The sequence below is a fragment of the Cryptomeria japonica genome, chromosome 4, assembly GCF_030272615.1.
Source record: "Cryptomeria japonica chromosome 4, Sugi_1.0, whole genome shotgun sequence".
In the NCBI taxonomy this organism is placed as follows: domain Eukaryota; kingdom Viridiplantae; phylum Streptophyta; class Pinopsida; order Cupressales; family Cupressaceae; genus Cryptomeria; species Cryptomeria japonica.
Genome location: NC_081408.1, coordinates 421,239,958 through 421,384,136, shown reverse-complemented (window position 1 = coordinate 421,384,136; position 144,179 = coordinate 421,239,958). Strand labels below are relative to the sequence as shown.

The following is a 144,179-nucleotide window of genomic DNA, read 5'->3' as shown; positions in this document are numbered from 1 at the left end:
GTCATTAAAGCATAATTACAATAATTAACTCTCCTAGCTTGAAGTTTATCCATTCTAGCTAAGTATTCATCACTATCTTGAATTAAAGATTTAAACCATTTAGGTCTTCTTTTAGAAGTAATGGATTCATCACTAGAAGAGGAGTCATGAGGAGTAGAGTTATTATTATCATCATCACTATCACTAGAAGGAATAGAAAGAGATGCATTAGGAGTAGGGTTAAGAGAAGGAGGTTGGTCCTCCACAAGCACAACTTTGGTTTGACCAAGTTCATCATCCTTCACTTTAGAACAATCATGAATGCCCTTTTCTGCAATACAAACATCTCTTGCAACTTTTACCTTGTTAGTAATAGGATTGTAAACTCTATAACCTTTAGTATTTTCATCATAACCAACAAAAATAAAAGGAGAAGATTTAGCATCTAATTTTTTTCTTTTCTCCTTAGGTTTGTGAACATAAGTTATGGAACCAAAAATTCTTAAATTCTGCAAATTAGGCTTTCTACCAGACCAAGCTTCTTCAGGAGTTTTATCCTTTAAGGCTTTGGTAGGTGTTCTATTAATTAAATATGTTGCACAAGCCATAGCTTCAGCCCAAAACTTGTAATCCATATTTTTAGCATGCAATAAACATCTAGCCATTTCAACAATTGTCCTATGCTTCCGTTCTGCCACACCATTTTGTTGTGGTGTATAAGGAACGGTAAGCTCATGTTTAATTCCAAAAGATTTCAAATAAGCATTAAATGTATTATTGACATATTCTCTTCCATTGTCAGTACGAAGAATCTTAATTTTAGAACCAGATTGCCTTTCTACAAACATATGAAATTCAATAAAAACATCAAGCACTTGATCCTTACTATGAAGGAAATATATCCATGTTCTTCTGGAAAAATCATCAACAAAGGTAAGTGCATACCTTGAACCTTGGATGGAGGGATTCTCCATGGGACCCAAGAGATCACTATGAACAAGGTGCAATTTAGTGTATGCCCTCCAAGATTGACCATGAGGAAAGGGTTCCCTATGCATCTTACCACTCATGCAACCATTGCAAACAATTTGAGAAGGAACAATACTAGGCAATCCATCAACCATATTTGCTTTTTGCATTAATGAAATATAATCAAAATTGAGATGGCCAAGTCTTTCATGCCATATAGTAAAATCAACAGTAGTAAGCAAAGAATACTTTGGACGAGCAAATTCATAGAACTTGAATAGGTTATCACTATCCATTTTAGCAGTAGCAATAACTTGATTAGTGTTTGGATCAATGATATAACATATGCCCCTATAAAAGTTAATCTTATAATCTTGACAAAGTTTAGGAACTGAAATCAAATTTGATTTTAATTCAGGAACATAAAGAACATCATGTAATTTCCCATTAGGAACATTCACATCACCAATAGCTTCAACTTTACAACTATGATTATTAGCTAATTGAACAGGAATATTAGAAGTATCGGGATGCAAAGATTCAAAACATTCTTTATGAGAAGTAACATGTTGAGATGCACCAGAATCAATAATCCACTCAAGTGGTTGAGAAACATTATAAGTACATGTAAATGCATGACGAGATGAATTACCATTATTATTACCCTTCTTATAATGAGGTTTATGTTGATTATTTTGATTATTTTGATTCATGGGCTTTTTACCATTTTGTTTCTTAAAACAATTATTAGTAATATGTCCATCTTTCCCACAATATGTGCAATGGGGTCTTGTTTGAGAATTATTCTTTTGATTATTGTACGTATTATTATGATTATTATTATGAGAATTATTATGATAGGATTTAGAATGAGATTGATAATTAGAAGATTTGTGATTGTTATGATGATTATTATTATGATTATGATTATGTTTATTATTATTGGATCTAAAGTTATTATTATGATTTTGATTTTTAGACATAAAAGCATGTTCACTACTTTTAAGAGTACCAAATTGAATTAATTTAGCTTCCTCTTGACGCAATAAATTACGAAAAATATCATACGTTAATTGAGTAGCTAAGCTAGGAATAGCAAGTTGAGCATGAATATTCGTAATAAATTGTTGAAATTGACGAGGAAGACATTTTTTAAGAATAAGATGAATTAAACGTAAATCAGCAAGAGTAACTCCTAAACCAGTTAATTGACTATTAATAGAATCAAACTTTAATAAGAATTCATCCATAGTTTTAAAATCCGTATACCTTAGATCTTCAAGTTGATCTTGAAGTTGAATTTTTCGGGATTCATTTAAGCTATCATAAGTAGTTTTTAAAATTTCCCAAGCTTCATGCGCTTTTGTACAATTTCCAATTAAAACATACAAATCAGGAACCATTGAAATACCAATTAAACCAAGTGCTTCCTCATTTTGAGCCTTCCATCTATCTAGGTCGGCTTAAGGAGCAGATGTAGCGGGTTCAAATGTTTTATCAGTCGCAACATCCAAAAGGTGTTTGAAACGAAAAATAAACGAGATATGTGTTTTCCAAGAATGATAATTGGAACTATTTAATTTAATTTCTGGAATTAATGTAGACATGATAGCAAAATAATAGTTTGTAAAAAAAAATTACCCCTTTGATTTAAAAAAAATAAAAATTAACCTCCTTGATTTAAAAATAAACCAGATTTGAGTAAGAATTATAACAAAAGTTATGAAAAAAAATGTTATATTCAAATCTTAAATAACAAATTTTTAAACAAAAAAAATATTTACCAAAGAAAAAATTATATTTTAATAACAAATTGAAATTGATTTTTTTTTTTTTAATTTTATTTAAATAAATTGTAAGTCTTAATAACAAAATAAATCAATTTTATATTAAAAGCTTTATTAAAAACACTTTATTCAAAAAACTTTAATTTATTTTAAATTTTAAAAAAAACTTTATAACTAAATGTTTTTTAACGTTATTAACTATTAAACTTTTTGTTAAAAAGTTAATAAACTATCAAAAAATTTGTATATATTAAAATGGCGTTGTATCAGAACAACTTAAACGGCCCAATGCTATGGGAGTTGGGAAGGCTGACAGAGTTGCAGAGACGTTAAAACAAAAAACAAAAAAAACAAAGTTGCAGGGAATACAGCAACGTTACAAACATGCAGCGCATAGGGAATATGACGTTACAGAAAGATAGTTTGCTGAGGAGCTCGGTAAAATAGGTGGAGAAGACTGCAGCAACGCTGGTGGAGTTGGACATCATGCAAACTGCCCTCTGAACCTTGGCAAGATCGCCTCCAGGAACCACAGTATGGGCAATGGTTCGAAAGCCTGAAAAAAAAAATTGGTAGAGCGGAGGACTGAAGTGGGAAACAAAATCCCTAAGAAATCCTTAGGTTGGAAACAAAGTCCCCGGGCCAATTTGCAGAGATTGCAAGCTCGAAAGAGCAGATCTTCGCTTTGAAGTGATCTGATATTGCTGAGGGTGAGTTCGATATTTATGAATAACCTTTTAAGAAGTCAAAAAAAGAAACCGAAGATCTGATATTGCTGAGGGATTTTGTCACACGGTGTACGGGGGTCACTGTCTTTGAGAGATTTAGGATGATAGAGGGCAGGTCCAAGAGGTTCGAGACTCTTTCACCCCGTTAAGTTTCAGTTCACAGAATAATGTGAAATTAAAATGTTATTTGTAGAGATTCAAATCTTCTATTTAACTAGTATATTTATATTTTTAAGGTGGTAATGTTGGGAGAAAGGAGGCCTTGGTGGGGAGGGGAGATTAGGAATGCATTCGGAATGCCTGCATTAAGTTCAGAAGTAGGGCTCACACTCAAAGGCTGAGCTCAAATGAAGCCAATCTTAGAGTCTAAGGGTGTAAAGGCATATGTTGTCTGTCCCTTAATGATAAACTTATGCAGGTCCTATCCTTACGCAAACCTCAAAGGCTTAAATAATTCTTGTTGATGAGTTTCAAAAAATGAATACAGTGTTTAAAAAAAAATACTGTAATTTCTTTAGCAGACCTCTTTGTACTATTCAGAATAAATGAATACAGTGAACTAAAACACAACACCCATCAAAATTATTTAAATATGCGATTTACTGGAAGATTACACGCATGTGTTGGTGAACTTGTTTTTCTGAATAAAATGTATTCACTTATTCACACAGACTGATTTCTCTGTGCATGATCAAAATATCTCACAGAAACAAACTTCCGGAGAGGAATAAAATGTAAGATTTATTATTTAAAGTAAACCAGGTTGAAATAAGCACAAACATAAAAGAGCAATAGATATTAAAAAAATTAGTATTCTGTGAATGAGGTTAGAAAATGAGAAAATTTGATAGCAAAATCCTGCAAGGAAGCTTAAATTTCCTTTTTTTTTTTAATCAAAAAAGCTTGCAAGTAAACAAAATGTGAGAATTTGCAATATGAATAAGAGAAACAACTTTATGATGAAACTGTTTTGGCGGCAAGCCTTCCAAAACAAATGAATATGAAATCTAAAGTATGCAGAAAAAGAAGTTAGCACCGGAGTTTTGGCGACAAGCCTTCCAAAACTTTAAAAATAATTAAATTTAAACTAGAGAGAAGGAACTTTGGCGGCAAGCCTTCCAAAGCCCCTTTTTTTAATAAAAACTAACTAGAATAGGAGATTAAACCTGCAGGCAAACTTGTTAACAAGTTTGAAAAAAAAGTTAAAAATCTGAAACCAAAACCCTGCACAATAGAAAATATTAGTAAAAGAACTTCTTCTCCTCTCAAGAATGCCTCCAACAAGGTGAACTCCACAGAATGGTAACCTTCATCAATGTTAACTTAAAACAAGGATTAGAAACCTGCTCTGATACCATGAAAGGAAATAAAAGAGCAAGGAAAGGAAAATTAATCCAAGAAAGTTTATGATGAAGTAATTGTTACCATGAGAAAAGCAAAGACCTTGGAGCATCACCCAAATGTGAAGAAGGAGGCACAAGAACTTTTGAAAGGGGAAAAGCAAAGAAAAACCCCTTGTGATATTATGAATGAGGCAATGCCTAAAAATGAGAGAGAGAGAGAGAGAGAGAGAGAGAGAGAGAGAGAGAGAGCAAGAAGCTCTTTACAATATTGTCATTAAGAAGAAATGAGAGAGGAGGCATCTCTTAAATAGAGATGAGGAGAGGAGTTACAAAGTAACTCCCAAATCTATGAATGCCACCATTCATAAAATGTGTGTGCCATGTGTCCACATCCTCTTATGGAGGAAATCTAATATTCCTTAATAAAGGAAAATAAAAGAAATGACTTGTCCTCACACATGTACTAGAGGACAAATTACATGTAGGAATTCCAAAGGAATATCCTAAACTAAATAAAAAATAAACCTAAGCTAAGTAAAGATTAAATATTCTAACAATATTTATTTGAATATTTATCCAAATGCAAATTACACCATTTAATTGAAATAAATGATTTTATTTTAATTGAAAATACCAAAATTTCTCCCACTTGCATTTTCCTACAAAATCCACTTGCATGCCTAAACCCCTTCTAGAATTTTCTAATCACTTCTAAATAACCTAACCCCTTCTCTAAACTTTGTCACATTCCTAAGCAAAAGGGAAGTCACTTCTCAAACCCTCAAAGTCTTTGATAACCATTAAAGGCTTTCAACCTTCAACCACTAAATGGCTCAAAGTCTTTGATAACCATTGAAGGCTTTCAACCTTCAACCACTTAATCCCCAAAGTCTCCAATAACCATTAATGGTTACCTCAAACCCTCCCACATAGTTAAAACATTTGTTTTGACTCAACCTCTACCCAACCCAAAGGTCTCATCAGGCCATTAATGCTTTGACCATGATTATCTCTTAAAAATTTGCACAAAGGTTTATCCTTGGATTAACTCTTAATCCAGTGGGTAATCTTAATTTGGACTTGACCCTTAGCCTCTAGATAACCATGAGGTCTTCTCAGGCCTTTAATGCCTCCAACCTCTTCTCTCAACCCAATCCTATGTTGACACTTGTCACCATTTTATTGGTGCCAATTGTGCACATGGATCCCCAACTTTCAAACTTGGCCCTTGATTAAACCATTCAATCTTAACCCTTCATTTCCCTATTTCTTCTATAAATAGAACCCTTCTCCTCAAGCAAAAGAAGAAGCATTAGAGTATTGTTGTTATATAGGTATTAGCATAGAGCTTTTTCATAGCATCACTATCTACACTTGCATAGCATTTGCTTATCATATTCAACCATCTTGAATCTCCATATGGCATCCATGAATAGTGCTAAAAGCTGAGAGCTACACTCATTTGGGACTTGGAGAGGAGAGGAACAAGGGAGGAGCAACTATGAGCATCTTGATTAGCATTTGGAGGAGTATAGTTTATCTATTCTATGTTTGTATGCTTTCTATTTCATGCTTAATATCTCTCTCGATATGCCTGTTTAGGATAATCTTTTGTTGCTAACACTAACGTTTGTTTCTTGTGCTCTTGTGTGTGTTGCCATCAAACAGATTTTCTAATCCTTTTTGCAGAGCATCATTTGGTGAACCCGACGTGAATCCAAACACCAAAAAGATCAACTTTTTTTTTAACCAATAACATGTTTGAATGTTGAAAATGTCACACAGGTTGCGTTTTTGACACTGTTTTGGTGCGTTTGACATTATTTTGGTGCTATTCACCCTATTTCAGTGCTTTTGCCTTCTCTTGTCTTTCCCTTTCTTTTAGTGCGTTTGTGTTAAATAGCGCTTTTGTTCAAACGCAGACTAGGGCTATTGTAACAGAACGTTGTACAAATCACCTTGTAACCCAAAAAAAAAAATTAGGCTTGTAGAAGCCCACCAAATAGGCAGATTTTACTAACTATTTTTCTCTTTTGTGTAGATTTAAATTAGATTAAAAAGTAGATTTATATTTCTTACTAACTTGTTTTTGAAGTTGGTTTTAAAAAAATGAATTCACTTTTTATTTTGGTTTAAAATTAACTTCACATTTCAAATTTGGGCTTTTAAAAAAAGAATCACACATTTGTTTGGGGCTCTTAAAAAGAATTTCATTGTTCCAAGGTAAAAAGAACCACAAACTTATACAAAACAACTTTATTTCTTGCAAGTTAGGAAACAAACTTCATTTTGGTGCTTAAAATCAACAAAACAAAATTTATTTTCTTGCATCAACTTAAAAGAAATTTACAATCAACACTTTGTTTTGGGGGCAATCTAAAAAGAATAAGCCATTTTTCCTTCAAGCTCAAAAACAATTTTACTTCAAGCAAGACGTGTTTTCAATTCAGTTGACTAGGATTTCAAAGTTCCTAGTTTACAAAATATTTTGCCTTTGAAGTTAAAAAAAAAAACACCATGAGTGTTGGAGCAACATCTCCAAATAGTTAGATCACATTGCAATGACAGATTAAAAAGAACAAGTGTTTTTCGTGCTTGGCACACTTGTGCAAAGAGTTGGTCGAGTGGTCCTACTTCTAACACACACTATCCTCTCCCTTGGCTTTCGTGGTCCTAGGTGCAAGAGAAAAGTGTTAGTAACACTCAAAATTTTATCTTTTTAAGAGAGGCCTGCCAAGGGATCGATACTCTTGGGAACGACCTCGAGCGGTAAATCCTTCGAGCCGCTATAGAAATCAGGTGAGAGCGAAAGCTGTAGCCTTGGGTATAGTTGTTCCTACAGTGTAACTGGCCGAAAGGACAAATGGGCCCCACCACCAATTACAAGGCTCTTAAGTGAGTCACTGCAGAATGAACTTATGTCCAAAAACATCGAACATGACTAAACACCTTTTAGTAGTAGCCCACCCGTTCTATTGATTGAGGATATTTACGATATAATTTAGTGCAAGAGCATAGATGGTTTTGCTCCCAAGATACTCACCATACATATTTCCTTGAGTAGAAACATAGCTTTTTGAAAAGTCACTTGTGGCTTGATAAAAGTGGTGACTCCCCCATCAACGGATCATCTATTTGTTATGCTCGTGCAAGACTTAGTATATCACATCCTTACCTGCCACGGCGGGATTCATAAGATATGTAGTACCAAAGTCGAAGAAATATCAAGATGTGGGCTAAATTCATCACAACTGGCCATTTGACCTTAGGGATAAAAAGTGTTTGAAATGTGTTCGTTTTAAAGACCAAGTGCAAATTGAGCCGACTTCAGGCTTTGGAAATACACCTTAAAATACATCTAAAGGAAGGGTCATATACAAGTCCAAAGATTGGGTTGATCTAGACCCATACTCATTTGTGCCTTTTAGGCAACATTCTTGTGTTTGTGTGCTTGCTTTGTTTTCTTGTCAAAGAAAAATCAGAAAATCACTTCCCAAAAACAAAGTATTCATCCAACCAAACATCTGTCAAAACAACCAAAAACATCAAAAACAAGGTACAAACAACAAAAATTCAAATTTTATGACCATTCTTCACATCTTGCGAAAGAAGAAGCGTCATCAGAATATCAACTTGAAAAGAAGACCATTGAGCTCAAAGGCTTTGATAAAAAGGAGGAAATTCTTCTATATAAATAGACAAATCTTTGTCTCACATAGAGTCTTTCTGCGTCACATGCGTCTCTACCTTCAAGGAAAAACAAACGAATTTGATTCCGAATCATTGAACCGTAGAGCTTTTATGCAATATAGAGCTCTAAGTTATCACAAAAACCAAGGAGGAAAGATTAATCCCAACTTCTTCCCAAACGTCTGTATCACATACAACACAGCTCGAGAAATACCACCAACACCCGAAAGAGAAGAGGTAGAGTTTGTCCTATTTGTAACACAAAGTTTTTATTGAAGTTGAAAACATTTCATCCATTATCTCACTCATACATCATCACTTCATCATCAATCCATTCCAACTGTCAAAACATTAAGAGGTTCTTGCTCCAAGTTCTTTTTTTAGATATTGCTTGAAATCAAACACATCACATCACTTTTTAGATTGTTTCTACATCTAGGATAAACTCATCCTAAGAAACACATCTACGCAGGTTAAAACTAGTTCATGAGTGAATCCTCTCATTACTAGGTAGTTAAATCTGTAACACATCTCAGATTTCTCTACACCTTATCACATCAAATCTTATCAAACAAGCAAGCAATTCAAAGATGGAATTTCGGTAACATCTACCTTAAAAGTTTTAGAGATCCACGTGCAACACAATTCACCAAATCATCAATCTCTCATTTCATCAAACACTCATCATCATTTTCACGCAATTTCAACAAAGACTCATAAACAAAATGGCTCAAACCCGATCATAGTCGAGACAACGAAAAATAGAAAGGGAAGAAGAAGAAGAAGAAAATCTTAATGAATTTCAAGAAGCACTTGGAGGAAATGCAGATGACGAAAACCCAAGTACTCCCACTCCTGCAACAATAGAAAGGGCTCAGCATAGCCCTCTCTTTAACAGATTGTTTGACGAAATACTTAGGAGCAATGCGGATGCTCACTTCTTAAGACTCACTCAAGAAGGAGCAAAACTCCCCTCTGACTTTGATCTTGCCCAATTAAGACAAGCATCAGAAAGACAAAGTCGCCATGAAGAGGAAAGAGGTAGAGATCCCATCAGATATAACATTCCTCGAGGTAACCCACCACCTACTCCAAATGAAATGGAGATGTTGCGGCAACAAGTCAAGAATCTCACCCAACAGCTTCATAGTGGTGTCAAGACTAACCAATTCTCACTCAATGACATATGTCCCTATCCTTTTGATAGGAATCTTTACATGCCACCATTTCCACGAGGATTCGAAACACCCAAATTTGAAAAATATAGAGGAAAGGGGGATCCCCGCGATCATGTCCGAGAATTTCATTCCGCTTGTGTCGAAGTAGCATATGAAGACACATACCTAATGTGCCTTTTTCCCCAAAGCTTGGGAGGAACAACCACATCATGGTTTTCCTGACTACCAGGTGGCATTAGAACATTTGAGGAACTCATCCAGAAGTTTCTAGCTCATTACTCTCATAACATTGAACGCGACATTACCATGGCTGATCTGTGCAACACTAAACAAAAACCAGGTGAACTATTCTCAGTATTCCTGCAACGATGGCGCCAAATGTCTAGCAGACGTTCTCTTCAGTTACTTGAACGAGAACTAGTGGAAATATTCATTTCCAACTTAAATGAAGAAATGGAATTTCACCTGGATGTCAAAGACATAGACTCTTTTAATGATATGATCACCAAGGGTTTGAAATGTGAAAGGGCACTTATCAAGAAAGGACTCATCAAAATCTTTAATGAACCAAAAGATGGTCCTCACCCACGCTTCAATAGCGATAAACCAAACTTCTGGAATAAAAACAAGAATATCGTCAACGATGGGGTTGTGGATGCCCGAACTATCCAAAATGCACAACCTGTGGTTCGGTTTGCAGGACAAAATCCTCCACCTCAGAATAACACAAATGTTCCTTCTAATCAAGGTCGCATCACATCTCATGATGAACCTAGACCTCGTCAGCAAAAATAGAAACACACATACACTCCCTTAGGGGAACCCATTGAAACAGTGTTGCGACAACTCATTTCTCAAAATTTGGTCACTCTACCTAAGCTATCAAACTATGAGCCTCAGGTCAAACCAGATTTGTGGAGAGATATTGAACACTATGAATTCCATCAAGGAAGAGGACACAAGACAAGTAATTGTCACCGATTGAAAGATCTCATTCAAGATCTTATTGATCGAGGAGAAATTGAAATTGAAGGACATAACCCAAAAACAACCAATAATGATCATCTGATGTTCAAAAATCCACTTCCATCACAAGATCAAAGGGATCCTTCCACTTCCAGACGAGGCACTGATACCACTGATTATACGTAGGCTGCGTATAATTACACTGTAAATCATCTGTATGATGCCAATGAACAAATTGCAACCATAACCTTCAAAAATCCCAACTCAAATTGCAATGTTGTTACACGTCGTGGCAAAGTTACCATCAAGGCAGCTCCACAAGGCACCACCTCCATCCCAAAGCAGTACAATCTTGTGGAACAATTAGACAAAACCCCTGCGCTTATATCCATTTTAGAGCTTTTGCGTCTATTGCCATCTCATAAAACTATCTTGGATCAAGCACTCCAAGAAGCGTCAGTCCCCGCAAATCTAAATACGGACCAATTTCAAGCCATGGTTGGAAGTCTAAAGTCATCACCTTGTCTCACTTTTTCTGAAAGTGACAACTCTTCCTTCCAACAACCACATTATGCCTCACTCCACATCGAAGGATTTATTAACCAACATAGGATCAAGCGAGTCTTGATCAATAATGGAGCAGGCCTAAATATTTGCACACTGCAGTTGGTCACAGCATTGGGATATGCGGTCGAATCAGTGGATCCTCATCAGAAGATCACAATCAAAGCTTATGACGATGCGGAGCGTTCATCCAAAGGAGCTGTGGTACTACCAATCCGAGTGAGCCTCGTGGTAAAGCACATCATTTGTCAGGTTCTAGACCTTCCTCTGCCATACAATCTATTGTTAGGAAGACCTTGGATACATGCCATGCAAGCCGTTCCATCTACCTACCATCAATGTATCAAGTTCCCACATAACGGTGTAGAGATCACAATTCTGGGTGACGCAAATCCCTTTGCATATTGCCATAATATCAACCATCAACCAGAGATTACCGTTCCTAATAATAGAGAAGTCATTTCCTCCACATCATATATAAGTTCCGCCTCTCTTGCCCATTCAAACACCATTATACCCAAGCAAGAAAAGCTTAAGATGAAAATAGCAGAGGAAGGTCCCGGGGAATACAACTTGAGTCAACTCTTTTGTGTGGGACAAATGCCCACTTCTCCTAGAACTCATGGTAAACCACAGCAGGTACTCCAGCAACCACTAAACATACCAGCATGTGCTTTGACACCTTTCGTTCTTGGAAAGAGTCAAGAGGAAGAAACACAAGATGAGGACCTAGCGGAATGGATCTATAAAGATCCCATCACCACTGATAAACCACGAGTTACACTTCCTATAGAACAGTATGGCAAAGGTCTCCTCATTATGCAAAGAATGGGGTATGATGGTCAAAGTGCTTTGGGATATTGCAAACAAGGACGACATGAACCCCTGCTGCCGGAATTCAAGCCCAAAGGTAATACAGGCCTCGGCTTTGAAAAAGAGATCTTTCCTAAACTCAAGTTCAAAGGAAAACCCAGAAAACTATTTTGTCCACCTACTGCAAAGCGGGCACCTTTCATAATCAAAGCACCCTCAAGCACCATCCCAACAGCCCCACTGAGGCTCAAAACCCCAACACAACTATCACCAATGCCACTCATCCCATCAAACAAACTCGTCATCTCATCAGTCGCACCATTAGCAGCAGTAACTGTATCAGCACCCGCAGCAGCATCTATAACACCAGCAGTCCCAGCAGAAGCAACGGAATCAATATTACCAATACTCCCTATAACAGATTCCTTGATCCCCCTCAATCGCCCTGCAGCACTGATCATTACAAAGGTACATCAACCAATCACACCTGCGGTATTTAACTCAAAGGACATCCCAGTATGGTATAGTAATCGGATGCTAGAAAGTGATTCAGAGACTGACTCACATGAGTGGGAATTTGATTCTATATAGCTTAACACTTCAGATGAGGAAGACACATCACCACCTCCACCACGCAAAGATATCCCTGTTTACGGAGAAGCACAGATAAAGACCACTTGGGTTCTTGAACTGGAAACATCTTCCACAGACCCTACGTCTCATCCTACGCCTGATTCTAACAGGGAAAGTACCATCAACGACCTTCACCATAACGTCTTAACCCTCACTGATACATCTAATGCACTTAACCTAATCGATGAAGCAATGCCCATTATCCACCCTGAACTCATCGAATGGAACCAACCAAATCCCCCATGTCTTGACCTCTTCCAAAACGATGAGGCCATCATTGACTTTTTGGAATTAAGGGATAACCTACCAAGCGAGGATCACAAAGTTGGATTCGCCATAGAACTTAATAGCGCAACATACTTTGGGGCGGATGCCAAACCTTTCAGCTGCAAAAATATAACAATAAAACATGGATCTTCTAGTGAAAACCACACTGTGGCACTATTTGATCCGACAAAAGTAAAAAGAAAGAGCGTATCCAATGGTGAAAACCTCTCTGAGGTGCCTGAGGATGAAGGGTTTGACATTCTCCCTGATAGTACACAACAGGAACGATCAACGATTCTCATCAAGGAAACCAAAGAATACAATGTGGGGACTCCTGAAAATCCTCATCTCATACATCTGGCATCTCTTCTCACTCCAGAGGAACAGCCTAAATTTATAGAGTTCTTCCAGAAGCGTCAGATCAACTTTGCATGGTCATATGCAGACATGCCTGGGCTTGATCCTGATTTAGTCATGCATCACCTCATCGTCACAGAAGGAGCCAAACCTGTCAAGTAGAAGCTTCGTAAGATGCATCCCCAGATTGCAGTGCTAGTCAAAACAGAACTCAAGAAACTCCTAGATGTTGGTTTCATTAGACCAATTGATTATGCAGAATGGATCTCTAATATTGTGCCAGTTGGCAAACCAAAAGGGGGCATCCGCATTTGTACTGACTTCAGAGATCTAAATAAGGCCTGTCCTAAGGATGACTTCCCCCTACCAAATATCGACATCATAGTGGATCTAACAGCGGGACATGCCATGCTTTCACTCATGGATGACTTTTCAGGATACAATCAGATAAAGATCGCACCAGAAGATCAACATAAGACAGCCTTCACATTTCCATGGGGCACATACTGCTGGAATGTAATGCCTTTTGGTCTAAAGAATGCAAGAGCGACCTATCAACGAGCAATGACTACTATCTTTCATGACATGATGCATACTATGATGGAAGATTATGTGGATGACTTACTAGCAAAATCACTCACCAGAGAAGGGCATCTCCACATCTTAGATAAAATCTTTGATAGACTGGAACAATACCATGTTCGACTCAACCCAAAGAAATGTGTCTTTGGAGTAACCTCCGGGAAACTTCTAGGATACATTGTCTCAAGCAAAGGTATTGAGGTCGATCCAGCAAAGGTTAAGGCAATCATGGATATTGCCACCACCAAAGAATATCAGCCAGCTAAGGACATTACAAGGCCGACTTCAATCCATCCGAAGATTCATTGCACAATTGGCTGATAAGTGTCACCCATTCACACATCTGCTACACAAGAACATTCGCTTTCAGTGGGATGCCCGATGCCAGCAAGCATTTCAGATGCTTAAAAACTATCTCATGAATCCACCATTGTTGATGCCACCAGATCCAAGTAGACCATTGTTACTCTATATCTCAGCAACCAGTACAGCATTGGGTGTACTACTGGCACAACATAATGCAAAAGGAAAAGAGTGTGTTGTTTACTACATCTCTCGCACACTGGTGGGCTATGAACTCAATTACATGCCTATTGAGCGAGCTTGCCTAGCAGTAATCTTAGCAGCCACTAAACTGAGGCACTATCTATTAACACACAAAGTACAATTCATTGTAAAGATTGATCCACTCAAGTATTTACTCAGCAAAGCAACATTGACAGGTCGCTTGGCCAAATGGGTGATGATTCTAAGTGAATTTGACATTGAGTATGTGGACCGAAAGGCTATCAAAGGTCAAGTTATTGCAGATCAGTTGGCCGATACACCCCTCACAGGCGATCATCCTCTTATTTCCAATTTTCCAGATGAAGAGATATTCATGATCACAACAGCACATCCATGGAAACTATACTTTGATGGCTCGTACACTAAGCATGGCTCGGGGGCAGGCATTCTGTTTATCACACCTCAAGGTGATAGCATCCCAAAGTCTTACAGGCTCACATTTCCATGCACAAACAATATAGCCGAGTATGAGGCCTTGATCACAGGACTCAGGTTAGCCATCCAATGGAAATTACAAGAACTGCAAGTATATGGCGATTCCCAACTAGTCATTCTACAAGCAACAGATGAATATCAGACCAAAGATGATAAACTCATGCCATATAAGCAAATGGTGGACACTCTAAAGACATTATTTACTACTATCACTTTTGAGCAGATACCAAGAGATCAGAATCGAGCTGCTGACGCTATGGCTACCATTGCATCTCTCTTAGATCTTCCACAGAATTCAACACGCTACGAGTTTTTGGTCGAACAGCTTTGGATCCCCACTTATGATATCCCTGAATCCGAGATGATATGTCGCCTTGTCGGTTCTGAATCCCCATGGTACGGTGAGTTCTACACCTATCTCCGCGATCACACCCTTCCTCCCAACCAATCGAATAACCAACGAAAAAACTTCATTCGCCAAACTGCTCGATATACCATTATTGCCGAAACCCTATACCGACGCGGTCTTGATGGTACTCTCCTTCGATGTCTAGAACAAGGTGAGATAACAAAGGCTTTGGAAGAGGTACATGAAGGAATTTGCGGGACTCATTCAAGTGGTATGTCACTAGCCAAGAAACTCATGTGAGCTGGATATTATTGGCCATCTATGGAAAAGGATTCCTACTACTTTGTCAGAAAATGCAAGAAATGTCAAGTTCATGGCGACCTGATACATGCACCAGCCCAGGAACTGCAACCAATCACAACACCATGGCCTTTCTGTCAATGGGGCCTTGACCTTGTGGGTAAAATCCATCCATCTTCATCCAATGGCCATAAATTCATTATTACCGCCACCGGATATTTCACAAAGTGGATCGAAGCTGTTCCACTTACCCAAGTCACCGGCAAGCAAATCGCCTCATTCATCCTCAACTACATCATCTGCCGGTATGGTGTGCCCATGTCCATCATCACAGATAACGGTCTCCCTTTCAAAAATCAGGATGTCTGTGAACTTTGTGAGAAATTTCATATCCAACACCGCTTTTCCACCCCCTATTACCCACAAGGCAATGGTCAGGCCGAAGCATCCAATAAAAACATATTAAGAATCCTCAAAAAGACAGTCAATGATGCCGGCCGTGATTGGAATGTTCAACTAAATCCAGTGCTATGGGCATATCGAACTAGCATTCGAACCCTTACAAGTGCAACTGCTTATTCATTGGTCTATGGTGCAGAAGCTATCTTGCCTATTGAGGTGGAGATACCATCACTACGGGTTTCCTTGCATAATCTAATAGATGATGAAGCCTACAGAGTATCCCGTCTTCAGGACTTAAAGTTACTAGATGAGAAGCGACAAGTTGCATACAACCATCTCAAAGCCTATCAGCAGCGCATGAGCAGAAGCTACAATCACCGAGTTAGACCTCGTACATTTGAGGTAGGTGATCTTGTTCTACGAGAGAATCCTCGCAACCAACCAAACCGAGAACATCAGGGCAAGTTTGAATCAAACTGGCTGGGCCCATATGTTGTCACTGCTGTGTTCGGGTCCGGGGCATATCAGTTGGCTACATCAGAAGGAGAACCGCTTGCAGATCCAATCAACAACATGCACCTCAAACAGTTTTATACCTAAGCTGTACAGAGCATCAGGCTCCCCTACATACCAGAAAATACCAAAAACATTTAGAAAAATGTCCTGAAGAAAATACAAAAACATTCAAAAAAAGTAAAGAAAAATCATGCATCCAAACGGTGAACAACCACTCCGGTGGCACCTTGGGTAAGTACGATGGTGAAAACCTGGCAAACAGGTGCCACTCGTAAAGGCTATGGCTCCATTGTCTTTCAGACTTGTTGCGATCACATCTACTTCATACATACATCCATCCATCCATCAACCATGGCTTTTTATTCCTCTGCAATTATGATAGTACTCCATACATCTTGCATCCCACTTTTTCATAGTCATGTCTAAAACTGGGGGCAATGCCTTTAACCTATTGATGGAAGTGGATTCTACATTGTCTTATGATTCATTAAGTTCTTCATTCAAACAATCATCAAAAATCCAAAAACATTCAAAAATATCTTGCAAAAATACCAAAAACATTCAAAACAATTCAAAATCCAAAAACATCGATAAAACCATTGAAAAATCACACAAAAACATGGCAACACCTTGTACATACCCATCCATGCAGATACCAAAATAAACATTGACAAACTACTCACACAATGACCATTTACCAATCAACCACACAATCAACATCAACAATCAAACTGTCTTCAACAAGGATGCATCCTTCCTTACCAAAACAAAGACAAAAGTGACATTTTCTTTGACAAGAAAATTATGTTAAGCTATCAAATACTTGGTTGATTTGTGAGTACAATCGTTTGTTTATCTGTATCAGGATCTTGCAGCATTGTTTTGTATCGTTTGCGCATTATTTCCGATGAAGTTCTAGGGCATGTACTAATGGTGTCTACGTGGGAAGTTCACCAACCTACGTGATCTTATGCCAAATGCAGTCATAGATCATTACGGCTTGCTGACTACAGCGTATACCTCGACCATATGGGCATGCACCATTACCAAGGATCCTTATTCTTTATTCTTTATGTATATACTGTTTGTTTGCAGGTACAATGCTCTTCCTTTGGTTCTTCCTACCTCATCCAAACTGGATAAAGGTTTTTATCTCTTAGTATGGTATGCACTTGTCTCAGGATATGATCAGCCTAAGATCAAGGAGGATGATCCAAGTCATGCATGAACAAAGATAATCCTTGTCTGTTCCGCAAGCAATGCTCAGGTCAGCTTGATCCATTATATCAAGTTGCTTGTATTAACTTGCTATATCAAAATCCATGTAAGAAATACTCTGGTCATCTTGAATCTTTATGTCAAGTTGCATGTATTTTCTTACAACATTTTAAAGCTCAATGATGAAAAATAAAGCACCATGGATCATCATTCCATCTCATTTGTATATATTGCATTCCATCCATCCATACATTCATAAATAGCTGCATATCATTCATACATAGTAATGACAATGGATACTCTATTTTCCTCTTCTTCCATAGGAATGTAATAGGTCCTCCATTTCTTCTATCTAACATCCCCACCCTCCCCACCCTCCCCATCTCGATAATCACCATCACATACCCTACATCGTGTCCCAATCAACCTAATCAAGCCACATTCATCACCATCCATCACTAAATAGGAGGGATTGTGTTTCCTATCCTAAGTCATCCAATAAGTCAAGAAAGTTACTCTATCTGCACAGATACATCGACTCCCACACACTAGACTATCAACAGATACTTTGATCAAGTATCTTCAAGTCTCAACAGGTAATTGATCATGGTAATCCTAGACTACATCAGACATTTATCATAATGACCTAGTCTCAACGGGGCTGCTATGATTCACCACAATCATCCATCCCACGCACACACTATCAATTGATCAACCAATCAAACACAATCCAATGGACAATTACATCAATTGTCTAAGTCTCAACGAGTATTTTGCTTCATATACCTTGACTTCATCGGGCAATTACATCAATTGTCTAAGTCACATCAGGTCACTTTGATTCACTTACTCAGACTTTATCATGTCCAAGCGACCAACTGACATCAACTGTCACGCTTTGACTTGACCGGGGCAATTAAACCAATTGCACTAGATTGTCCAACCAATTTTGATCAATTGTATCGCATCAATCCAAACCCCACACTACATCTACTATGTATCTCTTGCATGACCTCTGGGTACTCACTGGCTTGTTGTTTCTTCATATTCACTCCATTTTCTCCCATTCTTTCATCATTAGTTCTAATTTCTTCTATTCTACCTCCCCTCCACTTTTCATTCTTTTTTGAGAGATCGCTCGATTTTTCAAAAAAAAATTCGGCCCATCTCTCGAGGGGGCATACCACCCATTAAATTTACATTTTATGGGGCATTTCTTCACACCTATTTTTCTTTTTTTGAAACGATGCGATAAACTGCACCGTCTCAAAGAGGGGCAAATGTAATCACATAAATCTGTCCACTTAATTAAATGAATACTTAGTATTTATTTGATTATTTAACCATCAATTAATAATTAATTAAATTAATATTTAATTAATTCATCTTAACCCTCTTCTCCTATTAATTAAATAAATTATTCAATTTATTTGATTTAATTCACTTAACCAAATTCAGACCATTAATCAAATAAATAAATCATATTTATTTAATTAAATCTTCTCTCACATTTAAATAAATTAATATTTATTTAAATTCCCCCAAAATCCCACCTCTCACATTTAAATAAATTAACATTTATTTAAATCACCTTTATCCTCCACCCACTTGTATTTTCCTACAAATGCAAGTTGCACAATTATTTTAAATAAATAATTTATTTAAATCACCTTTATCCTCCACCCACTTGTATTTTCCTACAAATGCAAGTTGCACAATTATTTTAAATAAATAATTTATTTAAATCACTTTTATCCTCCACCCACTTGTATTTTCCTACAAATGCAAGTTGCACAATTATTTTAAATAAATAATTTATTTAAATCACCTTTATCCTCCACCCACTTGTATTTTCCTACAAAAGCAAGTAGCACAATTATTTTAAATAAATAATTTATTTAAAATCCTATTTATCCTCACCCACTTGAAACCTTTAATGGTTTCCCTTAAAGTATTCAAACTTGATGGCTTTAAAGTCTTCAAACTTGATGGCTTCCTTCTATAGTTTTCTTAAGACTTTAATGGTTTTCCTTAAAGTCTTCAAGCCTTTAATGGTTTCCCTCAAAGTCTTCAAGCATTTTAATGCTTTATCTTCATTTTTCTCATTTAAATAAATTAATATTTATTTGAATATTTATCCAAATGCAAATTACACCATTTAATTGAAATAAATGATTTTATTTTAATTGAAAATACCAAAATTTCTCCCACTTGCATTTTCTTATAAAATCCACTTGCATGCCTAAACCCCTTCTAGAATTTTCTAATCACTTCTAAATAACCTAACCCCTTCTCTAAACTTTGTCACATTCCTAAGCAAAAGGGAAGTCACTTCTCAAACCCTCAAAGTCTTTGATAACCATTAAAGGCTTTCAACCTTCAACCACTAAATGGCTCAAAGTCTTTGATAACCATTGAAGGCTTTCAACCTTCAACCACTTAATCCCCAAAGTCTCCAATAACCATTAATGGTTACCTCAAACCCTCCCACATGGTTAAAACATTTGTTTTGACTCAACCTCTACCCAACCCAAAGGTCTCATCAGACCATTAATGCTTTGACCATGATTATCTCTTAAAAATTTGCACAAAGGTTTATCCTTGGATTAACTCTTAATCCAGTGGGTAATCTTAATTTGGACTTGACCCTTAGCCTCTAGATAACCATGAGGTCTTCTCAGGCCTTTAATGCCTCCAACCTCTTCTCTCAACCCAATCCTATGTTGACACTTGTCACCATTTTATTGGTGCCAATTGTGCACATGGATCCCCAACTTTCAAACTTGGCCATTGATTAAACCATTCAATCTTAACCCTTCATTTCCCCATTTCTTCTATAAATAGAACCCTTCTCCTCAAGCAAAAGAAGAAGCATTAGAGTATTGTTGTTATACTGGTATTAGCATAGAGCTTTTTCATAGCATCACTATCTACACTTGCATAGCATTTGCTTATCATATTCAACCATCTTGAATCTCCATATGGCATCCATGAATAGTGCTAAAAGCTGAAAGCTACACTCATTTGGGACTTGGAGAGGAGAGGAACAAGGGAGGAGCAACTATGAGCATCTTGATTAGCATTTGGAGTATAGTTTATCTATTCTATGTTTGTATGCTTTCTATTTCATGCTTAATATCTCTCTTGATATGCCTGTTTAGGATAATCTTTTGTTGCTAACACTAACGTTTGTTTCTTGTGCTCTTGTGTGTGTTGCCATTAAACAGATTTTCTAATCCTTTTTGTAGAGCATCACATATATATGTGTGTGTGTGTGTGTGTGTGTGTGTGTGTGTGTGTGTGTATTTATAAAATATCTAAGTATATATCCGTAGAACGAGATTGTGCTCATGAAGGGCATAGGATGACTACTGGAAACTGAGACTACCAATAAATGTATCAAAGCAAAAAAACCCTTATAATCGCAGCCTCAAAGCATAATTAACTCTTCCCCCATATTTAACCTTGAAGCATGAGAAAGACCCAGGAAAGCAGATTTCTACAGAAAAATAGAGATTGAAAGATCCATATTATGCCTTTATATAATCATAATCACATATCTATATATTTCTTATGGATATATAGCTTCATGTCTTCGTGAATCAACAAACAGCAAGAGGCAAAAACCATCTCAAGTCCAATGGAAAAGTTTTGAAAGATCATCTATGCGGCATTCCTATTCAAAAAGGATTAAAAGGTTGTTAAGCGCATTGCCTCTAAGTATTTTGTAACTGCTTAAAACAAAACAAGATTATTTTTGATAACGTAACCTCATCCTCGAAAAATGCCATTCCAAGGGCCTTCATCCTTTCTTGCTCAGCTTGTGGGGAGGGCGAGGCCCGGAGCCCTCTGGTGCATCTGCTGAGAGGGCAACAGGGGAACGAGGGAGAGGCACATGATCAAGGATGATCATGATATTTTCCGCCTCCAAATAGTTCTGCAACCACTTCTCACGTGGGGGTTTCTTAACTTGGAGAATCCAAGAGAGAAATAGGAAATTCCTACTTTTGACAGAGTGCAGAGCTTCGAAAGCCACCGGGTCTTCAATTACCAGAATAGGGGAGCGAGGAACTGGGATATTCTTTCTGATAAGGACATCATAGTCCTGTGGTTTGGGAGCTATGAGTTCTTCATCTATACTAACCATAACCCGTTCCAATTCACTGAGAATGTCTTTAATGAAGACCTTCTTACATAATTTCACCATCGTGTCCCTATCCTTCTCAAAATGCATTGCAAGGGCTAGAAACATTGCTGCAATATCCGAGTTTGCTCTGGTTCGGTCCTCGTTCATAATGAAATCCCTCCCTAGAAATTTCATTACCGCTCCAGAGATCAAAGGGTTCTGTTGGACAAGAATACCTCTCAGCCTCTCGTCCTTAATCTCACCGACGAGGGAAAGGCACATGATCAAGGATGATCATGATATTTTCCGCCTCCAAATAGTTCTGCAACCACTTCTCACGTGGGGGTTTCTTAACTTGGAGAATCCAAGAGAGAAATAGGAAATTCCTACTTTTGACAGAGTGCAGAGCTTCGAAAGCCACCGGGTCTTCAATTACCAGAATAGGGGAGCGAGGAACTGGGATATTCTTTCTGATAAGGACATCATAGTCCTGTGGTTTGGGAGCTGTGAGTTCTTCATCTATACTAACCATAACCCGTTCCAATTCACTGAGAATGTCTTTAATGAAGACCTTCTTACATAATTTCACCATCGTGTCCCTATCCTTCTCAAAATGCATTGCAAGGGCTAGAAACATTGCTGCAATATCCGAGTTTGCTCTGGTTCGGTCCTCGTTCATAATGAAATCCCTCCCTAGAAATTTCATTACCGCTCCAGAGATCAAAGGGTTCTGTTGGACAAGAATACCTCTCAGCCTCTCGTCCTTAATCTCACCGACGAAGGCCATCTGATGTTTCAGCCCCAAAAGCTTAAGCATTGTATCCATTGTAGCTTAGCAGAAAGAAACTTAGCATTCTAAAATAGGACTCGCACTCTTAAAGCTGCATGATGAGCAACTACTAAAGAGTAAATACAAAACATGGAGTGCAAATTTCAAGGCGCAAGATCATTATTACTAACCCCTACAGCCATCAAGCGAAGGGTACCTCAACTGTCCCATCACTACAGGGACATAAACTCGACTTCGCAAAGAGTCGTCAAAAGGCCTTGATCGAGAAAGGAAGCTGATGTGTGATGTCCGACAATAATATTTCATACGGCAACTGAAGCTCTACAACTATAGGGGTTCGGACGATGGAAAATATAGAGGAAGATAACTAGAAAGGCTTAAGTCTTAGAGGAAGGCCATCTTTACATTAATAATATTAGCTTTATATCCATGCCACATATACTTAGATAAAATATGAAATCATGTTTATAAACCTATACTTATTAATGTATGGTTTAGTCTTCTGCTAGTCCTCAAGCTTAGCTAGACATGGCAGCGGGACAATATAAGGCTACATTTAGGTATAGCCAAGTAAGAAAGGGAAAATGATGCCAAATAAATCACAAAGTATCTGTATGATTTAAAACCTATCTGATTGAAGGTAAGAGGAGATATTCCTAGAAGGTAAAATAAATAATTGAATATTTAAACAATGGCTCTGAGAATATATGGATAAGCGGCTTAGAGGATTTGAGCAGTTAGAGATGACTCTCAATCTAAGGATAGGCCTGCTAGGATCCAAACCTACCTATATATAAAAATATGCTTGAAAATATGTGTATATATATATAAGTCTATATCTTAATAAATATGTATATATATATGAAACTATATATGAATATATATATATATATGTGTGTGTGTGTGTGTGTGTGTGTGAAGAAATATATATGTAAATGTATGTATATACATACATTCATGCATACATACATCCATACATATAATTATACTATATATATGCGTACACCCATATATATATATATTAGAGAAAGTTTGAGGTCGCCCTGAATCTCCTTATAGATCTAAATATGGATATGTAAACTATCTAGATATGCTTATATATATATATATATATATATATATATATATATATATAAGATTAATGATTATCTGAACTGCAGGGTTTAGGGGAAGGTTTGAGTATGGAGCTAAACCGAGGTAGCTAAGATCCAGACAAGCAAGATGTGAGGGGACCATGAAGACGGACCTTGTCTTAGGTTGGCATAGACAGGAGCTTGATGCCATCAGCCCCCAAGTTGGCTAGCTCATCCGCCCTTTTATTACCTTCCCTATAGATATGATTAACTGTAAACCTATCAAGACCTTTGCATAGGTCTATAGCCTTTGATAGCAAGGTATTAAGTTTCCAATTAGGCATGCTCCCTTTCCTTAGAGCATTGACAATTATAGCCGAATATCCCTCAATATATAAGCATTTAACTTCAAGTTTCCTGCATAAGAGCAAGCCTTCCACCAAGGCCATCAATTCTGTCTAGTTGTTTGTGTTGATGTCAGCCAGAGAAGCAAGGGATGCTATTTCCTTGCCTTCCCAGTTATGAACAACACATCCTATCCCAGCTTGCCCTAGGTTGCCCCGAGCAGCCCCATCAAAGTTTAGCTTCATCCACCCTTCACCAGGGGGTTGCCATCTGCATGTTGCCCTTGATCGAAGGCTGGCCGAAGGGCCTACTCCTACAAAGGGAGGAAAGGACAAGCCCTTCCATCTTTTTTTCATCCTTTCATCTCAATAAGATATAAAAGCATTTTTTAGTGAACCCGAGTAAGTCTATTGTTCACAAGCTGAGTGACAGTTGACTCTATCTTATTGATGATTCTTAGGGCATCTAGTTTTTCATTCTTAAAGAGGCGCCTATTTCTTTCTTTCCAAAGTTCCCACATTATGGATGATGGGAGAGCTCTCCATAAACCTTCAAATAGACATCCATGCCTAAGGAGAGGCCAGGCCATGAGCATCCCTAAGATGGTGTTGGGAAAGGTTGCAGACCATTCAAGTTTATTGGTGAACCAAATCCAACATTGATGAGCAAAGGGACAGTTAAGGAGTATATGATTGGTGTCCTCCTCCTCTGCTTCACATAGAGGACATCTACTAGGACCCTCATATCCCATACACCTAAATTTTTCCGCAGTGAGGAGTTTGCTTTGGATCGCCAACTAGGAGAAAATACCTGCCTTAGGCAGACAATTTCTATCCCAACAAAGATTCAATGGAAGCTCTACCTTAGGTCTTAAAACTGCTTTGGATATGTGAGAGTACCCATCCTTGGAATTGTATTCTCCTCTTAAGGAGCCCTCCCATACGAGCTTGTCCTCATCATGACTTAAGACAAAGTTCCTAGAATTAAGAATTGACAAAAGTTTATGCTTGTCCCTCTCTGAGATGACTTCATCATCCCTTTCGATCCATTGCTAACCAGCCCCTTCCTTTGAAGGGGAGAGATAACTATTTAGCAGGGGACCTCTATGTGATTCAAGAAGGGCCCGGGTAACCCCAAAATCATGGATGTTTTCAATGGCTTTATACCCTCCCCAAGAATCTGACCAGAAGAGAGCATTGTCCCCAGACCCGAGGTTCCAGGTTAGCCTGTCAGAGATAATCTTCCTACAATCGAGCATAAAATTCCAAAGGCAGGAACCTCTGGGAGGGTTGGGCTCCCTGAAGATTTGGGTTGGATCATCTCCATTAAGGTATTTGAGGTTAAGTAATCTTGCCCATTTGAGGTGAGGAGATCTGAATAATCTCCAAACCAGCTTGGCCCCCAAAGCTCTAACTTGATCCCGTAGGTTTTTGATGCCAATACCACCATCCTCTTTGGGTGTACATATCTCATCCCAAGAAATGAGTGAGATTTTGTGGTTGCTATTAGTACCTTTCCAAAAGAAAGTTCTGAGATGCTTGTTGATCTCAGCAAGTTTGGAAGAAGACAATCGTTGGAGGGAAAGCTGGAAAATGGGCATAGCTGATAAGACCGATCTAACCAAAGTAGCCCTACCAGCCGAAGAGAGCCATTTCCCTTTCCAAGTACTAATTCTAGACTTGATCTTGTCCACTAAGTTGTCCCATAAATTAGAGGGTCTCCTGCCTCTATCAAGGGGAATGCCTAGATATTTGCAGGGAAGGGATCCTTGACTAATTTCCAGGACATTGCAGATTTCCTCTCTTAAAAGGGGGTCTATGTTGAACAAAAAAACTATAGATTTAGCTAGATTAACCTCTTGACCTGAGGCCAACATGTAGGAATTAAGGATGTCTTTAAAGGCATGAGCCTCCCCCGAGCCACCTTGCCCAAAAAGCATTATGTCGTCAATGAATTGCTGGTGGGTGAAGGGGGGAGGCCACTGGTGATGGGAATACCTTGGATCTTCCCCTTCTCTTTGGCCACAGAAATAGATCTGCCTAGGGCTTCAGCCATAATAATGAAAAGGAAGGGGGACATAGGATCACCTTGCTTGAGCCCCCTTGAACTACTAAAGAAACCTTCCGGGGAGCCATTAACCAGAACCGAGAATCTAGGGGTGGATATACATTCGAAGATAAGGTTGATCCAGGTTTTGGAAAAGCCAAAGGCCTCCAAGCATTTGCAAAGGAAGCGCCAATCAACTTTGTCATAAGCTTTACTTATGTCCAATTTGATTAGCATGCTCGGAGATTTGTTGAGATGAACCAAATGAATGGCCTCCTGGGCAATAATAACCCCATCATAGATTGATCTGTCCGTTACGAAGCCAGTTTGTTCCTTGCTAATAATTAAGGGGAGGAGATTCTGGAGTCTAGTTGCTAAGGTTTTAGTTAAGAGTTTATACAGAGTGTTGCAGAGAACAATTGGTCTGAAGTCATTAAAGCTCTCCGGGTCTTCTTTTTTTGGAATGAGGGCAAGGAAGGTATTGTTGACTTCTTTGAGAATCTTACCCGAATTCCTTACCCCCTCTAAGGCATCCGTGATTTCTATTCCCATAAAACCCCAGCATTTTTGAAAAAAGCTAGTGGGGAAGCCATCCGGCCCTGGAGCCTTATCTGGATTCATCTTGAAGAGGACAGATTTAACCTCCTCCACTGAGAATTTCTTTAATAGGGTTTGGTTGTGGTCATCGGTAATGAGTTTCGGGAGATTCTTAAAAATTGTTTTATTCATGAATAAAATAAGAATTTCGTAATAAAATAAGATTACTTTTTATTTTATAAAAAATAATATAATATCTAGAATAAAAATATTTTATTTACTATAATATTAAAATTATTTTTGTAGTAACTCATTAATGGGTCCCTGAGGGTTAATCCCACTTTAGAAAAAGAGGAGGTTACATGGGAGCCGCCGAGCAAGGAATGGATCAAAATAAATTTTGATGGGACATCTAGGGGAAACCCGAGAACCTCATGAGTAGGGGTAGTTGCGACAAATGACAAAGGGGTCATCCTTTTCAAAGGTGCACGTCGACTGCAGGATGGAACAAACAATGAAGCAAAGGTACAAGCGACACTTATGGCAACTAAGTTGGCCTTAAACATGAAAATCCAGAGGCTGCATTTAGAAGGAGGTCATCAACGCAATTGCTATGGGCAATACTCCATCATGGAAATTATCTCGTTGGGTGGCGATTATCCGAGAAAAACTCAACCTCTTTGAGGAATTTCGGGTCTCCCATGTCAAGCGAGGCGCCAATGTAGTGGCAGACCTACTTTCCAACATTGGATGTGACATGTCAAACCAAATGGCCAAGTGATGGAAGGAAGACAACAGAGTGTGGAAGTGGACTTAAATGCAGTCCTAGAAGCATGAAGCAATCAATATGCATGCAAGGAAGCCCGAAGCGACAGTACATACTATTGTAGAATGATGTAATTAATGAGGCAGTTGTTGTGAGTAGAGTACCTGTTAGAGATGATGACGGAGTGCAGCAAATCTATTGTGAAATCTCTTTCCTTTTATGACATTGATCATGCATTTATGACCCGTCCCAAACAACGGTGGAGGAACTTAATTCCTTTGGTTTGTGAGCAAAGTATTGAGACTGTATTTAATTTGATTGATAAGTGGTTTCATGTCATTTGCAGTGTAGAGTTTGGTGTTAATACTTTGTGCAGGTCCAATGGAGGCAAACTTCACTTTGTGAACCGAGAAGAAATTGGTCCCATTTCTGGGGACTGTGTCAGATAAAAGAATGCAGGGGCTCTTTAGGTATAAAGAGGAGAAATTGTGGAGTGCAGCGCACCTGATGCTAGGAGAGGAGGTGTCGCACATCCATTTTCGCTATCGGACCGATATGGAGGTGTATTCTTTGATAATGGCATGGGCATGCGAGTTCGAGCCAGAGGTAGAAAAAATAAAGCTTACTCTGACAAAATTGATAGACGGGGAATACTTAATCAACCTCGACTCCATCTTGGAGTGGGTTGTCCCTCAGACAGGCATCCGCATTAGGGAGGGAGACGTTGAGGAGGAGATATTGTTGTTTGTTCGAGGGCCATAAAACTGCATTAAGGAGCAATGTCGTGAGTGAGCTCGCATTGGTTGAGAAGCCATGAAGCTCTGTGTTAAGCTAATCAGAAGTTGGGAGAGATCTGCGAGAGCGATTTGAGGAAGGGCGAGTGGTCCAACTGCTAGCAAGTCTAGAAGGTGACCTTGATTTTGGAAGTTTGGATTGCATCCTGAAAATGAAGAGCGAAACAGCAAAGGGAAAAGCACTGGCAGATATCGCGGATGAGGAGAAGGTGAACCAAAGCGATAGCGATTGAGCGGCCAGGGGGCCATGGTGTTTGTTTTGTTTTTATTCCCACTGCTATTTTTGAAAATACTTTTTAAGGATGACTGTAATATTTTAGTGCAGAGATGCACATAACTGGTTTTATTTCCTTGTTTTTAGCTTTGAATGGTCTCCATAGTAGGTCAGGACTGTGAAATTTTGGGTCGATGTTTATATATTAGCGTGGCCTTGGATGATTGTATATCTTTTTCTGAACCAATATACTACAAAATTACCGATCAAAAAAAATAAATTGTAGTTAGGTTAGGGTCATCCTAAAATCTTATATACTTATATTATTACATTTATTACTTCCATTACACTATTAAAACGACAAGTACTCGCCACTATGCAACATTGGTTTTATTAATAGAGCTTTGGAGAGCCATGTAAATTAAATAAATAAATAAAATTTAAAAGGATCTTTTTTTTTATGAGTCACAATTAAAGTGGTATTTTTTAGCTTTTCCTTAGAGCTAAGAATCAGTCGAGTAGACTCGAACCCAAGACCTCCCATGTAGAAGGCTCACAACTTACCACTACGTTGTGAGGTCATCCCTAGAAAAAAAAGAATTTATATAAATAAAAAATATTTATTTAAATTAAAATAGAAAAGGTAAGTGAATTTAATTAAATAAATATATTTTTTAAAATCAATAGAAGAAAAGGGGATAATAAATAAAAATGTTTATTTAATTAGGCGAGGACAATTTGAGGTGTCTACAAGTACCACACTTAACAATAATCATGGGTTTGTTAGGAGTTTGAAAGACATTAGAATGGTTTACTAAACGCTCATGCACTTTAGAATGGGTTAGTTGATCAATCTTTGCCAAAAGGATGGTTTACAAGCTTGGAGGAAGGTTTAGTAGAGATGAAGTCATCAAGTGCTTCATCCAACATGGCAAAGTCACTACTACTAAATGGTTGATACTTAGAATCGGTGACATAGATCATGTTGACCAATATTTGGAAAAGGGGTGGTTTAGGAGTCACAATAGATGGCTTGGTAGAGATAACGTCATCAAGAGCTTCATTTAACATATCAAGCTCATCACTACTATATGACTCATCAAAGGGAAGGTCATCATTATCAAATGAGTCATCAAAAGCATTTGAAGTCTTACAAAAAGAAATCCGACATAGTGACTATTGTAATGAAAAGAAACAACTATTGAAATAAAATGAAACAACCTAATGTAACAAAGCATGTAATGTAAACACACAATGCATAAAAATAAGATGTTTTTGTTCATTTTTATTATTTGAAAGGAAAATGAACATACAAATAAGAAAATGTGATGCAAACATGTCAAGTTCACCAAAATGTTTTGGTTGAAAATGGAGCAAGGTAAGATTAGAGCCAACATGTACTTTAACACAAACCTTGGAATTTCACTAACAAAAAGCCTAAAAAAGGGCCGAAGTTTGCTTCAACAGGGACTGGTAAGGGCATTGAGTCCCCTTTGTTTGGTGGTGTTAAATCTGTGAAGAAGGTTAAGGGGAAAGGGAAACAAACTGCTCTTGTGATTTCCAAGAGTTCTCAAGAACATGATGTTCCAGTTTCCCCTCCAGACTCAACAAATTCTCTCTCTCTCCTCATGATAATGAGGGGAATTCCCAAGAATCGGTGGATTTGAGCTTTCAGGATTTCCAGCCTAAGCAAGAGATTCTGTTTGGGGTTTTGGAAATTGCCAAGAACAATTATGGGCATCTTTTCAGGCTCTTTAGATGGGCTTTTCATGAGATCAAAGGCCTCAACCTCAAACAACGTGCTCTCTTGTCTAAAATGGAGGATTTACAGGCTAAGGAGAAAATAGATATTGTAATGCAGGTTGTGACGGATTCCTTGTCTCCTGGTGGTGTGAAGGTGATGCCTGAAGGGACCTCTGTTGGGGCTCCATGGACTGAGAATGAGAAGAAGGCGATGGTTGATTGTTTGTCTAAGAATGTGGAAACCATCCAAAAGATGAAGGAAATGTATGAAAATAAATTTGGGGAAGTTGAACTTAGGATCAACAAATGTGAGACCACCCTTTGTAATATCATAGAGCATAGCCATAAACTTTTGAAAACTTCAACTAACAACATGGTGACTATGGTGGCGAAGTTGGAAAAATTTCATAAGGAAAGGGATTTTATTGATTTGGAAAAAGAAAAAGACATGGGCACTGAATATTTTGGTCCAAGCAAGCATACACAGGTTAGCACAAAGAGGAAGGCAACTAATTTGCCCCAGGACATCATGAAACTGAAGGATATTATCTAGAATATGCATCAACTTGAAGTTGAAGTTGCTGACACCCTGAAGAACCTAGGCTAGTTTTTTGATGGTGCTATTGCTTCTCGGCTTGCGTGTTGCTGGATTTTTGTTGTTGTTTGGACTGGGGTTCTTTCTTTATATATTTGTTCTCATCCTTGTTGTTTTTTCAGTTTGGTCTATTTTGTTGAGCCTCTCTAATATATCTTTTGTAATCTTTTTTTAAAGGGTTTCGGGTCCCTTCAAAACCTGTTTTTGCCATAATAAAAAGCTCTTGTGAAAGAGAGTCAAATAATATATTTAGGGTTTATATTCCTTTGCCACTTTGTAAGGTGTATGGATTTGCAATGATAAAAAATTAGGATCTAAGTATGATGCAAATGGAAGCTTAAAAGACTGTAACAAACTAATGTACAAACAAAAACTTCACAATAGGTACAAAAGTGAGTAGAAAATACAGAGGCGCACTTGTGACTCGAATATGAGGTTGATTGCAAAGAGATGGGTCACCTAGAGTGCCTTGGTCTTCTGACTTCTTTGCATCAATTTAGATGTAGCTTCCCGAGACATTGTATTTTGCTTCTGTCAAATTTGATGCAGATTTCTAAGCAAATGGACGCCAATTGGTATGAACAGGGTCACTTGGAGTGTTTTGGTCCAAGGGTTTCTTATCCAAATTTATCGTGGTTATCTTCCTCGTGTCTTAAGCATCTCCAGATATTTTCATCTTCGTTGAAATAACTATAGCTGCACCTGCAAAATAGAAAGATGGTAGGGTTGTGGCTATATAGGGTTTGCCCTAGTCAATTCTCTGTTTTGGTGATTTCTACCTCCACAAATAGTTGATATTGAAATTGGAATAAAGTGTGTGCTCTTGAACCTTAAGTGTATCTAAGATTGTTGTGAGCAAAAGTGCATAAATGTAGACTATAGTCCTACTCAAATGTGTTAGAGCAAAAACCCTAAAATGTTATGATTACATGCAACATGAATTAATGCATAAGTCACATAACTTGAATGGAAAAATGTCAAATTTGAAGCCTAATGGCAAAAATAGGAGAATAACATGAAATCATACCAAATCCCTTAAAAAAGAGGTACAAGTCAATCATTAGTCGATAATTCCCTATGATATTCGAACATCTCTTGAAGCTTTAATGGTTGATGAATGTTGATGAAGATTTGACAATGGTTGGTTTAAGATTTGAAATTCCTCCTAAAAGCAACACCTTCACTTCACAAGGATATTTCTAATTTGTACATTCAATTGATAATACTAGATATCACAAATGAGGAAAATGATTGCTTTATATGTTTTGTATACTAGACACAAGCCTATGTTCATAGTAGCCTAGTGGGATTTGAACCTTGGTGGCACTATTAACAATACCACACTTTAACCAATACACTACAAGATGAACCCTAATTCAACCAATAATTTATTATTGATTATTATTTAAAAAAGAATAAAATTTGTTATTTAAACTATTTAATTAATAATTATTTAATACTTTAGCTGCAACTGGTACGAATCCAGGAAGGTTGTCTATTCACCCTCCTTGGTTTTCAGACCTAGCATGCTGGTACTCATGTGCTTCCCTTGGTGTCCTGCGTCATATTTGTGTGTGATTGACATCTTCCTCGTGTCGCCTCCTTCGTGTCTGATTGATTTGTTTGTGGTTGCCTTGTGTTTCTTTCTCTTCGCTTCCTTGTTTCTATGGTCCTTTTTCCCTCTGCATGTTTTTTTTAAATAGATTGCTCTTGGGCTTAGGTAGACAGTCATGCCCCTTCCCTGAGGTCACTCGTGCGAAGGTGGATGGGTAGTGTAAATGATGGTGAGCCCAGTTGAAAGAATGATGAGGAGTATATCATTAATAATAGTGGGGGTTTGGAGAATGAGGTTGTTATTTCGCAGAAGGGAAAGCATGAAAAGCTCTCATACAAAGCAGTGGTCTCGGAGCAATCGGCCACGGTTTGCCCTCCTTCTGCTAACTTCGATGGAACATTTTGCAGGCAGGAGCACATGGATATAGAGAACGGTCCGGGAGGGTCTTCAATCGATGGAGATAGACTCAGAATTGGTGGAGGTAGTGCGACCGATGACCCCAGAGGGGGAGGAAATGGTAAGTCTTGTCCTCTCGAGTTGAAGACTCTTTCCTTGTTGCCAAATGAAGATATGATTAAAGCCATTATATTTGAGTAGTCGTGCTTAAGAAACATTGGAATTTTCTTTGTATGCATGGATAGAGAGTCTTTGCCTTCACAAAAAAAAATTGATGACTGGATTGCAAATGTTTGGGGTAAGAAGTTAGGTATTCATGTTAATTTTAGCAGAATGACTCGGAAGGGTTTATTTGTGATTTTTTTGAAATCTCATAATATGCAGGATAGGGTTTTGAAGAATTTTTTTTGGAATGTTGGGCACTCATTGTTTAGGTCATTTCTTTGGTCCCCTAAAGGGAATATCGAATAGGTTATTGCCCGTTCCTTCCCTAATTGGGTTGAAATTAAGAACCTTGAGCCCAAATTTTGGCCATTCATTCCTCAGATTCTGAAACCGTTGGGTTTAGTTCTGCAAAATGAGGAATCGAGAACCACTCTCCCTCACTTGAATGTTAGGGCTCTTGTAGCGCTTGATCCCGAGGTTATCTTTCCCGACATTATCTCTCTTGATTTTGAAGTTGAGAGCTTTGCTTGTGAATTGTCCATGTTGGGCAATTTGGGGGTCTACTTCTTCTGCAAAATTAATGGGCATATGAGGAAAGATTGCCCTTCTCTGAAAAATTCTCACAATTCTAATTTTAACATTGCTTCTAAAGGCAATTTGAGAAGTGATATTAGTAAAATGCATAATTTTATTAATAAAACTAAAGAAGGTAATAATTTACCAGTGGATATCCCATCCGACAGTGGCATTGAGAAGGTCAATTTGGGCCTTGATTGCCCGACTGATGATAGTAATGGCAAAAAAATTGTTAGTCTCTCCAATCCTCTGTTTGAGGATGAGTACGAGGTTGTCCAAGCCTCTGTCATGAATGCTCCCTCCAACATCCTTGTCGAGTGTCACTCAGTACATGCTAATCTTCCTAATTGTGATCAAGTGAAGGTTGTTAATCTCTCCCCCCACCCGCAGACTGAATGCTCAACAACTTCCCCTTGCAAGTATTAAACATATTGTATCCTTTGGTGCTGATGGAATAGCTATCAGTAATGTTGAGCAGTTTATATAGGTTACTAGTAAAAAGGTTAGAAAGAAAAGGAAAACATTTGATAGACAATCTCTCTCTAATGACAATAGTAAAAAAGGCAATGAAGTGCCAGAATGCTTTAATAGGTTGTACAAGAATAAAAACCCTCCACCAAATAAATCTATGATGATGCACATACATAGTTGGAATGTTTGGGCTTGGAGATGTCTGGTAGAAAATATGTGGTTAGGAAATGGTGTAACAATGTCAAGGAAAAAGACATTATTTGCCTCCAAGAAATCAAAGTGGTAGGGTTCCATGCCTATACTGTGTTGAAATTTTTGTGGGCTCAGGCCATAGGGTTCCACTCCAATAATGATAAGGGTAAAGGTGGTACTGCCATTTTGGTTGGTCCTAAGTGGGTAGATAAGATCATTGATAATGGTGTCTCCCCTTGCCAAAGGGCTCTATGGGTCACTTTTAAAGAGAAAGATCGTGTCTTTGGTATTTGCAATATATATGCTTCTAATGATTACAGAGATAGAGCTAGTTTTTGGGATTAATTGACAACCAGTCTCCCGAATGCCCATTGGAGTTTTGTGGGTGATTTTAACATGATAGAACATGGTGGGGATAAAAGTGGTAGGAATAAGCATTGTTGGAAGGGTAATAAACATTTCTTATGGGCTAAGCTCAAGAGGAGATTTAATTTGGTAGATCCCCTATAGAAGAAAAAGGGCTCCTTTTTTGGTATTTGGTTCACATTGTGCAATAATCAAAGTGGTAAGCAGAGAATGTACTGTAGATTGGATAGATGCTATGCAGATGCTTCACTTTTTTCTTTCCCCTCTCAGAGGGGGCAGACCCCTATTTGTGTTTCTTCTGTTAGTATCTCTGATCATTCTCCTATCTCTATCATTGTTAATCTGGACCTTGATCCCTCCTCTGTGATCCGACCTAAAAGGAAGAATAGTTTTAAACTTAATGTTTCTTTTCTTAATGATGAGGACATTGGTGATGCTATTGAGATGCTCTCCCAATTGACCAAGTTTTGTATTCCTGATCTCAGACCTAGGGAGCAATGGGGGACTCTTACTGTTACTTGGAGGAAAATGTTCCAGATCATTGGTAAGAAATATGCTATGGACAGGTCTAGGGAGGAATCTTATCTTTAGGTTAGGCTCAATGATATTGAGAAGGAGCTTCAGAGTAAGGGGCATGACTTGACCCTATAGGGAGAGTTATCTTTGGTCAAAAATCTCTTAAGTAAATTGCAACACTTCAAGATCCAAGGGCAGAAGGTAAGAGTTAAAAAGAACTAGCTTAAAGGTGGTGACAAGGGAACCAACTACTTATTCAATCTTATTAGAGCCAATAATAGAAGGGAACTTATTGAAGATATTCAAGTCAACAAATCTATCACCAATAATCCGGTGTCCATTAAGGAGGCCTTCTTCAGTTTCTATAGTGGCCTCTTTTCTTTTGAACATGGTGTTATGAATCAGGAGGCTCTTGAGTAATGCCTGTTGTTAATCCCTAAGAAAAATTCCTGTGAGGAGGCTAAGGCTCTGGGCCATAAGATCTCATTGGAGGAGATTAAGGGTGCTATCAGTTCACTGGCCAATGGTAAGTCACCAAGGTTAGATGGGTTACCTGCTGAATTCTATAAGATGCACTAGGAATGGATAAGCTTGGAACTATTTGCCTTGTATGAAGATGTATATAATCAGGGATCTCTTGGAGAAAACATCAATAAACGTGTCATCAAATTATTGCCTAAAGGTGGGGATAAGACTCTAGTTAAAAATTGGAGACCTATTACCCTACTGAATATCTCCTACAAAATTATTGCAAACGTATTAGCAAGGAGGATTGTTGAGTTATTGAACAAATTCATCTCTGCCACTCAGACTGGATTCATTAAAGGTAGATATATTCTGGAAAACTTGGTTACTAGTTGGGAGGCAATGCATTGGGCTAAAGCTGATAACCAAAATGTTGCAATGGTTCTTTTAGACTTTGAGAAAGCATATGACATAATTGAGTGGCCCTTCATTAGAGGAATGTTGCAAGCTTTTGAGTTTCCTTCCTATTTTGTAGATGGATTGATATTCTTTTTAAGGACTCCTCCACAATTGTTGAGATTAATGGTGAATTCTCTAAACCTATTCCTCTAAGGAGGTCTATTAGGCAAGGTTGCCCCATTGCCCCGACCTTGTTTGTCATTGCTACTGATGCTCTTTTCTACATTTTGAGGGCTCCCGCACTTGGTCCTTCTATCAGAGGGCTTACTTTACCTAATGTTGATGACTTGATCAATGCCCAGTTTGCTAATGATACTACTTTATTTTTTGTTTTGAATGAGGAAAACTTTGATGATACTATGAATAGACTACAGTTTTTATGCCTGGCCTCTGGAGAAAAGGTAGCTCCTCACAAATCTACAGTGCTTGGTTGGTCTGATGTTCCTCCAAGTTGGGTCTCCTGCAAAGGTTGGCAGTGGGCTGGTCCGAATTCTATTGTAAGGTATCTTGGTATTCCCTTTGCTATTAACCCTTCTACTCAAGATATGTGGCATTGGTTATATTCTAAAATTGAGAGGAGGCATTTAAAATGGCGGACCCACCTTCTCTCCTTGGCTGGAAGAGTTCAAATTGTGCAAAAGGTTCTTTCCTCTCATCATATCAATTGTGCCTCTGCATGGGTGTTTGTTAACTATCAAACCAACAACCTTGAGAAGATCATGAGGGAATTTCTATGGTCTGATGGGATGGGTCATAATAAGAGACATTGTGTGAATTGGAATTAGTGCTGCAGACCAAGGATTATGGGTGGATTAGGTATCAAAGATATCAGGGCCCATGGCATTCCCTCAGCCTCCAAATGGATTGTCAAAGCTCTGTATGGTAATGAACCATGGAAGGTGCTGATCATAAATAATATTGAAAGGTCTATTATAAAAAAAGGCAAAACGTGGAAGAATATCCCTTTATGTGATATTGTATTGGGGGATTATAACATGAAGGTGTTTGGTTCTAATGTATTTGCTTCATTATGGAAGGCATGGTCGTAGGTAAGGAGTTTAATCCCTTCTAAGGATGCTATAGGAAACTCTCCTTCATATGTTGTTATGGACATATCTATCTAGTGGGAGGTGAACTTAAATAACAAACCTCTTGCTCTGACTCAAAGCTACTCTGCTAAGATCTGGAATGAAAAAGGTATTTCTCTAATTAGCAATGTACTATTTGACAACCGACTTGGGTCTTGCACTGAGATCAACTCTAAATATGGGATTCCTCCCTCACAAAAGAAAATATACTCTCTTATTGGTAAGGCTACCGATTGTTTCTTCCTTGGTAAGATTCTGGATACTGACTCCTTTTTGAAGCAACTAAAATGGCTGGATGACTCTTCTTTTTTGGACATTTCTACTAAGCATATTTACATGATGTTGAAGGATGACTGCTCAATCTTCACTCGAGTTAATCAGTGTTGGGGTCTTGATTGGCCTAAGTCCAAGTGGCAATTTGTTTTTGATTTTTTTTGGCATTCCCCCATTGATCCTAAGAAATCTTGTTTTAGATGGTTTCTTCTTCTGAAAAAGTTAGTTGCTGGTTCTTTTTTATCTGCTGAGGGTCCTAAACTTATTAGGTGTGGAGTGTGTAATGTCCAGAAGTTCTTTGAACATTTATTTTTTGAATGTGATTTTGATTTTGGTGTGTGGTCCATCTTCTTAGCTCTCCCATTGTCTGGAACCATCGACCTGGTCCTTCTTGGAGTGAAATCCTTGTTGGGTTTGTAGAATCTTTTGATCTTAGGTTGAATCGGTTCTGGTTTGTCTTGTCTTGTGAAGTCCCGTGGTTTATCTGGAAAGAAAGAAATGGAGAGGTTTTTCAAAACAAGAGAAGGAGGCTTACTGGGTTTAATAGTAAACTCACACATTTTTACATTATGTCTCAGATTTCTGTTGTTTTGGAGATCTCTAAAGATAGGTTCATGATTCTGGTCCGGGAAGGTGTTCTTCAGATTTGCAAGGAAGATATCTAGTCTGTTCAATACTTCAAGAAACATATGGGTATGCTACACTTGAAGGAGATTGAAGTATTGGCACAGTACATGCAGAGACTCAAGATTGAAGATCCAGATGATCCTTCTCTTAGGACTGGGGAGAAAGTTTTAGGAGCTCATTAAACAATGTGGTTCTTTTTGCTATATGTATACTAACATAGGAGGCAATTTTGTTGTACAAATCCTCTTATATATTGTTCATGATGTAAAACCAAGTGATCTGACATAGGGCTATGACCTTTTTGATATACATGTAAAAATGATACTTTAGATAGTAAAATACATGTAAAATGTAGGACACCAGTCTGATTACATCTTTGGAATGGTTATGATGTATATGTTTTGAACTATTTTAATATAAAAAATTATTTAATACTTTATTGTTATTTGTAATTAATAATTTCATTCAATTACTTTATATTATTGTATAACAATATTAAAAAAAATAAATTCTTACTAGTCAATTAAAAAAAAGCTTATTTATGAATAACTTATGATTTAGATTCATTTTGAAAAAAATAATTCTTACTATTTAATTAAAAAAATCTTATTTATGAATAACTTATGATTAACAGATTTATTTTTAAAATTTAAAATTGAAAAAATTTAAATTTATTTTACATTACTTTTTATACATTTTATACTATTTTTCTCTTCGATTTTATCTCACCCGACAAATCTGGGATTAAAACGTGGCAGAAATGGAAACAAAAAAAGGAAATGTTTAAAATTGAAAAAATCTAAGATTATTTTACATTACCTTGTATCGATTATACATTTTATACTATATTTCTCCTTGGTTTTATTTCACTTGATATATGTGGGATTAAAACATGGTAGCTAAAATCATTTGAAACACTGGATGCAAACAAAAATGGAAACGAAAAAAGGAAATGCGGAAAGAAAGCGTAAAAGTTTAGGTTAAGTAAATCGTGGGTCCGAACACATAAGCAATCCGTTAAACCCGACCGACCTTTGTAAGAAGCTGCATTTTAATATTGAATATAATCCATCACCATTTAATTTGTTCAAATAGCCAATTGATCATAGATCCTCTCTCTTGAATCAAGATTCACCCGATTAAGACATCAAAGCTGCCAATTAACAAGTAATTAGCTATCAACCATAACACCAAAATCAATGGTCCAATCAATAGTTTGTCATACTTGTAAGCAAATCAATGGAATTACAAGGTGGGAAAGCGATCATTACGCTGTTGAATGTTTTTTTTGATAATAAAGCAGCCAAAACAAGGGGGCTGACTCGAAATACACATTAAGCCTCAGAGAGCATAACCAGCACACACATAGTTGCCAAACAACAATCAGCCAATCCCTATCTTAATCATCAAAAACATAAACCACCTGCAACTATAGAATAACCCAAGATTGATAACAATCCTGTCCATATAGCAGCTTAAACAACAGGTAACCAAAAAGAAACTAACCTTAAACCATCCATCCTTAGAAGTAAGCATATTGTTCATACTATAATAACTAAAGAAAGTAAAGAGAGTCTTAGCAAGCCTCATAGGGTTGATAATGAAATTAAACATAACAAGGATCCAGCCGATCCTGAAATGAAAACTAGAAAAAAAAGGAAAGCAACACCCATTAATCATCTTTTCCAGCTCCCATGTGCTGGGAGAGTAGCAGCCCGATCTAATCTTCAACAAGGAATTCAAATAGTTCCTTCATGGTGTCACCTCCCAACCCACCCTGGTTCACTTTTTCCTGGTGCAGTAGGCACATCGTAGTGGTCGAGGAGTGCATGACTTTGAGGGCAAAATTCGCAATTTTGCTAACATGGGAATCCAGATAGTCCAGCTTCTTTTTCACACCGTTCAGGTCCTCAGAGATAGCTTTACAACCCGCACAATGTGCCATCTCCTCCTTCTCACCTCCTTCAACAACAGTCTGACCGCCCTCAGACTTCCTCCCATCCTCCTCAAAGATCTGATTATGAGGGGGGGGAGTGGCAGATGAAGGAGAGGTGTTTTTATTATCTTCCTTCACGGTCTCAGAGTCAGGGGCGTTGGTATCCAGCTTAGAAGACTCTGAACCCTCCGTGGCCTCCATGTCATCCTCAGCCCTATCACTTTCCTCCTTCTTAGAATCTTCCTCACTATCTTTGACATAGTTCTTCCTCACAGCAATTTGTTTCATACGGGGTTTACCAACAAATATGTTGGACCTCCAAAGGGTCACACCGTATTTTGCGTTAGACTCGACTAACAAGACCTTGGGTTCTTTCCTGGGTTTTTTGGAGGTAGCTTTGGTAGTAGAAGGATTGCATTTATTTTTCTCTCCAATTTTAAGGGAAATGAGAGGGGTGTGGCCAGGGGATTGACATGGCGTCTTAGGATTTTTTGAGGTCTTTTTATTTCTTTTTTTTAGTACCAATAGAGGGGCCCGAGTAGGATGGGGTGGGCTGGACAAAGATGGGTTTAGGCAGACACAGGGCCTGATGGAAATTGTAGAGCCGAAACATCAAACCTTGGTGAAGGATGGTGAAATTGTTGTCCTGACTCATGCATTGATGAACCTCTTTAACAATGGATAAAGCATGAAGTAAAAAGAACGGAAGGAAATAGTATCATGGTTGCAAAAATGATTAAGCAACAGGAAGTGGTAGTAATAGAAAACCCCATATCTTCCCTCAAGGGTAAAATATTTCATGATAATTTTACACACCTGGTCCCACGGATAAGGTATGCATTCTCTGTTGAAGCCCCCACGCAGCTTAACTGGCTCCTCACCCTTTTTGTAGAATTTGTTCATATTAGTCTCATCTATGACCCTGCTGGTCTTCTTCCACTTCCTTCCCTCAGTAGATAGTCCCGTAGCCTGGGCAATGACATCTTTGTTAATTTCAAATGAAATATGCCCCATAACAACTCTCCCATCTTTCCAGCTATTGACAAACTGCATGGAGAGGTTTTCGTCGAACCTAGTCATGGCTTCCATGAACGGAACAATGCCCCCTTCCTTGACATACACCCAAACACAAGGGTCATTGCGGAAGTAGTCATCAACAATGTCTGGCTCAACCCAAACTAAATCCCCCCCCCCCTATCAGCTTCCTCATAGTGATGTTGGTAAGCAACGCATAACTGGTAATGGTCTTGTAGAGGGAGAAACCTGAGTGAAAGGTAAGAATGATCAATAAATTTTTAGCTGAAGTGTGGTAAAAACTGCAATAATTATCATTTATGGTGCTTCCTAAGGCATGCATCCACTAGCTCTGATAAGCATGCGAAAGGACACCCCTTATCTCATCCACCAACTTGCAAAGATCTTTATTATGGAAAATTCTCAAGTTCCAGTTATAGCAATAAGTGTTGTACTTGCTATGGTCTATCAAGTTAATGATTAAAAGTTGTAGCTGCAATCCTTTAGTAACACAATTATAGGTGGCCAGACACGTCATCGCTAGGTCAAAGCAGTGGAGAAAATGGGGACCACCGATAGCCACCTTGGCATATCCTGCCCAATTCAAATTTGAATTTCCCTCCTTCCTATCATTGCAGAAGGGCCAATACGTCCGCCTGTAAAGTAGAACATAGCAAATCATTGGTTAGTAATGAAATTTTGATCTCTCCCTATGAGGGATTTCTATCTGTCAGAAAGCGATGCCAAGTGTCTCCAACACCTCATACCTTTCATCTCAAGGCCCACCGCAACTAGGGAGTTCACCACCGAATTTCCCTCTCTATAAATATGTTGAATTTTAAATTCCTCTAGCCAAACAATCATAGACCATATGTCCTTGAGAATGCTGCTAATCATCCAGCTAATCCCAGAAACACCTTTAGTCGCCTTAATAATCAACTTAGAATCCCCTTCAATGATCAGTCTTCTAAAATTAATATCGAGAGCCAATTTAAGCCCCCAAAAGAGCGCTAAGGCTTCGGCCATGTTACTCGAGGCAGAGCCAAAATTCCCAGCATAGGCTAGAACCAAGTTGCCCAAGCTATCCCTTATAATTCCACCTCCTGCCGCAAATCCACTGCGAGCGGCGCCATCAAAGTTAAGTTTAAACCATGAGGGGGACGGGGCCGACCATCTAGTGTTAAGCCTCTCCATCCTTTTAGAATTGTCATATTGAAGGAAATCGTCAGGCAAATTCCATGCCCTAACCCAATTACAATCCATCTCCAAAGGGGCAGATTGCAGTTTTTTCTATTTACAGACCAAAGCGTTCTCCCTGAGAATATTTTCCGTTATGCCAACCACCGTGTCAACAGAGTTATTAGTATCCCAGAAGATCCGGTTGTTCCTTTCCTTCCAGATATTCCAACAGATATGAGGAGGGATGAGTTTCCAAAACTGCCTAATCGAAGGGTGAGCAAATGGACACTTCCAGTTGATGATAAACTGCCGCAAGTCTTCTAAGAAGGTCCATGCAATGTTGAATTTTTGTAATACTTTGTGCTAGACCATAGAAGTGAAGGGGCAATGAATAAAGAGATGATTCATGCTTTCCTCAACACAATTACATAGAACACACCAATTGGCTAATAGGAAGCCTCTTCTTTTAAGGTTATCAATGGTTAGGCTCATCCCATGCAGAGTTGTCCACCAGAAAAAGTTTATTTTAGGGATAAGCTGAGAATTCCAAACTTTCCTCCAGCTGTAGTAGTCATTGGTAGGAGCGATAAGGAGATTGTAGGCCAACTTAACACTGAAAGACCTAGAGGGATTCTTAGCCCAAACAAACTTGTCAGCATGAGGGAATCGGGGAATCCTGACCTCCTCAAGAAGAGATTGTAATTCCCCCGCCAAGTGGCCCCAATAAGTGTTATCTCCCAGACCATTAACAAGCCTCAACCAGTAGCGACAGGGGGATATGTAATTCATCACAAGAGGACCAAGCGAGTCCTTGAGGGTTCCCATAAGGCAACTGAAGCAGGAAGAGGCCAAGGGCCTATCGCCAATCTAGTTGTCCTCCCAGAATCTAATCTTCTCACCGTTGCCCAACTACCATTTTAGACCTCCCTTAAGCAGCTTCCGGTTTTTGACAATATTGTTCCATATTTTTGAGCCAAGAGGGAGCTCATGAGAAGATAAAAGGGAAGAGAAGGGGGTGTGATTGAAATACTTAGCCCGCATAATCTTGCACCAGTCAGCTCTGTTCTTCACAAGGTTCCATCCAATATTAGTCAGCAAAGCCTTGTTTAGGTTCGAAATTTTTCTGATCCCTAGGCTATTGAATGTTGTTGAAACAATGAAAGATGCAACAATATAATGAAAATAGAGATGTGCACAAATAATTCACACTTTCTTTATTGATAAATAGATTTGTGTATACATAAATTCAACAATAAATTCTTACTAAAGATATTGTACATTAATAAATTGCCTTATTTTAATTCATTAATGTACAACTAAGATAATCTTAAATTTGTATATGAACTTTTTACAACCTAAATAAAGATCCCTAATATAATAGTTATGACATTTAGACTAGATTATTATACTCCAACAAATGCATGATACACATCCTCCAAAATGGATCTACATGAAGCAAATTGATTATGGAAGCTCTTGTTTCTCTCGTTCTCAAATGACTAGGATTGTACAAATTTTATATTCTTTAATGAGGTCCAAGTGAATGACTATCATGAGCTCCATTGCCACTGATTCATTTCATAATTACATCTTAAAGACAAGTTAGACATTATAATACATTTATATTAAAAAAAAGTTAAATAAATGTTATATTGGGGACTCAATTTTTGCATATATCTTTCATTACTTATTTAATCAAAATGACTTTAGTTAAAAATTTCATGTTTTTTTTGACTTGGAGGTAAAATGGGAGTTACCATGTGGACCAAATAGTGTCATAACTTTTCTCAGGGCATCGTGGTTGAAGATATGGTACTAGTGGGCATGTTGTGTTTTGCTTTTGGGTTTGTCATGTCGTAAGCAATGGTTTGAGATTACAGGGTAATGTAATCGCTAAAAATCTCATTGTTCTTAATTTGAGAAGCTTTATGGATGTTTAAGTTAAGGTATTGAAGTATTATTTAAATGATATTTCCTTAAATGTCGAGTTTAGTGAGTTTTTCATTATGCTTGAACTAAGTGTTGGTAAAAACTATTTAAGGGACATATCACTACAAACCTTTAAAAGAATCTTATTAGACCAATAGATCAAGAAGTTTTTGAGTTTCAATCATTAACTAGTACAATTAAAATTGTAGCATAATACTTCATTTAATTTGCATATATGTTATTCTTATAGTTTTTTTTTGATCAATCACAATCGAAGCGGTATTCGCTTTTGACTAGAGCTATGATCCAGCGAGACCACATTTTTGAGAGGCCTCATCCTCATGTTTGTTAGGCAATAACACCTTTATATCTCCTTGTGCCATCCTGTCTTCCACGCCCAAGCATCACCTTATCTCTCCATTACCTGTGTGTGGGACACATGAATCTCGAATTGAGGTCATTACCATATGTTATTCTTATAATTACAATGAATATAATACTTTATTTAATATACTATTAAAAATAATTTTTTATGTTAAAAAATAGTGTTATCAAAATGAATTCAAAACATAAAGATAATATACAAGAGACATGGATATACAGAGGACATGGATAAACATAACATTAAAAATTTAAGAGTAACTGCGAAAAACGTTTGTTGTATTGGGGGGAAACGGAAGTGAAACAAGAAAGCAGCATATAAATTGGCATTGCCAGGATCCGACGGTTCTCGTGCTCTATACGCTGCGAAAGCTCAACCCTCTTTAAGCGGCACATAAGTACAAAGCGATTCACGCAAACGTCACAGCTCTGGGGTTTCCTTTAACAGAGTCAAACCACAGCCGAACACACAGGATTACCCAAATTTACCCAACTGTTTAATACGTGCACCACATATAAGGGATGCTTTTTTAGTTCATCTGCTCTTTGCAATTAGATCTGCAAGGAGGGTTTTAAAAATGGGAGAAAGAAGCGGAAGCAGTGCGGATTCGTACATTGGCAGCCTCATAAGCTTGACTTCCAAGAGTGAAATACGCTACGAAGGCATTCTTTACACCATCGACACAGACAACTCCAACATTGCTTTGCAGGATGGTCAGTTTTTTTTCATTTGAACTATTTATTTCCTTCTTCTTTTCGATTAAATCTAAATTAGGGTTTTCGACATGGCCCTGTAATAGAGGGTAAATATGTAGTTTTTTCTCTTCAATTCTTTGCTGTCGGAGACAAGGGCTCAAGTGCAACCCTCTGTGTTCCCGGTTTAAAGCTTGGGTGTGGAGACGGGATCCGCTTTGTGCAAAATCGATAAAGAAATCGCCTCACTACGGTCTTGTGTTTCCGTCCCGGAGAGACAGTTTTTTTTGGTTTGAAAATAAGGAAATAATCTGTCGCTTGGGTGTAGGAATAATCCATCTTCTTTGAGGGGATATTGAGGTTCAACCCTTTAGGCACAGGTTTAAATGTAGAGGTTGCAACTTTATGTACAATCTTTTGTTCAAGTTGCAGTTAGGATCTTGAATGAATGAATGCTTTTAATAACATCCACGGTCAAAACAGCCTATGGGACCCATGGATAGTTAGCAAAGAAAGCATGCAAAATCAAAAAAATACTGTGACTGTTAAACATCCTTTTTCGTCAGCATCTTGGATCTTCTACTGTGCATTTTGATTAGGAAATATGCAATTCTGGTTATTTTTTCTTTATCAAATAGGTTACTCAAGGTGTTTACGTTTAGTGTCTCAGCATAGTTGATCCGAATATCATTGTAGGCTGGACACTCCATGATGTAATGCCATTCTGTCTCCACCACCCCTTGAGTGCAATATCTACATTTTCTATCTTCTCATTCCTCTTTAGATATCATCCAACTTCGTGTTTCGCATCTAGAAGTCTTGGAAGTCTTTTTGAGCATGAGGTGCATCATGGACATAAAATCTCTCTCTCTCTCTCACACACACACACACTCAACTATGCATACATCCCTACTTGATTGGCATGCATAAACTCTATAGACTACACTATATATGTGTTTTACTGCTCAAAAATTGCATAGTGAAATGTGATGGGAACCATATGTATACTGCTATTAGTACGTTGCCCATATGGATTTCTACTTACAATCAATGCTTTGCAGAACTTTGATAACACGCCATCGTTTGAGCTGCGTCAGTACGTTGTCCATATGGTGAAGGGGAGCGTTTAGTATATTGAGTCCTAGCAACAATTTTAACCCAGGGTTCAAATTACTGATACCAAAATAGTGAGAACTGAGAAACGATTAACAATAGAATGATAATTTAGACTGCAATCAAACATGATATGTCAAAGAGCAGACCATAGCTCTCAAAGAAGAGAAATTAGTGATGGCCATAGATCTCAAAGAAGAGAAATTAGTAATGGTTGTTCCTATAACCAAGCATGTCTATTTGGATCTGGGCGTTTTGCTTTCATCACTCAGCTAGATCTTACATGCCCTTTTAATGTTAGGAGGTTGCTTTCTGTTTGATGTTGATAATATGCCAGTCTAGTGAAAACCATGCACATTTAATAAGCTTGTGTAAATTTTATTTATGTTTATATTTTTATCTCCTTGCTATTGCAGTGCGATCTTTTGGGACCGAAGGACGAAAGAAAGATGGTCCTCAAATTCCTCCTAGTGACAAAGTATACGACTATATCATTTTTCGTGGCAGTGACATAAAGGTAAATTTTTTTTGACCCTTGAATGCTCTCAAAGTGATTTGGAGAAATTCTTATATCCATCTTTATGAGCTTAATTGCTTTCTTTGCGAGAGTGAATTCTGTAAGATAATCTACATTATCGAAGACCATTAGTCTGTACGTTCATTACTTTGTCATGTTTGAAGATTTTAAGAAATATGCGTTTTTCAAAGGGACATTTCTATGTCACTAACTTTTCTCTTTTATTAGGTTGTTTGAATATATTATGTTTTCTTCAATCAAGGCAAATTCTTTCATCCATAGAAGCAAATATCTTTCTTGGGAATATCTCAGCAAACCAAAAGAGAGAATTTTTTTAAGTTTTTTGTGATCTACCAGGAACCTAAGAAATGCAGAAAAAATGAGAGGAAAAACTGTTTTTTAATATATAAATCCATCCTAATTGCATGTACAGGTGAGACAGAGAAAGTTAACATGAGTGTCATCATCAATTTTGAAATATGGTTTTTTCTCATTAACTGTGAGATCATTGATATTAGTGCATATTGCATAATGTGTTACTAGATAGTCTACTTCAAAGTACAAACCCTCAAAGTCAATTACAAACTACAAAATTTAAATGTGAAGATACAAAACGACAAATTACAAAGAAACACAAAGTAGATGGAGCCAATTGATCTGGCTACTACGAAGTACAATCTTCTAGGTGGCTGCAGTTATGGATCCGTCAGAGTGATGGTAGACCTCCAAGAATAAAATCATAACTGATTGTAGAGTTTCGAGTATTTACTGATATAGGCCAATTGGAATTAGTATATCAAGGCAACATGAAATCTATAGATTGTTTGTATAGAATGTCAAAATTGAGTGACTTTGACATATTGAAGCACTTGTTTTGCTGCTTGCCAGTGTTCTTGAGGATTGGGCATGAATCAAGAAAGATAACTGATTGCAAAACATAGATTTGGTTGAGGTGTAGAAGATAAATTTAACAGCTTATTAATTGATGATACATTGATTCAATGACTGTTAGTAAATTTGTTCAAGTTGAGAGCCTAAGCCCAACTTTCAGAGGTGTAGATGTTAAATTATATTCTGTCATCCTAGACTTCCTAGAGTTTCTTTGGCAGTCTTAGTTTGTGATACAGAATAGCATGATCAAGGTGCGAAAATTCTACACCTAAGTAATCTTATAAGAGGCCAAGATCTATTATAAAAATTTGGAAGAAATATTTGAATACAATTTGCACTGCTTTTGGTGGTGGCAAGATCATTGACATGAACGACAAGGATCACTATGTCATGTTCACTGATTTCAATTGTAGAGATTGGGATCAAAATAACTTATAAGTTCTAAATCTCCTAGATGCTGATCAATTTTAGAGTACCAGACTCTAGAAGTCTAATTAAGTCCATACAGGGACTTAACTAACTTACAAACCAAATGTTCTTTACCAAGAAACTGAATTTTTTTGGTGGAAGCATGTTGACTTCATTTGCCAAGTCTTCATTGAGGAAGGCACTTTTAACATCCATTTGCTATACTCTTCATCCTGTCCAATCAGTAAAGGAGACGATTGAGTTGAAACTTACCAGCTTTGCGTTGGGGGCAAAGGTCTCTTAATAGTTTATCCCATCCTGCAGTACAAATCTTTTAGCAATAAGTTGAGTCTTATATTTGTCCAAAGAACCATCTGATTTACATTTTATTTTATAAATTCATTAACTACCAATGGGTTTCCTCTTTTATGGTAATTCAAACATCCAAGCCTTATTTTGTATCAAGACCTCAAACTGCCTGCAATGACAACTTCCAATTCAGGTTTTCCGTCGGTCTCATCATATGCCCTAGGTTCAAATACCAAAACAGTAGAAGAGCAAATTTATTTGCGTATCACCTTGCACAACATGTTTTGCTGATTGTGTAGATTGATCTTCTATCGTTTTTGGCAATTTATTTTCTCGAACATCTTTCACTGTGGTATAATATCACTTTCATTAGTGAAGTCTGGGTATTGCCCATTCTTAATCAGATCATCCTTGGAACTTGACCCTTTTAATGTTCCTTTTACTGAGCCTTATTTGATTTCTACACCAGAATTTGTTTCAAAATTATAGTACCAGTTTCTCATACAATCCTATCTTCAGTTCCTATATTTCTGATATACTACATATCTAATAACAACAATTTTGTATGTAAAAGCATCAAGTAATCTATATTTCATGGACTGCTCAATATTGCCAGCAAACATATATGGTTAGCTCCTTGCATCTAGCTTCTATTTTCTGCAGGAGTCAATGCAAAAGCTATACAACCAAAAATACAAAGCTTATTTACTGATGGCATCCTGTTTGGTCTTGCTTCCTTGAGAGGGATCTTGCAATACTTTACAAGGACATTGGTTAAGTACTTAGATTGTTGAATTTACAAATCTCGATATGTTACATTGCAACAGTGAACAATCCACCTTGCCATCTCTGTAATTTTCCTATTACTCCAAATCATTACTTCATTTTGCTATGATTGTACAAACTCACTACTACAAAGTACTGTACTGTCTGTGTATACCACTCACCTTGTGGTATTCTTGAAACCATCTTTGTGTAATCATAATTCTTTCATTTGTATTGGCTTCTCAAGAAGGTTGCATTTAAATTTACTACTATATTACACTATTCAATATGAAGTACATTATGGAGTCTTTGACTAACTAAGAGATCTTTTATATCAATTTATTAATTATGAATTAATAATATTATTTTAAATTTGATTATCAATTGGCAATTGAAAATAAATTCCAAATCTTGTAAAAAAGTTTTACTCCTATAGTACCATGCAATACATGGAATTATCCTACATGAAACTATAGCATTCAACATTGATAAGATTGTCTTGCGACTTTTAAATGATTGGGGATTTAATTTGTAGATCATTTAATCCTATGATTATTGGTTATTTATTTTGCACTAAAATAGGATTCGATTGATAAAGCATGACTAAAGAAGATTCATTTAATTTACCATATCATGAAATAAAATAAAATACCACTCAAATCTGTGTGAATGCTGAGTGCACAGAGGATTGCAGAAAAAGTCCATATGTTTTCTTCATTTTATTAGCCTTGTGGATGGCTGATACCCTCTGTCTACCATGCGTCTTGGCATAATGAAATGCAAGCTCAGTTACCCTTGAACTTGCTTGACGAGTGATGATCTTAAGGCTTTCAACAACATCTTTCACAACCTGATGCTCAAGGCCATGATACTCTCTCCCTCCGTGTTTTCGTGGATGGTGACAAGATTTACACTATCATATTTAGTTTTATAACCAGGAAGACTTTAGCAAGGTCGCACAGTAGCATATAAACCAAGCTTCTTCTGCAAAGTAAGATTCAGAGATCTCAGGCCCAATACCATATCCTATAAACAAAGTGTCATGGATCCTTTCTCCATTTGCAACAGACCCAGTTGTCTCATAAAAGGCAAAAGTCTAGAATAATCCGGGCCGATAAAATTGTCATTATAGATTAGCGTCTTTCAGTCCCACCTTTAGACGGTCGTGAACAAGGATCAAACCCTGTAAGCTCCAGCCATATAAATGTTTCACATAGAACCCAGGTTCTCTTCCAACAGTCTTAGCGTTTGCCTTCGAGCTGAGGTTTGCACTTTACTTCTATCGCTGGCCATGGTGAGTGCTAAGCATTAATCTGCTGTTTCATTACCATGTTGAAATTCCCCTTCCCTAGTGTTGCTGTGCCTCTCTCTTTCCCCTCTTCTCTGGGAAGAGCCGTCCCCCAAACCCCCAAAATATGCCAATCTCGCTGACAAAATCAAATCTCTCAGTTGCTCCCTTTTTTCACTTTGACAGCGGATGTTTTTTCTAACTTTTTTTTTCAGCATGGCAAATTTAAAATAGGTAAGCATTTATTTTATCTCTTAACCTTGGAAGGGTAGGGTAATGGAAGAAGCTGCATTACACAAATGTGATGCCTTTCGTACATCCCTAGGGTTGCCCTTATGCTAGAAATAAATGCAAAGTCAGGTTATTAGTTGCAGGCAATGGCTGAAAATGGGTTCCTCATTAAAGATTGTATTTCCCAATTGGCAGGTTTGGCATGCAATTATTATATAATATAAATGCTGGAAAGTTTCATAGTCAAAGATATTAATGTAATGGATGTTGGAAAAGTGTACCCACATATTCCTAGAAAAGTTATTAACCAAAAACAAGAAATACATTGCTTCAGACACAGTAGGTGTCTTCTTTGGACCATTCAAATCAACATGAAATCCAAGACTCCTTTGGCACACCATGCTTTTTTGGTATAAGATGAATGCCAACCGTGTTTGCCCTTTGACAATCTGTGCATGCATCGTGACTTTATTGAATGGAGGGAAGTCCATCAGCCATTTTAGTCTTACTATCTATAGACAAATATTGATAATTTTGATGTCCACACCTCTTGTGCCAAAGTAGACTGAATTCCCTATTGCTGATAGTGCAGGAACATTTGATGGCTTGAGATCAATAAGTTTATACGATGTCTTTGCCTCAATACCAATTGCAATCACCTGTTGTCTTGAAATTTTACAGAGCAAAATATCTTGTTATTTCACTAAGAAATTGTTTTTTTTTTAGCAAGGGCATGATGTTTCTTCTGATCATTATAGATGTAGAATGAGTTTCTGGTAGAAAAGTGAGTTTGAGCTTTTGTTAGCATGGTTTTCTAGCAGAAGCTCATTTTACATAAGATTTTTGTTTATGAACATATAAAAAATGCTTGAAATTATAACTTATTGTTGTTCAATGTGACAGGAACATCTCCACATCCTTTAACATAGTGAGTCCAAGTCCAATCTTCACCCAATGAAACAGATTCATTTCTACTCTTATTTTCAATAAAAGTTACAAACCTGAAACAGACACGAAACAGAATACTAGGTTGTGGACATAAACTGATTGATCATGTGATGCTGTAATGTCCCCACTTTGAAATAGAATTTAATGGTAAATAATATTAATAAAATTAAAATAAAAATATAAAAGAATATAATTAAATATATTTAAGTTTTAATTAAGTTAATGAATGGTCAAAAGAGTGGAAACAGAATACTAGGTTGTGGATATAAACTGTTTGATCATGTGATGCTGTAATGTCCCCACTTTGAAATAGAATTTAATGGTAAATAATAATTAAAATTAAAAATAAAAATAAAAATAAAAATATAAAAGATTATAATTAAGTTTTAATTAAGTTAATGAATGGTCAAAAGACATGGGATGAAAAGTTGTGATTCCTTCAAACATGAGATATAAAAGGGAGAAGAGAATCTCATTTGAGGGGGATAATTTTGGGAATCAGAAGTGCAGATCTGATTTAAATAAAAAGTGCAGATCTGATTGTGAAAGGTTGTGCCTCTCTCAAAGGGCAGAAGTGATGAAGAGTTGCACTCTTTCAAAGGGGGCTAATGGTGAAAAGGTGTGTCTCTTGCCAAGGGCATCCATGATGAAGAGGTGTGATCTTTCCCTCACATTGAGGGATATAAAGGGAAGGAATCAAAAGCATTCAGTGACAGGACCATTGATCAGATCAGGTCAGAACTGTTATTAACAGGAATTGGCAGCCTCCTAGTAGGGGGCATTACAGTTTCTAATCAAAAGGGGAGACATTGATTAAGAATAACATGGTGTTAATGTATCAATAGACTGTCACTGAATAAAAAGATCAATCCCAATTGAAGACTGGAAATCGAGGATCAATATTAACTATCGATCGATTATAAAGTGTAAAAGAGAAGGTGAAAACGATTATCTTTATACTGTCCAATAAACAATAAAGCAATCCTATTAAGCAACGATCAAGGGAGAAGATAGCCACTTGAATAAGGAGTAGTGGGTGTTTGTCGCTGATAAGAGAAAGTCCTCTTTGATATCCCCAAGGGAAGGCAGCACATAATAAACTCAAGATATGAAGCCAATATAATATCAATTGAAATACAGGACGGGGTTGGTAATCAGTTGACTCAGGCATATGCATTGAAGGAGAGTAATGACATCAATGTGCATTGAAGGAGAGTAATGACATCAATGAGTCTAGAAAGCATCTTGTTAAAGTGTCAAGTGATAATCAAAGAAAATCTAATGATTAGTCATGCCATCGAAAATGATTAATTAAACAAGGAGGTCGGTATGCCAAAACCGAATTGGTTACGAAGATAGACAAATTAGATCAATGATTTAGAGACAAATACTAACCAGCAATTGTGTTAAACATGTATGATTTAGTGACAGCGATTAGACAATACAGACAAATCCACATTAACACATGAAGAGACATGATCAATATTATAAACTAATCCATCCTTGTTATGAAGAGAACTGAGAGAAAGAGATGTGTCTTATCAATTTGAAGAGATTCAACCGATTAGGATTAGGAGGCACAATATCAGGTGCATAAGCAAAACAATAAAAAACCAGAGACAACACCATTTAAGTTGCAAGTGCGTAAAGTCATCATTAGGAAAGACAACATATCACCATCGAGTGATATCAAGATCAACAATCTGCCTGTTATTACCAGTAAATCAGATATAATAATTTTGAGAAATTATAATTGTCTTTTAATAGCAAATTGTCTAAAACGGGACATTACAGATGTGATAGAGGAAAATATAATAATTTTGAGAAATTAAGTAATTGTCTCTTAATAGAAAATTGTCTAAAATGGGACATTACAGATGCGATAGAGGCAAATCCTTTTGTCACTTCTTGCTCAGCAATACTTTCTGCAACATTTGCTTTCTTGGATTTCCACTGGCCTCTAACTGTTTCTCTTAAATTTCTCAGCTCATTAGATAAAGAAACATTTCCATGTTGATTTCTTGGATGTTTTAATGCCTTTGAAGGAGTCACATGACGAACTGCTACTGTTGTACCTGCCTTTGCCCCTGATCTGTGCAGTGAATGCACGCTCAATAGTGTCTGCATGCTTCCATCTGATCAAGTGTTTGAGTCTGTGCAATTAGATGAAAGAATTCAACGATGTGCTTTTCAATAGCAGACAATTGATCACTAAGATGCCTACAGTGGCAACAATATTTGGATCCTCCTTCCTATAACTAAGATGAAAAATAAATACTTTTTTGGATACAATCCCTGTCTGGTATTTGTTTCTAAGATTATCCCAGAAAGTCTCGGGCTCATCTTGCATTTCAGATCTCTGGTAACAATGCATTAGTAACTGACATTTGTAGAAGCATTAAAGGTTCTTGAAATTTTATTTCTTTTGTCAAAATTCTGGACATCAACAACTGGGTCTTCTTACTCTGTTCAACAATATTTTCTCAAAATCTGTGTTCCCACAAATGTTGAGTACTTAATGACTAATCTGTAGTTTCTCTCGGTCAACTTTTGATACTCAAATGCCATCGTTGATCACATTCCTAGATAACTAGCTGGGACAAACTGTTCTTTTCCTGGAAATTGACACTGCAAAGAGCAAAATACACTTGCCAGTTACTCTGACATACGAATTTGGGTGGAATGACAAAATAGCTTGTAAAACTTTCACATGATCAGAAGTTATGTTAGTTTCCAATATGAGAAAATGTTCAATACTATTTTTAAGATTATAAAATTAAAAACTCATAAATTTTTTTAAAAATGTAACCAGGGGAAACAGAACCTAAAATGTGGCCCACTCATGCCACTTCTACACTCAATGCTTTGTCTTCACAATATTCCACAATATTCCACCTTGGCAGCTCCTCAACAAAATAGTTATACCGCATAAATTTTCTGCTAGATCCTCTATGTTATATGAGCTCTACAACATAAACATAATGATAGTGCTGCAGCTGTCTAAGTACTGAGAGCAAAATACTTAAAACCTCCTGCTGCTCCAGTTGCATGCTCAGTTGACAAGCAGATAGATCGTGTCCATACCATCCTCACATGCCTTATTCAATTTGAACAGTTGCTTGTCACCCTATGCCAAGTCTATGACATGACAGCATTTGAGACACCGTGTAACCAAAATAGAGGAAGGGGGCGGCTTTTATTAAAAAAGTAAATTTGCTTTGACTTTCATGGTAGCTTTGGCAGCATCAGCATAACATTTTGACGCATGTTCTTACCAGCTTATTTATGACTCTCACAGGTTTGTCCGCTTGCCCAAATGCTGCCTTGAACCTTTGCTATTAGTGCTCCTCAGCTCATCAAACTTATATAGCAGGTAAATCCAAATCAAACACGAACCATGCTCTCGTCTACCATACAAAATAATAGCAACATTCTTCAAGATCACAGCAATGTGGAAAAAATGCCTGTGGAAGTGTCTGATACCATATAGGAAATGGGGACAGAAGTGAGTGTGTTTACATTGATATCTCTTGGTGTCTTATAGATAGATATATGTAAGATAACTATGCTAGCCTAATACTAGTTTCAACAATCACTCATTTATTTTCTAGTTGGCAGTTCTGCTCAACCACAGAGGAGGGCTTTTCTCAAGCAATTTTGCCTTTTGTAAACTTGCACTGTACACATACACATTACAAATTGATCTGCTTACAATTAAAACTTGATGGATTTCAAAACCTATCTCTTATGCTCCAAGTTTGGGACAAGCTAGGTGGAAGCTAGAACAACAGTGATAATATTTATACATACTTGAAGATAGACCAATGAGATTCGATAGCTCTAAGACACCAGATTTCCATAGTGCATAATGTTGTATAAGAGTGTTTCTGGTTTGGTAACAAAAATTCTTACACAGTTTAATCCAGAAACACTCTTATACAATTTTGTGAGCTGTAACCAAGTGATGCAGAAGATATAGAAAGTAATCTTTTGAAGGCTATGGAGCCAAAATATTGCATGTTTAGCCTGCCCAAAGTGCTGTGTTGTTATGTTAATTGCTACACCACGTTTACCTGACATTTGCAATGCCCCATTTTGATATAAAAACAAGTATTTTTCACCAGATCTTATTGGCAAGGCCTTAGAATTGTGACCAGTTGCAGGCTTTATGGGATTGATTTTTTTCTGTTTTTTTTTCTTCCAGTTAGACCAACTTTTTTATCGCCTTTTATATCTTTTTTTTTGGGCTTGCCCAATAGTAGCATTACATTTACACAGTATTGACACAGCAAATTGGAAGTGTAAATGGAATTCAATTACATAAGTTTAAAACAGGGAAAAACACAGAAAATTTAACCCTAAATGCTAAATCCTACAAAAGCTAGCTATTTGGAAAATATGAGTTAGACCAGGTCATATATTTTCTGGCTTCAACCTGGCATGGCCCAGGCACTGGGTGGTGATTAAATGCAGCAAATCATATGTAATTCCCTTTTAAATTTTTAATGCTTCTATCAATTCACTTCTATTGTTTGGGTGATAGTACTTGCAGTTAACTTTGCAGATACCACTCTTCATAAAACTGATTTGATCAACAGACTGGTGATCCAGACATACAGAACTGTGTTGTCCTAGAGTCAGAATGCCCCACTATAAGGAGGATTGACTTTCTTATCTGTTTTCACTCTTCATCTTTTGCATCAGCTAAACCAGCTACCATATTTCATAAAATTAACCACATTAAGATTCTCCTGTCCTCTTGTACTGTTGCTCACTGCTGGAAATGGCTGGTTTTATTTCATTTCCATTTGCCTTCTTGCCCAATGTTTTTAGAGTTCCTAAACTTATCTTTAGGATGATCTGGGACTTGAATATTACCCCAAATTTTATGAGAAGTACACTCAGCTAAACCAGCTACCATATTTCATAAAATTAACCACATTAAGATTCTCCTGTCCTCTTGTACTGTTGCTCACTGCTGGAAATGGCTGGTTTTATCTTTAGGATGATCTGAATCTTTTTAAGTTTTATGAGAAGTACACTCAGTTTACTGTTGATTCACTTAGTAGGCTGTTGATCCACATCTACCTGGAACTATGTTCTGCCAGAGGGAGGATGCACCACTGCTCAGAGGATTGTCATAGCATAGATCTAATGCCGAAGTCACCTTTTGACTTTTCTTTAATTTCTTTATTCCAATCAATAAAATGAAATTTCTTTGAGTGAGTTTACTTATCTGCTTGCCACAAGAAGTTCTTGATTTTTATTAAAAGATTGAAAAATGGAGACAAGAGCATGATAGATCATTACATAGTAAATAGAGATGACTGATTTAATTAAATTCAATCTCCTAGTGAGACTAAGCCATCCATTGTTGAAACTTTGAAGGCACTCATCAATTTTTTTCAAGAGATTTAACCAATGTTCAGATTTCTCCAATTTCAAGCTCATATGAACACCTAAATATTTGAATAGACCGTGTAATGGTAAATCAATGTTTTTAAACAATAGAGACAAAAGCTCTATATAAAGAATTTACAAGAGATGATGTTTCTAAAAGAAACAATCATAAATTGAAGCTGGAAATAGAAACTAACTAAAGACGACTAAGATGACTAAGATGACCATTAAAGAAACATTACAATATTCTAATACCCTCTCTTAATGGTCATTGTTCTAACTACCCAGAGAAAGCCTGCCCCCTTCTTGTTAGAACATTCTGCGACATGAGCTTGCTACTGACCTTGTCATTGAGATGAGCCTGCCACTGACCCTCCTAGAATCTGGAGAACTTTTGGATAACACAAATCATCCACAAACTTTTGTAGATGAACAAGATTCCCAAAACAGACTGCAAGAAGCCATGATTTTCAAGGAAAAAAATCACCAAACCTAGGAACTGAAGTTTACAAAGCATCATTCTTTTGGATAAATTTGTAAAAACCATAAGACGGGAACACTTGTACCCATGATTTTTGAGGACAAAATCATGCTAAGCCTAGAATCCCGTGCGAACATCGCGAATTACAAATGACCAAACATGATTTTTGAGGAGAAAAATCGATCAAAACCCACCACTAATTTTTTATGGACAAAAATTAGGAAACTCGTGCAGAATTTTCTTTTAAGGAAAAAAATTATTAAAACCCATAAGAAATTTTTTTAAGGGAAAAACTTTATAAAAACCCATCAAATAATTTTTGAAGCGAAATTATTAAAACCCACCAAATAATTTTGAAGGGGCAAAAATAAAAAACCCCCCCAAATAATTTTTTATGTTTAGGGAAAAATCATAACCCCATTAGCGATCAGGCCACACAACTTGCAAAAACCTAGTTTCAGAGAAGAATTGCTGTAAGAAAATGGCGAACACTGCCGCTGTGTTGCAGAAACAAATCGTGAGTGCCAAAAAAAATGCAAAAAATATTGCATCGAAAAAAAAGAAAATTGTCGCCCAAAAAATGCATTCCCGTCAAGGGAAAACCCTAGCAGATGTGCTGTTGTCGAAAACCTTTGTGTGCGGGTGCAAAAACTGCCACAAACCAAAAAAAAACTTTTGTAAAAGTCTTTGCGATTTACTGAAAATTGTGGCCCCAAACAAAATGCGGCTAGAAAACCTCTGATGGTAGAACTTGCGGTTTAAAAAAACGTAGATGCCAAAAACATGAGATTGCGCGAAATAGACCGACGCAGGCACAATCTTAGAGAATCGCACGAGCTGGACGAGAACAAAACCCATGACCACATGAAAACCTTGACAGAGAAATCACAGGATGAAAACGGCACCCAAAAAAACCCTTGGATTTTGCAGACAAAAACAAGTTGAAAAACCTTCAAATTTCAGAACACAAGACCCCATGAAATTTTTATTAAATTTTTTTTGCCAAAAAACAAGAGGCCACGAATTTTAATTTAAAAAATTTGCCAAATTTTGAAAAACCCCATCGACCCACTTTGATACCATGCTATGGTAAATCGATGTTATTAAACAATAGAGACGAAAGCTCTATATAAAGAATTTACAAGAGACAATGTTTCTAAAAGAAACAATCGTAAGCTGAAGCTGAAAACAGAAACTAACTAAAGACGACTAAGATGACTAAGATGACCATTAAAGAAACATTACAATATTCTAATAGACAAGCACAATCACGTGCAAATTCAAGAATTTGGGAAAAACTTCAATTTTGAATGGAATACTTTAGTCTTCTAACGCTTTATAGCTTACACCAACAAGATGTGACCCTTGATTCTAGTTATAGTTGAAGATATCCTTTCAGCTGATAATGGATAAATAGGGGGATAAAGGACAGCCTTATTGCAAGCCTCTAGCTGCCTAAAAATTTCTAGTTGGGTATCCATTGATGATTAAGGCTACCCAAGCGTCGAGGATGCATAGAAAGATCTATTTCATGAAGAAAAGAGGGAACCCAAATGCTTACAAGATCTATGTCAGAAAATCCAACTTAACTACGCCAAATGTATTATTGTTTTCTTGGAATGAATCTTCCGTGACCCTTAGAGATAATGAGGCCCAAAGTGTTCTGATTTGTTGGTGAAGATTTTAGTTTTGAACTTACAGGAAGAATTGTAGAGAGAAACAGGTCCAAACTTGTTGAAAGAGACAATATTCTCTTCCTTCAGGAACAAAACTAAAAAGTTGGAATTAATGGTACTAGCAAGCTTACTTTTATTGCAAACATCTTCAACCAATTGAAAAAGATCAGCTACAATAAGGTCAAAAAATTAGTGGTTGAAGGAATTAAAAACTCATTAGGACAGGTTCCTTTTCTTTAGTTGAGCTGAAAACATCTTTGAGCTCCTCCATGGTGACCACTTGACAAAGGAGATTTTTAACGTCCTTATTAGTGACACATGTGATGTTGTTGAGAAGCAAAGATTTAGTTGGAGGGTCTCCCTCCACCTTCTGATAAAGAGCTTCATAGTGATCATGAGTAGCGTATTTAATTTTTTTAGTATTAGACATTTTGTTGACATTGCCCACTATAATTTCTCTGAACTTGTTCCTTAGGTTCTGTTGATGAATTTTGAAGTGAAAATAATTAGCATTTGTATCTCCTGCACAAAGCAAAATCATGGTGCTTGAGCATCTATAATCAATGTTCGTGCCTAGTTTTATTTCATGCAAATGGAGTGAATATAATCTGTCTCAAATTTAAGAGTTTCGGACAGTTGCTCTGTTTGCAAAGCTCTTCAGTTTGGTCAACTTTAAGTAAAAGGGAGTTCTTAGGCTTGTCAGAGGCTAAATGAAATTGTATCCATTTTCTTAGGTTTGATTTTAATTTGGAAATGTTACACTTTTAGGTATCTTCAGCATTTTGCTTGAATGGCATAGAGTTTCTATTGTGGTCAACTTTCAAGGAGAATAATACTTGTTTTTACTGCAACTTCTGTCCAAAAGATTTGATGCCAGAAACTTTGTTCTGAATAATTTTACTGGTTGTAGTGGGGAAGAAGGTAAGAATATCTTCATGAGCCAGAAATCTGTCCAGTCTTTCAATACTGAAATCATCTTCAGCTTGCCAATTTGATCAGGAGTATTTCTCCCTAGAGGGTTTGATGTGAAGGAGCCAACATGCCTTTAGCAAGGATCTTTGTTCTTAAGCCACCTCTTGTTTCCAAAGGGAAGAGAACAAGGTTGATATCACTAGCCATTATCAGATTGCAAGGTTTTTGTTCCTCAATGAAGGTGAAAATAGAGAGCCAACACTCTTTGGTAAGAGAGTTGGGGCCATAAACATTTAGGTAGCTGAGAGAGAGTCCACTTGCCTCAAAGGCTAAGGAGAGCCATCAATCATTTTGGTGCTTGTCAATAAGCTGTGTGGATGCCTCCAAAAGCTTCATGGTACTAATACCTTACACTTCATCCTCATTCCAAATAGATCTCCATGAGTGAACAACACTTTTGATTAATCTTGGTTTCTTGAATCCATATCAAGCAAGGATAATGAGCTTTGATGAGATCTTGGAGGTAATTTTTTATAGGGCATCACTTGATCGTTGACAATCCCATGAGAGCAATATCATTTGTAAGGGTTTCTTGCCTTTGGAGAAACCTTCCAAAGTTGCTTGGGTCTTACCTACAACAATCTTCTTTGATTCTTCAGTTCTGATTTCTTGATCTGTTTTCATTCCTTGCTTGGTAGACGATCTAGTAAGAACCAGAGCTATGAACTAGTGAGGTCACATACGTGGAACCAAATCTCCAATATAAACGCTCAATAACAACACCCTAGTGAGGTTTGTGAGCCTTGATGGCAAGAACAACAATTGCAACATAATTATCACACTATGCCGATACCAAAATGTGTCAATTTAATTGCCAACAAGTACTTGTGAGGGTTTATTCTAGACATGCAATGAAAAGGGGGAATCTGACCTGAACCGGCATAATTTTAGGCACATCCATCCATGCATCGAAGTGCACAAACTAGAAGTTTAGGAATGTGCTACTAAAACCCATAAACTAGGGGCTGCATGGAAAGATCAAATGACCACACAACAACAGTTCAAACATGGATATTTTGGATCCCTACATAGAGGAAATAATGAACAACTAACTATGGCTTGCTTCATTAATGCATTGATGGATTGAATAATTGGCTTGGAATTGAGCTTGGGAACAAAAGCATTTGAGATTACTGGAGCAGATTTGTTCAATCTGGATGCATGATGGCAAGCTTCCTTTAGTGACATTTTGAACGACAATCTTCCATGTTCATGCAGGCAGACAATGACAACGAGGAAAGAGAGATATTGAAAGGAGGGTGGTGGAGAGAGGTTGAAGAAACCTTACCCAAGGTGGGGAGTGTCTCTAGCACCAACAATCAACAAGCAGGTAGTCAAGTGGCTAGGGCTGCAAGAATTTTTAGAGACCCTAAGTAATTAATATTATCTGTGGGGGGATCTTACCCATAGATTCAACATACTCGTAGTCCTTTAAAGCAAAAAGTTTCACTTATTTGTAGGTGAATCTCTTTCAAGTAGAGTAGTTGGGAACTCCTTTGCTCCTCCTTGGCCGCGCATATCTCCATATCCGAGACAAGTATGTATTTGATATGGCTTGGATACACGTTGGATACTGTACCCATGTGTGCCCAGAAAACCTTGATTTTCCAACCGGGTCAAATTCTATGTGATTTAATTTTTTTAAAATTTAATGTATATCTTCCTAAATTAAAAATTTGTTGAATCAAGAAGGCCAGTACAAAGCAAAAGGCCAAAAAGCCTAGAAAAGCAGGACAACCAGGACAACAAACAAGGGAACCAAATATATGCCTCGACTAATTCATCAAGTCTTTTCTAATAATCTCTTCAAACTCTTGAGCACACTTCGGGGGCATCTAACCCCACACTCTAATATACCAACCATCTAGTCGATCAGAAGCCCACTTAGCTTAAACAATCAGCTGCCCTATTCCACTCTTGAGGAATATAGCAAAAAGAAACATCATCAAAAGACTCACTCAAGTTGAGAATTTGTCTACCCACTGAGGTCAAATGCCATTCCATGTCATCAAACTTATGCTTATATAACATGCCACTCCATGTCATCAAAATTTTGTTTATTCAGCATGTCCGCAACAACTTGAGAATCAAACTCACAAATAATTCTTTTCCATCCAAGAGCACAACCTCTTTCAAGAGCTAGCAGAACAACAAGGGCTTCCATAAGGTTATTAGTCTGTTGGCCCTTATACACTTAAAAAAGGAAAATCACATTTCCCCCACTATCTCTACCAACCCCTCCAATTCCAGCCTGCCCAAGATTTCCTCTGGAAGACCCATCATTGTTGATCTTAAGAACTCCAGGAAGCGGAGGGAACCACTTGCCAACTCGCTGAGCCTTCTTTTTACCATGGCAACTCCTACCCTGTCACTTCCAAGACAAAACTCCATGACTGTGTCCAAGAATATCCAAGTTTTGAACAATTTACAAGTCACCAGGATTCACATCCACAGTAAGATCACACTTAGTCGAAAGAATTTCTTGGACCATATGAATAACTCATAACCAAACTTGTTGCACCAGCAGATTCCTATCTTGAAAAATACTGCGATTTCTCTCTAACCAGAGCTGCCAAATAATAAAGCATGGTCTAATATCCTATTTAACATGAAGAGGAGTCTTAGCTGGGGGCCTACCAAGGCTATTCCAGAAATCCACCAAAGAGGTGGCATGAATACAAGCATGCCTCCAAGCCTCCCCCACCAGAGATGCCATATCTTCCAAGCAAAAGGCCATTGGAAGAAAAGATGGGAGGTGCTCCCCTCATAATTATGACAAAGAACACAAACTGAAGGCCAATGAAACCCCTCTTACGCAAATTTTCCTAGGTGAGACATCTGTTCTGCACAACTAACCACACAAAAAGTTTCACTTAGGTCAAGACAATCTATTCCAAACTTGCTTCCACCACTGAACATTCATCTTCCCAAAGGTTAGTCTATCCAACTCCAAATATCCCGAAGCCACAAAATATTTCCCTTTCGGGTTAGGGCCTTAAGCAAGGATATCCTTTGCTTTCAAAGAATTACAAAATCTTCCTGCCGATATCCTAGCTAGAGCCTATATATCCTCCTTAGAACCACGAAGAGGCCATTCATGTGGCTCTTTCCATTTGACCAACTCATCTTGCCCCAAGTTAAACGTAACCTTAAAGTCCTCAACTCTATACCACCTAGCTTCAAGAATACTATCACAAAGATGTTGCAAATGCGGATATTGCGAGACAATATGGGGGAATCCATCCCAAGAATCTTGCCAAAATAGGGTTTCAACACCTTTGTTACTAATGCAGAAAAGTTCTTTCTTAACTAATTGAGCTCCTTGCTTGAGAGTATGTCAGATCATAGAACCATTTCCTACTCCAAAAGAGCTTAGCAGCCAGAGCCTGATCAATCATACTTGCAAGACGTAATCCTTGACCACCATCCCGCATAGGTTTCAAATAGATTCCCACTTCACTACATTCCATTTTGAGGAGAGCAAGTTACTTGTACACAAGAATTGCCTGGAGAGAGCCTCAAATTCCTTAATAAAGCTAACAGGAGTAGTCTGAACAAAACATCTGAAAATAGGAAGAGATTGAACCACTTGCCGTTAGAAGTGTCACTCTTCTAGCAATTGAGATATCTTGCCAAAATCCCCTAGGAAGACAGCGATCTGAGAGAGGAATTCCAAGATAAACCACAAGAAGAGCTCCAATTTGGAACCTCGATATTCTAGCAATCCTGGCTTGAATGAGAGCAAGTGTATTAAAGAAGATAAAAAATTTCTCCTCGTTGATCTTTTGCCCTTAAGCTTTCAAATAGATATCCAAAGCTCTTTTGAAGTTGGCTGTCTCATTTATTCTAGCAGTACCTATCAGTGCAGTATCATCCACAAATTGTAGATGAGAGCACGGAGGGAGGCCATGACCCCACTTCCATCCCTGAATTAACCCTTGCCCAACACGAGATTTGATCACCTTGACAAAGTCCTATGGAAGCACCAAATAAATCAGTGGGTTCACCATTGATGAGAACTGCGAAGGAAGAGGAAGTAATAGAGCTCATCACCTAGTTGATCCAATCAATTCTAAAACCAAAGGTCTTCAACACTTTGTGAAGGAAACTCTATCATAGGCTTTAGCCATATCTAACTTAATAAACATAGCCTTCTCCTTAGAAATAGCCATAGAGTGAATAGCTTCTGAAGCTATGATAACTCCATCTAAAATTTGTCTTCCAACAACAAGCCCACCCTGCTCTTCAGAAATCAATTTATCTAGCCAAGGTTTGAGTCTTTCTGCAATCAACTTCGTGATTATTTTATAGATCACATTACATAAAGCAATAGGATGAAAGAATTGGAGAGAATTGGCTCCTTCCTTTTTTGGAAAGAGTCACCGTAAGCATCTGCTTATTCTTGTAAGATTCTTGCACCACATTCCAAAGATCAAGCTTAACAATTTCCCAAAACTCATGGTAAAATTCTACAGGAAACCCATCCAATCCAAGAGCTTTACACTTCTTCATGCCAAACACCACCTTTTCAACCTCAGATAAAGAAATAGGTTTAAGCAGGTCCTCATTTCATCGCTAACTATAGCAGGATTACTATCTAGCACAAGCCTTTCCTCCGTCCTATTAGATTTAGAGTGTTCATTAAACAAACTAGCAAAAAAACTCATGGCTTCCTGAGCAATTTCCTTATAAGAAGATAGAAGAGCTCTCTTAGAAGAAATCAAAGAAGTAATAGAGTTCCCCTGTCTCCTATCTTGCACTGTATTATGAAAGAACTTTGTGTTCTTGTCACCTTCTTGAATCCACTCAACCTGTGACTTTTGTTTCCAATAGATCTCTTCATAGAGTTCCCACTCCTCTAACTCTTTAATTGCTGTAGACTCCTCTTTGTAGAGATCCCCAGATAAACCTTGGTCCCCGATTCTGCGTGTGATAGAGTCAACTTTGTTTTGAACATCCCTTTTAGCTGAGAAGATATTACCAAAGCAACTTCTCTTCCATCTCTTGAGCCTATACTAATGTGAATTTCAGCTGCTTAACAATCAAGTGCATTGCAGTACCAAATGTGGGCTTCCCCTCAACCCACCAATCCATCATAAGGTCTTGTAGGGAAGGGTTACGAAGCCACATCACCTGAAACTTAAACGAAGGATTCTTTGAAGCCCAGAAAGTAGAAGTAGAAAGCTTAATTGGCCAATGTTCAGATCCTTTGCAATTTAAGATTTTTTGAGTTAGTAGTCCAAATATCCCCCAACCAATAGCAAGAAACAAAAAATCTGTCCAATCTCTTTGCTATCACCTCTCCTCCACATCTCCTATTGTTCCAAGTAAACAACCCATTGGAAGGTTTAACATCCACAACCCTCAAAAACTCAAAATTGTTTCTTAGAAGATCCTTAGAAGGATCCAACCTTAAATTGCCTCTCTTCTTCTCCTCCACGCTAAAGATAGCATTGAAGTCTCCAACAAGAATCCAAGGAAAAAGAGGGGCAAGGGAACAGACATATCTAATATGTGACCAAAACAAAGTTTTACCCACAAAATCAGTTGGAGCATAAATGTTGGTAAAAAGAAGGTTCTCACCAGTCTCACAACTTGTAGCAAGCATCAAGATAGAAGATCTGCTAGACAACCACCAAATTGGTACAAGTTTCGCGGGTTCCACATGCATGCCATAACTCAGAGCTGCCTTGAGCCCCAATGCATTGACACTAATATCGTGTCCAAATTTTCCTTGCCTTGTTAAGCATTTTATCCACAAATAGCTTAGTTTCTTGAATAAAAACAACATCAGGAGAATTAGAAACAACCAACTTCCGAATAGCCTTTTGTCTAGGGATGCTATTCAAACCCCCTAACATTCCATGAAAGAACAATCATTTTTGGGAGGAAGCAAAGTGAGAGTCGATAGTCTTCACCGTTCCAGACTGCACTGATGTCTCTCCAACTAGCTTCACCTTTTCTTGATCTTTCCTCCGTCCCACCTTAGGAGGCTTCTCCATAGCACCCTTTTTAAGAACCTTTTGTTGAATACCAAGCCCAGGTGGGCTACCTTTGCTTTTGCTGCCTTCTGGTGTGTCTTTCACCTCATTTAGCATAGAACTAGTGAGGGTAGGACTATCTTTCATAACAGGGCCTCCACTAGCTCCTAGAACTTAAAGGTTGCCCATTGGGTATTCTGTGTCCATATGCATACCTAATCTTTCCTCCTATGTTCCAACTTGCATAACATTACTCTCTTCCTCAACTAGTTCCCCTGTCCCCACAAGGCCCTGGCCCATAGGTTGATTTACAATAGCACCATCAAACTGATCCAAATCATCTAGAGCATCACACTTTTAAAAAACTTCATCATTTTGCCTATCATTAAAGGTCCTTGTCCTCCATCACAAGAGCCTTCCCTTTATCTTTTCTTTGGGGAAGAACTATTCTGCCCAAATTTAGAAGAACCTGAAAATTTGGACTTGGGACACATCCGCTGCAAATGCTCATATTCATAACATATATGACAACGAAATGGCAACATTTCATAATCAAGCTGTTGAATCCATGAGCTTGTCCCCAATCAAATTTCCATAGAATCATGTAAAGGTTTATTCATATCAATTTCAACACAGACACGAGCATAGGTGATTACCTTTTTCTCCATAGTTTGTCGTGAAGGGCCTACAGGCTTTCCAAGTTGCGCAGCAACAAGAGTGAAGATATCATCTCTCTAGAATTCCAAAGGGAACCAGGGGAGTTTTACCAAAACTGGAACCTTAGACAAAAGCTCCTCTGTAGGATTGAATCCAACATGCCATGGCTTAATGAATAGGCCAACTTGACTGTAGAAATAGAGTCCCCCTTCAAAAACCTTATTTTGTCTGATATGCATGAAAAAATCACTAGAAAATACCCATTGGCAGCCAAGAGCATCTCCATTTCTCCCTCTGGACTCCATGTACGCCGAGCCCATGATTCATGGAAGGGCAAGGAATCCTGAATCCCCAAAAACTTGTAGATCAAAGTGTGGTTAGACAAATAACCAATGTCCTCCATAAAGTGTTCGACTGGATCACCAAAACAGGCCTAACATCAGTCTTAGCCAAACACCCATTAACTTTCGATGGCCTAAAGCCTCCAACTTGAGAAGAATGTTCTCCCATATCTGAGTCAATCGTACCAAAAATAGGGTTCTCACATGCCCGAAGAAGGGTTGCTCCTAATCACAACATCTCTAAAAGGCATACTTGATTCACCAGAAGCACCTCTATGGGTAGCCATGTAGGGCCACTACACAAAGAGCAATTACCACAAAACAAAAAAAACTCGAATCGAGAACACCAAACAAGGCAGACCACAACCAAGCTCCACATCATGACAAAAACTCCACCAAAATGTTGCAGAAGCCAGGCACCAGACCTCCCAGCAAACTTAAAGCCACACAAGAACCACGACACAAACAAGAAACGATAGCCAAGATAAAAGAAATGGGCCTCAAGCCCTCATGCATCCCCCGGTCACTCCCTACAAACACCCCCAACGCAACCAACCAACGAAACCACGGCTAGGGCATGTGGGCCCTAGTCGAGACAGCCAACACAGAGCATCGACATTGTTCGACTTCCGACCTCTAGCGTATTTACATCCTATTTTTGTATATTGTAAATTGTTAAATCATCTTATAATTATTTATGTAGCAATTATGTGTCTATATTGCTTTTGATGTAATGAAAATTTCCTCTAATAACTTAGGTAATTGTGTTAAATATACGTGTATGTGTTTTTTATGAATACTGTATCCAGTCATAACCATATTGGGGGTCTTAAAAAATGGCTGTATCCGTATCCGATACCGTATTCGTGTTTGTATTTGTATCTCTGTCCATGCAACTTTGATTTCAAGATTCAACATACTTACTATCCTTGAAAACCAAGAATTTTGGGTGATTTCCTCCCTACAGTGACTTTTTCTTAAGACACTATCTTAGGTTTCCGCGTCCTTTGTACTTTGTTTCCTTGTTCGGATCTACCCAGAGATTGTTTTATTTCTATTAAAAGCCCGCACTTTGTAAATTTTTCCCTTTGATTTAAAGCCTAATATGACCACAGTATTCAAAGTTTTGGTGTGGAGATTCTCTACGTTGTTTGTCATGAAATACTTAAACTATTCCGGACTTCACAGAGATTCTTTTATTTTTATTTTAAGCCATCACTTTGTATATTTTTCCCTCTGATCTGAAGCCTAATATGGCTGCAGTAGGACCATAATATTGAAAGATTGGTGCGGATGTTCTTGAAATGATAATTCTTTGTTCTATTAAACAAAGGAGAGGAATATTGTTTGTAACTAGGCTCAGAAAAGGGGATTCGGATTGCCTAAGGCAACATCCGAATCCCTAAAAGGCTGGGCCCCCTTTTACCAAAGCATAACGTGTAGGGCTGGACCCTTCATGCCAAAGAGGGTAGCGTGCTCCTAAAACAGGGCCAACCCTATAATGAACACGCCACACTAAATCATTTTGGCGCCAAACATATATATTTAGTTAAGGCCGACTTAAAGATTATATGCACATATAAATAAAGATCATTTGCCAAGTTCAAATCATTCAATTCGTTTTCATGCAATCAGCGAAATCCATCTGCTCCTTGGTGTGCGAAAATAAGAGGTGAACTGGGCAAACTTATTCAAGGAAGACAAAGCAATTTTGGTGCTTCTTTATTACTGTTAGATGGTGCAGACTTGGTGAATATAGAAGTGCAGACCTGGTGTATTAAAAGGGCAGATCTGATTCATTCAAGTGTGCAGATTGAAGATCCCAGATCTGAGTCACATGACTTGAGCTAAGTATTGTATTGTTACAATTCAGAATTGAATACATAATCTGACCTGTGAGTCTTTAGTGCTGGGTTTTTCTTCCTTGGAGGTTTTCCCAGGGTAATTGAGTTGGTCTCTTGTGCACTTGGTTTCTCTCTTTCGTTTACTTGCTTATCATTTACTTATTGTTAATTTGAAATTAAATACTGAAAGTCTGATCGCTGGTCTGAGACACAAAAACTAACAAGGAATACTGCTTATATAGAAAATTACAAGAGAATCATTCCTTAATGGAAATGATTGAGAAGAGAAACATGAAAGGAGACATTCTAAAAAGAAACTAAACTCGAAAAGGGAAAGATCCTAAACTAACTAAATGACCATTATAAAAATATTGCATAATTACTTTAATACCCTCTCTTAATGGTCATTCTACTAGCTACCCTACAGAAGACTTGACATAATCTATAGGTCATTTGGCCACAAATGCATAGAAGGCTGCCCCCTTCTCAGAACGCTCTGCAACATAAGCTTGCTGTTGAGACCGTCCTTGGTTTTGCAGAATTTTAGGATATGACCAAGTCTACCACAATCCTTCCAACATGAGGTTGGGTAACAAAAATATCTCTCCCTTTATCCAGAGACATCGAGATCAGCTTTTCAAAAAACTTTGATTTTTGTTGACAAAAAAATCGACAAACAATTGAAACCACGATTTTGTGGAAAAATTGGTAGACCCTCCACCATGATTATTTTTTGAAAAATCCGAAAACCCACCACCATTATTTTTTATGGAAAAAATCCGAAAACCCACCACTTGTTGAAATAATCGATATTAAACAAAAGAGACGATGGCTTCTTAAAAAGAGCTTGCAAGAAGATGTTTCTAAAAAGAAACAATCGCTATCTGAAGACGAAAATAGAATTTAACTAAACTAAACAAGATGACCATTTTAGAACATCACATTATTTTATTATCCTCCCTTAATGTTCATTGTCCTAACAACCCTACAGAAGACAAACACAAAGAAGGCTGCCCCTTCTCTTTAGAACACTCTGCTATTGTTGAGATCCTCCTTGGATGTACTGAATGCTAATGACCAAGAGTACCAGAATCCATTCAACCTGATGTAACCCTCACATGTGAATTACATAATCGTCACATTTGAATTACTAAGTCGAAAAAAAACTGAAACCACGATTTTGAGGAAAAAATCGGCAAACCCTCCAAAGAGCAACATACATGATTTTGTCAAAAACCGCAAAAACTTTTATAGATGTTTGCTCTAGCATCTCCAAGTGTGACCCAAAATAGATTGCAAGAAACCACGATTTTTGTGGAAAAAACCGTCAAACCCTAAAATCAAAGTTACAAATCATCCTTTTTTTGGAAAGGATAAAAACCCTACAACAGGAACACTTGTCATAATTGTTTTTGGAAAAAATTATAAAACCAAGAATAACAAAATCCCACACGAACAAGCAACTTCATGAATTACAAATGAAACACGATTTTTGAGGAGAAAAATCGATGGAAACTGAGAATAATTTTTTAAGGGAAAAATTATAAACCCCACTAATAATTTTCAAGGACAAAAAATTAGAAAAACCCTTAAGATAATTTTTTTCAAGGACAAAAAATAGTATAAAAAGCCCACAAATAATTATTTGAAGGAACACAAAAAAATATAAAAAGCCACATAATTTTTTTTTAAGGACAAAAAATTATAAAAAAAATCGATCAATAATTTTTTGTGGAAAAAATTATAAAACCCATGACCACAAAAAATCAGAGAAAAACTTCTTCGAGTAACTTTAGAAAACCCTTCTTTGTAGGTTTGTGCAGAGACCCAGAAATTTTATGTGTCTTGAAATGACGATTTAGAGAAATCTCGTCACAACACAATGAAGAGTTGCAGGAAAAACATGCGGAAAGAAAAGTAGACGTCACACGACAAACCCTTTGCGAGCAGAAGACAAACTAGGCGACATGTGAGTAGAGGCGATGAAAATAGCCACAAAAAGACTAAAGAGTTTGCTCAAAGCTGATTGTTGAGGGTTAATAATCATTCTCTTTGCTTTCTTATAACTGCCAGTAGACAACTATTGCTGTTGATAATCTATATATCTGAGAAAAGAGAGCAGAGCATTTCAAAAATGGTTTTACTGCTGATCATAGTGGAAACCATAGTTTTGTTGATACTTTTGTTTCGAGTGCTTTAGGTATGTGATTCTTAACAAACATTGAATGCATATATATTTCTTAGTATTTTGTACTCGTTTTGCTAACATATTCTGTCCACATATTTTTCCACTTACTGGAGAAAATAAGAACCCTCTTTCCACTAGGTTGGAGCTTTCCTTTAGGATCTTAAACTCTCTGAGCGACACATCTTCTGTGGATAGTTTTCTTGAATTAAATTCAAATTTTAATGCTGTCTTAATAATGACCAAGAAATGTCTGTAGTTTAGATTATGTGCTCTTGTGAATTTTCTGAAACATGTATTGCTTGCAGATGTAAATTTGATTATATATATTCATTTATTTTCTCTTTTCAGGATTTGCAAGTGAAGTCTTCACCTCCAGCCCAAACAGCTTCTCAATTACACAGTGACCCGGCAATCATCTCTCTCCAGGTATGTTTGGTATATTGAAAGCATCATATGTAAGAGTTAATTATAAAAACTTAAGTCCATTTTGGATCCTACTGATATATCTTTTCTGCTTTTTATTTAGTCACAACATTCTCGACCAGCTTCGGTATCTGCACAGTTTGGACCATCTGGAGGTGGGCCTTTATCAGATATGAGTTCTCAGGATCCGTATTCAGGTGTGGTTCCATCACCATTTCCAGGTGGTATGCCTTCAATGTATCCGGCTGGTGCAAATTTAGGATCGTGGGGTCATCCACCTTCATCACCTGGAGCAAATGGAATGGGTTTGGGAATGCCAATGTACTGGCAGGGATATTATAGGCCTCCTGCTGGACTTCCTCATTTACCACAACAACCTGTGCCTTTCCACCAACACCCAGGTGTGCCATCTCCATTAACACAACAAGAACAAGTTCAACAGAATACTGTAAATTTGTCTTCACCCATGCCGGCTTCATTGGCATTCAATAGTCCTTTACATCAGCCTGTCAATATTCTGTCTGATTCCTCTTCCTCGTCAGTTTTCTCAACCTCCATGCCTGTGGATATAAGTACGTCAAGTACAATAACAATTGATTCTGGATCAAAACAATCTTCACTGCCAGTTAGTACGGCATCATCAACAAGTATTACAACAGCATCTTCGAAACAAGAAGTTAGTGTTGTTTTGACCCCAGCCTCAAGTAAACCTCGTATAATTTCTGGATCCACATCATCCTCCCAATCCATGTCTCAGTCTGCTTCTTCACATGGTGTTCAAACTTCTTTCAGTCTTCCAACTTCAGATGCACCTACTTTGGTTACCCCAGGCCAACTGTTGCAGCCAGTGTCCATTACATCATCATCGTCATCATCATTATCCATAAGTCAATTGTCCACTGAGTCATTGAAAGTATCTCAACCTTTGATCCCAAGACCACATATGTCATCTGAGTCATTGAAAGTCTCTCAACCTTTGATCCCAAGGCCACCTATCTTACAACCTCAGGCGGCACAAAGTCAACAACCATTGTTGCCTTTACCAACATCTTCAAGTCAACAGAAAGTGAATCAACAGGTTTGTGCACTTCTTTCAGTTCATTGTTGGTTGTATCTTTAGTTTATTTTTATCAATGATGGTTATATGTTTGGTTTGTCAAATGATTTTAACAATTGCATCATACAGATGTTATTGTGGTTGTGAGTATAACAGTTAAATTGAAGATAAAATAAAATTTAATGAGCCAGTGGGAAAAAATGGTCAGTGTGTTTGTATGTATATGCACCTCTATAATTTCTGTAAGTCATCTCGAACCAGTGTACAAGTGATTGGGGTTGGGGATAATATACTCAACCTATCCCAATGTGCTGTGGATGTAGTGAGATTGCGCTTGATCTGGCCCTGGTCCTTTCGGAATATCATTATAATTTCCTGTATGTGTATGCGAATTAAATTCCTTAATTAGCTGCTTGTTTCGGGCAGATTGAGCAAGTTGGGAAGCCATTTAGGAGGTGATCTTGGGGCTGGAGATTCTTTGGTTAGAGGCTGAGAAATTTTCTGATCTCCATATGTGGTAGGCTTTGCAGGCGTTTTAGTTACATATTGTCTTTTTGGAGTGAGCTAGAGTTAAGTTGTTTTTCATTTCCCTTCAATTTTTGCCCAATTTTTGCCCTTATGCTGGGTTTTCAGTGCATTTTTGAAAACAATCAGTTGGAAACATGTTAATGGGAGAGAGGTACTCGTACAGGGGATGGAGATGGGTATCTGTATGCCACTTGGAAAAAAAGATGGCTGTTGGATGATGCCAGAAGTAATAAAAATATATTCACAAATTTAACAATTTAAAAAAATATACTATGCTTAGACCACTTTATAAAGACGTAGAATGCGCTAATTTTAAAATTTTAAATTACACAAATAAATTCAGGGTATGAATGTTAGTTGAACAGGATTAGGTAGTAGGGATAGGAGCCTGTTTTACATGTTTTGATTTTTTATATACAATTCTAGTTCATTTTACCAGACTGCACGTGAGGTGCAGGAAAATAAGAGACAGACCCTGAAATAATTGAGCAGCAATGGTGAAATTTTTGAATGTGTCTGAAAACCTACTTGCTAAATTGAAGAGACAGAGAATGAGAGTGAGTGATATGAAAATATAAGTGCAACTCAAACCCATATGCATGCCCTTGCCAAATTATGAGGATTTAAGGGACCTTTCCAATTTGATAGATCCTTGGTTCAATTTGTTAAGAGTTAGACAATAAACTAGAAAATATGTTGGCTGTGACAGTTTTCTAGGCTATATGATTTGAAGAGAGCTACGATGTAAGAGATCACCTTATTAAACAAAGGGAGAAGGATTAAGAATGATAAACTGCAATCCATGAAGAGAAGGCTGGATGTCTTTGTAGTAGAGTAACAAGCTAGACTTAAATGACTAGCAACTTATAGTGGGGAATGTTTGAAACCCTTCCTTAATCACTGCTTTGTAACAGAGGGCGAATAGAAAATAATGTTGGCTGTCACAGCTTTCTAGGCCATATGATTTGAAGGGAGACACAACAAGTTTAGAAATCACTTAATTAAACAAATATAGATGGTGTAACCCTGAAGAGAAGGCTAAATGTCTCATGGTGCTAGTATAGTCATAAGCTAGACTGAAAGAGTAGCTACTTATAATGGCGAATTTTTTGACCCCCCCTTACTTAATCATTACTTTTAACAGAGGGCTAATATACAGAGGTCGAGGTGTCTAAATTAAAAATGAAGGCTGGAGGTGATATTGTTGAGATATATAAAATGCAAATGCATGGAGATGTGCAGATGCTGTAATTGGAAGATTTGCTTTGTCAGTGGCATTTCATTTCATATTACTTGGTCATCATATTTGATCCAAGAGGACTTGTGAGTTTAATATACTTGTGTTTTAATGGCATATTATTTTGTGCCAAATGTTGTCTTCACCATCATCATTAAGACCTCTAACACACTTGAGATACAACAAAGTCCTTACACATTTCCATTCTCGCTGCAGGGCTCCAATAATCTCATTCGTAATCCATGTAGTTGATGATACCATTCCCAAAGGACAAACAGACAATGAGTTGGCAGGTTACAAGTGATTGTTTCTTGTATTCTTGTATATTAATGTACTGCAGTCTTCTATGGATGCATCATAAGACATCATGGCATCCATATAATCTGTTGCATTGTATGTGAAGTTTTGCATAATATGAGGTTGTAATCATAGCTCTAACATGGTGTAATTTTGGTGGACAAAGTATAATTTCTTTCTTTATTTCTTAGTACATTTTTATTTGGTTCAATCACTCTTGCAATTGCTTTCATTCTTGACACGTTTGAATGTGTTCAAATCCTTTTGTACACTTTCTCATAGTTTTTAGATTCATTTGATACATTTGGTAATTGAATTTAAAAAAAAAAGTGTTTTAATAAGAAATTTTAGTGATTTTAAAGTAGTGGAGTGAAAAAACTTGGGCTTGCTGAGTACTTAATCTACGCTAATGGTATTGAGTTTCTTAATTGAATGCTTATTTACATTTTGTGTTCTCACTTACAGAAGCTTTGAGTAAAGGTATACTGATCTCGAAACTTGTGATCCATCATTGTATTTCCTTATCCATCATTGTATTTCCTTAATGGTATAATATTATAAGGAGATGACAGATAAAACTATACTAGATATGTCAACTTGAGAAATAATCTATAATACTATTTTTCTCTTTTCCTAGCAGTAAACCGATATTAGCTAAATGATGAAAATAAACTCTCTGGATGACCTTACATTGAACAGTCAACATATAGTAAGTTGTGCAAGGGTACATGCTCTAGTGATCATAAGAGTGCCCTTAGAATGGGTTATCAGAAGATTCATGAGATATAATACTTATCAAGGTAGAATCATTGCAAATCCTTGAGCTAACAGTGAATTGTTAAGATCTTATTTAGAACTCTTAACACCCCCTTAGATGCTGGCTCTAGAAGGGCAATATTGAAGAGGAGGACGACAATTCTGTTGCAAAGGTGTTATCATCTGAGACCTTATCATCCAAATGCTGAAGCAAATACCCCTGAATGGAAGGCTTATTATGCAGCTTCTTAGAATCGCCAACTCCCTCTAAACCTAGGATGCATTTAACCAAGGTCCAAGGTTAAAGAATCTAGGGTTGAGCTGTCAAAAATTACCTTTAACTGCCACTTCAAGATGGCACCATAAAGGAAGGAGTGATGAGGCTTTCTTTCCACAGGCCGTGAGGGCCAAGGTGGAGAAAAGCCCATACCAAATAAACTTAAAGACAACTAAAAAATCATAAGCAATGAATGGAGGATGACACAGAACAACACCAAGGCAAGACCATCTCAAATGTACACAACAAGAAATGGTGGAGAGACATGGCTATAATATAGTCACCCATGTGCCACCGACTAATCAGTTAAAAATGTGGTAAGTAAACACCCATAGGAATCTAGACGATGACATGATGTTGTTGGAGGGAGAGATAACGTGTCCACTTAAACAAAAATTCCTACAAAGGGAGAAATAATTACTGGGGCAAATACAATAAAATAATATTATCAAAGCTTTCCATGCTTCTATATGATGTACCATCAAACTTGAAAAACGGATCTAAGTTTGCCTCATGATTAGCGATAAGATCTGCCACCCTATTTTCTTTCAAAAACAAAGAGAGAAAGCAATTTCCTTGAAACCATCACAAATAGCAAGAGCCTCTACTGACATTGATTTTGCTTTTCAGCTAGGATAATCCCTTCGAGTCATGCCTTGAATAATCACAAAGGAGTCCCCTTTCAAAATCAATTTTCTACATTGATTTTTCTTTTCAGCTAGGATACTCGCTTCGAGGCTTGAATAACCACAGAGGAGTCCCCTTTCAAAAAATGGGCATTCATTTCACCTCATTCTAGGAGTCAACGCCTGGATAAAATGACCCCCTTGTACAAAACCTTTTTGATCATTAGGGTGCCAACCAAACCTGGATTACCCTTTGAAGCTACATCAAAGTTGAGCTTTATGAACCCACTAGGCTGTTTTGTTCATCACATTTTCTCTTGATCAAATTTTTTAAGTGAATTTTTTTTCGAATGAATTGTATTGTATTATATGAATAATTCTTAACAATGTTCCAGAATAGTCATGTTGGACTGAATGCGAAACATTTACCCAAAGCTTGCAATATTGTCTACAGAGAAAGTTTTAATAATATTTAGTTCGTTGATCTTGGGCTGTACAATACCAGGTCTATCTCTTCATCTAGTATCTCCTTTCTGATGAAATCTTGATGGAAACTGCATATGTTTTCGGTGAGCATTATAAACTTTACATGTTTAATGAACTTGTTTGTCATAAAGAATTGGTATATGTTTAATACATGTGACAATGTGCATTCATAGCTGTACTCATTTATTGACTCATTGGATGCATCTCCTCATTGAATTCTTTTAGTACCAATTCAAAACTTGCATTCCTGACTCCTAAACTTACCAAGAGAGAGTCTCCTAAATCTTCAATATCTTTGCATGGAAGGGAAACCACCAATTTTAGACCCCCAAAAGCTTCTGCCTCATTGTTAGGTTTAGGACATAAGAAAAATAAGCCACTACAAATGAAAAGATGAGATGATGATGTCATGACCATGCCTGCACTAGTCTGCCCAAGGTTGCCTCTTGAATCCCCATTGAAATATAGATTATCCTTTTTAATGGGAGGATTGCAGCTAGCATCCAGACAGTAATTTTCTCTCACCCCATTAATGGGATGTAGATGTGTGTATTTTTGGTGATGCTTGAAATTTTAAATAGAATTGAATCCAATTAGTGTAAGGAGGCACAATATACTAAAAAGCTTATGCACTCATTAAAGCTGTAATGTTATCTCTTGGTTATTTATCTACCGCTATTGTCTTTATATGTTTTGTATGAGAGGACAATTTTTTATTATCATATGTAATGGAGATGTATTATGGAGATGAATGCAAAGTGGTTATGCTAAGGCCTCAGTATCAAAATTCTTAGTTTTATAAATCTGCACAAAAATATTATCATGTTTATTTGCTTCAGTTTTCATGATTAGAACATAGTTGTTAAAGAGTGGAGTTTGACTGGTATATGATATATGGTAGAATTGAAAACTGACCCCAATTTTACATGCAGTATTCTAATAAATAAGATTAAGCTTAAGAGGCAGTTAAAAAATGCAGAAGTTTAGATTTATCCATTATGCTAACCTGGAGAAGGAATTCTAAGACATTTTTACCTCTTAGATTTCTTGATTATTTTTAAGATGGCGTGTTTTGTTTTACAGATGAGCGTCCCAGGTGGGAATTCTGGAGCTAACCGAAGAGGTCGTGGAAGAGCAAGGAGTGGTGGGGTAAAGTTCTTAAACTTCTATTTCTGAATACAATCTACCATCTTATTTAGGCATGTTCAACATATTTAGCATTTGCATTAGTAACTATGGTTTACTCTTGTCATTGTGAAAAACAAGATCATGTAGTTTAGGACCTAGTCCCACTTTCCTCCATACATTGGAATACGAAAGCTCCTAAGGAAGTGATTCACTTTGACTAACTCTTGTAAAAGAGAGTCAAAGAATACTCTTAGGGTTTCTATTCATTTGCTGCTATGAAAGGGAATGAGCTATAGGTGCAATAATGATAAACTAAACTAGAAAGGTCAAGGAAATGACTATGTAAACTGCAATAACAAAAAGCTATAGGACTAAAACTGAGATACAAAGTACAAAGTTGAAGGGGAAATTCTGGTGTGCACCTGATATCAAAATCTGGGCTTGGTTGAGCTAGACCAGGGTGTTGGGCAGCTTGGTCCCTGTCACTGTACTAAGCTAGAAATATGCAGTTTGCAAATTGAAATCCTAAGAAGCCAAACTACCAAAAATTGCACAAAAATGCAGAGGACTAGGGTGCTGGGCGCTCCGGTCCTAGTGATCTAGGGCCTTCCTTGTTTTGAGGATTTCCACCTCCACAAATAGCCAATAATGTATTGAAATGTGTGTGCAAGAATCTCATGTGTTTACAAGATCCTAAATGAGCTAGAATGGAAGAATTAGAGTTCTACCCTATGATTTGAGTATAAATCTGTAATGTCCCCTACCTGATCTATTTCAATATACTAAAATTGATTGATATTCTTCAATTAGTTATTAACAAGTTCTTATTTATTTTCCTCATTAGATGATTAATTTCATTATTTATAGTTCTTAATATAGTTATTAGGCCCTGCTACTACTTCAGTTTTAAGGGAGAAGGGTTTATGTATGTTACCAAAGCGCTTAGAGACCAAATACAATAGGTTCCCTCAAAGTTTACAGATCCAAGCCCTTACCTATCTTGGGTCTATACCCTCAAGGCTTATGGGTCGTTGATCCCCACCCTATCTTGGGACTTAATCTATTGCTTGGATTTAGACTGCCCCTCTTTGGAACATCTCCTTCCCATCTTCTTAAACACTGACAGTAATAACATGATTTAGACTAAAAGTATACTAATTTGTCATGTATTATGAATATATATGAAATTAAGTATGATTGTCATACATATTGCAGTCCATATTGATGTTACTATTAGTTCTGCATAAGAACATTATCAGGCTTCATATATTAAGCATACTTATTAAACATATCCCCATGCATACCACCAAGAACAAGGATGTTACTTCCTATTACTCAATAATAACAATTCTAATCTGATCTGCTTGATGGTGCTCTTAATGAATGCTTTTATTCCTTTCTTTTATATCTCTCAATGTGAGGGAGAGGTCACACCTCTTCATCATGCATGCCTTTTGGCAAGAGACACACCCTCTCACCATTAGCACCTTTTGAAAGAGTGCAACTCTTCATTATTTCTACCCTTTGAAAGGGACACAACCTTTCATAATCAGATCTGCAGTTCTTATTCAAATCAGATCTGCACTTCTCATTTTTCAAATTCTCCCCCCCCTCAAATGAGTTTCTCTTCTCCCTTTTATATCTCACGTTTGAGGGAGTCACAACTTATCATTTCATGCCTTTTGACCTTTCATTAGGTTTAATCAAATTTAAATAATATTTAATTATATTCTTTTATATTTTAATTTTAATTTTTATATTTATTCTTTTGTATTTTAATTTTTATTATTTATTATTAAATTATATTTCAAAGTAGGGACATTACAAAATCCTAAATGATCATAATGTAAATGAGAATGCTTCAAATCACAAATGCAATAATGCATAGTTGGACTACTCGCCGAAAACTCGGCAAAAAGTTAAAAACTCGCGAGTTTTTCTCCTGGTCGAGTTTTTATGACTTTTACTCGCCATAAAAACTCGCCGAGTTTTTCACAAAAACTCGACGAGTTTCTATAAAAAACTCGGCGAGTTTCTAATAAAAAACTCTACGAGTTTCTATAAAAAACTAGGCTGCATTAAAAAAAGAGGCCCAAACGAGTTTCTAATAAAAAACTCGACGAGTTTCTATAAAAAACTAGGCTGCATTAAAAAAAGAGGCCCAAACATGTCAAAAAAGTATCTTTTTTTTTTCAGTCATTCTCATTCTCTTCATCAGAATATATGCATGAAATAAAACATTTAAGTATAAGAAAGGAAAATGATGTTTGAGAGTGGTTTCAGATCTCTAGGTGTTATAATGCAAATTCTAGGTTTTAGAAGATCTTTTAAAATTTCAGACTTAGTCAAATTTCAGTAATCAGTATGCTCCTATCAACATTCTCTCACTCTCTCGATCTCACTTACTTTATCTGCCCTGAATTTTAGACCTATCTATCTCCCTATCGCTCTTCCTCTATCCCCCTCTCAACCACTCCATCTCTCTCCTCTATCCCCCAAGATCTAGACCTATCTCTCTACCCCTCTCTTTTTCACCCTCAGACCCCTGTGAGGGGTGCTACCCTCAACCTAATTTTATTTTGCAGATGCTTGGTGGCAAAGTTGGGGTGGAAATACCCCTAATCGTAAAAAATTTGCCCTCGGAATCTTATGTTAATCTTGTAGTTCATACAATTGTGAGTGCAATTGGAGCTTGTTTGAGGCCATCCACACGGAGAAGAGGAGCAAGTTAGCTCAAAAAATGTCTCAATGATCTTGTCTTTGTGCAATATAATCTTCGGTTACGCATAAGGAAGGTAGAGGAAGCACCAACTGGTCCAGTTGATTTGGATGATATGGATCCTTATAGTGATTGGACATCTCATGAGCAACCTCCATTGTTTACAGAAGATGACATCAATGATTTGGAGAGGAAAGCTACAGAGGAGGAGGGGGGTGGATTTGGTTTCACACTGGATGACATTGAGGAGGATGAGGAGTCATCGCCAGTGTCAGGTGCAACTAGAGGCAGAGCTACATCTAGGATGGAGGATGAGCCACAGCTTGAGCCAGTCATACCGAGTGAGGAGGCACAATCACGCCCACAACAGAGTTTTAGGACTAGACCCTCTAGTTCTACCTCCCCCCTAGTTTTTACTAGAGTTGGGAAGAGGAAGATGTAATTGTATTAATTTATTTACTTTTAGTTCTACAAAAACTATTTACTATTTTGCTTCAAGCGATCAACATTCCTTATGAGGATGTGATTTTGTACCCACTTTGCATTTAAATATATCTAGACTCAGCTTGTTCTTTTTGTGTTCTCATTTATTGACTCATGGGATGCATCTTCTCATTGAATTTTGCAAAAAAACTGCTTTTCTAATTAAATTTAAGCAATTTTTTAAGTTCCCGAGTTTTGCCGAGTATTGGCTGAGTTTTTCTCGAGTTTTTTTTCAGGGTTTGGCTAGTTTTTGGTTTTGGCGAGTAGTTCAACTATGCAATAATGGATCTAAAACAATAATATAGATCTGAAAACAAGTGTTGTGAAACTCATATAAAGATATGAAATTACAAGAAACCATACCAAACCCTAAAGGAGAGGTACGAGCCAATCAACAGTCGGTGATCTCCTATTATTCTTCAATATCTTCAAAGCTTCAATGGATGATGAAAAAAGATTGATGAAGTCTTGATGAATGCTTGATTTGCTGATTGAAGACTTCATATAAACCTGCACTTCCACTTCACAAGAGGTTCCTTCAAATGAGGAAAGGAAAGGCTATGTATATGAAACCCTAACTTTTTTTTTGACCATAGGCCGACCTAGAATTGATATATTTTCACAAGAAGCTGGATTTAAACATTATAATACTGCCAAAACATGATCCTGAAATTCGCGGAGAAAAGTCGGGACCAGTGTGATTCACACCGGTCCGATCAACCTTTTTCCAATTTTTTTGGGATGCAAGGTATCATGATTATAAGGTGATCCCCAATTCAATGCAACAATTCAAGGTGTTTAGATATGCAAGATCGGGCCTTGAAGGTTGAAATAGGGCCTAATTAGGGCTTTAATGAATTAATTGATCAAAAGGATAAAATAAAAAGGGGCACGGTTAGGGTTAAGGGCCCAATTTTATGATATGTGGAGTGATAAAAGAGGACTTTAGATTTAATTAAATTAATTAATTGAATGCTTAAAGGGAATTTAAAATGCAAAATCCAACACACTAAGGCGGGTGCTAACCTAAGCATGAAATTGTACCACCCAATTAAGGGTGCACAATTTACCACGCTACAACTCTTAATTATTTCACTCCTGATGATTAACCAGCATGATGTTAGGATCAAACACATAAGACAGTTTAGCATGGTAAAAAGACTTTTAATTTAAACAATTTCTGGGGGAGGATTACAGAATTAACAACATAATACCTAAATGACACGAAGGGGCAATCTTGATCATGACACGTACTGCCTTTATTTGGCCACCTATTCTGGTCCCCTTAGTCATTTGAGGAACGCCAGTGACTATGACAATGTTGTATGTTTGATGGGCATTGACTTTATTACACAATGCATTGGCTGTACTTGGGCTAGTTTGATGTTACATCCTTGGCTTACTGTTTGTATCAGGACTTTGGTTCCGAAGTGAATTGCATTGAAAGTATTTTCATTGTATCCTGTGTGTTGTTCACTCGTAACACACATTTTATGATCATTAATTAAAGCTGAGTAGCAAGGTGGATTGCTGTAGCAGCATTTTCATTGAAACCTGTGGTGTGTTACAATCTTAACTTTCATTTTGTGATTGTTGAGTTAAGCTGAATAATGAAAGTGAACCTTTCAAATGTGCAATCAAAGGGAATGAAAAAAGAGGACAAACATTTAAAAAATGGTTAAGATGAGAAAATGACATCCTTCAATGAAGGATATGCCTTTGACACTAAGTGAATAGATTTCAGGTTGAACAGACTATTTGGAAACAATAAATAAAAATTGCAAGTGAAGACCTAGTATATCTATGTGCTCACCCATAAATTATCCCAAACTTGGAAGACATCCCACTGGAAAATTTCTAGTGAGAAGACTAATCAAACAAACAATGATCCTCAGGCCAACTGAGTTCCATTGCATCTTACACTTGCAAATGATATCATTTGAGGATCAAATCTTCTTTTCTTGTAAAATGCTGAAGTTTATGGACAGTTGAATGGTCCTTGAATGACTGATTTTCTATCTTCAGATGAAATGAGACAAGAAAGATTTATGTACCTGTCTATTGATCTTCTAGATACACGATGTCCCATATGCTAAAGTGATACCTACTATCTATGATTTTTTTTTTCCAAAATGCCGGGTAACCTTTTTAATATGACCGGTGATGCCAGCACGACATGCCCTCCTGTACCACATGAAATGCTTTTGACCTGGAGCTGTGAACCGGTGAGGTCACAAACAGGGGACCTCATTCCCATTTAACAAAGCCGAGGCTCAAACCTGCGAGCACAATGGATCAGTGAAGGCACAAGCCTGCGATCACAATGACCTGGTAGGGGTTTGAATCTTGGTGGTCACATTACCACCACCACTGCTTAACCAACACACTATGGGAAGAACCCCACCTACTATCTATGATGAATTGTATTGTTTTGTATGCATAATTCTTAACAATGTTCCAGAATAGTCATGTTGGACTGAATGCGAAACATTTACCTAAAGCTGGCAATATTGTCTACAGAGAAAGTTTTATTAATATTTAGTTCGTTGATCTTGGGCTGTACAATACCAGGTCCATCTCTTCATCTAGTATCTCCTGTCTGATGAAATCTTGATGGAAACTGCATATGTTTTCGGTGAGCATTATAAACTTTACATGTTTAATGAACTTGTTTGTCACAAAGAATTGGTATATGTTTAATACATGTGACAATGTGCATTCATAGCTGCTCTCTACTCTGCTTCTGTCAGTCAGAACGTAGGCCTATACCTTAATGTATATTGATAGCATATTTTGAGGTATATTTGGTGTTCATCTGTTAGGCAGCATTTAGAATATGCATATACCCTCTATTGCACCATTCTAAAATACAACACACCTTGGTACATTCAGATGACACTGTTGCATTATGTGAACATACTTTTGCTTGGAGGATTCATGAACCTTAACATAAGTTTAACTGCTTATCAAGGATTCTTGACTATTATCTTTCAAGTCTATAATGCCACTAAAATTTCTTTGATATGACCGAAACTTCATCAACACTTTTTAAAATAATCCGAAGTTTAGAATTCTAATTCCTGCCTTAATGAATTTTGATGTAGAGGTTAGGATTTTGACCCATGAGAAGTTGAATTCATCAATGCCATTCCTAGGTAGAAAGTCATAATCTTATGTCTCCTTCCCTTTGTCTCTGCACAGTTTATCTAATGCTGCTATGATACAATTTTCTTTTATTCTCACTTTTCTACCACCCACCATGGCAAGACTTAGATATAAAGTTATTTTCTCCGTCTATTATCGTGTGATCCATTAGGATGTGACAACCCCCCCCCCCCCCCCCACAGACAAAAAAAAAAAAAGGCCCCCCTGCTGCTTTCTCACAACCACTGCCATCTTTGATGTGTCGTTGGGACATTTGGTGGACTCTCGAGAGTCTCCCAACCATCTCAGGGATACGCAGGTATCTCTTGCAGCCAGACAGGCAAAAAGCATGTAATGCCCCCTTTTTAGTTTTCCCTGAAGTCACAATTACAACAAATTATTGTTAGTGTTACATCTTACCAAGTAAATACTATCTTTAATGATGCGATCCTGGATTTGAATCCCGCAATCATGACACACACACACACGTGTGTGTGTTGTTTGAGGCGGACCTTTCTCTTGAAAGGTGGTGTCTCTTTAAAATTTAATTGCTGCTTCCTCTGCTTTAACAAACCATTGAGTGACTAAGCCAATCTCTTAATGAATCACACTTTATGCTCTTCCTTAACATGTGGTGACTACTCTATTCTTATTCAGGTTGCCACAGGGAAACAAGATAGATATGTATTCGCTATAGGGGGCATGGCAAAGCAATTTTAAAAAAAATTAAATTTTTTGTCAAACCCTAATGGCTTGTGAGTCCCACTTATACCCTGCATACTCTATAAAACAACATCCTATCCTCATTTCAACTCACAAAAAACAAATCCACAAGAAGCTGATAGTGTGAGTGTGAGGTGAAAGGGAGAGTGGAGTGCAAGAGGATTGAGGAGCAAGAAGAGTGATTTCTTTGATTGATTTTTAAATTTTTTAATGTAGTTTTATAATTTATGTTGATAGAATCCTTAGACATGGTTGTATATTGTCATTATGTTTATAGAATCCATAGACACGGTTGTATATTATCTGTTTTGGTTGAATTCATAGACCTGGCTGCATATTGTCATCAACGAAGAAAGGAATCATAAACTAAATTGCAAATTTCAATATTAAATTTTACATTCAATATTAAATTTGTATATTGTCATTATGTTGATAGAATCCATAGACATGGTTGTATATTATTGGTTTTGGTAGAATTCATAGACCTGGCTGCATATTTTCGTCAACAAAGAAAGGAATCATATGCTAAATTGCAAATTTCAATATTCAATTTTACATTCAATAGTTATTAGTTTAGATTTGAATTTTCAATTTTGCAAAAAAAAAAATTTATACAACAGCAAGTTGTTACATTTTTAAATTTTTTTACAAAGTTTTACAGTTTACTTTTATTAGTTTATATATTCAAATCTTTTATTTTGTGAAATAAAAATCTTAAATTTTGTGTATCCTTTGCCTTTGCACTTCATGTGACCTGAAGTAAGAAAAACAAAAGTGGAATCCTTTGTTGATAAAGGTCAAGAACAAATATTTTTACTTGTGTATTCTCTGCTTCTTCGCTTTGTGCGACATAAAGAAAGAAAAATAGAAGAAAATCTTTGTTTTATTCCTTTGCATTATGCATAGTTTGAATTTAATGTTAACATTATGAACTTATAAATTTTATATCATTTATTTCAGTGTCATTTTGAGCTCTCATTGCATGAATGAGGATGAGGTTCAAATTGAGCTTCAAGAAGTTGAAGATGATGCTCAAACCAAATCTGATTATGCACCTAATCATAATGAAAATGCAGAAGGTGATAGGGGTGATTGTGAAACTGATACCACTAGTTCCATTGCTAGTCCAAATATGAATTGCCTTTCCAAAGTATTGGCAAATTTTAAAGTGTCCATTTGAATCAAAATCTCCTCTGAAGATGATTTGCAACAAAATTTCAAGTCAAGCTTTTGGGCAGCTGGGGGCACTAGGTTGTTAAAGTTGCCACTTTTGTAAGTTTGAATTTTAGGGCTGCATTACTAGAATTAATGCCCACCTCCTTCATATTTGAGGAAAATGTGTAGAAGTATACCTAGGTAGAAAACTAAACTATAGGGTTGATATATGTAATTTATGGAGCAGCCTCGGTGGTGAAGACAATGTTCCTAAATCTGTTTGTCTTTAAGGCTGAGGGGTCATTAGAGACAAGGTTCTACTTCTATTAGTTTGTAGATGTCAGTTGCACATATGCTAGTTTCTTCTACTTAATGGGTATCAGAGGGTAGGGGAAAACACAAGATGACTAGTGATGTTCCTAACTCGTTAGCAAAATTATTCAATGTGTAAGTGCAAGATGATGCATATGATGCCATTGGCAAATCCTCCTTGCCAATGACATTGCATTCCATGTGGCTTGGTCTTATTATAAGGAGGCAATTGCAAAGGTACCAAGGACAATAGCATTAAATGTGCTACCAAGGCACACAATATTTAGGACAACAATCTTGGATAAGAACTATTCGAAGATAAATATGTTGATGGATAAAATGAGTGAATGTTGGGTGAGAAGTGGATGCAATATGGTCATGGATGGGTGGACATTCATTAGGCAGTCCTCACTCATCAATATCATGGTTACATGGTCAAAGGGTTCCTATTTTTTTATGGCAAGTGATTGTTTAGGGCATCACAAGAATGTTGATTTTCAGTTTTGGATCCTTAAAGATTCTATAGAGGAGGTTGGGCCACAAAATGTGGTCCAAGTATTGACAAATGTTGTTGATGTGTGCAAAGATGTAGGGAATTTAATTGAGGCAACTTATAGACATTTTTGGCAGATTCATGTGTATGCAATGCATAATGCACTCAAAAGACATGAGAAAGATAGATTGAATCAAAGTTGTTGTTGATTATGCTAGATATTTTTATTTGCAACCAGCACACTTCACATGCGTTCTTTAGGATTTTCTTGAAGAAGGAATTTTCGAAACTTGTTGAGACTAGATATTTATTCCATTTCATTCTCTTGGAGAGAATACTTGAGTTACAAGAGGCATTGCAAGTAATGGTTATGATAGTAAAGTGAAATCAGTTGTTCCAATTCAAGACAAAGTGGGGGAAGAGGGTGAAGGATTTAGTGAAGAGTGATTTTTTTGGGGTGATGTTTAAGATATTGTCTCCATCATTACTCCAGATTTCCAAGTGATTAGATATGAGAATGCTAATGCACCCAACTTTGGAGAGGTGTATTAGTGTATTGATTCCATTGTAGACCAATAAAGGCTTCCATGTGAGAGGAGGATCCTACATTAGCATTCTATAATGAGCACGTTCAACAAATCATGGCTGCCTATGCATTGAACGGGCCCAAGTAGTACATGCCAAAGGCCTGGTAGATTTACACCCATATAGGATTTTGGGGTAAAAGTAGGGTTCGTGATGGCCATCCAAAAGATGTATTATCCTATAGAGGCCGACATCATTTGCACTGAGTGGACCAAATTGTCCACTCTTAGGGGTCATTCTAAGAAGCTTAATATGAATAAGGCAACAATAGCACAAGAGAACCCTATTTTGTGGTTGACTATGCACAGACTGACTTGATTGACTACCTCTAGCTATTTGTTTTTTATCTCTAGATTCTAGTTCTTTTGCTGTTAGGAGAAATTGGTCTACCTATACTTTCATCCACTTTCTTAAGAGGAACTCGCTTACTTCTAGGAGGATAGAGAAGGTTGTCTATATCGCGGTGAGATGTAGAGCTAGAGAAGCCAACCCAAATTGATGAGGATGCTACATAGACATGGCTGGTTGGTATTAGTTTGCAGGAGCTTGACCATGTGGAGTCTAGTAGTTCTAGGTGATGAGGAGTTTGGGGATGATTTGAGGCCTCTCTTCACTCGATTTTGTTGTTTTGAGCATTTGTAATCATCATTGTACTCGTTGTAATCATCATTATGAAATCTTGAATATAATATAAATTTCAAATTTAATATTTTTATTGTTCAATGTTAAATTGTTAAGGTTCACCTCAAAGTTTAGTAATTTCCAATTTTTACTTGTTTGGCAAAGTTTCATTTGTAATTCTCATACATCTTTTGATGATTATAGTTTCAAGTATATTTCAGTGCTGTCCCCCACTATTGCCTCGTCTCCATCTTCGTGTTGTCTCCAAGCTTAGGCCCTTGGTCTTCTTATCCCCAAAACATGTCCTTCCATCCCCGCATCAAGATACTTTGTGGAACTATACTATTATTTTAAGATATTCAAGAACCATATCTCGTTTGCCACCCAAATCAAGATAGGCAAAACTTAAGTGGTCAATTCTCTGATACATCAAGGTGTCAACTATAGTCACCAAGTTTGAAAATTTTGACTTGTTTGGGATGCCAAAACGCTTTGGAAATCCAAAATTTTCAAAATAAAAAATAAAAAAATGCAATCAAATTTCTTTGGGAACTGAAAAATTTGTATTGAATCAGACAAATTTGGCTGGTCCAAATTTGATTGGATTTGAACTAGATCCAGCTAGATTTGGTAACTTTGGTGTCAAGTGAACTAAAAATTACAACCATATCTCTTTATTCAATCAAATAGCATCAAACATAGCTATACAAATGTTTTTTTGTAGTAACTACAATGCTATCGTTCTTTGCTCTAACCAATCAACCTTGTTTATGAAGTACCTAAAAGTCTTGCTTTGCCATTTACTCTACTCTGACCAACAAAAAAGTGGGGATCATCAAGGTTTCCTGATATAAAAATAAAGGTGAATTGAAATCTTCAAAACAAAATTTGCAAATTAACATCTCTATGAGTGCCCCATGAAAGGCCAACTAGTTTTGCCTAAACTTGGGGATGTTGATATAAAAATAGAGTTGAATTAAAATCTTAAAGGCAAAATTTGCAATATAACATCTCCGAGTGCCTTATGAAAGGCCAACTAGTTTTCATGGAGTTAAAGGTTGCCATCGATATGTAATTGCATGTGCCATATAGCAAGTGACCCAATGATGTCCCCAACTGAGGTGGCGAAAGTGGTGCTGTTGTGAGGGGACATTTGCGCCAAGTCCCCATGTATTGAAAATATCCCCCTATAGGGGACACGGGTTTTGTGGGGCGGATTGTTCCATAGGAGATGGGTTCTAAGACAGAAGATCTTCAAGGTCGTGTTGGGAGGACTTCTGAGCTAAGAACCAAAAAGAAAGATCCTTAGGCTACCAATCAGACTCCCACAATCAAGTTCACTATTGGGAAAGATAAGGGCAAAGGTATAGGTGAATCCTCTTCACCTAAGGTTTCAAATCATTGGTAAGGGATGTTTTTGAAATTGAAAACATCCCCCCGATGGAGCACTGGTATATACACTAGTGCTTCATGGGGATGCATCCCTTACCCTTTTAGTCCCCATCCCCTTTATGGTATATTTCGAGGATGCCTAGGAAACATCCTCCCTATCGCTAAAAAAATCATCATTTTTTCCAAAATGTTAATAATTAGCCAGGAGACACTCTAGTGTCTTGAGATATCTTGGGGACATCCAAGCATTGACCAGTTGTCCCCTACAACACAACGCTGCCCCATATGGATCTTATTAAAAAAGGACATTTTTAAATTTTTAAAAGGGATGGGAAGGCCACAAGGACTCGCCACCCCTTTAAACAATATCTAAAAGTAATTTGAGGTAAGTTTCTTCATTTAACTTTTGTTTTTTCAATTTGTGTTGTATTTTTATAAGTTTTTTCAATTTTCTAAACACACAATTTTTTCGCAACTCTCGTTTAAATTCTGAACGAAAAAATCCTGTACATGGGGTCGTGTCCCCTAAGGTGTTTTAGGGACGGAGAGACTTTAGGGGATGACATCTCATGCCCCTTGAACATCTTGGGGACGGCTAGACATTCCCTGTTGAAAAGCAATTTTCAATAATGTTCTAAAAGAATTGTTCATAACCTTTAAAAAATGATTGGTAGATATATGACAGCATTATAACAGCAACAATAAATATATCATGACAGCACTATAATAACAATTAAATTGATCATGAAAATAATGACAGCAATAACTGAAGTATAACAGAAATAATTATATCATGACTTAGATTCAAATTTCATGGTTAATGATATAAGTTATATAACAGTTAATATAAATATCAATTTGGATTTTTAAGTTCATTGTTAATTATAACTTCAAAATTCTTGATATGATATTAGAGTTAGTTATTATTGTTAGTTGCAATAGAGATTAAAGGTGTATTTACGATGGTTTGGTACAGTGTGGTATTGTGTGAGAAGTACAAACAAACAATTTATTTTTGGAAAGTGTTTGGCATGCAGGCTTCTGCAAACATCATCCAACATCATTTTAAAAAGGTCATGTTATATTATGGTCATTAACTTTTAGAATTCTCTCTCTCTCTCTCTCTCTCTCTCTCTCTCTCTCTCTCATATTGCTGTTTCCCTGGTGTCCCAGAAAAATAGTTTTTAGACTGCCATTTTTGAACCACAGCCCCGGCCGTCCCACTGTTCAGCTGTCCTTGTCTCGAGAAATACTGTGGAACATAGCGAAAATACCATGTGTAGTTGTGGGAGTAGTGATGGTGAAGACGTTGAAGTTCAAATGCAGGAAAGAAGTTGAGCTATAACTTAAGAAGTATGGTTTCCGTTGGGGGTTATTCAATGAGTGGGAGTGTAGCAGGGCCAACAAGTACAACAAAGCCATTTGAATGTCCTTCTAAACTCCTTAAAATCTACACAAAACACCCATTTAATACCAAGAAACTATAACTCTAGCTGAGAATGTTGAGGCAACTAGATTGCATATGGAGTGGGAGAGAGAGAGGCAATGGAAAAAAAGAATTCCATTGGAGGGTATGCAACCTAGCGTGTCATTATCCATAGGATCTATGGATGTTGGAATGAAAGGGGGAGAGAGTTCTATTTCTACCATTGGAAGGAAGAAAAGCACTAACGTTGCAGATATGTTTACATACAATCATGTGATGTGGCTTAGTCTTCTATTGCTAAGTTTTTCATGCTCATGCCATACTATTCCAAGGTGAGTGTGTTGATGGAAGAGGAGACAAACTTGGATAAGGGATGGATGCTCCATCATCATGGATGGGTGCATTGATATCAAACATAGGCTACTCATCAATAGTATCGTCATAAGTTCAGTTGTCTCTTATTTTCTTAGAGCTACATATTGTTTAGACAAGCAGAAGGATGCAACCTTCCAATTTCAAAATTTAAAAGATGCCATAGAAGCCATAGAAGAGGATGGAGCCTTAGTGACTGATTCAGCTTGTATGTGAAAGTTCATTGGCTTGATGGTGGAGGGTTCTTAGTGGCACAATTTTTGGACCCCATGTTGTATTCATGCATTGAAAAATACATCGAAGGACATTGGGAAGATAAATTGGACGAAGACTGTTCAGTTTTATTTGCAAACATCAGACCTCACTTGCTTTGTTTAGGACTTTTTCAAGGGAGGAATTCCTCAAGCTTGTGGATTTAAACATGTTAGCTACTTCATTTTGTTAGAGAGGATGCTCGAGGTCCAAGAAGATTTGTAATTAATGGTGGATAATTCAAAGTCCGGTAGATGGTCAGAGGCAAGTGCACTTGAAGGAAGAAGTGTGAAATAAAAATTCGTTGATGATGATTGGTGGTCCACAATGAGGTAAGAAAATTGTCAGTTTTATTATTAATTTTTAAAAAATAATAATTTATTAATTTAACTTGTTAATTTTTTGTAACTTGTTTGCACTTGTAGATATGTTTACTCTTTCATTGAGTCTTTTTTGTGGGTAATAAGATATGTAGATATTGACGCTTCTAGCCTTGGAGAGATTTGTGAGACCTTTGATCACATGTTTGGACAAATGAAGCAAACAATTCATAGTAGGGATCCTACCTTGGGATTTTATGAGGAGTATCTTACACCCATTGCGACGTAATAGTGAAACACTATGAACACCCACTTCATCTAGTAGCTTGTGCTCAATTTTAAATGGTATGTAGCTAAGCTTGGAAGAGTGCCTCTATCTAATAATGATGAGGTATAAGAAGGGATTATGAAGGCGCTTTGAAAAATTTATACTAAAGAGGAATCTGCTTTACTTCACACACAATGGCTTGCATTTGTCAATCTTTGTGGTTCAACCTTTAGCAAACTAGAGGCAAGGAAAGATAGATAGCTTAAACCAACTCTATTCAATGGTGGATGTGGTATGGCAAGGATTCACTATAGTTGAGGATTTTTGCCTCTTGTCTTCTTTCACAGGGTGCTAGTTCTTCAGTTGTAGAGAGGAATTGGTTGATATGTAGCTTCATTTAGTTAGTCAAGAGGAACAACTTTAAGTGTAGATGAACGAAGAACTTGGTGGCCGTACATAGTGCATTGTGGCTATAGGATTAATAGACCCTTCAATATCGTCACCTTTTGTAATGTTCCCTTTATTTTGATGTTTGTAATGTCCCCTTTTTTATGCCATATTGTTTTGTGAGCATTGGCTAGTTTTTGGAGTTTTCCAAAGGTTTTTAGGTGAGCTGGGAGAGTTTTAGTGTTCTTGGAGAGCTCAGTTTAGGGTTTTATTGGCATTTGGTAATGGTTTGGAATTTAATTGGCTTTTAGGACTGTTATGATGCTCGTTGTAGCATTTTAGGCCTTCTAGGTTGTTCTCCATAGTTCTTTGAAAAAGGGGACTTAGACATAAAGTAGCATTTTAATATTTACTTTAGTGTTAAATATTGTAAATTATGCCCTCAAGTGGATGTTTTGGAAAAAGGGGACTTAGACATAAATGATAAGTGTCATTTTTTTAAAAGTGCAAAAGGCTTTTGAGAGAATAATTTATTATGAATTTTAAATTCCTCTTTTTCCTTCCAACTCTATAAAATGAGGATTTTGGCTCTCATTTGGATTATTCAGAGGAGTGCACATAACAAGATGTTGTCGGAATGAAGAGAGAAATCCTTGCAGGGTTTGATTGAGGACGAAAACCCTCGTAAAAAATCACTAGTTTCGATGGTGAAGCATCCTGCCAAGCTGGTAGAGTGATTTCACACAGGTATCATCAATGTTTTCATTGAGTTTGGAAACTCGTGGTTTCAAAAATAATGAAGATCTTGAAGGTATTATAAGTTCCAGGTCTGTGGGTTGCTTCTGGTGTTTTTTGTAGAGATTTTTGTTGTGTATATGATGGTGTTCAGGTGTTTCCATTGTTGGCCATACTGCTGTTCCTTTTCATGGTGGTGCCCTTGCTGGGCTGTACCAATATTGTGAACACTGGGGTTTGAGATTGCAGGTATTGGTTTGAAAACTTGTGTCAAAGACTCCTAACAGCAGGGTGATCATTTTGTGATTAAAGTCCAACTGTTTATCTGCTGGCATCAGTTTCTAGGAAAGCTGTACACTTCCATCAGGCTGTACAAGACTTTTAGTTTTGAAGCATGGTGTGAAGTATCACTAAGTTTTAAGGGCTGGTTTCTCCTTCTATGGTGGGGTTTGATTGACATCAAAGGTCAATATCATAGTGAACAAGGTTAAAAATTAGAAGCTACGAATTTTGGTTAAGTTCCAGCATGTTTTGAGTGTCATTGTCTGCCTTTAATCTGCCATTCCTTGTCTTTGTGAAGACGTACAGCAGCATTGTGTCACCCTTCGATGATTGGGTAAAGATTGCTGCTGCATCTGGTGGAATTTGAGGTCATTTAGAATGCCTTTCAGTCTCAGGCAATACTGTTAATGCTGCTACAGACCTGTTCATGGATTTTATAGCTACTTTGGACTGGAGTGGAGGTTGCTAGGTGCTAAATTGCTGGTCTGAGTCTTGGTGCTGAGTTTAATTCTTGTATGGAGGGGTTGTTGGGAGATTTTAAGGCTGCCAGGACCTTGTGAATGTGAACAGTAGGCTGTTACAGTGATTACAGTCAGTTTGCAGACCTACATTGGTGAACAATATCGTCTTTTCCAAAGTACCCTTTATCTAGGTGGGACATATTAACTATCCTCTCATGTAATGACCAATTATGAATGATTTCCTAGCAAGTTTCTTGTAACAGCAGTTTATATAATGATAACATTTTCAAATCAGACCTTGTAACAGAAGAATAATTATCCATTGCCAAAATATCAGACTTGTGTTCGCAGAAACTTTTGCATGCCCATTGTTTTGAATCTTGTTGGGCTTCATTGGTCAAGATTTTAAAACAAAAAATAAAATTAGGGGATGTCTATCGCAATTTTGATCTCGAAGATGCTATGCAGATTCACGAGGAGACATAGGAGGGGAGGCAACCCCTTATATTGTGACTCAGACTCGAGCTTCGATTTTGATACAGACTTAAAGATGCATCCGCTGATGAGGGACAGCTATATATTTTCTATGTTTGTATCATTTATAATATGTAATCTTTGGACATTTTGTTTTAGTTCTTATATAATATGTATGTACATTGACAATGAAAGTATTTAATGTTTGTTAATTTGTTTGTCACTATGCTCGGCCAAGCTTTTTAGATGGGGATGGTAGGGGACAATGGGACATGTTTTTGGTACGAGATCGTTTTGGCCATTTTTAGGGAATGACATGGGAGGACTGTTTTAAAAATAGGGAAATATTCAGTGTACCACGGGCGTTGGGGACCGGGGGACGGGGGGACGCGTTTCCGGGACGGGGGGACCAAGGGCCTAAGTTTGGGGACGGGTGGCGGGGTGGTGGTGCTGATATAGTTATACATATATACATATAGTACTTGAAAAACTAGTTTTGAAAAGATGTATGACAGTGTTACAGTATAAGAATTACATTTCAAATGAGACTATAGGAAATTTGAAATACTAAATCTAAATACCAAGATTTCTTCAATGCTAATTGTGTTGTACTTGTTATATGGAGCCTAATCAGAGTCGGAGGTTAAATTTTCCCTACTTCTATCGGCGCGGTTTCCCCCTATATTTTTCAACGGGGGTTTGGGAGCAGCGCCCCCAAGTTGGGGTCAGGGGGCAGCGCCCCTTGCGCGTTCCCTGTCGCAATATAGGGTGGGGTCGAGGGGCAGCGCCCCGCGTTATTTTTCTATTGGCCCACATCCAATTAGGGTTACCCCTTAATCCCCAAAAAAGTCACATTTATAAAAAAATGCTTTTTTTGTTTGCTTTTGACGTGGGTGATGAGAGACGCCCAAACGTCTCTTAGGAGACGTCTCCACGTCTCCCTGGGAGACGCGAAGACGTCTCGATGCTTGGGTGGCGGTGGCGGGACGGCAAGGGATGTCGCGTCCCCGAGACGTTTCTTACGGGGGGACGCGGCCAAAAAGGTGGGGGGATATTATTATACGTATGTGCATTGATAGTGAAAGCATTTTGTTGTAAATCTTATATAATATGTATGTGCATTGATAGTGAAAGCATTTCTTAATTTGTCTATCAATTCTCATGTGAAATCTCAAATCAAGTCTAATTAGATGTATTAAGCATCTATAATGTCTCTAAGGAATGCTTCATCAATGTTTTCAATATTTGACATTTCTTTATATTATTATAGTTATTCAACGTACCTCTTTAACAAGAATAACATACAAAAGGATGTAGAATACCTTGGGTTGACATCAATGACAACATACACCATATTTGCAACATAAAATTTCAAAGTAGGATCATTGCTATGAATTGTTTGTTTCATTTGCCCAAGCATGCTATCAAAGGTCTTATAAATCTCTTTAAGACTAGGAGAGTCAGTATCAACATATCTTATCACTCACACAATAGGCTCAATGAAGGAGCAAACATATTTGCAAGTGTAAACGAGTTACAAAATTTAAAATGTTATAAAATAACAAAAGTATGTTACAAGTTAGAAAAATTAATAAAATAACTTTTAAAAAATTAGTATTAAATCTAGGAATTTTCTTTCCTCATTTTGCACCACCAATCATCATGAAGGATTTTTTGTTTCACGCTTATTCATGTGTGCTTGTGTCTGTCCATCTACCCCTTTGAATTAACCATCATTAGTTATAAAGTTTCGTGGACTTAAAGCATTCTTTCTAACAAATTGAAGTAGCTGAAATACATTGGCTTGAGGAATTCTTTCCTCAAAAGAGTCCTGAACAAAGTAAGTGAAGTGTGATGGTTGCAAATGAACACCTGCATGTCTCTAGCTTGTAACACCATTGCTTTCACCCAATCTATCTTTCTAATGTCTTTCAAGCTATTGTTTTATGCTTGAACATAAAGATGAGGTCCAAAAAATTTGCTTGTGAGCACCCTCCACCATCAAGTTAAACACATTCCAATCTCTTCTATGACATCTTTCAAAATTTGAAATTGAAAGTTTGCATCTTCTCCCTGCTAAACTTTTGACAACAATGTTAATGAGCTGGCTATTGTTTGACATTGGTCCACCCAGCCATGATGATAGAGCAGCCATCCTTTTCAACGTTTGTCTCATCTCTTCCATCAACACATTCACCTTGCAACATTCTTTATCAAGGAGGGTGTTGTGTAGCTTATGTTTTTTAGGTGGGACAAATGAGAGATCAATAGCTGTCACATCTTTGTTTTCCCCTCCAGATGCAATTTAGTTGTTTCAGCCTTCTCAGCTAGAGTTGCAGTTTTACAACCTTTCACCATTTGACCACCTATCCACTAAAGAAGATAATAAACTCTAGTGCAGATGCCTCTGTAGTCTCTTTTGCACAAATAGCATAGCAATACTTGACTCCACCTTGAAATTTTTCCTTATCTTTGTCTATTTGTGATGCAAATTGTAAGAAAGGTTTCTTGGGGTTAAATGGGCATTTTTTGTATAGGTATTGTTGAGTTCTTAAGGACATTCAAATGGGTTTGTACTTGCTGACCTTTCTACACTGTCACTCTTGAAGAACCCCCAATGGTAGCCATACTTTTATGAGTTTGAGCTCTACTTCTATCTTGTATTTGAACTTCATTACCTTCACTATCGCTACTGTCATTGCTGCACATGGTTTTTTATTGTTTAAGAATTTAAAAGAGAGCTGCAATTTCAAATAAAAGAAAAAATAAAATCAAAATGCCCTCTCTAAGTGTAAAAAATTGAAAAAACTTAAAAAGAGATGAAAAATAAATTGAAAAAACAAATGTTAGATGAAGAACTTACTTCAAATATAGTGGATTTGATGCTCTAGTGCTTTCTTTCTAGGGCTAGGTCGTAGGGGATGGTCGAGGGATGCTTGGACGTCCCCTAGTCATCTTGGGGATGGTTAGCTCTTCTAATGCCTTCTGACCAAAAAATCTTCCCAATAAGGGATAGGAGCACTAGTTTGTCAATTCTCATGTTCAAAATGTATTAAACTTCTATAATGTCTATGATGATGGCTTATCAATATTATGACATGAATGTCTGAAATCTCTTTATATTTAAATTTTTTTTCCTTTTCTTAATATCAGTCCCCCAAAAAATGGCAAAAAAAATCCCATACTGAAACCTGTCTCTCTGTCCCCTGCCATCCCCGTCCCAGAAACTTGGGGTAGGAAAGATATACACGACTCTCCAAATGCTGTGCATATAAACATCTTTGCCTCTGAGTGGTATAATTATGAGCCCTTCAGTCTGTCACAATCTGGCATCACCTTTTAGCAGCTTTAGTTTATTTACAGGTCTTGATCAAGCTACTTGAAACGCTATTTTTACACTTGATATACTCAGCTATTCTAGAATCAATGTACAAAAGACTCTTGTCAATCGTTTCTTTCAACAACTGTATTGAGCATTATGTTGTTTTGTTATTCTGAGCAAATTATTAATGGCTGCTACATGGTGTTTTTGTTTTTTCAGATATCACATGGTGCAGTTCAATTCACTGAAGATTTTGATTTCATAGGAATGAATGAGAAGTTCAACAAGGATGAAGTGTGGGGTCAGCTTGGGAAAGGAGAATCGAAGGATAAACTGGAGAATGGAGAAGAGGAAGAACCTGTAAATGAAAATGCTGAGGAGGATGGAACCTTGGGTCAATCTTCCAGGAGCGTTCCAGACAGCTCAAGAAAGGTATTAAAGTTTTTTTTTTTTCCTAAATTTCTTTGTTCATTTCATTTCATTTCCTTAATTTCCTTAATTTGATTATTTTATGATTTCATCAAATTCTCTGAATTCTTCTCCGGCAGGTTTAGTAGTATAGTTCTCATCAACATTGTTAGTTGATTCTATTTTTTAAATGTACCTTGGCGTCTGCAGCCAGTTTATTCCAAGGATGACTTTTTTGATTCACTTTCCTGTGATGCACTTGACCGTGGAGGAAGATCAAGGTTCTCTGAGCAACGCAAAATTGACACACAGGTTGGTCAGTTTCCTTAACATTTTGTTTTCCAACATCATAGGATGGTTTTGTTTGCTGATATACAGTAGCATTTAGAACAATTCTCCCTATAAGTGGAATATTTGTTCTGCTGTGGTAATTTGTTTTTCTTTTTTAATTATAGTGAAATTTTCTCTGTTGTTTAGACATTTGGCAGTTCCTCTCTAAGGTCTCATATGGGACGTGGAGGCCGTAATAGTGGTTATCGGGGAAGTTTCAGAGGTTCTTATTACGGTGGAAGGGGAAATGGATTTGGTGGAAGGGGAAATGGATATGCTGGAAGGGGCCATGGTGGTGGGTAAAGGATGAGTGCATCTTAATTACTTGTTTGCAGACTGATGATCATATTGGTGGGTCTCTTTTACTCAATGAATTTACTGGTCTATTTGAATTTTGGTAAGAAATGAAATCCACAATGATAATGGGTATTCTGTTGAAACATTCCGATTGCAGCAATTGCTGAAGATTAAAATGAAGATTCAGATTAAAAGCTTAAGGTTGTAAATAGTTTTGCTTGTAGCCTGCGTTGTTATTTCTCAAGCATTGGATAACTGAGGTTCAATGCCCCACTTATTTTTGGATGGTCATTGTCCAAATTTTTCCAATGACTGAGGGTGGTAGATATAAGGTATTTTGGTTTCTGGAAGTAAGGTGTCTAGAAATAAAATGCTGTTTTAAACATTGTTGTATCAGTATTTGGATATCTACTCACATTGACCATAACCTGCGTAGCTTCTTATGGAAGTCCGATGGATGAGTATTTTGTTTAGAATTCAACCATCCTTTTTCATTGGGCACAAAGTAGACAAACAACTGGAGGATGTACCCATGTTTATTGCATATTGATACAAAGGTACTCAAGGGCATAAAGCAGTTAGCGTCAAAATGTATTCACACTCATGTTCCATTTCTTTTAATACACTATGAACATTTATTTTTAATTTATTTGCCTGAATTTCTAGTACTTCATAAATAGTTTCACTTTTTATCAGCAGATTGAGCAGGGAAAAGGAAACAAGTTCTTTCTAAAAAAATGACAAATTGTTCTTGTGATCGGTTCAGGGATCTGGCAATCTATTTATATCAACAGTTTCTTTCTAGGTGTGGTTGTCTTATTCTTGGTATGGGTATTTTAGGTCTCTAGTTCTACCTCAAATTGGTGGTGGTTTGAGTTTCGAATATTAATGGTAAGTAATTGAATTGGATTGCGAATGTGCTTATGGTGTGACATAGGGCAAACACCGCTGTTCTTTTTGAGTATGATACTAATTTCCACCTATGCATCTATCTTTTGGACCAAACTCTTAAGGTAGCATTTGTGAATGAACTAGTAGGTGTGATTGGAGAAAAACCTAGGGATGTAATTGCATAATGATTACTATAATGATAGCGATAATGATAGTTGGAGTGACACTTACAATGATAATGGAATGACATTTATTGGATAACCAGTTGATATGTTTCACAGATGAACATTGATATGGAAGTGGGCAGATTTCAATAGTGCACTAAGTGCACTATGGACCATCAAAGGGGTCAATATATTTCAGAGATAATCACTGACAGGGAAGTGGCTGGGTTCAGTTACACACTAAATACATACAATGGATGTCATGAACCAGCTGAATATATTTAATATCCAATTTTTGATACAGATGTGGTCAGGGTTCAATGAGTTTCATCCTCGCCGAAAATATTATGGAGATGATCACTGAATGTATCTTAGAGAGAAAATCACACGCAAAGCTGCAGAATGCAAAAAAATGGGGAGGGAAATATGAGAGTTATGTTTGGTGCATGGAGATGCTTTGTGAAACTCCCTGCAAGTGGAGATAGCACAGAAGTTGATATTTCTATGTTGTTAGCCTTGTACATTGGGGAACCCCTTGTTGGGCAAGATTTGATTGTGCAAGGTAGACTGTATTGAGGAACAAGAAGTTGTTAAACCATTCTCTTGCCAATGAATAGGGTTCAGGGATCAATCAGTAAGTGGGGTTACCTAAAACTATGGTATATTCCTACCTATTTAGAAAAACAGCCCAAAAACAATCTAAATAAATTAATACCCCCAAAAATGGCAAAGACATTGACGGTAGCTCATGTCAAGCGAGAACCTTGAATTTGAATGATGTGTTAACATTGTGCATAGGGCGCAACAACTTTATCAACTTTGATTCAGTTGTAAAAGTTCACTGACATTCAAACTTGTGCATACATTTGATCTTTTATTAAACTTAACAAACTGAAACTGCTATGCCAATGTTCATCATAGTTAACAAATTCAAATTGCCAAGCTAGTGTGAGTACCCTAAGCACACCTGACGTCTGTCAACTATTATTTGCTAAGCATAAAACTAATCATAGTTTTGTATTTATTGAGGTGCAGCCAACTTAATAATACATTGGAAAGTTTACAAGTTAATATAACACTAAAGAAGAGCTTATCATTCAAAGATTGATATCATGTATTTGTATATATCTGGTCTTGATCGTTTTATTATTGCCATGCCTATGGGAATGTCTGCCCCTTAAAAAAATGTTTGAAATGAGTATCCATATTATGCGTCTGCTCTTCTTGAAAGCTTTCTACGTAAAATGTCAAGTCATCCCTTCATGAAAGGCTTCTGCATAGGTGGCGTAACAATGGTGGACTTCAAGTCCTTTTAATTGTTTGGGTACACTAGTATGTTAGTAAATACTACATTTTGTGATTCATCATTTCAAAATGTTTTTGCTTGTTTAAATGGAGGTAGAAGTCAGATCTTTGTGATATAAAGGTTACTGATTATGTTCTAATAGTATTGACATTTTGTTGCCCACTGTCAATTTTTTTTTTGTCGATTTGTCTGTTTTTTTCACACATTTAGAGTTTCTTTATTAATAAAAAATATTGAAGTTTTATATCATTCTTATAATTTTCATTGTAAACCTTGAAAATAAATTACGTTTATTCTCTAGGGTGAGCATGCAAGTATTAATAGGCATTGACATTTTAGTCGATGCCAATACACTGAATGTGCTATTAATAATAAAATGATCGGCCTTTAAATGATAGGAACAATCTTTGAGACCGTTTATGAAAAAGAGTAGTTATATGCGTTTTATATACAAATGTTATGTGCAAGTTTATTCTTTGAGGGAATTAAAGGCGACTTCCAAATCTAATACCCCCATGGGGATTATCCTGTATAATGCCATGATGTGCAAGTGATAGTGATATACACAATTTTTATTCTTTCTTTCATTATTATTATTATTTTATTATTATAAGTCACAATACAAAATATAACAGGATCGAAAATCTCCCACAGTTGCATCAAATAGAATTATACCATACTGTCAGAGAAGGCATACAGACTGAAAGTCTCACTACCCCCCCCCAAAAAAAACCATCACAATTATGATTGAAGTCCTTAAACCAAGTGCACAGTACAACAATTACATAATGAATAGTATCTACAAAAACAAAATTGCAGGACATTATGATTTCATAAAACCACTAATCAAAATGTATTATCCCATCCGGAGCACTGGAGTCTCCCATAGCTTCTATCCAAGTGGTCCAACCTTGCACACCATGACACCACACCAGTATCTTTCCCCACAATATAGGATCCATGTATGAGTGAACAAAGGGTTCAACAACTGGAATATTGTGTACCTCTTTCTTGTTACCTCTTCCTTGCTGCATATTAAGTTCTGGAACAAAATTCTCCAAGCCGATCTCGAACAGAGACCTGTCCCTGGGGGTTCTAGACTAGGTAAATCCGTGTGATATATCTCATGTAAACACTCTAATAGACCTATCCTGCAAACGCCTCTCAAACTTTCTCTTTGCTAAACTCATGGCCACTGTAACCTGCACGTCAATGTTATGACAAATGAGTCTCCTCGGAGACCTAGTAATGGATCTATCCCTGCCACAAAAAAGATTATCATTCCTCAATTTCCAAATCAACCATAATACTTAAACAGAAAAGATAGACCAAAACAAGTTAACATTTTTCCTTAGGCTTTGGATACAACTAGTAACAACATCAGAAACATAAAAATGGATTCTCAGGCAAAGACCAAACTTATTCCATACTTCCTCGGCAAAGAGACAATCAAAGAAAATGTGATGATATACTCAGATTGTGCGTAATCAGAGTTTTCCAAGGTTCCTCTCCTTGAAGGGCTCTAAAGATCCATTTAGCAGCTAGAGAGATTCCCTGCCATCTTAGGTCCTTAAGTCCTAAGCCACCCATGCTCTTACTCAGTGTGCACCATTGCCACTTAACCACATGCCTTTTCCTGTCCCCTTTACCATCTGACCAAAGAAACTCCTTGATCAACTTTTGGATACGACAAAACTGGTAAATATTGAAGAGCCAAGCTGATGTACAATAAGTATTGTAATAGGAGAGAATATTTTGACAAACTTGCACTCTCCCAACCAAAGAGAGGAAGTGTTTATTCCACTTTTTGAGCTTAGTATCAATCTTACCTTTAATCCATTCCCACATAGCCTTCAAGTTTGACTCAATGGCAAATGGGATACCAAGATATCTAACCAAATAATTAGGGCCACCCCACAAGGAGGAGTATTTGCTGCACCAAGGAGGAGGTCGCTCTTTCCATCCAAGTAAGATAGATTTCGGAAATGATACCTTACTCCTTGAAGCTTCACAAAATAAATCAAGTTTGGTCATTAATGCATCTATATTTTCTTCGTCCAATTTGGCAAGGATAGCAATGTCATCTGCAAACTGGATATTTGGACAAATCATTCCCATTAGGGAGTGTGATTCCCTTTACCTTGGGTGAACCTATAGAGTCTCCCAAAAGGTAGTAAAGAGTATCAACAACAATCACAAAAATGGTAGGTGCTAAAGGGCATCCTTGCCTAATAGATCTAGAAAGGTCATAAGTATTTGATTTACAACCATTAATCTCAACACATGCCCTGGCATCTTTAATCTGCAAAAATTCTCAGGGAACCCTAAACTCTCTAGCATCATATTCACAAAAGTCCATTCTACCTTGTCATATGCCTTCTCAAATTCCAGCAGTAGTAAAGCGGTATCTTGTTCAGACTCTTTGGCCCAATGCATGGCTTCCCAACATGTCAACAAGTTTTCAAGGATGTACCTCCCTTTAACAAACCTAGTTTGTGTGGCGCTGATCACCTTCGTCAAGATACTTTCCAATCTGCTTGCTAAGGCCTTGGCCAAGATTTTGTATGACACATTAAGCAGTGTGACGGGCCGCCAATTCTTAATCATGTTGATATCCTCACCTAACGAGCCCTTACCAAAGGCTTCATGATATATTTGCAAAAGGTCCTCCCCAACCCAATCAATACAGTTTGAAGAATTCAGTTGGGAGACTATTTGATTTTTTTTCTCTCATGATGAACAAAATTAATAGATAATTGTGCTAATTATGTAACTCTATAATTGAATATACACTTCATTCATCCGTTTATATAAAAACAAAAAGCAATTTAAAAATTAAAAATAATTTTAAATAGCTAGATTGCCAAACAATTCTATGTTAATTATCTATGTACAATTATTATTATTATTTTTATAAGGGATAAATATTAAGTATTTGTAAATCATTATTATTTTTTATATTTATTTTTATAACAGATAAACATCAAGTATTTGTAAATCATTTTTTTAATTTTAATTTTTATTCTTATAATAAGATAAATAAATAAATAAGAAATATTCCTATTTTTATTTTAGCGGATAAACATTAAGATTTGTAAATTTTTTTTTTTTAATTTTTATTTCTATAATGAGATAAGCAATAGACATTTGTAAAATCATTTATTATTTTTTATTATTTATTTTTATAACAGATAAATATCAAGTATTTGTAAACCATTTTAATTTTAATTTTTATTCTTATAAATGAGAAAAATAAATAAATAAATAAATAAGAATTCTTTTTTTTCAATTTTTTTTTTATAACGGATAATCATTAAGTATTTGCAAACCATTTATTTATTTTTATTTTTATAATGTGATTACAAATAAATAAATCATTTATTTTTATTTTTATTAATGAGATTAAAAATAATAAAAAATCATTCTTATTATTGGTAAAATCATTTTTATTTTTATAATCATAACATAATATAAATCATAATATAATAAGATATATATTGACGTACTTTATATAGATTATCCTTAAGATACATATGCTAGTATAATAAGATCATTTTTATTTTTATAATTATAATGTAATATAAATTACAATATAATAAGATATATATTGACGTACTTTATATAGATTACCCTTAAGATACATATGCTAGTTGTAATGCATTTTTTGGAATAATTGATCTAGATATTGTGATTTGGTTAAAATGTCCTTATCCTTAAGATTGTTTATTGGATATTTACATGTACATCTTTCCTTGGTTGACATAATTTATGATAGCTTTTTTTCAATAATCACGCAAGATGTGCTAGGTGTATTATTGAAATTATCATCAATATTTATTGATTATGTTGGTGTTATCAATATATCATTATATTTCAAGTATATTCATCTTGTTTAAGTGGATATTTTAGTAATGGTGTAATTTATTTTTAGATATGTTTTAGATATTTTTATACTTATTTATTTTTTGATTTTTTAGATAGACTTTTAAGAAAACCATGGATTCGTTTTATTTTAGGAGATTGAGTTCTTATTCTCATTTCCTTCTATATTAAATTGAATAACTTCTTTTATACAAGGTTTGTTTACTCAATTTGAAAAATAAGATTGTTCCATGTTCATTCACACTTTAATGTTTGTAAATATTTATTTATGCATTATATGGTTTGTTTTGATTCCATTCAAGTTCATTCAATTTAGATTTAAATTCCAATATGATTATATCGTAGATGGTATCATAACATATTCTTATAAGAGCTTTGAGTCATAATCTTGGATGGTTTTTAGAGTATGTTAGTTTAGTTAAATTTTATTATTTTGTTCAAAATAAAGCTATTTCTACTTGGAGTTGTAGCCTTTTAATTAGGTTTTTTAGTTACCTTTTGCAAGAGGTCTTCAAGGAAGAAATAGATTATTCTATTGTATTTATAAGGCCCAAAAATCTTAGAGATGGCTATCAACTCATCTTAATGGGATAACTTAATGTATGCCAAAAAATTGAAAATGACAACAAAGGTCTAAAAAATTAAAAAACAAAAACAAAATTATCATGTTTATTTAATTTTTTACCACTTACATAACACTTGTATAAGTGTTCATACAAATGATCACTCAAGTGCTTCATGCAAGTGCACCTTCCAAACTATCAATAACCTTGTGAACCATAGTTGAAATGCAATTAGTAGTTGATCCTTCAACAATTGTCATGCAATACCCTTAATTGAATTGTTGACAAACTTGCTATGTCAATACCAATCAACACTTATGTATTCTATTTTGCCAAATTATTTGTCAATATTATCTAATGACCTTATATTGATAACAAACATCAAGTTTCCACAATCCATGAGATATTAATCTTGACTGTTTTCAGATTAGATTGAGTTTTTTGCATCAATGTTTCAGATCACACTCCGTGATCCATCATCACTGCATGCTCTCTAATTGCTGTCTGTCATCTTGATGATGGATCACAGAGTGTGATTCGAAACGTCGATGAAAAAAACTCAAAAAATTGTAGTGTTTTTTTCCCTAAGTTGTAGTGTTTTGCATTATGGTTTGAGACCTAAATTTCATAGGGCATGTTCTCATTCATTTGGAATTTGATTAGAATTATTTTTTGACTAGTTATTTATTTGATGTATTCATAGTGACAAAATTATTATTTTTGAATTGGAGGCTTTCTTTTTTTGTGAATTTCTATAGGTTCATTTAGTCTCATAGACACTCCATTTGTAGCCCCCTTTTGGAAGTGTATAAATTTTATGTACTTTTTATTAATAATTATTGTTTGTTTCTATTACAATTCAATAAAGTAGATTAATTTTTTGATATTTTTTTATTCTTGTGATTAAAAGAACATCCAATTGACAAACTATAAATTGATATTAAAAGTGAAAGTAATATCAAATTAAAATGAAGTTTAATACCTTTTTTGAGGTTCCTATCATGGATTATAAACATAAATTAATAAAATTTGTTGTTAGTCTAAATTATTGAGCTATTAGTCTTGACAAGTATATGTAAAAGATTACTAAAATAAGAAGTCTCTTTTAACCTATCTCCTTGGTATGATTCCTAAAATAAGTGATATTTGGTAGAAGAATGAAGTTTTTAACAATAATACTAGCATTATTATAGAACAACAACGAGTGCTCTTTTACTACTTGGTATAATGCACATTAAAACCTCCACCTACTTGTAATTATTTGTATGTATATCCAATAGAACCTTCATCTACTTGTGAGGACTACTTAGCTGATTTGTGTGAAGATCTATTCTTAACTTCATCTTCTTGAGATCATTTTTTGATTGACATTTGTTCATTGACTTCTACAAAGGTCTCAACTTCATTAAATGCTTATGATGGCAAGTTCAAGCATGCTTCTCATTTTTGTATATTGAATCTCAACTTTGGGATCTTTGAGACACTATTGACGACATTGTTCTCCACTTTGATGACAACTATCTTTAAGCTTCATCACCTTCTTTGGATGTAGTGAGGGTACATATAAATTTCATGTTCTTTTTTCTTCACCCTTGGATACTTTTATGATGAGACATTAAGTAGTTGTAATTGAATCTATTGATCAAACACAATCGCATTTCAGCACAAGTATAATAAAATATGAATTTTTTTCTTGAGATCTTATCTTTGCTCCATTCAATCTTGGAGTGGGAATTTGATAAATGAATACAAGGGTTATTTCTTAAAAGAAGGAAATGCCTTGTTCAATATTTGGGACCTACTTCAACACTTGTTATGCTTTGAATTTATTCATATTCTATGACATAGACAAAGTTATTCTTTATGAAGCATCTCTCTCTAGAGGGGTTATCTCTTCTTGTTGGTGTGAATAGGCGCGTTCTATATATGCCCCCCCTGTAGTGTGAACAAAGTACATTATCTAATTAGTTCCTAGTTAAGACATTTTCAAACATGATCACACGTTAAGTTTACATAGTGAGATATGAATCTTTATAGAAGGTCCTAGGTGTCATGTGATCTTATCCTATTTTATCACTAGTTGTCACATGACGTAGGATTAAGACACTCGCCATCATCCTATTTATCTCTCATCCTTCCCTATATAAGAAGGGTCTCATATGTATGTTTCATTGTATTGTATAGATTGCATATGCACATAATTGATCACATTGTTCTAATATATTTTGCATCTATTATTGTAAATTTATGCTCTTGTTTTTTTCTCTTGTAGAAGGAATATTTTGGTTTTCTAGACGATCTTAGGAGCTCAAGTCCTTCACTGAATCTAACATGGTACTAGAGATTCAAATTTGCAAGCCCCTTCTTAGATTTGAGAGGTAATCAAGAATGAGCTATTGGTGGATATTGATAAGTTGACTTGCTCCTCTCTTGCATCATATGATAAACAAGGGAATAATTTTTTTTGATAGACATATCGTATTTTGAGTAAAAAAAGACCCTTCCATTGAATTTAGAATGTTCAAAAACCTTTATTTTCATATATACTACTTTTTATTTTTGTAGTAGATTTTTTTTTAGTACTTTTTGCACGATTATCTTAAATTTGATGACCAAATGATCAACAGTGTTACATTGTCTTAAATTTGATGGAAAAATAATCATCATAAGACATCATGTTAAATTTGATAGCCAAATGAGCATCAATTGGTCGCTCCAATTCACCCCCTCTTTGTCAGTAGTTTTGATTTTGCATTTATACTTTAAAAGATAATATCTCAATCATTTAGAGTAATTTTTCAAGTAAATGGGAGGGGTAATCTAGAGATTGATTCATATGTTTTGATCTCAAATTTCATCATTTGAGGAGTTCTCATGGGTTTTCCCTTCATCTTTCTAAGTTAATTTGGGAAAAAGGACAATTGAGATCATAGTGTATGATTATGTGGTAAAAATATTGGTGTTGATATTCTTGTGGAGATCTCAGAAATTGATTGCCCACGCACAATTTGGACCAAGATTTGGGAGATCTTTGGAGACCTCATATCTCTCCATTCCTTGATGATTGTTTTGCAGATTGCCTCATTCATATTGATGATGCAAATAATATACCCTAGGATAGTGATACTTTAAAGGAGCTTGAGTATAGTGAGTATCTTGAATGTCTAGTTGAAAAATATATTTCTCTTCTTGCTTCTCCTCCTATAGAGATCACATCTTGTTACTTCTAATGATACTTGTGCCGCTACATCCATGGTTTCTTGTGATTTAGTGCACTAGGATATTCATTGTCTTCTAGATATAATGACTTGGGATGATTACTTGATAGGTATTTAAGACTTGGTTTTGGAGTCTCATGTTTTAGATTTGGGAGCCACCATTCATGACATACATCTTCTCTTTGATGGAGATGATTATTCTTTAGTTGTGCAGAAACACTAGGACCCTACTATTCATTCTCTACATATCATTCCTCACAGTTTGACATGAGTGCGGATAGTTTGGCACAACATTTGGAGGGGGCATGTTTGTCTTTAGAGGAGTCACTTGAGTGTTTGGACCTTGATCTACATTTATCTCCACTAGATTTTGGATTGCCTTTTTTAGTAGTATGGTCTAGAATGCCTAATTTGGAAGGGGCAAATTTTAGTGTCGACATGGGGACACTTGAACAATTTTTAGATGCCCCTTGCAACTTGATATTTATTCCTACATATTCCTTTCAGGGCTGGCAATAATTCCTACATACACCTTTGGTTTTGTTTCTTTCAAAGGGGAGGAATGTTGTTCAAAGATCATGAACCACCTTCGACATTTTGTTTGAAGCATCTACCATTGGTATTGATCTTACATTGTAGGTGGGCTACATTGTTTCTCTCTTACCCTCTTATAGGGGGGGTATCAATTGTATCTTATGTGACTTGGACATGATTGCTTTTTTTGCATTTTCTCTTTTAGGGAGGATTTTTGTCCCACTAGGTTTTTTATTTTTTTTGTGAGACATTGCATGGCATTTGTACATGGGTGCATCTTTGCATTTGTTTATCATTCTCCCTAAGTTGCACTTAAGGGGGGGTGTTGGTGTGAGCAAGGTACATTATCTAACTAGTTCCTAGTTAGGACCCTTTCACACATGTTCACATGATGAGTGTACTTAATGAGATATGAATATTTCTAGAAGGTCTCAGGTGTCATGTGATCTTATCCTATCTTATTTCTAGTTGTCACATGGCATAGGATTAAGACACTTGCTGCCAATATAATTAATTCTATCTCTTAACCTTGCCTATATAAGCAAGGTCTCACATGTACATTTCATTGTATTGCATGGTTTGCATATGTACATCATTGATCATATTGATCTAATATATTTTGCTTACACTATTGCGAGTTCATTTTCCTATTTTTCTCTCTTGAAGGTTATTTTGGATTTTCCAAGTGATCTTGGGAGGTTGAGTCCTTGAGTGCCTTTAAAACCCCTCTGATTCCTTGGGATGAGACATTTGTAAGATCCATTGCCTTCTACAATCCAAGTCGCATCGATTATATCTTATTTTGGATATTGGATTTGTATATTAACATCTCGATACACACTTATCATAATTTACTAAAATTTTCATATATGTTGGACATGTATGTTTGATTTAATTCTTGGGTATATCATAGACAACTGTTATACCCATTCTAATTAAATTTATAGACATCAAATAGTAAATAAATTAATGATTCCATCCCACTCACTTTTCTTTATCGTAACATTAAAACCAAAGCTCTCCTTCTTAGTTTCAAAACACTTGGTGACCTTCTTTTGCCACTCTTAATTTCCTATAATTGGTTTAGGGGTTTGTTCCTCTAGATTGATTGCATGAGTAGTTGGATCCTCTCCAACATCGATGAATTGTACTACTTGCATCTTTCTTCTTGTCATTGTTATTGGTGTTATAGGGAAAGTACATAAGGTGATTCTGATGTTCCTATTGTTGGCATGACACGTGAGGCTTTTGGCTATGCTCCATGTCTTCCTATTTGTGTTTTTACTAGGGCCGACACTTTAACTTTGTGTCTCTTTCAAAGATGGTAATTGTGGTTTCCTTAGTTATATTTCTATGGTTGGTGGCTTGAAGAGGACAACTAGGGTGAAATATTATGCTACCATTAGGGAATCAAGGCTCCCCTATAGCTCTACTTTCCTTTCCTAGCATGGAAAGGCTTGTCGTCATTATTCTTAATCTCCCCGAGTCATAGTTTGTGGGAAGGATGTAGTTGAAAACGAAAGTTTTTTATGCTTGTAAGAGTCTAATTGGTAGATTTAACAACATTTGTACCCTCTCAAAATTACGTAGGTTTTCGAATCATGGAGGATTCTCATTGAGTGAACTATTGACACTTATCCTTGTTCCAAGGGTTCCTTTATCTCAACATTTCATTCTCGAGAGGACATGAAGGTGGTGCTAAATGATTAGTTGTTGATGTATGGTGAGAAGTCCTCTATCAAATTGTGGTTTCCTTCATTGAATCCTATGACAAAACTACTCAATTTTATACCATTATGGACAAGATTATCTTACCTCCCTCTCCAAATTTGGGAAGATAAAGATATTGGCAATGCTATTGGTCATTTTTTGAAGGTGAACTCAATCATGTCTAATTTTGGCCACTCCAACTTTGCTTGTATTTTATTAGACAATATCTAGGCCTCTTCATAGAGAGGTTGTCTTCATGGTCGAGGTTAGGAAATAGATTCAACTAGTTGATTATGTGTGTCTATTTTTTTGATGTAGATGCTAGTTTGCCGAGACATCTTGCTTCTAACTGTCCATGTCCTTGATGTAGGACTACAAGCTTTGTTATTTGGTGGCATAATGCCCTCCTCAATCATTTAAATATGGATTTACTTGTTGTTCTCACCTCTTTGGTGGATGATTCTCTTTATCCTACCTCCATCTTAGCAGACGATGATGTAATTATGGAGGATCCTTCTAAAGATGATAGAAATTTGGTTATTTTATCAACCTTTGCAAGGACTTATTTAGAATCATTTTGAATGTTTCTTGCACCCTCTAGTCACATTGCTTGATTTATGGGTTATGAGGAGAATTTTCATTAAAAAATAATTTCTCACTCATGTCACGAGGTGACTTAGGATGAGGCTTCGATGGAGGATGTCCTCCTCTCTCCATGTTCAATAGAGTTTTAAAAACATGTAACTTCGATGATTCTTCAAACAAGGAAGATAGGTGTTCCCAAATCTATTTTAGAATCCCATCATGGATTAAATGCATGGGGATTGGAAGGAAGGTTTTAGGATTTGTGTAAGTCTTTTGTTTGGGTTTGAGGATCTAGTGAAGCCTATTTACCCATTAAGGTTATGGGATGTTGTTATTGGGTGAATTGATTGCAATTTTATTGTTGTTTGACTTTTGTGCTTGTTGACATTTTCTTTTAATGATTCCTAGGCCCCTTCAAACCTATTTTACTCATATAATAAAAAAACTATTATACACATTCCTCCAAAATATATCAAATCATACTTACATCTCTATTTCTTTATATTTCATAATAATAATAATACAAATTAGTAGCATTAAAAATTGCACAAATATCCACTCCTTTTGGGAGCTCAATCACATAAGAAATTGATGTAATTTTTCTTAAGACTATGCCCAAAATTTCACTTGATCATAACACATTTAAGTAAAAATGTGACTAATTTTTTAGTATTTCATTAGTTAGTCTTATTAAAAACATTGAGTACAATTAAAAGAATCTACATAATTTTTGCTAACTCAATCTCATTTGAATATGTGTGAGAGAGAGAGAGATAATAAAGTTACTAACCTAAATTTAATTCTAAAATTAAACTAATTTCTAGTTCTCAAAATTCATTACTATCTAATTATTATATTATAATCAAATAAGTTAAACTAGTTATCTAATTATACAATAAGAATTAAAAAATAAATAAATGTTTATCTTAAAATAGTTCAAGCAACTACAAAATATAAATTTAGAATAAATCAAGTTAAGAGATTAGGTATACAAATATATTTTTTTTAATTTTTTAATTTGCGTGTAATTAATTTTGAATAATAAAATGTTACTATGAATAAATAATTAATTTAATTATTTATCCAAAGTTGGTGAGGAAATTAAATAATCTAAATTTTTAAAATATTTTCACTATTTAAATAAAAATAGATATTGGTATAATGTGATGGTTAACTCATTCTATTGTGACCTCATTGATTTATAACTTTATTTTAAAAGTATTTAAGTCTTTCACAATTTTTATTTATTTAAATAAAATAATTCAAATTAATTCAAATATTAATTTAAATAAATTAAAGCAATATCAAATTTCTAAAAAAGAAAAATATAAAAAAGAGTAATCTGAAATTGAAAGTACTTAATTTTATTCTCTTTCTATGAAATGTGTAAGTAGAACATATTTTTTTGATGAAACCAAGAAATCTCCATTTCTTCACACCATTTCTATTGTTTTCTTTTGTATTCATTGATTGATTTTTATTTATTTATTATATTTTCCTATTTTCAAATAAATGAAAAATTCTTGTATCAATTAAGATTTATTTAAAATTCAATTATGTATGGCCAAAATACCATTAATTAGTAATTAATAATCATTTGAACATTAATTAGTAATTAATAATCATTTGAACAAGGTATGCAAGAAAATTAATAAAATTTATTTATTTGCTTATTGATATAGGATTTCATTGAGTTTTTTCATATATGCTAGTTTTTTTAAAAATAAATAAAATAAGTTTACAACATTTGTATTTATAACAAATGTTTAGTGAAATAAGGATGATCAATTTAATTTTAAAATGTTTATTATTTGATATTAAATTATTATATTTAATTAAAGTAATCTATATATATATATATTAAAATTAATTACTAAATATGTATATTTTATGTATAAATTTTGATTTTAAAATTAATATATAAATTAGAAAATATTTTTTTACAATAATTTTTTTATAATTGCACATATGCTTAACTAGTTAATGTTTGAGTACAAATATGTAAATGATTATTTTTATAAATAATTATTTTTAAAAATTATACAATTAAGAAATAATTAAAATGTAAGTAAACAATTCAAAAGCATATAATTTTCTTGTAGTGTCAAAAATTGCAACCCCTTTGCAATTCCACCTACACTTTTGTATCCACTTTAGTTCCCATTTCCCTAGCATTTGAGTAGGCTCATTTCAACCCTTGCATCAACCTTTTCCCTCTCGAGATGTTTAGGACACCTTTTCCATCATCTATATTTCAGCTTCAGTTTCGTGTTAGCCGCGTGTCTCTCTTACCACTCTTTGTCTTTAAGTGTGTTTCATTTGGATAGTAGTGTGTCATGCGGATGTTCGCGTATCGCATGTTTGTCTTGCAACATCTTAATGTTCAAATGTTGGTTCTACACATTTGGACACTTGTGACCTTCCCAGGTTAGTAGTAACGTCTTGAAATCTTCTGAAACAACTCAGTAGCCCTCTTTTTCCCTCTTCTCTCTTTTAAATCTATCTTTTCTCCCCATTCAATCTCTCTATTTCCTCATGCGATTTCTCTTGGGCTCTCTCTTTTTCTCATAGTTCTCATGTAGCTTTCTATTGCTCTCTCTTGCTTGCTACAATAGTCTCTAATTTGCTATAGCACTCTCTAGCTTTCACAACAATCTTTTGCAACTCTCTTGGCCTTCTCAAGCCTTGTTGGTAATTCCTGACCCCAACTTGGCAGTAAAGTAAGTCCAAGGTAAGGCGGGTTGGGCACTGGGATGGGTCACAAGGATACCTCTAGAGTAAAAAAAATAAAAAATAATCTTTCTCATATCTTGGGAATTCATCACATCCCTTATTTGTCATGTCAATTATCTTTTCTATTTACATTTTTATATATCTATCTAATTTTTGTGGAGGTGGGAACACCAAAACATGGACTTGATTGAGGAAAGTCTATAAACAACCCCAAACATTTTTCCTCTTCCGTACGTGTGTAGGTTTATTGGAAGCACTTGAACACAATAGTTGTCACTAGATTACCAGAACCTTAAGCAATTAAAACTTTAATACCGGAATACATAAGATCAATACCATAATGCATAAACCAATTATCGAAATAGAAAATATACCAATTAAACACAAGCAACAATTAGAGAATAAATACCATCCACATGACACCAAGATTTGTACGTGGAAAACCTGGTAAAGGGAAAAACCACGATGGGAAGCCTACCCACAGTCAGATAATACTTCTGCAGTAAGTATGTGATTACAAATTGAGGGGCCTGACACACTGCTCATTACAAAAGGAGTCTCACTGACTACATACAAATCTAGACTCCAATCCAGAAGAATGAATGAACTGCAATGATAGCATCTCCTATGCCCGAATACAGTTCCGGTTAAGCTCAATACCAGAGGATTAAATCCTCTTACATAAACCCAACTTGATCATCAATGATCGACTGAATCCTCTGCATGAATGATCAATGCATTATTCGCTCCTTTTCATCCTATCATGATCTACAATGACATCTTACATCATCTATATACAAACCCTCAACCATAAAAAATCAGGCCAACCACCAGACAATAAACCAATTATATAATTACAAAACATGTCGGCCTAAGACCAAACAAATAATATCCAACCCATAAGACATCCCGAAACCACATCAAGAAATCCAAACAACACGTTACATTAAGCCGGTCCATAACCTAGTTAAACCAAACCCAATATAGGTCCACACACGCCAAAGCAATGATCCCAATCAACCAAGTCTCGAACACGATCACCATCAACATCCCGAATCTCTACTAGAAGCCACACCAACACCACTTATGCATAACATCAAAGATCTTCAACAAAGCTCTGCTGATGAAACCCTCACCAGATCAACAAACCAAGCTTACCAGCATACATGATAGCATCCAATCACCAAATCAAAACCAACTGACTAAATATGAATCTAAGTAGAATGAATAGCAGATCTAAGCCAATTCCATAAGCCAAAACATACCGGAGCATACCGAATCATCATGATCTAATCCAACCAGAAACCAAACAACCTACCGGGACTAGAAGGACATCGATAAAGCAGCCAAAACAACTAGTGTTGACATCAATGACAAAACATCAATGCAACACATAATCAATTCCTCTAAATGGACAACAAAAAAAACTATTCTCCTTCCAAAATTAGCACCATAACATAATTCCTCCATCAACATGAAAATCCTCCACATCACCATTCAATATCATCCCATATCTTAAATCACAATAAAATCCCATGTAATGCCTGCCAATAAACCCTAGAGAAACTAACCAACAAGGAAAATACATATATATATATATATTTTAAATGATCTAATACTAGACAAGTAAGCTCAAGATAAACATATACATCCAATTAAACATGATCATAAGAACATAATTATGCAAGCAAAATTAAACTCACATCATATAGATAACATTCTCTAGGGTATCTCACTGCCATTACTTAACATATCATTATAAACAACATCACAAAACCTTACAACTTTTCTACGTTAAACCTAATATTCAACACAACTAAGATCAGAGAAAAATCACCATTTTACTAAACATCGTTCAATCCTAAAATATAATTCCATCTACAATATCCATTTCCCACAATATCATTTACCCATAGAATTAAAGCAGAGAACACAACTAATAAGAAAGGTTAATTTTAAAGCTCCAAATCCAAATATTCCTACTCAATAATTCTACCATAAGATATTCTTATCATCTCAAGCATTATTATTAACCATTTCCTATTAGACTAACCACATAGATCTTTTACACAATGCACAACTCAAATTACAATTATTGCATGTACATCAATTAAATCAACAAGAACCATAATCTCTAATTTATAGGAATAACAATCATTTAGGATACAAATCATGTCTTACAAGAATAATTTCATCTATGTACAACATCTACAATGAAGATAAATCATACTCTCAAGCTACAATATCAATAACCCATTACATATCATATTTTATACATGAGGATCATCATTTCATGACCACATCTACTCTTACAACCATGAGTCATAGTTCATACTTCAATTACAATTATCCAGGGCACATGATTACAATGATGCAACTAAACATAGATTACATGATAAACTGCTCCAAGAATCCAAGCTCAAGTTGAAGAGATAAAGAATCCACACACACACACGAACTTTCGATGAAGAGAAAATCCCAATGGAAGAAGGCATCAAACCACTTGACCATGTGGAACCAATAAGGTCCACCCCCTGTATTCCAGATAATTTCATGAGGTCCCACACACACTCTAAACCTAGGTTGACAACTAACAACCAAAGGTCATAAACATAATTGACAGCCAGACACAAAAGATGAAACCAAAATCACAACTCAAGGCTCAACCAAAAAGCACAAGACAACAAGATGCCAAGATGCTAGAGGCTACCAAACAAATCAAGGCATAAGGAACTAAGACACATATAAGGAAGAGCGTCATCACATGCTATCACCTCAAAAAGGGATTATCCTGCTAGTCTCTTGCCTCGACACCTGTGATACCAATGTGGAATCGTCTCAACCTTTGAGAGAATTAAGTGAATTCGGTTGCCTCTCCAAGGCCTTCCCAAATGTCATCCCGAGTTGTACTAGACTTATAGACCATGAGTTGGGTACCACAAATCAAATTCATTATCTTATTAATATGAAATCCTACTACCCTTCCCATCTAGATTAATTTACTATTCAAGGTTATCAATTGACATAGAAAACTTTCAATGAGATTTCCTGGAAGTCTAGACCTCGACACCTATATGAAGGAATCTCCTGGCGGCCTATTTCTCATGACCCTGACACTCACTTGAAAGCCACTCTCCCTATCATGCTCCTAAAATTTGGGTATAACATAACATACTCTTGCAAATAAGGCTCTTCCAAAATAATATTACATAATATCCACCATAGGATCCATATCCAAACAAAATCATATACACATCTGGTTCATAATGCCATAATGCAAAATCACAAAATTAATATTTAACCAAGAGCTAATACCCTTAAGCATGATATGATTCCAAACATGAATACCAATTATTCACTGCCAGATAAAAACTTATCCCAAGAACCATAGGTCAACATAAATCCAAACTCAAATCAAAAGAACAAAATTTGGGATGACAAAGAGATCATAGAAAAACACCAACACAATAGTATAACACATTCACAGACTGAATTGGCGCATACAAGAACAACTTTGGCGCTTGCATTAACCAGAACAATGCATTCACACAATTCTATAACACATTTATTAACCAGATTAACGCATATGGAAGATAGAATAACGTATATGAACAACAAAGTAGCATCTTAGACATACATATTGGTGCATTTGGTGCCCAGTCTAGTGCATATGCTGAATACAGTAGTACATAAACAAAATACAATAGCACATATGGCAAATACTTTAGCGCATCTGATAACCAAAATGGCGCATTTACACCATAGAATGAAAATTGACTCAGACGCTAAGAAAATTAAACGAACAAGTCTAGACTTGATCCAAGTAAAAGTTACAACATCAAATAAGGACTCACAAGGGTGATAATCAACTGAAATCAAGAGTATATGCCTACAACTAAAGGATCGATAGGTCAGCTCAATACATATTAATATTGCCCGACATTATATAGGTATGCACACCCGACATCCATTCACCAAAAAACTATGCAACCTCCAAACTCTCCATCAAGCAAACCAATAAGAGGGCACATAAACAAACTTCAACCATAACAACCAAGCAAAAGAAGGAAAGTCAATATCCTCAAGTACATTCACAACATTAACACTACCCAGAAGCTCCAGCTATACCGGTAACCTCAAATAGAGAATAATGAAGTCACAACAAATATAATAAGAACAAAATCATCTTTCAACACACGACAAACACAAATCCTTCCCACAACCACGGTGAAGACAATCTTTTCAAAATAAAGTGCATAAGAAAGGTTTAAATCCTCCAACCTGGACAATAAAAGAGTGGACTATGAAAATTGCAGAAGAGGAAACACACGACAAAATTGATGAAGCCACAATCCAACAGAGCCAATCTTCCACTCAATACACAACCTCAATGCAAACCAAAACCAAGCTCCAAATTATGAATCCAACTTCAATCTTTAACATTCGCAGAAAAATCCATTTAAAACCAAAATTCGAAAAAAAAGTCCAGCCCAAGGAACCTCCCAAAAATCTTAGAACTCCATATTTATAAATATTTATCCAAAACCACACCTCATCACCACTCAATCAAAAATAATGAGAAATATAATAAACCTTACTAACCATGTAATACCCCTCCAAGAATCAATCTTCTGATAGTTATGTTAGATGCTAATGAATTTCATGTGTGTTTTTGACTTCCTTATTGATGATTGAATTCCTCTTGATTGAGCTATGTTATGATATTTTGGTTTGATATATGTTGGTTATGCACTTTATCTTTATGGATGATTAGATGTTAGATTTTATTTATGTGAATAGACCCATGGACTGACATATTTTCTTAACTTATGAGATGTATCATGTGTGGATTTCATGTTATGCAATGAACCCCACCGTGGATAACCCACAATTGTGGAAGCTCCAACAACCATGGGAATCCACGGTGGTGGGAGCCCCACCACCATCCGTGGCACCCCACGATGGTGGGTAGCACCACCCACCGTGATACCCATGGTGGTGGACAAATCCAACACCACCGTGGGGAGGAAATTTAGTTTATTTAATGAAATTTGTTTATATGTGTGTGTGTATTGTTTGGAGGATTTTATTGGAATAATATTTTTTTTAATGGGAATGTGTGTGCTCTATGTGTTGTAAATGTTTTATTAAAATAAGTTTATGGCTTTAATGAAAATAAATTTGTATTAATTTTTATGAGGATGCTATAGTTATGATGTTTGTTTTTATGTCAACACTTGTTCTGTAAACATGAGTTGTCTTATTTTAGTCATCTTGGTTTCCTCTTATGTGCTATACCTGAGTAGAGGATGAATGTGGCTTAGCGTAATGGTGGTTTTTGTATTGGAACTTTTGGAGAAGTTAATTGGCCAAAGTTATTTCATGCCTTTGATACAAATATTATTGACTTTCAAATTATTTTGATGTTTAATTAAATCAAACTCTTGACCTTTAATGTTTTAGTAACCTAAACCAATAGGTGTGAGGGTTTTGTGTCTTTTATGTTGTTTTGGCCCATATGTCTTTGGGGCTCCAGAGGTTGGTCTTTGAGCTTTATCTTTATTGTCAATAATACGATACTCTTATTTCTGCGTGAGTGTTACTATGAATGGCCATGGTGGATTATCTATCTCTTGGTATTACTACATTACTCTCCTTATGGGTTTGAACCATGTTGAGCTCTTTGTTGGAAGCTAATGTATTTGATGCTTATGTGGTTGAGCTGCGATGTTATTCAAGACTTGTTTGGATTTCATTATTTGGTTATTTGAGGATGGATGGATTTGGGAAGGCTTAGTGTCATCAGGGGAGTGGCTTCCAAGTGGGGGCCGGGGCCCAAAGTGGCTGCCAGGATAACCCATTGGAAGTTTTGCTTAATAAGTGATGACCTAATTAATGTATTAAGGGGTTGGGTAGTTAAACACATTAAACAAGATTAGGTGAGCCTTGCTCATGGCTTGAGTACTCATTTAGGCTCAAGATGAGGTGGGAAGGCCTGAAATGGTATGATCAACTACCTTGTCTTCTTGAAAGGTATGTTGGTTCTGCATGAGACTTGAATGGGGCTGGGGGTTGGGAGAGGCTTCCAGGATAACCCAGGATGGGGCTCGAGGCCTATGGAGACCTGCCAAGATAACCCATATCAAGCTATGCGATGACACTCTTCCCTTGTGAGCACTAGTGTCCCGACTCTGTGATTGTAGCCTCTAGAGTATTCCTGTTTGGAGTTTTATCTATGTATGTCATGATTGTGCCTTTACCCAGTGGAAGTGTGTTTATACCATGTGTTGTATTTCCTTGTTTGTATGTTTGAGGGCCTTATGTTATCTCCTAGAATGAGGGGTGATCCTTTGGGTTCCACATGGTCAGGTGGTAGTTGCCTTCTTCCATCAAGGATTTTGCTCCTATCTTTGCGGGGATTGGCTTTGTGCATTCTTTATTTGTTTTCCTTGGATATGGTCAACTCAGTGAGATAGATGGAGATTTAAATCATTTATCATATTGTAATTATGTTAGAATTAGATGTAACTATTTTATGTACATGCTTTCATGGCAAGTGATGTAACTATGATGTAATCATGATGAACTATGTTACAACTATGATGCAATTTTGATGTAAGTGAAATGAGACTTAGGTGATAGGATTTTACATTGGTAAAAGGAATATTGATCTTATGTATTTAAATGATTACATGTTCTTTATTCATTACTTGGTATGTCATAGAAAACTATTGTGTTAGTTATTTAGTGAATTTAGCCTTAAAAGATAATTGAATGTAATGAAGATTCATGATTTAGTAACATGTATGGAAGGACTATTTAAATTGTTATCCTGTTTATGCTCAAATAAGTCTCAAATGTTAACTAAGATTAGCTTTAATACCTTGAATGTTGTTTGGGTAGAATAGTAACAACGTTGAGAAACCTTAGAGGATAAGTTAATAGTTTTCTTCCGCTTGTGCAATTAAGCTTAATCTTATCCTTTTACTATTATAGGATGTTCTCTTAATGTTTCAAAAATAATATTTCACTTTTATTTGAGCATACTTAATTTTGTTTAATGTGTTTAACTACCCAATGCCTTAATACATTAATTAGGTTATCACTTATTAAGCAAAACTTCCAATGGGTTATCCTGGCAGCCACTTTGGGCCCTGACCCCCACTTGGAAGCCACTCCCCCTGATGACACTAAGCCTACCCAAATCCATCCATCCTCAAATAAACAAATAATGAAATCCAAACAAGTCTTGAATAAGATCGCATCTCAACCACATAAGCATAAAATACATTAGCTTCCAACAAAGAGCTCAACATGGCTCAAACACATAAGGAGAGTAATGTAGTAATACCAAGAGACATATAAGACACCATGGCCATTCATAAGTAAAACTAGAATAGAAATATGAATATCATATTAATGATGATAAAGATAAAGCTCAAAAACCAACCTCTAGAGCCCCAAAGACATACAGGCCAAAACAACATAAAAGACACAAAACACTGACACCTGTTGGTTTAGGTTACTAAAACATTAAAGGTCAAGAGTTCGATTTAATTAAACATGAAAACAATTCCAAGTCAATAATATTCATATCAAGGGCATAAAGTAACTTTGTCCAATTAAATTCTCAAAAAGCTCCAATACAAAAACCACCATTACGGTAAGCCACATTCATCCCCTACTCAAGTATAGCACACAAGAGGAATCCAAGATGTCTAAAACAAGACAACTAACATTTACAGAATGAGTGCTGATATAAAAACAAACATCATAACTATAACATCCTCATAAAAATTAATACAAATTTATTTTCATTAAAGCCATAAACTTATTTTAATAAAACATTTACAACACATATAGAACACACATTCCCATTTAAAAAAAACCATTATTCCAATATAATCCTCCAAACAGACACTTTGACCAAATAACAAACAATCCATTACTTTGTAGATTTTCAACATAATAATTTACAAAAGATTAAAATAAATATTATATATATAAACAAATTTAATAAAATAAATTAAATTTCCAAAGGGAAATATTTAATAGCATTGAGAAATAGCTATTCTTTTATTAAATAAAAAGAATAAAATAAAAAAAAATATTTTTTTAAAACAAAATCGGAATCTGCTATGCAGAATCGTGTAACTCCCCACGGTGGTGGTCGAGCTATCCACCACTGTGGGTACCACGATGGGTGGTGCTACCCACCACCGAGGGGTGCCACAAATGGTAAGGCTGCCCACCACCGTGGGTACCATGGTGGGTGGGGCTCCCACCACCGTGGATGCCATAGTGGGTGGGGCTCCCACCATTGTGGATGCCATAGTGGGTGGGGCTCCCACCATTGTGGATGCCACGATGGGTGGAGCTTCCACCACCATGGGTTATCCATGGTGGGGTTTGCCTTCCTCCCCCTCCACCCCCACCCCCCCCCCCCCCCAATAAAAAACAAAGATACATTTTAAATAAAAATTAGAAATTTAACAATTTAAAAATTTATAATTAAATTTATAAATTTTAAATGTTCTAGACAACATAGGATAATCATTAAATTTAATAATAAAATATATAAATACAATTTACAGGTTTTATATTTTGCAGATATTAAATCCTAATTTTTAATACAATAACAAATCAAAACACTAGAAGCCAATTTAAGACATAAGAACCAAATTCTCAATTCAATCTAAAATTTCCAGAACACCATCAAGGATAATCATAGACAGATCAATAATTGAAGGTCAAATAAATTTTCTTTTTTGTTTAAAACTCCAGAATCCTTTTAAATCACAAAATTAAAATTTTCAAATGAAACCCCAAAATATTCAAGCCAAAATATCTAGAAGGAAAATATAGGCAAATTCAACCAATTCTTTAAAAATATATATATATATATTTTTTCTTTACAAATCTTTCAAAGGAGATTTCTCAAACAAAATGGGATTAAACCCCTACCTCTATTCACAATCCTAGAAGACAAATGTAGAGGCAAACCTTGAATCCCCAAAGTCCACAACTTCACAATCCAAAATCTGGCAAATCACAGGCCAACACAAACCCCAAACACTCCCCAAATTTCTTCAAAACCCTTCTTTGTAATTTTTTTTTTCCAATCTTTTCCCCAAAAAGCTAGAGAAAATGAGAACCACCCCTCCTTTGGAAATTTTCCGGGATTACAAATTATTTAATCCCAAAGCTACTTCACGGGGAATGGAAACTTCCCCCCCAAAATCAAAACTCCACAATAGTTCCAAAATAATATTTTTATTTTTTTAATAAGACTAATTTATATTTCATTAAATTTATTTTATAATTTAGTTTATTCCAACAATTAAATAACAACTTAATTAATAAACCAATAAAGCTTTAATCCTAATTTATTTAAATAAAACACTTATATTAATTAATTAATTTAAAGCATTAATATTAATTTATTAATTAATTATAAAGGTATTAATATTTCCATACATACACACATACACACACATATATTTTATTTTTAATACCCATAAGAAAGAGTAACTAAATAAACTCATATCAAATATAAATAACACCTTATAATAAATTTGCAATTAAAATCTTCCAACACGATAAAACAATAAACCCATGCATCACATGAACATACATAAACAACATACCAAGGGACATCAGATTATTGCCTATATGGTATTCCGATTAGGTTGACACTAAACATAGGATACTTCTCTATTAATGAGCAAGACTAAGGGTATGAACATCGAGCCTTATGCTATCTCCCACAACTTCCATCGAAATTATGTAGGCACGATTAGACTTGAGAACCATGTGGAGTCGATGCCTTGTACCTGCAACCTTGCATCACCGAGAAAAACACATATACAAATAACATACATATAACCAACAATTACATGCACATTGGTGAAGGGGAGTCGTGACATTCCGGGTCTCTTTGAAGTGAGTGACGGAAGATCATCCCCTCACACCCCATACAAAATCAAACACAACACGAAATCCACACATGATACATCTCATAAGTTAATCAAATATACCAGTCCATGGATCAGTTCACATAAATAAAATCTAACATCTAATCATCCATAAAGATAAAGTGCATAACCAACATATATCAAATCAAAACATCATAGCATATCTCAATCAAGAGGAATTCAATCATCAATAAGGAAGTCAAAAGCACACATGAGATTCATTAGCATCTAACATAACTATCATAAGAATGATTCATAGAGAGGCATTACAAATCACACCAAAAAATCAAGGTAAAATATAATAAAATAATATTAACCTCCAAGCCACACTCCCAAAGCCAATAGCAAAAGAGGGCAGGTAAAATAAATAATAAAACAAATGAGTAAAAGGATAAATAATAGAAGTAAACCAATAGCCAATAAATTAAATAAATCAAATATCTAAATACTATAAATACTCCATTAAATATAAACCCACAAAATAAAATTAATATATTATAAACCTTCAATAATTAAATACACATTATATTTAAATATCAAGACCCACAATTAATTTAATTTAATATTAATAAACTATATAAATCAATTAATTAATAATTTAATAATCACAACTCCACAAGGCATCCCGTCATAGGGATCACATAAAATACCACATACACCTATAAGGAAACTATAAGCAACACGCACGAGTAACAATGTATCAACTAAGCCTAGAGTATGTGATAGGGTCTCATGCCACCTTCGATCAACTTGCTATTGGGATTAGAGATGCGCTCAGACTTGTGAAACCAAGTGGAGTCGATGTCTAGTACCTACAATCCTACACAACACCAATGTCTATACAAAAACATATACATTACATATTACATAAAATAATCAGACAGGTGAAAGAGTTGTGACATCATACCTAGCTCATAAATGAGTGATATAATATCATCTTTTTGACGAATACAATGATATATTACAATCATGACAACCATAACATCCTCAATAATATCATCATAACCAATATAAGCATGAAGTAAGATAAGCACTTAGCACCATCTCAACATAAACAAATATTAATCTCACATGATTATAGAGAGTGAATATAGATAACCAAGCGTATGTCCATCATCATAATAGTCCTGAATGTTTAATCATCCACAATAAACTATAATGTATCCATTGTCCATATGAATGTCTAGGATCAACTATAAGCATCCAAAATATACATAGATCCATAAGTGTCAATCAAATCATCACAAGAGAGTCTAAGCTAAGCCCATAAAGTCTATCAATGCATAAAAGCAAAGATGAATTAGTGAGGGGCACTACATCCTCCAACCCTTTGCCTAGGCTTACTCCTAGAAGCTTGAGAACAAATAGGGAAAGATCTCTCTCATCCGCGCTACATCCTCCTAAGTCACCAAAGACTCATCATTTAGGTCCCATTGGACCCTTACCTGATCTATATCGAGACCCCTAAGGGTTAGCCCCCGATGTTGCAGAATGTGCACGAGCTCCAAAGAAAGTTGCTCGTACTCTACCTGCAAGGCATTCCAATCCAAAACATGGGTCACATCTAGGAAACTGCCTCAAAACTGATACATGAAACACATCATGGATGTGAGACAAACTGGGTGACAAGACAAGACGATAAGCTACATGATCGATCCTGTAGTGTCCCTCCCCAATTCATCTTCCTTTTGTGCATCGATAGACTTTATTAGACTCTTTGATTATGTTTTGATTGGTACTTATGGCTTTATTTACATCCTAGATGCTTATAGTTGATGCTAGACATTCTATATTGACATATTTACATCCTAGATGCTTATAGTTGATGCTAGACATTCTATATTGACATATGATACATTATGATTTATGTGGATAATTTTATATCCTATATTATTATGATGGATGGATTTACATTTATTGGTGATCTATGTATTGCTTATGATGATATGATGGCATCTTGCTAGTGCTAACCCCACTTCATGATTATAATGGATATGTTGATGTTATGATTGTCTTACTACTGTATTCGTGATAGAGACGATGTCATACCACTCATTACGAGCATGATATGATTTTGCGATTCTCTTCACTTGTTTGATGATTCTCTTCAATTGTTTTATGATTTTGTATATGGTGTCTTGTGGTTATTGGTGGTTGCAGGATTTTATATACTAGACATCAACTCCACCTAGTCTCATAGATCTGAGCATGTATTTATCCCAATGGCAAGTTGATTAGAGGTGACATGAGTTCCTTCTACACACTCTAGGCTTAAGTTGATACCCTTATCAGTTAGTGTCTTGGTGTGTGACATCCTGTTAGTGTCACGTGGTATGTTGTTCAACCCTATGTCAGGTTGCCTTGTGAAGTTGCGATTATTTATTAATTGACTCATATAGTTTATTAATATTAAAATTAATTTAATATGTGGTTTTGATATTTGATTATTATTGTGCACATGTTTAATTGTTGGGGATTAATATTTATTAATATTATTTTTTATAATTTTTATTGAGAATTTACCATTTATTAATGTTTATTGAGCTTTGATTTATTGGATTTATTATTTATTAATTTATTGTTTAATTATTGTTGAGTTTATATTATTTGGTTTTGTAGCTTTATATTTAATTGGGTATCTATATTATTCTCATGGTTTATTTTATTACTGGGCAATTCTTATTATTTAATCTCTTTTTACCTCTTTTTGGTTATTTATTTACTATTTACTCTACCTACCCTATTTTATGATTGGATGTGAGATTTGACAGATTTAAATAATATTATTTTATATTATTCTACCTTGAATTTGGGTATGTTTGGTAAGAAATATTATATTTGTGTTTATTTTTGATTGGCTGGATTTGAGCTATAGTTTTTGGATCATTTTTTATTTTATTTTATTTATAAATTTGGCTTTCTGAGCGTATTTGGGGATTGATTTGTTGAAAATATTTTCATTGTTTGAGCAATTTGGATTTTCGATTTGGATCTTGTTTTGGATTTGGATTTGGAATTGGAGGTTGGATTTGGATTGCACTTCATCAAATATTAATTGACCATTTTCTTCTATTGCTAGGTTGGAGGAATCTTATCTTCTTTGCATTTTCATTTTGAAAAGATTTCATGCGAAAATATTGTCTATGGGAGGAATTGGGATTTGATGTAAAATTATGTATATATTCTATATTAAAAAATTTGGGGAAATTATTGTATTCTATGGTTTATTTCCTGAATGGAAATCTGGGCTTGGCTTGTGAGCTTGCTATAAATCTACCTTCCTATGCACTGCTCTGATACAATTGCAACAATTTTTGGAGGTCTTTGATGTCTTGAGTTTCTGTGCCTTTGAGTGTACTTCGGTTGTGATTGTTAGCTTGACTTGAGAAGCTTTATCTGTGCAATTCCTTGTAGTGTATCTTGTATTGTGCCTTTTGGATTGGTTTGTTGCCTTTTATGCGATCTTATTGTGTTTCTGGGTTTTATAAAAAAATATTTCCATTTCTCAAGTCTGGGTATCTTATGCACTAAACATTATGGCGAATGCGCTAAATTAATGAATGCACTATTCTGTTGAGCGAATGTGCTGTAGAAGTATGTGTATGTGCAATTTTATTATGCAAATGCGCTATCTAGTTTTGTGAATGTGCTGAAGGACTAGGCATATGCGTTGTAAGATTCTATAGATGCATTAATCTGTTGAGCAAATGCGCTAGTCTACCCTTCAAAGGTGCTAGTCTAGTTAACAGATGCACTATAACAATTGGTATATGGGCCATTCCCCTATGTTTTTATTTTATGGTCTTTTCCCTCAGTCTAAGTCAATTTTCTGAGTTTGTGTTTTATACTAGGGGCTGTTTTTGAGATTTGTGATGTTGTTCTAGATTTGTATTTATGACCAAAAGTGGATTATTGTGTATTTATTGGCATTTTATGATTAAGCAAGATGCATTTTGTCTTGCTATGGATATTGTGTTATATCTCCGGCAAGATGGTTTGCCTTGTTGAGGATGTTTGCATTATTTTATGGCTAAGCAAGATGTAGTTTTCCTTGCCCATGTTTTTTGAATTTCTATGAGGCTCTTGGATTACTTGTTCTGATTTGGCATTATGGCTTTTTGGCAATTGATTCATATTTGAATAGATGCATGTGGGTTAATATGTGGAATTGAATGAGCCTCCTTGTTGTTGTATTGTTGTTCACCCTAAGCTCTTGGAACGTGGTTAGGGGGAGTGGATTTCATGAGTTAGCTGGGATCACGTGAGAATAGGCCACCAAGAGGTTCCTTGTAAGGATGCTTGTGGGTCTAGACTTCCAGGATATCATTGAAAATTTTCTTATTTAATCAAGTGACAACTTTAACAATTAACTAGATGGGTTGGGTATATAGGATTCATCAAATTAGAATAATTAATTTGTTATTTTGTGCCCCACCTCATAGCCCTTGAGGGATGAATCAAGATGAACATGGGAAGGCCATAGAGATGAAAAACCAAACTCCTTTGATTCTCACATAGGTGGAGATGGTTCAACATGTCTATTAGGGGTGTGGATCTCCCTTCTTTGTGAGGGTAGCATGCGATGACACTCTTCCCTATATGTGTCCTTGTTCCTTATGCCATGTTTTGTTGGTTAGCCTTTGGGAGTTTTATGTTTTGATTTATCCTTGTGATGTGATTTGAATTATTGTACACATGGTTGCTTTTCAATTGTGGTGGTTGTAAGGTTGAATTCCTTTAGTTGTTCGTGTTAGCTTAGGTATAGAGTGTGTGTGACCTTGTGTCATTCTCCATTGCACAGGGGGTGGTTCCTTATTGGTTCCACATGGTTGGGTGGTTTGATGCCTTCTTCCATTGGGATGTTCTTCATTGGATGATTGTGTGCATGGATATGGAATCTTTATCTCTTTTTCTTATGATTGGATTCTTGGAGTAGATTGTTGTATACATTTTTAGAGTATAAGCCAATTTTGTAATATGATAAATGTGTCATTTATATTAGTAGGATTCATGAGATAGTTGTATTTGTATATTGGACACTATTTATCTCGATGTGAAATGATATTGTAATAAGATTTCTCTTAATGTTCTTATCTATTAGTTATGGTTAATGCACTTTGCACTATGTTGGATGTGAGGTTATTCTTATTGAAGGAAATGGACTGGATATGTTGTAGGTGATGTTAGTAATGGATGCATGATGGTATAATAGTTGATTATGAGAATGGGATTAGGAACATTTGGAATTGGTGTCTTAAAATGAATTAGGGGTAATAGATGGTAGTTGGATTGTTATGAGGTGTGTTAAAAAAAGCTTAATTAAATGGATAATTCCTTGTGCTATAGGAATAAATAAATATTAGGAGTGAATGTTAGAGTTAATGAAGACATTGGAATTTGTTGGTATTCTATGATGTTAGTTATGTTTATGTTCTTAGAGTTATACTAAGTAATGGTGTTGAGATATCCTAGGAGATGTTAGCTGATGAGATGTTGTTTATTTCCGCTTGCATATTATATTCTTATGATCATGCTTTAAGTAGATTATGTGCATGGTTAGTTGATGTTAAGTAGATGTAAAAGATTATTGAGTTATATGTGCTGCATTGGTTTAATGTTAAAAAAAAACTCTCTATTTATTAGTTAGTTGGTTAATTTCTCTAGGGTATTTTGGTGGGCATTACAGATCCTCTCCAAAACCTCAACCAGTCCAACAAAATGAGGTACCAAATTAGATCCTTTTCCAAAATGGATAGGACTCTTTCACGGACAAAACCTCAAAAATACCTTATCTCCAACAAAAAACTATAGATCCACTCGATGAGAGTCCACATACTTCTTCTTCTTGTCCTACGCTGCCACCAAATGCTCACAAATGAGTCACATGCTGATCCATCTCCTGTAGAATCTCTAACCCTAAAACAACTCTATCTTCCAAATGATCCCAAATCAAAGGTGTACGATAAGGTCGTCCATACAAAGCCTGAAAATGAGACATACCAATCGAACTATGATATCCACTATTATAAGCAAACTCCACCAAATATAGGTAGTCCTCCCATTGTGATTGTTGATCTATGACGTACATCTGAAGCATATCCTCAACAACTTAATTAACTCTCTTAGTCTTCCTATCCGTCTCTAGATGATACACTAAACTAAAATTTAACTAAGCTCCTAAATCATGCTGAATAGAAGTCCATAGTGCTGAAGTGAACACTGGATCTCAATATTATATAATCTGATGAGGAATTCCATGCAACCTCATGATATACTCCATGAAAAATCGATTTATTGTTGCTACTATGTAGGATAATTAAATCAAAGTAAAGTGTACTATCTTGGTCAACCTATCCACGGTGACCATGATAGTATCATGTCGACGAGAAGACATCGACAATCCAACAATGAAGTCCATAAAAATGATATCCCATTTCCAATCCGAAACTAGGTTTGATTGCAACTACCCCATGGGTTGCTGATGCTCGACATTCCTCCACTTACACTCCAAAAATCAAGAGACAAAATCTGCTATATCTTGCCTCATATCAGACCAATGATACAATTGTCGAAGATCTGCATGCATCTTCTTGACACTTGGATGTGTCGAGTATGGTGCACAATGTACCTCTATCAAGATCAAAACATGAAGTCCATCTGAAGGTAGAATATAAATATGTCCCAAATGACAAAGAAGACCATCTGGCTCCAAGGAATAACCTACAAATATCCCCTCTAGATCTCTCCCTGATGCAATCACCGTGCTAACCTCCTGGTATTAAGAATCTAAAGGAAGTGCACTATGAATCTGGCTCCTCAAATCCACTTTGAGAGTCATCACCGATAACTCATGCCTCCTATGACTCAAGGCATCTGCCACAACATTCTCCTTCCCCTAGATGTACTTAACCTCAAAATCATACTCACAAAGGAACTCCCTCCTTCTATGCTGCCTAACATTCATGTTCAATTGAGTGAAGATATACGACAAACTACAATGATCACTATGCCACTTGAATCGATGCCCAAGAAGAAAATGCCACTATCTCACCAAAGCATGAACTAGTGCCACTAAATCTAAATTGTGAGTGGGATAATCCATCATATGATCCTTGAGTTTGCAAGACTCATAGGCAATAAATGTGACCATCTTGCATAAGAATTGCTCCTAAACCCTCCAAAGAAGAATCAATACATAATAAAATCTCATGTTGGATCTGACACTACTAAGATAGGTGCACTACTAAGATTCTCTTTAAGAATATGGAAAGCTACCTCACACTCATCCAACCAAACAAAATTCTTCCCTTTCCTCTGAAGAGAAGTGATAGGTTGGGCTATCCTAAAAAACACCTAAACAAACTAATGATAATATCTTGCAAGGCCCATAAAACCACAAAATTCGCCCACATTAGTAGGCATTGGCCAATCCACAATTGCTCGAATCTTAAAGGGATCCACTATGATACCCTCTCTTGAAATGACATGGCCTGAATACTTCACCTCAGTCTGAAAGAACTCATACTTAGCCAAATTGACATATAACTGATTCTCATGAAGACACTACAATTCCTACCTCATATGCTCCTCATGCTCCTCTATAGTCCCCGAGTATATCAAAATGTCATCAAGGAACACAAGAACACATCTATCAAGGTAGAAACTGAATACTTTATTCATCAAACTCATGAAAACTGAGGTCACATTGGTAAGCCCAAAAGGAACCATTGTAAACTCATAATGTCCATAATGAGTGCAAAAAGTTGTTTGATGAATATCCTCCTATCTGCAACTGATGATATCCTAACTTGAGATCTATCTCAGAGAAGACCTTAGCAGCCTTAATATGATCAAAATAATCATCGATCCTCGACAAAGGATAAAGATTCTTCACCGTCACCTTATTCAAATGTCGGTAATATATACAAAAACTAAGAGATCCATCATTCTTAACAAATATAATTGGTGCTCCCCAGGGAGAAACACTAGGATGAATGAATCCCTTAGCTATAAATTCCTCCAACAATAACCGTAACTCACTCAACTCCTAAGTAGTCATCAGATAAGGTGCCTTAGTTATAGGATTTTCTCTAGGAACTAATTCCGTCTAAAAATCACTGTTACAGTTAGGTGGCATAAAATCACTGTTACACTTAGGTGGCATACCTAGAATCTTGTTGGGAAACACATCTAAAATCTCCTGGAGAATAGGATCAAGATGAAGGAGATCATTGCGAATCTCTCCCTCATCCAAGTCATTCACCATCACTGCAAACAACTGACATCCTTCCCACACACATCTCTTCAACTGCATAGTGGAAATCATACGAAGAGAAGTAGGTCACTACGCATCCACAATCTCCACTCTCTCACCATAATTATCAAGACACTACACCCTCTTATGATGACAATCAATCTTAGATTGATTTGCCTCAAGCCAATCCATACATAACATAACACCATAAGAACCCAAAGAAAAAATGTGAAGGTCCATGGCAGTGGAACAAACTCCTCTTTCCAACAAGCAATCATGAACGAGAGAGTCCACTAACACCTTGGAACCTGTAGCTAACTCAATCTGCCACTTACCAACTTTCTTTGCCACCGAGAGCCCGCATCTCTCTACCAAAGATGGAGAAATAATTTTTTTTGAAGCACTTGAATCAAACAACATTGAGAAAGAAGTAACACCTATCTTGCCTATGGTCTCCATAATTGTACCTTGATGCTTAGCCAGACAATTATCAACTGCCGTAAAGACTCGATGAGATCTCCTTGCATCTCCTATAGTAGACTTTAGTGTTGCTGGCCTTTGACTTGACATTTGTGTGGATATTTGAGGGTAATGCATTACAATATGATCCTGTTGTCCACAACTGAAACAAACTTCTCTACTAAAACCTCTGCTCATTGAAGGTGCACCAAACTACTGGTAATTACCTCTGTTAGAGTTTTGCTAAGAACTCTGCACTAACTGAGAAGCCTAGAAATACTTAATATGCTATCTTCTACATTCCCTATCTACTTGAGATCTACCACCATGAGCAATGTTTTGACTCTGAAAAATATTCTTCTGATGCCATTGAACACTCCTAAAAGATGAGGGATGACTCCTAGCATATACTAATACTTGTGACTGCGTGCCTCTCACACCTGATCCTGAAAATGGAGCACTGCCACTCTACACACTTGTCTACCCACCTAAAGCCATAGCCAAATTATCCTCAACCAAATGTTTCTTGTCCACGACCACCTACATAGTCTTGGGTTCAAAGACCTGAACTCCTCCACCGATACGAGCATTAAGGCCCCTAACACAATGTTGCATAAGCATGACCTCATCATCCACTATCCCTACATACTGCTTAAGTTCAAAGAAATTATGCTCATACTACTCCACTGACATGCTCAACTTCCTCAGGTCATGGAGCTCATCTACCTTCTAGCCTCCAAAGATATAAGAATCAAGCACAAAATCGCTCCAGAAACTCTTGGCAAATGCACACTCCAATGAGAAATTGTAGGTGATTGAAGGTATTTTCATTGATGGCAACCTTACAATCATATGATACCGGCAAGAAGACATGGGCACCGACATCGACATAATCTACACCGCCATACAGAACACCGACACCAAAAAGGAAGAATATCGACACCCTGGCCGACAACAATTTTGTATAAATGTATTTTGTAATTAATTGTAAAATCTTTTGTAAGCCGACATGGCGGATTGTAATATGGCTCATATATGTATGAGATCATTGTACATCATTCAGGATATGATATGATGTGAAATATGAATAGAAGGTAGCAGACCTAATATGCGAATTGGTGGTTAAGGGTTTATGTATGTAGCAGAGCTTAAACCGGTACTGAATCTAGAATTGCAGATGCTAATCTAAAGCAGTACAAGACATTGGATTTGTATAATCCAATTTTGTAAGTCAGTGTGACTTCCTTTGTAACTAAGCAGTGAGCTCTAGGCACTTGGCCTTCCTGCATGTGCAGGCCCCTATTGTAGCAGTAATATTCTCTTATTGGCCAGTAAGTGAATATTGTGGGTCACAAATCCCACTGAGGTTTTTCCCACATCGGGTTTCCTCATTAAAATATTGTGTTATGGGGTGCTTTTCATGTTGTGGTTGTTATTCTTATTTGCTGCATTATTTTTGGTTTACCGGTACACAGTTTTAATATGCTTTTCATGTTATAAGTTAAGAAAATATCATTACTGGTCAGATACTGATTCACCCCCCCTCTCAATATCTTTGGGAATCCTAACAATTGGTATCAGAGCCTAGTCCTCTATTTTCAAAAGCCTAATGGCTTGAGAAAGATCTTGTCACCAGTAGAGATGGAAAACTTGAGAAAACAATTGGAAATAGCTCTTTCAGGCTATGATGTAGAAAAAGTAAAGGATATCAAACTTGAGGATGATTTGAAGGCTGCTCAGGATATTATTTGAGGACTTCAAGAAAATTACACTATAGCAAGGAATAAAAGAAGAGAAATTTGTGAGAAGATGCAGAAAGAGGAAGATGATAAGGAAACTCTTAATGATCTGGTGAACCAGCTGAGACAAGATAATTGTACAATGAAGAATGAGATGCAAGATATGACTATGAGATTTCGTAAAGAAATTGAAGACATAAAGAAGAATGAAGATGACTTGACTAGAAGACTAAATGATGCTAGAATTGAAAACACAAGACTCAGTCATGAAAATGATATGTTGAAGATAGATTTGATGCACACACAAAATGATAGAACTGAACTCATGAGACAGAAAGGAATCTTGGAGAATGAACTCACTGCTGCAAATCAACACAAAGAGATTCAAGAAAAGTTCAGAAGAACTTGTTGACATGCTGAAGAATCAGAAACCTAATGGTGATACAAATGGTCTTGGCTTTGAAACTGGTAAAAGCTCAGGTACTGTAGACAATCATGATCATAGTAAACCGGTAAGACAACCTAATTCTTACAAATTCAATGGGAAATGCTTTAACTGTAACAAGTATGGCCATAGAGAAAATTAGTGTAGATCTATAAATTATCAAAACACTAATACACCCACCGATCAATGTTCTAAATGCAACAAAGTTGGTCATAACTTAGAAAATTGCAGAATGAATTTAAGATGTTATGTTTGTGGAATATTTGGACATCTATCTAATCAATGCAGAACACATACTGGCATAGGATATGGGAAAACTATTCAGAAAAACAATGTGACTTGTTATGCTTGTAATAAAATTGGACATATTGCAAAATTTTGTAGAAGCAAGTCCCCATCGACAAATAACAAAGGTCCTAGCTTGAAAGGTAAAGAAAAGGTTGAAGAGGTAAAGCAAGAATTCTCAAAATAATGGATTAGAAAGTTAGATCAAAATGTTAATGGGAATACCCCTCCACCGGTAGAACAAAGTAACACTCCACCGACAGGAGACTCCTCATCTAACTAAAGGAAAATCCTTTGGGGGTTCAAGAACAAATTGAAAAACATGCTATTATACCCTCGGTTGATGGTAAGAAGTTGAAATTACTTCTATACCGGCTGATGAGTTAAGTTGTGACTTAACCGACAAGCATTAAATGCGGTAGTTGGAGAAAATAACATTATAAAGAAAGTGTTTTGGCTCCTTTTTCATTCACCGAGCATTCAAATCTTCGAGAGCGCAAAAATTCCCGAGCAAAGGCATCCTTAGCGAAGAAGTGAAGCAATTCATCAAGCACTCATCCTTAAGGAAGATTGAGGTATTTATAACTATGGCTTCTTCATCCACTCCTAAATTTATTGCAAACCCTACTATGATTGAGGTTATTAAGTGTCCTAGACCCGTATTTAAACTGGTTCCCAAAATTGTGAAGAAAGATGATAACACAGGTGCATTCTCTCAAATTCCTAAGGGAGTAGTATATGCCGAAGACCCTAGGATATACATACATTGTCATATAGAGGAATTAGGTGATGATGAGATCAAAAACATGTATAGCACTATGATTTGTGATGAAGATGGTAATGTCAAGCCGGAACACAAGATAGTAGAAACCCTAGGCTTTGTGGATATTCTTAGTATTCCTGATTTTCCTGAGGATATTATAAGAATTGTTCTAAGTAGAGTTCATGGTGAATTCTTTTGGTTGGATTCAATCCATAAATTCACCAAGGAAGCCGTTAAAGTAGTAATAGGGTTACCTTCCACCAGTAGCAGACTTGATAGAACCAAAAGAGTCTCAAATGATACAGTGATGGATTTAACCGGTGCAACTTTTGACAAAAGGTCTCTAAGGGTAAATGATGTAAAGGACATCAATATCAGATTTGTTAGTATGATTTTAGGCTACAAGGCTACACATGCAAATAGGTTGAACTTAGTTTCTAGCCTATGTATTAAAAGTGCATATGACATGGTTAACGATAATGCTAGAATAGATGTGTGCGAATGACTCAAAGATGAATTGATAGACAATCTAAAGAAGATTAAGGGAGATAAGAAAGGAACCTTTAGATTTGGAAATTTGCTTGTTTGTCTAATGCTGTATATCACTAAACAAGTACCTGATATTGGTAGAAGAGATTTTGGCTTTGATATACCGGTAGGAAAGCAACTATTAGATCTATTGAACAACATGGGAGAAGTCAGAGAGAAAAACTTAAATGAACATTTTCAAGCACTAAGAGCTCAAATGAAGACAAGGATAAGACTGTCACAGGCTATTGTGGACAAATATCAGAAATAAATTTGTTTTGTAATCAAGAAAGATGAAATCTGGATGGAGGCAGTTGTCCCTAGAACTATCTGGGTAACTGAAATGGGCTATGAGACAGATGATAACATTATTGAAACTTATGCAAAAGCCCTCCTTGAAGCACCAAAGGAACCCACTGAGAAAGTCTTTGGAAATGATGAAACAATAGAAAGTGGAATTCAGTGTAGAAAAAGGGTTATGAAAGTTGAAGAAACAGTAAGGAAAGGAACCTGATAGGCAAAGGCAATTAAGGAAGATGTTTTGAAACAAACTGGTATAAAAGAAAGTAAGTTGGAAAGACTTCAACCGGAAGCTCATCTTTCACTAGTTGGAACCTCTTTTGAGAGTGATATGCCAGTGGTATTTAAAAGGGTAGAAAGGAAAAGAAAACCCTCACAGGTACCCTCACCTACACCCAGGAAAACAAGGCAAAAGCAACAACATTGAGGCCTCCAGTGAAGAAGTTGACTCCTAAGAAAAAGAAGGTAAAACAAGATTTTGCTCCACTAGATAAACTCTTAAGTGAAATAAGAGAGGATAGTAAGTTGAAAAGCATCAGCAAAATATAAAACACACTATCTGCTGACGACAAGGAAAGCATAGAGAATGGTGTAATTTTACACTTGGATATTTACAAGAAATTTTTGATGAAATACCCACTGATCTTTACATAAGACTTGAAGCTAGAAGGGTAGCTATTGTTGAGCTGGATAAGAAAATAAAAACTGAAAAATTACTTGCAGTTCACCCAGTGAACTCACCTGAAGAGATTGATCAATTAATCAGTGAGGCCAACCAAACAATATTTTCAACTGGTCACCGACATGCAGCACTGATGGTAGGAAGAATGAATGAAATTTCAGAAGAGACTGCGGACCAATGGGACATATTCTTTGTAGAAAAAGTGAAACAGGAAGAGTTACTAAGACCCAAAACTATCAGAGTATACCAAAAGGATAGGGATAAAGGGAAAGGTAAGGTAGGTGGACCTCCAAGCCTGAAAATAACTGATAATATGCTCCCACCTCCTTTGGATACTCCACTGGTAGATACTACAGATAGTCAACCAACCACTGCGAGTATGGAGACTCCACTTGAGGATACTAATACTGAATCCAAAATTTTGTACACTGTAAATATAGATACTCAAGAAATAAATGTTATGGTTGATAGAGAAACCACTGAGGATAAGAAGGAAGAAGTGACTACTGAGTCACCGGCTGCAGATGTTGAGGTTAAGGTTAATGATACAGTAAAAATAAGCACATAAAAACCTACTCAGACAGAGAAACAGACAGAGGACACCACTGGTAAACCATTAGAGAAACCAGTAGATAAAACTGAAAAACAATCAGGAGAATCGACAATGGATAGTGCAGAGGTACAAACAGAGAAACCGGAAGTGCATACAGAGACACAGATTGAGAAACTGACTGTTGAGAGCTTTGCAAAACCTTCTGAGATACAGATTGAAAAACTAGAACAAAAGTAGATTGAGACATAAATTCAGATAGAAACAGTGCCACCGGCTAAAACTGAAAAGCCCAAACCTTTGTTTGTAGAAATGCAAACATAGATTGACCTACTAGAGGTCAAATCAAGCAAGGTGATTACTACAACCGGTAGTATGGATATTGTAAGAACAGTTGGACAGACATCTGGTACTTCCATAGTAGAATTCCAACCTACAAATGTGACAGAGGTCTTATTGGATTCAATAAAGAAGATCATAGAGTGCAATGCACAAGCCTATAAGGCTATAAATGATACAATCCCTATTATTAAACTAGTAGCACCTAAATGCATAGTGGATAATAAAGATTCTTTAGGCCAACTAGACACATTGTCTAAGTTCATCACCGGCAACATTTTGACAGTTGATCAAATAAACGAGGACACATTTAAAGAGAGATTAATTAAGGAAAAAGAGAAATTCTTTGAGGAAATTGTAAAGAAGAACAAGGAGAAAATGGGCACCTTGTTACCAAATCTAGGAAAAACAATTTTGGATTTTAAGAAAATGTACAGGGATACTTGCAAAACAGACATCTTAACACAGGATATAGATTCAGAGATCAGTAAAACTCAAACTGAAATAAACAATGTTGCTGACAATTTGATAGGTACATCCGATCCATTTTTGGAGATAGAAAAGAAAATTGGAGATATAGAAGAGAAAATCGAGAAGTTAGAGAAGGACAAAGAGAAAGTTAAGCTTAAGGCAAAGAACTTGAAATGTAAACTTGGTCCAAAACTAGACTACCTCATTTCTTTGAGAAAAGAAATTTCTGAGGCTCTGGTTCCCAGACTTAAGACACTGGAAGAGAAAATGCACATACTCACCAGTACGGTTTAGATAACCCAAGAGGCATTATAGGAAAGCACAAGATTCAACGACAACTTAAAACTGATTTTGACAGATATATTCCAGATTGTAACCCACCGGTTACAAGAATCTAGGCAGGACTCCACTGACAACGAATGACAACCTTTGCCATTGATGTCAAAGGGGGAGTAGTGAGATGAGAAAAATGATCAGAACAGGACATCATCAGCTCAGGGGGAGCATACATTTTTGGGCACACGTTTTGGTATGACAAATTTTGGCAGATTATTTTTGGACATCTTTTTGGACACTTTTTTGATTTTTCTCATGAGTGTTGCCATCAATGCCAAAGGGGGAGATTGTTGGCAAATGCACACTCCAATGAGAAATTGTAGGTGATTGAAGGTATTGTCATTGATGGAAACCTTACAATCATATGATACCGATAGGAAGACACAGGCACCAACATCGACATACAAAACACTGACACCAAAAAGGAAGAATACCGACACCCTGGCTGACAACAATTTTGTATAAATGTATTTTGTAATTAATTGTAAAATCTTTTGTAAGCCAACATGGCGGATTGTAATATGACTCATATATGTATGAGATCATTATAGATCATTTAGGATATGATATGATGTGAAATATGAATAGAAGGTAGTAGACCTAATATGCGAATTAGTGGTTAAGGGTTTATGTATGTAGCAGAGCTTAAACCGGTACTGAATCTAGCATAGCAGATGCTAATATGAAGCAGTACAAGACATTGGATTTGTATAATCCATTTTTGTAAGTTAGTGTGACTTCCTTTGTAATTGAGCAGTGAGCTCTAGGCACTTGGCCTTCCTACATGTGCAGGCCCCTATTGTAGCAGTAATATTTTCTTATTGGCCAGTAAGTGAATATTGTGGGTCACAAATCCTATCAAGGTTTTACACACACCAGGTTTCCTAATTAAAATATTGTGTTATGGTGTTCTTTTCATGTTGTGGTTGTTATTCTTATTTGCTGCATTATTTCCGGTTTACCGGTACATAATTTTAATATGCTTTTCATGTTATAAGTTAAGAAAATATTATTACCGGTCAGATACTGATTCACTCTCCTCTTAGTATCTTTGGGAATCCTAACAAGAACATCTCCCAAGATACTAACACAAAATCCAAACAAAGCTTTAGCTCTCAAGGCCCCACCAAGTGGAAGCAAATCCATGAAGATTCATGATAACACACCTAGCCTTGGTGTTACTGCTATATGGATGCATAGCAAAACATCTACCCAAATCCAAGAGACAAGTCTCTCCCTCTATCCCACTGCTAGATCAATTGAAAGTAGGAGGTTGAGATCTAAGAAGATCCCTCATATGACCTACTAAAATTGTATCCTTATCTATTACCGTATCATCTCTCCTCTAAGGTGAATGCTATCTCTCCCTCTTTTGATACATAACTCTATTCTAATGATCAGAATGACATGACTCTTCTTATTAATTCTCCTCCTATCTTGGTCTTAAATGCGTAAGAAGATCCTAAAGAACATTAATCAACTGAGGCACCACATCATTTCCCTACCATTTTGGTGCAGAAGCACCCTTCTAAGGGTTCCCACCATTTGTTTTTGTTGTGATTTTGATTCTTCATGAGGCCATGTAATGTAATAAGAGCCAAGAGCTCATTGGTTTTGTTTAGGTCATAGTTTAGGTCCTAGGTTCACAAGTCTAGGTTAGGTTTTCTCTTGGGGTTGAGGGAATGTGGGCCTATTGATTAGTTTGGGGTCCTTTTGGCATGGTTGTGTCCAAAGGATAGCTTAATAAAGGCCTAAAAGCCAAGAAAAGCAACATTGCAAAAGTTGCTTAAAAGTTGCAAAAAGTTGCATGACAACTTTTTAAAGTTGTCATGCAACTTTTCCACCAAATTGGTCATAACCTTAGCTTGGAATTAAGAACCCTAAATTTGGCACAAAAACCAAGGCAAAGACATTATAAATTGTTGCAAACCCTAAAATGATGGGTTAGATGTCAGATTGTATAGCCAAAGGAAAAACACCTTGACTGTGACTTTGTTTTTGTTGCCAGTCAGCACAAATGGAGCATTAAAGGGTTGATAATGGATTGTTCCAGAAACTAAACTATGTTGAGAGTCTTGTATAGTGTTTATAATTTCATTTTGAGCATTTAGATTAGGTTTTGTTTTGCAGGTGTTGTGTGATTTGTAAATATTTTGTAATTACCTCTTCACTGTCCAGTTTTGGACTGCTTTGAGAAAATGGGTTGGTAACTCCTATCCCCATTGTGAAAACACCATGAAACCATGGGGTATAGGAGTATAGACCCTATATAGTATCTTAGAGGAAGCAGGGCCCTGGAGAATGCAAGAAAACCTTTCAAAAACCCACTCCTAGGCGATACTGGTCTGTGCCCGACTAGGAAGGGTCAAGGTTGCAGAGGTCCGTGAGAGCAAGGAAGGACAAGGAAGGAGGCACACTTTGGAGGAGTTGAAGAGGGGTGTGTGGAGAATAATTTGTGAGAAGGAGGAGCTTCCACCAATCCAGACAAGGTGGTGAAGACAACAAATGAACTTTGTGACCCTGGCAGGCCTAAAAAAACCCTTAAAAACCCTTAATTTCACCTAGGGCAGTGTACAGACACTTGGGGGCCCAAAACCAAGAAAATCCTTGAGCCTTTGATAAATGAATAGCATTCCCTTTGGGAAGTTTTACAAGTTTTGGTATTGTTTGCAAGAGGAAGCCCTAAAAGTCCAGAATGGAGGCCTAATAGGGGCTCATTCCTTGTAGCCCTATTTTGTAGGAAAAAAGAAAAATTGTGAAATTGGTAACAAGAAGGAATGTCAAAAACTCTTGGGGGCACATGAGTGGTTGGAGAAAAATGTCAAAGACCTATCCTATCCTTGCTAGGACTTGAGAAGGTGTAGGAAGAGTTAAACCCTTATTAGCCTATGTAAGGGTTTTTGAAGCTTGTGAGTAGGCGAGAGCTTAGGAGAAGAATCACATGTTGTTGGTGGGTGGATTGGGCAAGGTCAGGGGAGCCCACAAGCAAGGGAAGACCTAGAGACCCTAGGGTGTGGTTGGAACACCTGGTGATCCAAGGAGAGGATCAAAGAGCATAGACTAGGCTAGTCTATCCCAAGCCCATTCCCATCACATTTCTAACCTTGGGCTTCATATCCTTGATGATGGTACTGTCACTCCTTCTAATGAGCCTCTTTAGAATCCTTTGGATGAGGGTTCTATTGAGTACCCACACGGTTACCTAACCCATGACACAAAAAGTGCAATTCTTTCATAAAGAGTGCATATTTTTCCATCAATGAGAAAGATATAAGGCAACCAATGCCATGGTTCCTTCACAAGGAATGCATATTTTTACCTTGGGAGCATCTAAACCTCTCTCAACCCCAAAAAATATGAGTCTCTTAACCCTAAATGGTTATGATAAAAACTCAAAATAGCAATCCTTTCCAAAATACATATACAATAAAAAAAACCCAAAACAAAACTTCGGAAAAACACATACAAAAACCACCCAACACTTAAACACTTATAACAATGATATCTTTTTTATCTCGATAATCTACAAGAGGCTATGTAGTCTAAACCAAGGGTAAACTAGGATGAAGATAAATGGTTAGTTTGAATATAAATAAACATTAAACATTCAAATAAACCCAAGAAATACCATTATACCTTCATAGTCCTCACTTGTTCCTCAGATTGAGTGTGATGAGGTTGGAATAGCGCCCTTCTCCAACTTGATTGGATTTTCTCCTTGATTAGATGTGATTGGCTCTCCAAATGTGCACAAAATGGTTGAGTGGATGATGAAATGGGTGGATTTATGATTGGATGTGTATGCACGATAAATGGCTAAGTGATGGATGTGGGTAAATTTGACTATAGTTTGGATGCTTGGATGATTGCTTGGGCTCAAATGGGCAATATGAACTTACTTAATTTGGAGATGGAAAATTAAGGAGAGGAGTCTCCAATTTATAGAAGGAGAGAGGAAATGGAGGGCTAGGATTGATTCAGGATGGAGGGTCAAGATTGCATGTGAGCCCACACATCGATCAAGAGGAGTTGAGAAGACAAGTGTGGGGTCCAAGAGATATGTCATAAAGGCATTTCTTGTCTACACACTCCTTAAGGTTCATTGGAAGGCTTACAAATGCACCTAGGGAAGACATAATGAATAAAAATATTCCTTGGATGATGAGAAGGAGGAATTAAAAATTCTCCAAAAAGGGATCATGGGGATTGGAGGAATAAAAAGGAATTAAAAATTCCTTGGATAAAAGGATACCTAAAGGAATGTGAGATTTTTGAAAATCTCACATTCACCTAGGACAAAAACATTTAAGAAAAGTGGTTGAGTGAGGGGACAAGGAGTTGACTTTGTGGCTGATCATGGGGATTAGCCACTAGCAACCCATTAGAAGAGAGATTAAAAGAGGGATTAGGTGGTATTAGAGAGAGTGGGATTTGTAGGAGGATTTGACTAGGAGAGATAATGAGTGGAGGCAATTAAAAATTAGAGGAATAATGGTAAGTAGGAATAAGAGGACTTCTAGAAAAATTGATTACTCTAATGATGGGTTAAAAAAGTGATTTGTAGGAATCACAAGGGTTAATTAATTAATTGAGATTAATTAATTAAAGGGGAGATTTAGGAAGAATTAATTTAGATTGCCTTAGGAGAGGAAAGGAAAATTGATTTATTAAATAAATCAATTATTGGACTATAGTGACAAAATTAATTAAATTAAATTTAATTAATATT

The 144,179-nt window shown here is 36.4% G+C and overlaps 1 protein-coding gene across 2 annotated transcripts; it reads left to right on the top strand.

The window, feature by feature from the left end:
• Positions 1-44,574: 44,574 nt before the first annotated feature.
• LOC131030786 (protein decapping 5) lies at positions 44,575-99,384 on the top strand. Of its 2 annotated transcripts, XM_057961708.2 has the most exons (9): positions 44,575-44,974; positions 46,483-46,583; positions 71,312-71,389; positions 71,490-72,464; positions 77,734-77,799; positions 97,924-98,136; positions 98,323-98,424; positions 98,590-98,793; positions 98,897-99,384. In XM_057961708.2, exons 1-8 carry the CDS (start codon positions 44,839-44,841, stop codon positions 98,743-98,745), a joined length of 1,827 nt encoding a protein of 608 aa, XP_057817691.2. In that variant the 5' UTR covers positions 44,575-44,838; the 3' UTR covers positions 98,746-98,793; positions 98,897-99,384. The 2 variants fall into 2 exon arrangements, with proteins under 2 accessions (XP_057817691.2, XP_057817684.2); XM_057961701.2 differs by having other exon boundaries at positions 98,590-99,384.
• The last annotated feature ends 44,795 nt before the right edge of the window (positions 99,385-144,179 follow it).

Coding starts and splice junctions, on each gene's coding strand:
- LOC131030786 (XM_057961708.2), top strand. CDS start 44,839: ATGGGAGAAAGAAGCGGAAGCAGTGCGGATTCGTACATTGGCAGCCTC. Junction 46,584..71,311: donor TTCGTGGCAGTGACATAAAG/GTAAATTTTTTT, acceptor TTCTCTTTTCAG/GATTTGCAAGTGAAGTCTTC. Junction 72,465..77,733: donor AACAGAAAGTGAATCAACAG/GTTTGTGCACTT, acceptor TTTGTTTTACAG/ATGAGCGTCCCAGGTGGGAA.